The 144,179-nt window shown below is 40.6% G+C and overlaps 4 protein-coding genes and 1 long non-coding RNA gene across 6 annotated transcripts; 3 read left to right on the plus strand and 2 right to left on the minus strand.

Annotated features, from left to right (window-relative positions):
- Positions 1-12,554: 12,554 nt before the first annotated feature.
- On the plus strand, positions 12,555-29,884 carry RNF32 (ring finger protein 32). The gene is made up of 8 exons (XM_015852833.2): positions 12,555-12,661; positions 13,737-14,007; positions 17,377-17,519; positions 19,035-19,067; positions 19,478-19,602; positions 19,764-19,872; positions 24,556-24,720; positions 25,089-29,884. The coding sequence occupies exons 1-8, from the start codon at positions 12,638-12,640 to the stop codon at positions 25,326-25,328; spliced, it is 1,110 nt and encodes a 369-aa protein (XP_015708319.1). The 5' UTR covers positions 12,555-12,637; the 3' UTR covers positions 25,329-29,884.
- Positions 29,885-32,367: 2,483 nt separating this feature from the next.
- LMBR1 (limb development membrane protein 1) lies at positions 32,368-87,837 on the minus strand. Its single transcript, XM_015852832.2, has 17 exons — positions 87,707-87,837; positions 76,150-76,222; positions 74,291-74,330; positions 71,891-72,030; positions 65,765-65,868; positions 50,098-50,224; positions 49,556-49,624; positions 47,400-47,464; positions 46,568-46,640; positions 41,266-41,346; positions 40,363-40,439; positions 40,072-40,149; positions 39,104-39,177; positions 38,778-38,868; positions 37,221-37,287; positions 33,678-33,839; positions 32,368-33,093 (listed from the first exon to the last, which is right to left on the minus strand). Exons 1-17 carry the CDS (start codon positions 87,767-87,769, stop codon positions 33,011-33,013), a joined length of 1,467 nt encoding a protein of 488 aa, XP_015708318.1. The 5' UTR covers positions 87,770-87,837; the 3' UTR covers positions 32,368-33,010.
- Positions 87,838-99,137: 11,300 nt separating this feature from the next.
- Positions 99,138-101,561, plus strand: LOC116653005. The gene is made up of 3 exons (XR_004306333.1): positions 99,138-99,188; positions 100,250-100,335; positions 100,824-101,561. It is a non-coding gene; the product is annotated as an uncharacterized LOC116653005 (long non-coding RNA).
- Positions 101,562-104,025: 2,464 nt separating this feature from the next.
- NOM1 (nucleolar protein with MIF4G domain 1) lies at positions 104,026-117,785 on the plus strand. 2 transcript variants are annotated; one of them, XM_032442975.1, is made up of 11 exons: positions 104,027-104,910; positions 105,659-105,783; positions 106,289-106,484; positions 108,321-108,644; positions 109,106-109,216; positions 109,967-110,134; positions 110,760-110,881; positions 114,238-114,370; positions 114,721-114,852; positions 115,852-115,961; positions 116,804-117,785. In XM_032442975.1, the coding sequence occupies exons 1-11, from the start codon at positions 104,065-104,067 to the stop codon at positions 116,979-116,981; spliced, it is 2,445 nt and encodes an 814-aa protein (XP_032298866.1). In that variant the 5' UTR covers positions 104,027-104,064; the 3' UTR covers positions 116,982-117,785. The 2 variants fall into 2 exon arrangements, with proteins under 2 accessions (XP_032298867.1, XP_032298866.1); XM_032442976.1 differs by lacking the exons at positions 115,852-115,961; positions 116,804-117,785 and having other exon boundaries at positions 104,026-104,910; positions 114,302-114,370; positions 114,721-114,834.
- Positions 117,786-126,150: 8,365 nt separating this feature from the next.
- On the minus strand, positions 126,151-129,111 carry MNX1 (motor neuron and pancreas homeobox 1). Its single transcript, XM_015852810.2, has 3 exons — positions 128,455-129,111; positions 127,066-127,226; positions 126,151-126,918 (listed from the first exon to the last, which is right to left on the minus strand). The coding sequence occupies exons 1-3, from the start codon at positions 128,996-128,998 to the stop codon at positions 126,571-126,573; spliced, it is 1,053 nt and encodes a 350-aa protein (XP_015708296.1). The 5' UTR covers positions 128,999-129,111; the 3' UTR covers positions 126,151-126,570.
- Between the last annotated feature and the right edge of the window lie 15,068 nt (positions 129,112-144,179).

Consider the following 144,179-nt stretch of genomic DNA (forward strand, 5'->3'; position numbering starts at 1 on the left):
AATAGTTTTGTAAGTGGCCTGAGCAAACAAGGAAAGCATATGAGAAAATTGTTGACATCCTTGTAGCAGCATGCAGAAAAGTGATTTTTACAACAGTAAGCATCTATTAAATGTTTGTATGCTACAGAGATTTGTATGAAAGGTCCTTCTAATAAGAAAGTATTTGTATCCATTTATTCACTCCAGACTACTTACGTTTCAGTGCTCAGAAATTCTGACAGAGGATTTTAACAAAAGTAAAATCACATGACATCCTAATATTGACATCCAATGAAAAATCTCCATATTTACCTAACATTCTGACTGACCATAAAGAAAATGGTCTACTAAATTATTACAGTGTACAAAAGCAAATGATGAGGTAACATTGCCTTCCATTGTGCAGAGATCAATTCCTCACTTGCAAAATGGCCTGCAATCTTTGGACCTTATCAACAAAAAACATATAGCTATAGATAACATTCCCTCATTAGAAACAGAAAACATTGATAATATTTGAACACTAAAGTTATTTGGGATGCCTATAAGCTTCAGCTGAGTCATTTCTAGAGACATAACACTGAATAAGCTAACACAGCCTGCCATCCAAGCTCCTAGCACATGCAAGCAACGTGCCCCAGATACTGATTGCCCTGACAATAATATCATGATGCCACAGGATCAAACCTGACAGTAAATAGTAAATCTTGCCTAAACTATGATTTTTAGGCATGCATTAAATGGAAAGCCTGGCTACATGCTCAACCATTTACTGGTCCCCTCAGCGTAAACAATCTACTGTGGTAAAAGATTTGTTAGGAAATCTGAGGTGAGGGGCACCTGTTTTCTTCTAGGAAAAAAATCAGCACTTCAAATCCCCTTTCAATCCACTGAATATAAACAAATAGCAGTGAGTCTTCTCCTCCAGCATTAGGTTTAAGAGTGTTACATCACTTTTTCTGATTACCTTCCTATATACTGAAATTACTCTTTTCTGTACTTCAAAGCCATGTCAGAGTAGTATCATAACAACAACATCTTTATTTGATAGCTAGAAAGGAAGACAGCCTTCTAGAGACCAGTGAGCAGGAATGGCATTAATTTAACCTATGAGAAGCTTCTACTATTGGAAGCACTAAATATTATTAGGAATACAAGTGAAAAAATGCAGCAGCAAAGTTCATTCTCAAATGGAGCTGGAGGTGAACAACACCGATTAGTTACAGTCAGTGTCAAATGAAAGATGGAATAGCCTTCAGTTTAGAAAGCCATTTCTAAAGTTATTTGACTAAGTTAGAATAAACCATATTTGTATGTGAAGTAGAATTAACAAGGGCTGGAGTACATATGTACACCCAGGCGGGTTAGGAGGCGTTACAAAAGTAACATACAAAATGTTCTCACTACCAGGATTATACAGTTCACAGTAGTGAACACACTGCTTGAGGAGGATGGTGCACTGAAGCAGGGCCGGTCTCAGAGCTCCCATTAGAAGACCCTCCCTCTGGGAATTCAGTGCTTCCTCAAACTGCAAAGTTTGCACTGAAAGTTTTGGAAATATCTCTGACTGAATCTGAATTTTTCAAAGTTTGAGCTAAAATAGTTCTGCTCTTTTTCAGGGAGCAGAGGATGAATCCATCACTCCCTCCGTTCCACTCATGGGTTGTTTTTTTTTGTTGTTTATGAGCTTCTGTGAATCTGCTCACATGTGCTGAGTGGAAATATTAACTATATAGCAGGTAATAAGGAGCACACCACATATTCAAACCTGCTGGGCATGAGCTGCAGAACTCTGCAAGCCTTTCTGCCCGCCTGCAGTCACCAGACCCACGGCCTAGGAAGGAAAGCAGTAAATTTTCTCTCTCCTGCACTTTTTATTGCCTCTGTCTGTTACCCTTCCTCTCCTCAGTCATGGTTAGGAAGGAATATTGCAAGTTAGACACAGTGGAATGAAGAACAGAATTAAAGAGGTAGAATAGACTTCTGGAGACCATTTAGTTTAACCAACATGCAGCGAGTCCCTATGTAACTTCAGTTTCAGCAGCTCACCAGCACTAACCATTAGATATATCCACATAAAACCACTTCACTCAGTGTACCCAGCAGACAACAAACTCACCAGGGCTATGCAGGAAATGAGTCTGTCATCTGCAAGATGCTCTCATTTACTGCAGAAGCTGAAGACACGCAGTGTGTAAAGGAAGGAAAGAACGTAGCCTTGAGGTTAAAAAGCATAAATGTCATCCTCAAGTTCTGGAGTCTGTCCAGTTTGGGCTGCAGCCCGTATGCTGCTGACTAAACTGCCATAGAACTTTTCTCTGCTGAACTCTGATTGTTTGGACTCTATTTCCCAAAAATTCCAATTTTCTGAGATCACAGAAACTGATTCATGAAACAGCTGAGAACTCAGAACCACAGCACGAGTCAGCCTCAGATCTGCTTTGGCTACAAGCAGCACAAAGCATTATGAAATTTATCACGTTTAAGGGATCTTACACTGAACTGAGAAAATCAGTGATAGCTTTTGCCCTACATTTTTATCACTTTTGTCTGCTCGTGTGCATTCAGTAGGCAAAAAGCCTTCAAATGGTGATTAATCAAAGTGTTAATAAACCACCTTCTTATGGTACTGATGTAGAAAAGTACTTGAGGAAGTTGATAATCATGCATTCAGTTCTGGCTGGAACGGTGTGCAGCAAATAACTCAGTAGTATACACTGAGCAATTCAGATAAAACATTTAAGAGAGCTCCTACTCAGTGGTGTCTATTGTATGTGTTAATGGCATACACCTCATGGAAAAAGGTAGCTATGCAATCATGTAGTTTAATATCTCTGTCATGATGCAGATGAACAACCAGAAAAATTACCAGAATTAAGAATGCTGACGTATTTTCAGTTTTCTCTATGCTTGATTTTACAACTTTCACACTCCTGTTACGTAGCAAGACATAGTGAATTCCTAAAAACCATTTTTCCACTTCTGAGTATTTCCATGTCAGGAACTTGTAAACAGCTTTTTGTATTCAAGTCTTACCACTATAAAACTCCAGGAACTGAGGAAGTCACTGCACTGAACTTTATAGCTAAAAATATTAGTTCATTGTGCATCTCTGGTAACTTGGAAGGTTGAATCTGACATTCAAAAAATACATGAAAACGCTGTATCATTTATCACATAAGAGTATAAGACCATGTTCAGTGACCCATTTAGGAGAGTATGGGGGTAGAGGCCAGAAATCTGAAACTATCCACTTTAAAATGTCTCCCTTCTTTAACGTGCATCAATTAAGGAAATGGTTTGCCATTAAATTATGGCTCTCCCACACACCATTTAAATACACACTTGACTCCCATTGAAATGGTCAGTTCTACTTAAATTAGATTGAACTGTGCATAAACAAAAGACTACCGGAGACCACAAAACTCCCATAGCACCCTCTGCTGATAAAGAGGGAATGGGATTAACATTCATACAGAGCAGTTCCACAGAGCAGGCAAAGTAGCAGAGAAAAGTGAAAATGGGTTTTCTCTGCAGTTCAGAATTTAAGCTGCTGCTTAATAAAAGGACCCTTTCAAGACATTTACACTCAAAGGCCCCATCCTGTAGTCCTTACTCTGGCAAAATTCCAGCTGAAGTCAATGGGAATATTGCCTCTGTAAGGACTATTCAAAATTAGTCAAACTGTCTGAATATCATTCAATCAGCCCTAATCGCTGCATTGAGAATAAAGGCCGTAATTTTGGCATTTTTTGTCACTTTAAATTCTTCAACAAATACTTGCATTATTCTCTGTAAATCATCTTGCCAAGCAGTATTTGTCAAATAATTGGACAATTTTTTTTCCATCAACCATTGAATAAATTATGAATAACAAGCACTGATTTAACCATGTGACTCCCATCAGTCAATTCTCAAGTTTCCTCTGAAGGGCTTAGCTGAGGGTTCTATTGGTGGCTTAAACATTAGAGAAAATCTCATCCAACAAGAACTCGTCAGCTACCTTTCCATCAGTATTGACAGTGGGAAGGCTGAACCTAAACTGTGATTTACTTCTCAAATGGTGTGGAGTAACATCCATGGTAGCATAATTTTGACAGAATGTCTGATTTAAAACTCATTTTTCCAAGACTGAAGTATAAAGCATGTAAAAAGAATGTGAAGTTCCACTTAGAAGAGATGATATATGTAAAGAGACAATTACTTCTATTACATTAATCTAAATTCTTGTTAAATGTATATTCTTTCTTAGGCACATAAGCCTCAAAGAGGCACAATAGTTACAACACTACCACAACATTAGCAACATTTATGTGTCTCCTATATAATACATTTCTTATTGGTGAGAGAGAACTGCAATTAGAAGTATCAAGGCCATTAGGAAATTTTAAAAGGAAGAAGAAGTTGCAGCTTTATCATCTTTTAACTCCATTATTATTAATAATAATAATAATAATTAGTAGTAGTAGTAGTAGTAGTAATAAGAAGTATTAGAAACACCAAGGCACCAGAGCGCACCAGCAGCTCAGAGACTAGTTTCTGAATGGTGTGACTTCTGCTTTGGAAGAAACAGTTCCTTCAGAAGATCTATTATTGTGCAATATAGAGCTATGGGAAAAATATTATTTTTATCCAAAGCTGCCATAGGTACTATTGCTGGAAACATCTTTTGAGTACCAATTATCTGAACAAAAATTCCCCCAAATATAGAGCTATGGGAAAAATATTCTTTATCCAAAGCTGCCATAGGTACTATTGCTGGAAACATCTTTCGAGTACCAATTATCTGAACAAAAATTCCCCCAAACCCCAATTCTACCCCCCAAAAAATAGCTTCTACTTCATCAAGTTGGATGTACAAACAAGTTGATGACAGCCATTGACAAGACTAAGCAAGTGCACAGCCAGAGCCTTAGCCACCTCCTCATCTCCAGGATGGACCCAGCAACTCAATGACTTTCCAGCAAGCGATAAAAATAAAATAAGATGGGAATGCGAAGACAAATGAGAAGATCAGCAAGAAAACTGTTATGAAAGTTAACAAAATAATGGAGAATTGGTAGAACAAATGGAAATTCCATAGGAAGAAATTCAACTCTAGAAGGAATTACTACTCTGCGCAGAGCCTGCCCTACAGAAGATTCTCTCACGTGGGTATGTCTGTATGCACATTTCCATCTATCTTACTTAACTCCCATTATCTTTCTGTTTCCCTCTCATTAATTCATCTTTTATTTCAGCTAGTATCAGGAAGTGCAATTAAGCTGCACCGAGCATGTCTTCACTATGCAAATTATTTATGCCGTAACTATTTTTATAATTAAGTGGTTTAACACCACTTATTACATTTTTTCAGTTGTTTACAACTTTGGCAAATGTCAGTTGTTTTCCATGCCAGGTACTTGTGTCAGGAAGAAAATGTTCTGGATTGTTTCCGCAAAAACTTCCCGAGAGTGGGAAAAACACATCTACATTCAGAGTATTTTGTCTCTGACTGATGCTATCAGTACCACAAGTGCAGAAGAGATATAACATTTGGCCATATTCTTCTACGGATGCTCAAGGGATTATTTTTGGAGTTGACAGAGAGTCATTCCATCCACACAAAGCTCTGAAAGTCGAACCACATTGAGCCTCTTTAACTCCAGCAGTTAACGGATGGTTCTTTATCCTTGTATCCTCGTTGTAGTCTATACACGATTGCTCTGCAGCCAGCAGATGGATGGATACAAGGGCACAGAGACCAAAATAAGAAAAAATACAGCTTTCGGTCTTACACTGCAGGGTGAGATTTGTGGATACACATCTGGGTGATATAACTCGGGCAGTTTAACAACACAGACAAATCTGCCTCCATGGGCACAGGCCAACCATCTGATTATTAACACAGATTTTCAGAACAGCATTACAACCTTCTCCAAAGCCTATGCTTCAGTGTCGTACTGGCAAGACTGAGCTCCCCATGTTAAAGCTAATGTGAGGATGACCACCAGGCACACTTGCCAGTACAAGCATTCCTTTTCACTCTGTAGCATTTAACTGAGAGAGATAGGAAAACGTCCTTGATGCACAGAATAGCACCTGAGAGAAGGCAAGAAACAGGGATAGACTAAAGGAAACTGGAATATGAGAAGAGAAAACCTAAGCTAAAAATTGAAAGTGACTTTGCATCAGCTGTAAAAGCAGATCCTAAGCAATGCACAAAAGGAAAATAGCTCTAAAGAGGCACATAGTGTCAATTATGGCACTTCCCCACCTTCGCATCCTTGCTTTTGTAATTAGATGGCTTCTACTCTACGTCTGTGCTATAATCACTCTGGTTTTCTCTCGCATTAGAAAGACATTGGTGTAGATTCTCTGCTAGTGTAAATTGGCACAGTGCCACTGATTCTAGTGGAACTATGCCAATTTTCATCAGCTGCAAATCCGGACCATTCTTGTTAATTTTCTTGTAAAGAAGCTCCCCCACATGCCTCTAATCATTTCCATTTTCCCTCTTGACCTTTTCTGTGTTTGGCATTGTTGTTCTTTTTTTTTTTTTAATCTTAGAAATGTAGCGATAAAATGCTTTATTTCATTGGGACGCCGTTAGTCATCACTTCCAGCCTGTCCTCCAAATACAGACTGACAATAGGGTGCAGCACATAAAGCTCTATGCCACTGCAGATCCAGGTTGGTATATCTCCATGGCTCAGCATGGTGCAGGAAGGGAAGCACATACAGTAGGTTGCACCACATCTCAAGTAAAAAGATGTGTTTACTAACAGTATTTCCCAGAAGTATCTGTACGGCTTTGGAATGAGGGAAGGCATATGCTTTTGCTCACTGGCAGTTTAGAGGTGTCCACAACAATCCTATTCACAGTCCTAGATGCTCCACTGACTGGCTTAGTTTCCTGACGAAACATGTTGCTTTCTATATTTGTTTTATTTGCATAATGTTAGTTATCAAGTTATTTTTCCTACGATTAACTGTATTACCAGATACAGTCTAAAACAACAATCTTTAGCTCCTTCAGATTCCTAGGATGAATGCCACGTGTTCCAATTTCCAGTGCCACTTAATTCATTGGTTATTGCAAGCCCTGAATACACATCCCTGTGTTTTTCAGCCTTTGTTGTTTGTAAATAGCAGCAGTAGGGAAGGTAGTTTCTTATGATCTGCTCAAGTTCTAAGCAACCAAAATGCTTTGTTCCTGCATGAACTCTTTGTCCTTTCAGCTTGCACCCTTTGTGCCATGGTGACTCCTCACTTATATCCTGTAATACTTTCAGCACACTATCACCACATCTCTAAGAATTCTTCAGGCTCCCTGAAATTCATTAGAGGTTAATTACCCTTATATCTGAGCAACGTGCCTTTGAAATAAGCATTAAATACTTATTTATTGCACACACCAAAAGTTGCGTTCCAAGCTTCACAAAGCTCATAAGGTGTTTAGTTTATATTGTGCTGTGCATCATGTTGTGATATGATATGGAATGATGTCATCCACCTTAAAGCACACTTGTCCTTACGTTTTTCCTGAGAAAAACAAACTGATCTTTACTTCCTATTCCTTAGTGTTAAATTCACCCTGTTCTAAGTATTATTTAGCCTGGATATTCTCTCAAGTTCTTATCCGTGCTTCACATTTCTGAATTGATCTTCCATATCCCAATTTGTTTTTCTTACAAATTATACAGACACAAAATATTGTACCTCACTGATTGTTTTCAGTATCTAACAGGTGGCGTGTTATATCTGAATAACCCTAATGCCAGATATCGAGCCTTACCCGGAATTTCCTTTAAGCTCCTGACATTATTCTATTAGTATTTGCAAATAGTATTACCTTGCAGAAATGTTCCTCTTTCAAGTTCCCTTTGCTTTTCTGCAGCACAGCAGCAGCAGTTGCTCCGTATATCTCCTATTCTTGCACCTATATTACAACACAGAGATATCTGAACAGCACTCAAGGAGCCAGACATTTCAATCTAAAGATATAGTGGGAAGAAAATTATGTAACAATAGGAAGAAGGTTTTGTGCTGCCTCCGCACTAAGCAAAGAAATCCTTGTCCTTCATAATAGGTGTTGATGACAATAAGAGAACTGTAGGTTTGAGGTAGCCATTCGAACAACCTGTTGGTTTTATAACTCAGTGCCTTTTTGGCATTCACTTTTGCAACATAAACTCCGTGAAACAGATTATTAACCCACTGGTTTGTTACTCACAATATTAATTTCCCTAGAGATAGAAACTAGCAAAAGGCAAGTTAATTTTACATTAAATTAGAAACAGGGCGGGAGGGGGAGGGGGAAATAGGGAAAAAATGTGCTGTTACAAATAGCATTTAACATTAAGAGAGAAAAAAGGGGGGAAAGAAACACAAACACCAGGGCTGGAAGTATTAAAAGCAGTCTCTGAAACCTCAGTGATGACAGTTTGAAGAAAGCAGCTTTTATGTGCTACTGAGCCCACCTCTACAATGTCTTTTAAACGCAACTGTTTACCTAGAAAATATAAGCAAGGGCCAGAATCTCGTCTAGAAGAGGCACCTTTTGACTGCAGACACTGAACTGAATCCTTAACTAATAAATTGTTCCACACCTTTGTCTGAAACAAGAAAAGCAAAGGTCTGCATTTTCTCACAAGAATGCACAAGCCCCCTCAAAAGCAATATGTTTTTCTACATCTAAGTCTCAGTATTTGTTGACTTAAAGAGTTTGTATGAATGACAATGCACATCACTGGTTTGTGACTTCTGTCATCTGTGCTACTGAGTGTACCTTGACTCAGATCAAAGTTGAAAGCTTCTAAAAAGATACACAAACCACAATGTGACAAATAGCATGCTTTGCTTGACACGGCAAACAAGAAATTACTTTCATCAGCCCAGGAAAAGAATCCTGTGTTTTCAGTGCTAATTCTGAAGACCGCAGTGATGGAACCAGGGCTTTACTTCATTCTCAAGGAATGAGAACCTCTTACAAGACAAACAGAGAGGAAGAGACACTATCAGTGCATTAAAAGCTGGCCATTGTATGAATCTGAGATTTGTATGTAGTAGACATCTGCAGAAAAATCAGCTTTTACCTGATTAAACTGATTTCCCACAGAATGGAAAATGTCCACATTAAGCAAATATTCAACTGCTAACTGGAAATTACAGATCAGAACAGAAGCAGCACTTCACAGACGCATCCAAAACCGAGCACACATTCACAGCACTCCTCATTCCGATCGCACACACAGTTAATAAAGACAGCCAACAGAAATACTGCATAACAGGTGCTTAATATTACACCAAAGCCTTTCTCAGTGTATTCCGATAAAATGTCATAAACAAATATTATATAATATTATAATATTATATACAACATATATAATATATATAAATAATATAACAATTATATTGTAATTGTTATAAACAAAAAGCACTACAGCTCTGTAAATCCTCACCAATATGTGCACTATTGCGGTGCAAAAGTTTTCACTCTGCCACAGCATCCAATAAAAATGAAAGGTCATGCATGAAATCACATCTGGCTTGGGATCTCATTTGTTCCCAAAGCGTACATACGCAAATTTCCCTTTAAATTAAGCTCTTCCTCCCTCAGAAGGAAATAGTATTTACTTAACAGAACAAGTTCTGAATTCAACTATAAACCAATGACAGCCTTCTCATTTACTTGAAAGGGCTTTAAACGAGAGCTAATAACAGGACTACTACCCTTAATACCTACAGCTACACAGGGAAGCACATGCCTGGAAATTAGCAGAAACTGGAAGAAAGTGCAGAAAAAAATAAACCCAGAGCACAGCAATGAAAAAATACAGTGTCTGTATGTATGTGCACTTCATGTACTTTACATACAGTAGCATAAATATCCTTATTTCCAGTGGGAAAAAATAATAATAATCTATATATTCAAAGACATAAGAGTCATTCCTCATCCTTTTCAACATTCACACCCTGGACCTTGGCTGGGAGACAATAACACACCACAGCACTGCAGTAACGCTGCTATGTAACAGCCCTTCCACTCACTAAAGGTTCACCTGAGTACAGCATTCACCTTTTCTTGCTTCATACAACACCTTTCCTGCTTCTTCTTTTTTCAGTCATGTCAATATGTAATTTTATAACACATTCTTTAAAATCTGCCTCTTCAGTGTTGATCAATTAGAAATGCCTTCCATGAAGCAGAGCATTCCTTTCAAGCACTACACTTTTTTAACACTCCTCCAACATAACAAAGCGTCAAAACATGCTGCAAACAGCATCATAGTAAAAAGCCCAGATTTCAGCACTGATTCACAGAATCATAGAGGTTGGAAGGGACCTCCAGAGATCAATGTGTCCAATCCCCCTGCCAAAGCAGGTTCCCTACAACTGGTGAACCCATTCAACCCATTCAAGCTCTCCTTGGAAAGTTCTTCTCATCCTATTGATGGCCAGGCCATCTGCTTCTGCTATTTAGCAGCACCCAGCTCAGTTGCTGCAGTACTAGAAGGAAATAGGTTGGCTTTTCTGCTGGTCCACTTTGTGCTTTAAGACCAGAACCTGCTGAACCCATGTCTTCCACCTTCACAAAGACTTTATTATGTGTCTCACACTTGTGCTGATAACTTGTAGCTAAAACTTCCATTTTTCATAAATCTTCCTAAAAAGAATTCTCCAACCTTCAGGCCTTCTTGGCAGACCTGCGATTTCAGCACTATTTAGAAAAACAATTACCTTTTCAAATAATAAGCAGAGATAAAAACAGATATCATCTATCACTTATTAGTCACCTTTAGAGCAGGCAGTACGTCCATTATGTTAATGTCCTTCGAGTGTTTAAAGCAACCTTCTGCATTTTAAGTGGAGGCTCTCAGTAAAAGGTGGCACTTAATAAGAAATGGCAGTTACTGAGGCGCGCTGCTCTCCAGAAGACTGCAGTATGAATTGTAATTTATTTCTGGCCATGCATCAGCTGGGGCTAACGCAAACATTTCAGTTTAGAAGCAGCAAAAAGTACAGTAACAGCACACACCAAAATAAGAGATGACACTAATCTTCTCTGAGTTTCAATTAAGGCCCAGCACCTTTGGATTAAAGGCTTATTTTAATGAAAAGCCTTAATTAAGCATACGTGTGTATAAAATCACCTTAATGAGGTATGACAGAAATGGAAAAGAAGGTAACCTCTCTGCTTATTAGCAACTTTGAGGAACTCGGTAAAGGATTCAGGGAAGGAAAAAGAAAAACAATACAGAAAAGCTACAAGTAATGCCGGACTAAGTTCAAGGATGATGAACAGTGAAGCCAAAAGGAGTATAGGAGGGAGGCGTTTTTCAGGTTTGTTTTAAAACTGATGCATAGCTAATGTTTTTTCTGTAATCCAACTGATTTATTTTGCAGCTGTGACAGCATTCGCACTTCCACATAAATTTTAGACAGCACAAAAAGAAGTTTTGTATTTTTATTTGCTTGGTAAAATTTATTACTAGAAATGCATTTAAAAGCATATATTATAAAATCTCCCTTTGTGATGTTACTGAGTCAGGTTTGGTGTCAGGCAAACTTACACGTTCACTTTAAAAACTGCTATTTTATCTTTCTGTCCTCAGAAACAAAGGGTGATTTCATGTCATTATAGCCACTTCAGATGTTTTTTTTTACATCTTCCCTGGCACTACAGAGGTATTCTCATTTGCAGATTTGAATTTAAAGTAATTACTTATAATTACAGAGAAGAAATGCATCCAGTGGATTAATCACTCCATTTATATGCTGCTCAAAGGATTACTCTCAGGACAACATCACTGCTTTCTCTTGGAAAATGTCACTTCCACAAGAAAATGATTTTTTTTAGGTCAGTAGCGGTTGAGAAGGACTTTGAATGCTATTTAAGCCCAAAAGATTATTAAAATGGCACACCTGGACTTAAGACAGCATCTGTGCCTGTCCTCTGCTTAGGGGATAAAGGATCTGCAGGTGTCAATGCAAAGGGAAAGAGCCAGTGGAAACCTATGCTCTTACTATGGGCTACGAGTCCCTTTGCAGGGCTCTGGGCCAGAGAGGTAACCAGTGATTACCACAGAGAAGCGCAATGCTTCCAGCTCAGGTCATGCTCCAAATCCTGAAAAGTCTCATAGGGAAATATGTTCCTTTAAGCCATCACTTCTTGTTGGGACTGAGGACAGGACACTGGGTGACAGATGTCTTTGGTTTCACCTTTGTGGATAGAGCTCACCTCTTCTCTTTATATATACGTTATTTTTTTAGTAACTCTACAGATTTGCCAAAATGCAAGTGACCCAAAATGACAATCATCCCCATTCCTTCCCTCAAAGACACCAGTGCATAACTTCAAATGGGACAACTTTGTTTTGGTTAACAGGAGAAAATGTGAGTCCTTCACCCAACCCAGCAAGAGACACAGCCACAACCACCACACTATCCAACTAATGGTGCTTTTAAGGTTGGAGCCACTGGTGATTGGATTGTCGTAGATAAACACCCTGCTGGTGCTAACACAGAACTGACAGAGGAGCACTTGGCTGAAGGCTGTGCACATCCAACAGTCCAGGTTCTCTGCCCCACCCAGGCCTTTCGTTGCCAGGCATTTCTGGCACCGTTTCTGTTCCTAGAGCCAACTGACTTTTGTAGACCTGTCTGGGGATGATCGATGGAGCATCATCATTTTTACAAGGTATGACTGCACACCTTTGAAAGAAGGCAAAGGAGTGGGAAGAACTGTAGGAATCAGTAGATAAACCCATTACCGGCATAAAAATAATGTATTCATTTTGCTCCAAAAGTAATGCCTTCTATTTAGTTCCCCAGAAGATAAAATGAAGAGCACAAAATCACTATTTGATAGAGCAAATTCTCAGCTACAAAACACTAATTTTCAGCATAGTCACCACCATTAGCTATACATTTTTACCAGTGATGAACAAGAGCCTGTATGCCACGCTTGTAAAAATCTGCATGGCCATCCAGAGCATGGCTTATCTTTCACACTGCTGCTGTCACCATTGAAACACACCATCCACTCACCTCACTGTTGTGATGTCCACTGTTTGGTCTCCATAAATGTTCACCAAGGGTCAATGGATGTCAATGTGTGCGTTTTTTTTCCTCCTGGAGGAATTCAGTGATGCACCTTTGCTTCATACTCATTTCATTGTCAGATAACAGAGTGTCATGCTGCCCCTCTGCTGCCATCTGTCACAAAGCAAAAAAAAACACAACAGAATATTGGCAGGAAGGTTCTACCTCTACTGCCATATCACCAACATCCACCTCTAATGTTGTGGGCCAACAAAATAAAATAAGAGGCATTACTTTCAGAGCATCACTAGTATTTAGTATTCTGGAAAACCACGTAAGCCCTTGGGATTGTTTTTAATTGAAATAAAATGTGCTTGGGCATGCCAGGTTTTTATAATCCATGATGAGTTTATTGCATATAGTAATTATGGACTCCATAATTAAAACTGAAAAATTACTGCTATTTTACTTAATACAAACGACAAATGAAAGATATCATTTTACTTTTTGTGTGTTAAAACTGGGTTGTGTCAGAAGCATCAATCTTAGACTTCACGTCCCTGTAATTGTATGCGAGGCTTCAAGTAAGCGAGTTGCGTATGGATAAAAGCCTTTGACAAGTCAAAAACTTAGGCTAAGATTTCTTTTAATTTAGTATCACATACATCTTTTTTAGATCATTTGCAATAATAATTATGGAAAGCTTTTTTTTTTTTGCTGTTCCTTACTAGGGCCTCGCCTCCGAACGAGAGGGGATAGCAGTTTCTGCAGTTGCTTTGCAGGATCATATAATACACAATCATCAGCTCCAAGATCTTTCCTTAGCAGATCCTCTTAAGTCAAGGTCAAGGAACATCAGGAACATTTACAGACCTGTGAAGAAAGAGATGGTCAAAGCAGTGGTAGATACTGGGCTACAAAAAAAGAGAGCTCAACAGAAGAATAAAGAAGATGCAGAAAAGGAGTATGTTCTTGATCCCAATCCTCCACGGCTAACGTTAGGTAAACTTCTTTATATTCTCATTTGTGATTTTCTGCTCTTTATTTACAATAACTAATACGAGGCATCTAGACTTTCTATTCAGTAAGGCAATTGTGCGCTAAACCGCATTAATTCTTGTTTTTAAATTAGTCAAAGTCTGATCATTTAGGCCACCATATGAATGGTCATTTATAGAAGTGGAATTGTCCTCAGTGGCTTGAATACAGCTTTAGAAATATATTAAGACTTATTCTTCTTATGAAAGTGAATGAGAAAAAAAGAAAGAAGAAAGAAAGAAAGAAAGAAAGAAAGAAAGAAAGAAAGAAAGAAAGAAAGAAAGAAAGAAGAAAGAAAGAAAGAAAGAAAGAAAAGAAAGAAAGAAAGAAAAGAAAGAAAGAAAGAAAGAAAGAAAGAAAAGAAAGAAAGAAAGAAAGAAAGAAAGAAAGAAAGAAAAAAGAAAGAAAGAAAGAAAGAAAAAAAAAACAACCCAAAAAAAAAAAAACCCTATCTTGAGGAAGAATTCTTCATTAAAGGGCAGGGAGTCTTTTACACCATTTTAATATGCTTTGCATATTGACTGCTGCAACTTCCATTACCTTTTATTCTCATCTTAAGCATGGATACTGTGTTTATTTTGAAGATTGCAGGATGAATAAGGTGGGTTTTATGTCTTTTTGAAATGGTTTCTTTTTTTCCCTATTCAGTGAAAAGACACTTGTGCTGTGTTAAATATGTTCTGTTAACATATACCCACCTTTACTCAAAGTTAAAAAGGTTTGTTTTTGCTATGGTCCTGGGGCTAAATCCAGGGAGAATTAACACCTGTAGCTAAATACCTTCTTCAAATTTAGAAACAAACATGCAACAAGATAAAAGTCACAGATGTGAGGGCTTGGAATGATGCCTGGTGAGAAAACTCACTTTTAAATAGCATGATAATAACGCAGTTGTGAGAGAAAGTAATGAAATACAGCATAGCACATCTGTCATGTGCTATGGAACAGAAAGTAGCTTTAAAAAAAATCCAGGAATCCAAAGCCATGAAGCGTCTCAGCAGAGCTGGAGTCCAAATGTGCTTCCCAGCAATCAGTTTCCATTCTCTGCTTCCCTTTAAATGTTTCTATGGTATTCTTGCCGTGATCATCCCACCTCCATCCTTTTGGTTGTCTTCATTAGTCTTTTCTTGGAGCTTTCCAGCTCCACGATTTACAGTCTTAAATGTAACAAACTTACATCATCATTAAAAATTGTTTTATTTATTCTTTGTTTATAAAAATGCCCGAGGCCTCTCTGAAGATCGTGTTGCCTTTGCTGGAGGAGCTGTCACAGTAGTCCAAGCTCTAAAGAGAACCATGTAAATCAATGAGGCTCCATACAAGCACAGGCATCTGCCTTTTGGAATCAGCTTGAGGTTGAGGGGGTAACTTAAGATAATACACAATAAGTGAGTGTAGCAAGCATTTGGACAAAGGTAGTAAGACAAGGTGGTTATTAGTATGTTTGCTTGGTTATACTTCTAAAGATGGGAGTTGTTTTTTTTCTCCTTTGGTTCCGTTTGAAGAGGAATTTGAAAGGGGAGAGGATTCCGGGGGCAAAGCCAGCAGAGAGCTACTGGGGTTAACGCAAATACAAATAACGAGTGATTCTGGAAGCTAAATGTGGTGAAAAAATGCAGACCAAGTGTGAGCATGTTCTCTGCAACTACAAGACAAAGTATTTTCTCCTTAAATCCCAGCACTGACTGAGAGATCCTACATGACTGTTTGTGCAACCGATTGCAAAGAATGTGCTGAAAGATTCTAAGAAGTCATTGCCTTTGTGTCTGTGTTTGCTCATTAGTATTTTCACCTGTAATCTCTCATTAATGTGTAATGCTTGTGTCAAACTTTCTCTTTTTAAGGACGCTGTGGTTTAAAACTTTAAGTTGTGAAGCAACTTTGAAAATGTAATTTAATGTGTTTTTTTCTTCTTGAGTTTGTAGGTAATCAAACAACCTCCGAGGGTTCGGTCATTAAATTTTTCTCAACGGGGGCTTGTGTCCTAAAAGCTAATTATAAGGGCTTAGAGGTTATTGTATGTAATTACTTCGCTAATGTTCATTTTAGGATAAATAACTCAGCTGTGTGTCAGTAAGCAGGTTGGGCTTCTGAGCAGTGCATAAGAATGAAAACTCTTGGATCTCCTGAGCTGTGATAAATGTAGGCTTTCGTTACTTACATTTCTTCCAAGTGCAGCTTCAAAAATATCTTCACAGAGCCTTTTACATCAATCACATATCACTTCTTCTGTGTCCTGCTGCCAGTTTTCCTTCATCAACTGTGTTGTGTAATAGCTTTCCCTCACAAATATCCCATCTGGTTTATATTATTTAGAAGTTAAGTTTTGCCTCCAATCTCTTCCTATTTGGCAGCATTAATCATCTTTTTGTGGAAGTTTTTAATAAGCTTTACTTACTTATTTATTTACTTATTTATTTCACTCCGGGCACATACAAAAGGCTTCCCCAATGCAGTCACACTGTCTTCCCCAGAACAGTTTCTGACCACAGTGACTGGAAGAAAATAAAGGGCATTTTTTATTCTGCGAGTATTTAACACTGTGACTGGTTTGCTGTGTATCCAGATTCTGTCATTGCAAAGACTATCTACACGTGTGTGTTGGACCATCCACACAAGATCCTCTATTCTTACTCATTCACTGATACTCTTCAATATTACTGTCAGGTGAAGCCTGATATATGTTTTTAGTAAAGGTAAGATATGAAACCAAATTTGTTTGGTGTCTTTGAAGAATGTTCTTTGCTATAAGGAAGCTTTATGCCAAGAATTTGGTTGGATCCACTGTGTGGTACAAGTGATAGAGTTGACCCTTTCCCATTTACAACCACAGCCCTCTACCTGGCACCATTGCTTTACATTCTAACTATTTAATATACCTTTTCTTTTCTGATTTTAGCAAATATTATGGATGCCCCATCATGGACTCGTATTTTAGATTATATACCTCAGGCATTCCTCCACTATTTTCATTCAGTCCACAGATGTTTCTTCTGCTCCTCAGTATGACATAGGTCTCATTTTACTGTACCACTTAGCATCATTTTTTTCACTACTGAGATACTGATGCTGACCTATATCCCATATGTGGGGGAAATACTGTATTTTCACAAATTCCTTCTTCGAGAAGACTGATTTATCATGGGCATTCAGCATGGTACCTCACAGTTATCATTTGAGACTGCCTAGCGAATAGGTAGCCAGTATTAGGAGGTATGTTGCCTGCCAGTGGTTTATGTGATGATAAATTTGTATGCAGCATCTGTATGCAGTATTTTTAAATAAATGAATGATGAACGTTATCTGGTGATTTGTTGTTCTAACTGTCTGCAGCTCAGAAATTAGGACTAGTTGAGCCCCCATCCCTGCCGCTGACTGCTGAAGAATGGGCGAAAATAAAGCAGAGATCCATTCAGCATGGAGACTCCATCCAGCCCTGCGCAATATGCAGGGAAGAGTTTGCACTTCAGCCTCAGGTACGTGTGTAACTTGTGGACTACACCATTGTGTGTAACTAAGATTTTCCAGAGTTACTCCTAAAAGTCACTATATGGAGGAAGAGAAGAAAGAACCAAGAGGTTCAACTTTAGAATGCCATTTAGTCGTTAGCAGCTGTGTAGAGCTGTGTTGGCCAACTCTGAACTACTTTGCAAGTGAGATGGTAGAGAAAGGTCGGTAGCGTTTGTTCACTGATGCAGTTATGACAGTAGTGGAAAAGGTAATCAGCAGTTTTGTTTGATTTTGCAACACAATTCTAGGCTATATTTTGCTCCATTTAAATTCCCATTAGGTACAAACTTTGGCCTTGTTAATCAAAATTGTAAATACGCGCTAATTAATCAATGTACATTATATTTTCTTTTCTTGCAAATTTCCTTACTTTGTAGTTTAATTCAGTAGTTATTTCCATTTTGAAAAGAAGTATTTCTTCAGATAACATTTTACCTTGGTGTCTTTATTCAACGCCACGCATGTAGCATGAGCACATCCATTGCACTTTATTACAGCCTCTCATGTATCATATTGAAAACGTGAAGTGACGAGTGACTGATTGGAAAGGAATGCTGCTCTCACAAACCTTAGATGGAAGGATTTTGCTTCCCTCTACATGAACATCATTAACTGTAGGTGTAGAGTTGTCCAAAGACAAGTGGGATGGATCTGGCAAAAGACCATTCTACCCTAGAAGTCTAAAGCTGGACAAGAGGGACCAAAAGACAGCAGTCATTAAGGTTACTTTAGATTTGACACAAAAAGGGAAATGCCCCTGGAATCCTTTTCTTTACTTGTCCTCAGAATTTCTTTTAGGTTTCCTCCCTCAAGGGAAAAAAGCCACTGTATCTAAAAGCTTTCCCTTCAGCTGGCAGCCAGCCATTAATCCTTTTGTGTTTGCCAGCTCAATAGTGCACACTACTTGTTCTGGTTTCCCCACTCCTTTCCCCATTTTCCCTTCCTCTAAGAGCCAACCACTGTTTTTGTCTCACTCTATCTTTTGTCAGGATGGAGATCATCAGCATTTGGTGGGAATGTAGGTCAGATAAAGGTGAAGTTTTCTTGTAGCCTGTGAACACACTTTCTCTTTTTCTTGTTTTTTTTTCATCTTATTTTGTATTTTGATGTAGTTTTATTTTAATGTATGAAATGCTGCATTTGATTTACATCACTTCTTGAATTTTTATGTGCTTATGGGAAAGCCGGGGGGGGGGGGGAGAAACATCTTATAACACTTATAATACTTTTATAACACCTTTGTTATAAGTATTGTCCATAATATGTCCATAACATTGTGCTGTAGTTGGCATCTCACACGTTCTGCCACTCCATGTATTGTTATCTCCAAATTCACACATTGGTTTAAGCTGTAACTGATTCAGTAATTCCTACAGAAGACTGAAGATAGTATTTTAACCAGAAAGAATGCACAAGTCACCCGAAGAAGATGACTTAGAATGGATTAAAGATAATTTTCTGTTTTTTACTTTGTAAAACAGGTGTTGCTTTCCTGTTCCCATGTATTCCATAAAGTGAGTATGTTTTTATTTGATAATTCGGGCATATAGTGTGAGTTTTAAATTACTTAATGAGGATCTCAATGAATCAATGTAATCATCCAAAAAAAGAACTTTAATTCCAGATTCTTAAGATAAGAAATACAATTTAAAACTATTTAATGATGAGGTTCTTTATTCCACTGTGTTGTCTTTTTAAGACTCCATGGGAAAGCACAGTTTGTACCAAACAAGAACAGTCTAACTCAAAAAAAATCATGAGAATATACATAGATTTACAATTAATTTTTAGCATTTTACTTACAAAAACATGTATTTGTATGGTGTCCATGGGTCGTTGAATAAACGTTTCCTCACATTCTGTAATCAAACCTCTTTCCAGTGATATCAAATGCGTAGGAAATAATTGCAATTATTTTTTTCAGGCATGCCTGAAAGCCTTTGAAAAATTTACAGGCAAAAAGTCTTGTCCAATGTGCAGGAAAAATCAGTATCAGACCAGAGTGATACATGACGGGGCCCGCTTGTATAAAATAAAGTGTGCCACCAGGTGAGCCTTGCTTCTGCTAGAGGTGCCATCGCTGGAAAATATCTATTTCTAAATAATGTTCTGAATTTGTTAAAAACTTTTAATAAGAAACCAGACAGAAGAAACAAGCAGTAAAATAATGCAAATTTAAGCTTCCTCTTGAGCAATCTTGTTTCTTACAGAATTCAGGCCTCCTGGAGGGGATACGTTGTTAGAAAATGGTATAAAAACTTGAGAAAAACTGTCCCTCCTAAAGACACCAAACTAAGAAAACAGTTTTTTGAGGAAAAGGTACGTTACATTTGCTTCTTTGGTCCATTCTTTGGTCTGACTCGGCTCCCTTAAGTCTAAACTCTTGGGTGTCAGCTCTCTACCTTTTCATTTATTCCCTGTCACTCATATCAAGAAAGGAGCATTGGAAACACTCTGTTAACAGTCTCCTCATCCCACCCTATTTTCAAGGTAAAAGTAGGGAAAATAATTTAAATACTTAAGGCCTCTCTTAATATATAATAATAAGCTATGTATTGTTCTGGTATGTACAACAAGGCTTTTTCCGAGAGTTGGTATTTCCCTCCTCTTTGTGATTAGTCACAGTAATCTTGTTTTCTGTGAGGGGTTGTGGTTTATTAACAGGAGAAATTAATTAATCCATAAACAGTCATGACTTATTTGCATTGTCAGTGTTTCTTCACACGGCGCTGAACTGGGTAGCTCCATCCTATGGATTTGCTCTTCTCCAGCTTCTGCTCTAATTCAACTCAGGCTGATGATGGAGGGTCCTTTGGCACTGGAGGTGGATTGGATGGAGGGTGCTAAAACATTTGTGTTTGGAAGAAGTGAAGAAATACTTCAGTAGACTGTGACTGTCCTGAAGTAAACAAACTGATAAAACTGCTTAAGTTTCATCAGATGACTGTAAACCATAGGATAATCTTTTAACATATATTTCATGTATCATTCGCAGCACTGGGAGATCATTCTTATACGTAACATTACAGGTTTTGTAGGGAACATTTTTCACTTTTGCTTACAAATAAATTTATAAAATTGTCACACGTGGATTCATAGAATCATAGAATGGCCTGGGTTGAAAAGGACCACAATGATCATCTGGTTTCAACCCCCTGCTATGTGCAGGGTCACCAACCACCAGACCAGGCTGCCCAGAGCCACATCCAGCCTGGCCTTGAATGGCTGCAGGGATGGGGCATCCACAACCTCCTTGGGCAAAACCTGTTCCAGTGTGTCACCACCCTCTGGGTGAAAAACCTCCTCCTAAAATTTAAATCTGGATTAGCCAGGTTTAAAAGAATTTGGTGCCAATTAGGATTAAAGGATATGTAGCAGATGATAGATGAGTTTTGCTAAGTTAGCTCTTACACATTTAAGTGCTGGTCAAAGAAAACACCAAAGAAATTTTTCACAAGAATCTGTTTCCAGACACTAAAAAGCTTTTCTAAAATAAATTTTGCCTCAAAAAATAAAATAAAATAAAATAAAATAAAATAAAATAAAATAAAATAAAATAAAATAAATAAATATTGTGGTGCTTTTTAAATGTCACTTCCTAAATGTTAGCATAATCAAACAGCACCTCAAGTGGAAACGAAACTAAGTTTTTAATAATCCTGCTTCTCCTGGAAGAATCACAAAGGTTAAATGTCAGGTTTCACGCTCTTCAATAAATATCACGAAATAAAACAAATGAAGTCTGAAATATTAGCACTAGGAGAACATATATTGCTTATTTCAGTGTGATATGGGAGCCCCGATTACACCTATGATTAGAATTTGTAATAACTCAGATCAAAGGAGATACAAAAGGTCAGAAAGCAAAGCGTGCTACTTCTTAGCACCACTGCACGCAGAAACAGGGCGTTGCTTCAGCAGATGAGGTAGCAAATTTCTTTGATCCTATCCATAAATGTCACTCGTGCACGTCATTTAATTGCGGCACGGCCTTTTATTGGTGCAATTAAATCTTTTCAAATGCATTACATTATCTCCAGCTTTGCTAAATGCGCTGACCGTTGTTTAGGAAGCTGGGTAAGTCACTGTGAGATGGGCTGGCTGGCTTTAGGTTCGTTCTCCCCCTCCATGTGATTTCTCCCAATGATTTTAATTTAAATCTCTCCAAACAGTGTAATGGTCCTAAAATTTGTTTAGTCGTTTGACTTCCTTTATCACATGGAGATGGTAAACATTCTGTTGCTAACTTGAAGTGGCTCCAAGCAGCCAAACGAGGAGGATATTAAACCAGTAAAAGCTTATCAACTGATTCATTGATATGCTGTAAATTCCAGCCTTTTCATTTTACTTTTGAGGGTTGCCATAAGTCAACACATTAGTAAGCAATTTGCTGACACTGGATCACTTTAAAAGGCTTCCCTGTGGACAAAGTTCACGCCGGTGCTTTGTTTCATCGTTCGGTTTTATCATAGCCCTTGTGCTGCCCTACAGATGACTGAAGGAGTTTTGCATACCAACAGAGTTTTTCAAATCCTCCGCCTGTGCTTTGCTATTCACACTTTAAGAAGTTACAGACAAAATAGAGGTATGGCATTTTCAGAAATAAATTCAGTTAGTTTCAGATCTGGAAGAAATCTGTCTGGGTGTAACACAGCAGGATTTAACATGTAAATCCTAGAACATATTAACATAAGATTAACAAATGATGTGAAGTGCTCGTTACTTTCTGTTTATTTTAATAGTACAGATTCGCCAGTTAACATAAATTTGGAGTTATATTTTAGTTGCAGTTTTTCCCTTCTCAACCCTAGGCTTTATTTGCTGATAGATGGGATGCAGGTTGGGTCAAACCATGCTGCAGGAAATCCAGGAGCAGCTCAAAACAGACCAGTGTCTTAGAAGCAGGGAAATTAATAGAATGCTGACCTCTTAGGCAGCAAAAGAACTTTCTTCTCCCTCCTTTACAGTGACTGCGCAAAGTTGTTCATGAGGGGACTCTCAGGATCACTTAGTGAAATGGGGTAGAGAAGCACAAGTGCACGCTCAGGGAAGAAACGAAGCTTCTCCCCGCTGAGGGAAAAGGAACAAACAACGCAGCACAGGAAGAAAGGGGACACTACGCACTTTAATGCAGCTCCAGCCGCTTTCATTGCCTCCCACTTTCAGCTCTTGTTAATTTCCCTCAGCAGTCAATCTAATCATCCCACAGTGTTTAGAGATGGGTCAGGTCTTGGAACTGACCGCATGCTGATTGCGCTGCTCTCAGCTTCACAGAAATAGACACTGGATCAGGGATGAGTTAATATGTAGTTGTTTTTTCTCAAGTTTTGGGTCCTGAGAGGCTCACAGAGAAAGTTAAAGCATCTTTCATGGCTGCTCTACCTTTCAGTTTCATTGCCCTGGCTTTCTTACAAAAACAGTTCCGCTCTGTTCACGTTTGATGCTGACCTAAATGAAGATTGAGCATAAATTGGGATAAAAAGTATTTTCATCTGGATCAACTTTTACTTGATGCAGAACAGAAACTGGGAGTTATGTAAGTCTTGGTTGTAATCTCAGGCCAGGTTGGATGGGGCCCTGGGTAGCCTGCTCTAGTATTAGATGGAGGTGGCTCACTGGAGGGGTGGGGGAAGCACTGGAACTTGATGATCCTTGAGGTCCCTTTCAAGCCAAGCCATTCTATGATTCCATGATCTTATACCTTCCAAAGTCTAGTTTGGAAATGAAGTCAGAGAGAGCAGTTAACGTTACTGTGTGAAGCAGGTCTGGTTTTACAACTCAGGTGACAGCAGTTCAGATTAACCAGTGACGCTCCTAGTAATCTTCATTTATAGATTTACATCAAACCATTAAAGACATACCAATACACTGCACTTTAATCAGCTTATTTTGCATCTCAATTATCATTTGGGGTTGTTTAGAAACCCCATCGTGTAAATACTGGAGAAGGCCTGAAGTGGGATTTTTGTTTGTTTCTTCCTGCACACATACCACTAAAGGTCACTGTTCGCATGGGATAGCATTAGAAGTTTTTTCTTTCTTGTCAGTGAGCAATCATGGAGGGAGCATTAGAACATCCATCCAATCTTTGCCAGATATAAAATGTCTCATACAAAGTATAGAAAGTTCTTCTGCTTTTCAAATCACATTGTGATTTAAATACACTTTGCAGGAGGCTTCAGAAGGCTTTTGTTTTTAGGTAGATACACTAAATTAATACCTCAGCATTACCTTGCACTGGTAACTAAAGCTGATTGGCGCTAACATGGATACATCCTTTCAACATACTGTTGTGCTTGAGATCATTTTTTAATACAATGAGGCAACTTAACAGGTCTTAGTTTATCAGTGTATCAAACTATTAAAAAAAGAATAAAGCATCATCAAGAACCAACTGACTTCTCTTCTGCAATGGGTTTCAGTATTTATCTGCCCTCTTTTAATGTTTGTCTTCAAGTCTCTACTAAGAAACACTACATTATCAGTGGAAAACATTCTCTTACTTGTACATTATGTGAATCTCTCTCTTTATGTATGTTAGTAAACATCAGCTGCTTCTGTGAGGTTTATCATAGTTTTAGAAGGAAATGGGAAACAGAAGGTTTGAAAACTAAATGCTAAGCAAGATTTTCAAGTATTTCTGTGGCTGGTTGTTTTTTGTCAGCTGTTTTGGTTGGGCTTTGTTGTTGTTGTTTGGGTTTTTCTCTTTTGTTGTTTGTTAATTGTGTAGCTATTGGATTTGGCTTCTTGCTTCCATCGGGTTTAAAGAATTCACTTTGAATACTCCATCATATGCTATGAAGGGTCACTTTTAGCAGTTATAAGGGGTGCACGTCTTGGTGTGAACAACTGGCCAGAACTGAGGTGGAACAGCAAGAAGGTATTCAGGCACTGACCTAACAACAGCTGCTGTTACCCCTCACTTCCCATCCCCTCCTCTCTGAAAAAATGTCTGTTTTCCAGGTAAGTTTTCAATCTAACAGCAATCCATTTTCTTTTCAGGTTCAACAGATCAGCAATCGGCTGCTGAGTTCTTACGACATAAACCTAGATGATTTTCTTTCCAAGATAGACTTTTCTATAGCTGCTTGTCGGGATGCATTTCAGCAGCTGGAAGGAAAAGAAATACTCCTCAGTGAAGATGACTGGGAGAGGATCCAGATGCAGGTTGGCTAGCTTTATTTGTTTGCCTGTTTAAGAACTCTGCACTTATCAGCTTTTACACTCTTTAGAGGCATGGCAGCCTTCAGCATAATTGAGATTTTTGAAGGGGACGGCGGAGTTATGTTTTTTAATATAACCTATTCTAAATCAGGAACATTCAACAAGTTTTTTATACTTGAGGTCTCCTTTTACTTCAGCAGCAACTTTCCTCAGTTAAAGAGCCCAAGGAGACTGCAGGCAAAATCAAGAGTCAATGTTGTTTGTTCATCAAAATACACCGGTCCAAGTTTGATTGCTTTAATTAGTAATTTTATGATACATTTACGCTGTTTCACTACCATAGAGGTTTTTCTGTTGCTGTTTTTACTTAGGCATTTCGGCTGGAGATAGCTGACTGTCCTATCTGTATCATGCCGCTCAGCCCTACTGCTCAACCTGCCTGTGTTTTTTCTGGTACCAGCAATCCGTTTTCACGACAGATTGTTCTGCTTTCTTGTTCACATTTGTTTCACCATACCTGTCTTGAAGCGTTTGAAGAGTTATCCTTGGGAGTGCAACATATCTGCCCTTTGTGCCGCTCATATTATCAAAAGAAGATCCTCAGGTGTTGATACCCACAGCTCAGTGAAGTACCTCCTAGCAGAACAGAGCTGACAACAAACGTGCATTGTTCTAACTTGGGAACCTCTTAAGATCCAGATGTTTCAAGTAGTTGTTTTTAATGTACAATGGCATTCACCTTGTCTTCGGAGAAATAAAAGAGTACTGTTGCTTTACTTTCATAGTAAGTTTCACCTTTTGTGGCATTTTTCATCTCCCTCCCTCTGGCACTTTCACCTTCTCTCATTTTCATTTTAAATAAAAACATGGTTATGACTTTTCAGCTGCACGTTGCCAAAACCAATTCAGGTCACCACATGCAACTTACGGGTCTGAGCACAACGACCATCTCATAGAAGCTACAGCAAAAGTATCATAAACGTAACAAGAAAGATCATTCTGCACAAAAAGGGAATCGTTGATTAACTATTCAAATGGAGAGCTTTCAAATAATGCTGACAAGATCAGATTGTGTCAAGCATCAAGTAAGGCGGTCATCGTATTTCCAGGTACATGCATCTAAAGACTTGAGCAAGAATAGACAAATATTCTGACAGGAATTTCTTAGGCAAGAGTTGTTCTACAGAGGGCAGCATCAAACTGCTGAGAGAACTGGAGAGAACTTCACCTGTTAAAGAGAAGACAAAGGGAAATACAGCCTCTGAGCCTTGGAAATGCTCATGCAAGCAGAAGAGTTATCTTGCTTACTGTGGACACTTGAGAACCAAATTAAAGCTCAACACGTTGCAAGGGCCACTTACACTTCACATTTAGGAAACCCTGGACAATTAAACAATGTATTGTCAGACAGCACAGAAGTCACAGATATTCCTGGTATTTAACCTGCATCTGAGGGACTAACAGATATTTTTGATCCTGTTCAGTTGAATGGCTCAGAGGTCTGCAAGTCCTTTCCAAATGTGCAATGCTTGGACTTCTTTTAAAGACAACAATGCTGAAGTCTCCAGTGCAACTGTTTCAAAGAGCTTAAGAACCGTCACATTATTAATATGTAAGAATTGCACTTCAGCCATACACCGTTAACATCACACAACCAGGATACCCTTCTATGAACAATCCTCGCTTGCTTGGAGCGCTGGAATGAATCACATGCTTGTAAAACAGGGCTGGGCTGTCATACCTCTGTGTGTACACGATACGTGGTATGTGATGGAGATCCACGTAATTTACTTCATGAGAACCTCAAAAAAATACATCAAATGCAGGAAGGATGGGAGGGAATGCAACTGACAGAAACATTGAGAATGCTTGGAACGCCACAGATCTTCCTCACTGCTTTAAATAACAGAATCAAAACCCCACTATGAATCACACTTTATTGAAAACACAGTAAGAAAAAAAAAACCAAAATCCTTCTTCCTACAAAACACTGAACGTAACATTTTAAACAATGGAAAAAAAAACTACAACCATGGCCTTCCAAAAAAAAAAGAAGAGTCAACCTGACCACGGCAGCAAGATTTACTTTCATCAAGTTTTGTAACACAGCAAAGTATCCACAACTGAGAACACTGTAAAACACGTTTCTGGATGACCTAAAATACTCTAAAAAGGGTATGGAGGGGAGAAGGTGTTCATACAGAATATTGTTCTGTTTGCTTTAGCAAAGAGTGTCATTTTTCAGCCATATTTTACCTTGGTCCAACATACAACCATGTGAAAGAAAAGCTGTTGCTCATGACTACAGACTCTACAAGGCCTTAAGTACAAACTGGACTGACAGTACAACTAAATCCATTCAGCATCACTCGGGTTCACACACAGTTAAGATTGTGCAAATTTTCTTTTCAATTTAGAAAAACTAAGACCAATCTAAATGAGTAACAGTACAGTGAAAAAACTGGAAGTCCATGAGGGGATGTACCCGCTGTCATTCTTACACTGAGAGCAGTAGCAACACCAACAGGAGCACTAATTCACTACTGTACTCTTATGGAAACATCAGCAGAGACCACCTGAAGGTGACCAGGTGTGATGAATGGCCAGCAGCACCCAGGTGCTCTCATCTCCTTACAGGGGATTTTAGAGGCAGTGCCTTCCAGAGTAATCTACCTTATTTTTTTTTTTTTTAATCTAGGTAATGTAGGATTTGGTTCTCAGCCCAAGGAAGTAAAAGAAACCTACCCTCCTTTTGTGTACATGTTCCTTTTATGCATGTTAAGATTTCAGATCCTTGACCCAAATGTATCCGTTTTCTGTCCGCTTATTTTAGAGCAATAGGACTCAGACCAAATTAAACAAAAGTTCTTTGAAGTCAACCTCTAAAAAAGAAAATGAAAAAAGGCTCCAATTTGTTCTGTAAAACAATATAAAGCAAGAGTGGAAACAGCCACAATGATTTTGTGAAACCAAGTGTTTTGGCCCAAGCTGGGAAAACCTATGTTAGGGGGAAAACAGGTCATACATCAGCTCATTTCCTCCTTGGGCATTTAAACACATCCATTACAGACACAACACGGGTACCGCCACCACGCTGCATTCCTGCATCGTCACTTACACAGAGGTCTGAAATGTTCATATATCAGCTTCTTCACAAGAACAGCCTTCTGCACGATCTCACATTGATGGTACAAGGAACAATCTTTCTTGCACTGAAAAGCAGGTAGGTTGCCTCGCATTACTGGAAGTTAAAAGCATGACTGAAGCATTTCACTCCAAATTCAGACCCGTTGGTAAATTCTCAGAGTAGTCAAAAAGGACCGTTTTAATGGAACCCAGTATCAGAAAACAGATAATGTACAAATGAAGGAATAAACACTAACATGTTTGTAACAGAAGAAAATTGTTGCTGAATTTCCGGTGGTGCACACCCTATATAAAAAGATGTTAATAACCAACAATTAAGGCTAAGTTTAGCACAGTTTCATAAGCACTTGAACTTCATCAACTTAAGAATTTAAAATAAGGACTTTTTCTGATGTTCAGTTCTAAAGATCAAGTAGGAGAACGATGGAAGAGCAAAGAGATGGTCAGCATAGATGTGAGCTACAGTTTTCTCCCCAACTTTTCTGCTCCAGCTTCCTAAAACCATTGTGCTCAGCAGGGATTCCAGAAGTCACATTCAGTCCAATTTTCACACAAGACGCAAACTCCTTCCCATGGTTTTGACTGCAGACTCTGAGAACATCAATCACAAGTGATCCTAAAATGCAGTAACTAGAATTGTGTAGCAGATGGACAACCCATGGGCCAATCTCCTCATGCCTACAACAGAGGTGGAGCATCACGGCTTCTTTGGGCAGTGTCAGATTTTGCCTGAAGGACAAGCACTGGGGCAAGACAGGAAGAGGTGGCAGAGGTTATGACCAGCTGCAGACATCACCTGCACACCAGGTTGGTCTGGAAACCACATCAAAGCAGGCCTGGGGACAGAGGTCTGCTTCAATCGCTCTCTTGATGAGTTGAAAAGCAAAATTTTTTAACATTCACATGCTATTAATGCAACTAGAACAGACTGCTAGTTAACCAGTAGTGATACATTTAAGAGCACAAGATAGTAGGCCCTGAAAAATACAGGTGAGAAGAATCAGGTATATTTGTATCCTTAGATAACCTTCAACACGATTTCAAGTCAGCACTAAAATGAAAAAAATACTAACAGGAAGGGCACAGGGAGCTTACAGCCTTAGTTGAAGCAATTAAAGGTTCACAGTTCTTATAAACTTTTTAATCAAACAAAACGAAGTTCATTTCTTCTTAAAGAGGTTCCTAAATTGGTCATAGTGTGCTGTCCCTACTGAAAGGGCTTTATCTACAGAAAGAAATTTAAAATTGACGTATGCATTAAATAGTAGGATTTAGCAGCACTCCTGCACTTGGCATTCCCAGTTAAACATGCTGCTCAAATACAGAACGCATAAACCTCAGCTACTGCGCACCGCCTGAGCCCACCAAGTTTCTGCTAGAGGAAGAAAAGAAGGGAGAATATAGGCCATCCTTAAAAAATGCAAAGAAAGTCACATGGATGGGGTTGCTCTTTGCTTTTTACCTTCATCCTGTACATTAGAGGGTAAATTTCTTACAAAAAGGGCCAGCTTGTCCTTCCTATGCAGCAGTGAGCCCAGCTGAGCTGCTGCGGATATGGGTGAGGAACAGGAAGGATTGCTGCAGCTCTCCCATGGCTGTCGCTCCTGGTGGCACACATGTCACTTACATCGAGGAGAACACGGCCCTCTGCAGGACTGCATGCATCCATCCCACTCAACACAGGGCTGCACGAGCTCCTGCCCACACACACAGCTGCCCCTCATGTGGCACTCGAGGCGGTACTTTGGAACCAGACAAGGAGAGAAACTTGTCAAACCCTTTAATTTCTATGGAGCAGTCAACAAGGGAAAAGACAGTGAAGGAGCAGGGCCAAAGATGAACATTGCATTACAAAAAATAAACAAAGCTTCCTACAAATGCAAAAACTGTTACTATACAGTAACCAATACTGCTATTTATCATTTTAAGGTGTTAAGTATTGACAGTGTGCTTTACACTTAGAAGAAATCCCACGATATTACAGCTCTGCCACTGCACTTAATATTGTGCTACCAACACAGAATGAAGCTAAGAAATGGCTGATCTAAAACACCTAATTTACACCTACTTTGTTGGGTTTTTTTGGTCTTGTGTGGTGTCTAGTTGAAGATGGAAGCATTTATGTGCTTTTTGCCTCCTAAGAAGTGAGGCAGATGTTAATGTTACTAAGATCAGTTGTATATACCTTGAAGGTATAGACCACCTGACTCTACATGAGTCAAAATACTAGGAATGCATCATCATATCCATTAATGAATTATCAGTTGCGTGTATTTAAGTGACCACATATGCTTCTGTGAAAAGTATACAGTGACCTGTATCTTACACACAGGATACTTGAAAGTACCATTGGATCTGTAAGGAGTTCTGCATAAGCACATCATTTTCAAGGCCAAACATGATAAAGACAGTGTTACAATATAAACAGTTGGTTTTTAAACAAAGCACTGTCACTAACTGCACAGAGTAGTTCTGAATTTCTTATCCACCATGGAAACTACACAGCATCCTTAAGCATCCATCATATTCCAGTGTAAAGTATTCTCTTTCAGGCTTTACCCACACATCTCTCTGCCTGGAGAATCCAGAAGGGGTGGGAGCAGCTATGGCTGTAACATTCACTTTGAAAGAGCTTTCAAGTTTTGCCTGAATCTTGCAGGCTCATCAGCAGGAGCTGCCTCTGCTCAGCTTAAGTAATTGCCCAACTCGCTTTCAGAAGCCACATGCACCTCAGAAGCCCATCTCTTCCTGCCTTCTTGGATCAGCGATGCTGGGACAAACCTCTCAAAAACATTGTCTCTACTGAGAGAAGTGTGAAAACCAACATCTATGTCAGTGCACCTTCAAATCCATTCACTCAAAGACCATATTTATATAATCAAAGTTGCAACAGAAATACTTTAACAAAGCTAACTAGCCTCACTCACAGCTCACCTGCCCCATTTAAGACACTAGACAACTTTGGTCATACTATCGCTTATGTAGACAAGTGGATACATTTCAGATGCTTTTAGCTATAATGATAACACATAAGGCTGCAAGCTCTGAGAATACCTGAATTATGGCCCTAATAAGAAAACTCTCCGTGTTTAAAATGTAAACATTCTCAAAGAAATTCTAATTATAGCTCCCTGTTCTTGGCTGAAGAACTGACTCAGAAAACCTTCCTCACTAAAAGAACAATAAACAACAGAAAGAGATGCTTGTAAATCTTAGTAAAATCAAGCAATTTTACTTAAAGTCCTCCGAGACTCAGTACAACACATCAATAGTCAGTTTAACAAGCCTTGAAATTATACTAATCACACAAAAAGTAACTCCAGCATATTTGCTACAGCAGTATTTACATGACGCCCCAGTTCAAGTCAGAAAAGGCAGCCTGTAAAAAAACCAAGAAATTCTCAGGTACACTGGAGCTTGATTTTTTGAAGCTGTCTAGGAAAACAAAGAAAAAAACAACTCTCACATTCACGCACACATACACACACACACACACACACACACACCTATAAGAAGAAAAAAACAACTCTCACATTCACGCACACATACACACACACACACACACACACACACACCTATAAGCCTACAGCCCAGTGCAGATCTCAGTAGATACCACCCAACAGCTTCTAACACGGGGTTTATCTCAGAACCCCACTGGTGAGTTAACTGTCACAGCCTAATCACACTCAAGACCTCAAACCACAGACGGACATACTTCAGTTTAACAGGAACCAGAACGACCAGGAACATTAACTGATCCACTACATGCGGTGCACATACTGAAGTTGTCCTTATTCCAACCCATTTGAACATCACCTGTAACAAAGCAGCACAAAAAATGCAACTAGAGTTTCAGCAGCTGTGGTTTTGTTGGTGGGTGCTGGTTTCACCTTTTTGTATTTTTTTATTATTACTACAGACAGCTAATAGGATTCCTAAGGCAGCAGTGATGCTGAGAAAAATGACATTACACTCACCGATGCCATTCTGAATGTAAGGCCTCCGGGCAGTTAAATTGTAACATCACAAAAACTTGTACTACCAAGCTTGAACACACAAGCTTTACTTACCAAACCACCTACACCATCTCTATAAGCTTAGAATTTAATTTATGGTATCTACACATGTAGTCCTATATACATGTTTGTGTGTACATTAAAAAACAGGCTAGTGAAAGATACTGGATTATGCCACTGAACAGAAATCCTCATAACTACCGTATAAATTCAGAGAAGTAATTTACTTCAAATTAAAGAAGACACTAAAAAAAAAAACCTGCAACCACAGCCTCCTAGACTTGTGCTACCTGCATGGGTTACAAGTACTGCTTACACACAGGAGTTCATACAGAATTTTAAGGGACGCACCTAGTAAGATGAGTGACCTCCATGGTACAACATCTTTACACAACTGTAAGAGCTGTGACATGGGGTCTATGCAGCTTTTTTTTTTTCCCCCCCCAAACCACACAAGGCTCAGATTTAACACTGAACTTAATCTCCATTGTGCTGCTCACTATTTAATTAGACATTGCCTGACTACCAGTAAAGCAACCTGGCATTTACAGCTGGGAACAGAGAACTGAAAACACTGGCCTTCCAAGAAAGCTTCACGCTATCAGCCAACCAAGTCCAACCTGAACTGTGGTCTCTACCAGTAACTTTCTTTTTTAAAACATTTTTAGTGGAACTGCTTATCTACTGTCAAGGATGTCCACTCCAAGTAGCTTGCATTTCCAGTAAGGGCCATACCGGGCTTCAAGTGTATCTTGAATAAAGAATACCCCAAAGTTACTCTTTACAACTGTGTTTGCATTACACAGGAGGTACTGTGCATTCAGAGGGTAGCAGGTTTGTATCTAAAGATATGAGACTGTCAATAAAAAGAAATTAATTATTCTCTTCAGCTTCCAGTCTTCAAGGCACCTCCTGCATTAACTTACTGGGAAATAAACAAGCAGACCAAAAGTTAACTGGAAAGAGAAGAATCTGATACAGCTAAGTTCCTCAGAAGCACACAGCATCGAGAAATGAGACAAGGCTGGACCCAGATTATCAACAAAAGAATAATATAAAAAAGCTGATGAGATGACAGGAATGCCATGAGGTTGATGTTTTCAGCTCTGTTGATTGCAGGTGATTGTCAATCACAGTGTTTTCTGATGCCCATTTGCAGACGGCTTTGTCTCTGAGTCTCTTGGATTGTTTGACAGATGAAGTTTATCTAATCCTGAAAAACATCACAAAATAAGGAAAAAATGAGATTCTTCTGAATTTCATGTGTATAGCTGTTCTGAAAAAATACAAGCTAAACACTGCTTCAACAAAGTAACTCTCTCAAATCAACTATGCAACTTTTCTGAAACTATTTTAGCATAAAAACCAATGGATACGTTACACACTACTTCCCTGGTCACCTGCTCCCCTGGAACTGAAAAACTCAACATCATAAATGACAGAATGGCCTCTGTTAGTCCTAGAGTATCAGTCATCTTGTAGTGCCCTATTTAGTAGCTCTGAAACTAACCTAATTGCCACCAGAAGAAAGGCTCACTCTAGGAAGTGCTTGGATTTTGTTCACCAAGTTCCCAACTCTGGAAAGCAGTAGTCAGTGAAAACTAACACAAGTGCCTTTTAGACACTTCAAGTCCATGTTTATAAAAAAACCCTCAAGTTTCACTGTTAGTCCATTCCATTTAAGCAAATGCTATCCTGTGGTTGTAAAAAGGAGCTTTATTCATTAGTAGACATGAGATGCAGTAACAACATCAAAGTAACATGAAGTATGAACTAAATTTGCAGTGCTGTTATTACCTAATGCCTTCAGGAGCTCTTCTCGCACAGCAGAAGTGAACTTTCTGACCAGACATAATGTTGTCATGATAGCAAAGAGCAAGTTGTAAGATAATACAATATAGAAGTTCCCCAGCCAGTTAAACCTTCCAAAGTCTCCAAGCAGATCAAATCGAGTAATTCCTGTTAAAATTGAATTTGAGACTTGCATTAGAACCTTGACTACATTTTTAGAAAAGCACACAACTATCACTCTGTGGAAGTGAAGTAACTTCAGACAAAGTACTGTAAGACGTGGTTAAACAGACAAGAAAATGCTATCAAGTCGCTTGCCTCTTTGACTACAGTAAAACTAAGATACTTAGCAAAACACTGAGCTTCTGTATGTCTGTGTTCTTCAGAGTATCTGCTTTTGAAACTGAAGTTTAAAGACTCCTTTCCAACCGCACCTTTTTTTCCCAGAGCTATCTGCCTGTATTTGCACAGAAGGAAAAGAGCCTGTCTGAAAGATGGTGCTGACAGGTCATCTTCACAACTTTTTACACGGGTAGACAGTGACAGGACAAGGAGGAATGGTTTTAAGCTCAAGGATCATGGCAACACATTCACACAGGTCAGACTGTGAAGTTGTGAAGGAAGGAAGCCTATCTTGTGCCAGAACTAAAATGGCATCGGAAACTAGACCTGGTTCTGCAGGGTCTGAAAGCTTTTTCAAAACCTTATTTTTGAAAAGGTTGAGGCCTTTGAGAACTGCAACTTCACCAGTAATACTAAGCAAAGAGACAGAATGGAAGGCCAGCTACCTTCCTTTCAAAGGTAACCTCAGCACTTACAAATCTCACTATGCCATAGTCCTGGCTCAGACCCTCAGGACTCCTCAAGCCAGCCATCATCATATTAAAAAGCAAATGCTTCTTGTACTCCGACATTTAAATTGAAGAAAAAAAAAACAAATTGAATCAACTTGTGTTCAAGCAAAATAGGACACAATGAAGAAAATGAGAAAAGTCTGAAAGGATAAAAGGGGGTAAAAAAAAACAACCTCAAGTTGACCGGAACAGCAAAATAGAGGCAAGTAGAAATAAAGCAAGAGAAGTGAAGCACAAGCTGACTGAATAAGTGGTAAACAATTGAAAAATAACAGTTGTTTTCACACTTGAAGCCAAGCAGTGCCCTTAAGAACATTTTCAAAGCAGAATAGTGTTTCACTCAGGCTGCAGAGCTACAGGAAAACTGAGAAAGTCAAACTTGAATGTATAGACTTCCAGAGCCTCAAAGGAAAAGGAACAAAACAGGCAGAACATTGGGTGAATTTATCTGGACACAAAGGGGGGTTCAGAAGAATAGCTGGCAATGGTGTGGGAGTTCCGAGGACAAACAGAAATGAAGCACAACACTTCTGTAACATAAGCTACACATTTTCCTCTTGCAAATACAAAAAAGTCACTGCTCATGAGAAAATCAGACAGCATCATTCTGTAGGCGGGCTGGGGAAAAGGTTAACAAGCTTTTGTGACTCCTCAGAAGCACAATCTGCACAGCCTGCAGAAAGAAAAAAAAAGTTCCCAAGACCACAACTTGAAAAGCTGCTCAGAACTGAAAGCTTCATCTCTAGTAGACTTAAATCCATGAAACTTCACAGCAGTTTCTCAAATGAGGCACTAATTGTTAAAAAAAATCATATAAAAATCTGTTCAAGTTAAAAAAGAAACACTATTTTAAACATTTGCAAATGAGTTTCATGCCACTTTTTGCTCAACCATTACAAGCAAAAGAAGATTTCTTGGAAAGTTTTCATCATATTAGAAAATTCCATTTTGTTCACAATTCTTTGCTTCTATATTTCTCCCTATTAAGAACCCTCCGTTCTTAATTCTTCTCCGTTCTTCTCCATTTGCCTCATGGCTAAACAGTGCTTCTAGGAAACAATTTTCAAGCAGGAGTTCTAAGGCTAAAGAGCTCTGATACAATTAGTTTAGCATAGTAAAAACTATCACAGAGTAAGAAAGATTAGAGACAGTTCATCCGCATGCTGTTTAACGTTAAAAAACGCTGGAATTTCCATCTTTAAAACTTGAAGAAGATCCATACATGTATCAGATAACTTTTGCTACTTTACCTTTCACATAACAATAATAGTAAGTGTTTTCTGCACAGTCTAGAAACTTGCTTATTTAACGCTGTGAAAAGACAATGATCTGCTTAACGTATTTCATACTTTGCACCTCTTCAGTCCCGCAGGGCAGTCGCATGTAGTGCAACACATGTTGATATTTTTGCAAAGCGCCACATGACTCACTGTACTCTAACACACTCTATTAATCCTGTTTGGACAGCTGTGTCTGTGCATTTGTTAGCTGTGCGTTAATTGTTCCATCCTTTTTCTTCTTTTATTTATCTCTATGGCAAACTATTCAGGAATTTCATTTGTCTGCCTTTTTTTTTTAAGTGAGTTTTACCATTAATCTGTTTCCTACGAGACAACAGTGCTCGCAGCATGTACACTTTCTTCCACAGAAACCACTTATTATCAACCGTTAATCTCATAGATCGTTAACAGTGATTTTTAAAAGAAGAAAATTATTAAAGAAAAAAGAGTGATTATTTAGTACGTAGCACTCATCTGTAGATATACGCCACAAAATATACAGCATAGCTTAGTGGAAAACACTAGCTACCCTTGATTGAACTGTATTTTGGTTGGAAATAATTGGCTACAGAACTGCTACTGAGTACAAGTTGCTGCTCTGTGGGCCTGAGCTTTAACTCAAACTTAAGACATACAGTCTGAGATAAAGCTTTTTTTTTAATGTTCCCAATTAAATTCACATTAGATGCAAGTATCTTCCACTACTTAAACATCTACTTTTATGTACTTTGTAATAGCCTTGCGATCTAACTTTTACAACTGAAGATCAACTAATTCAACAAAACTGAGATACAAAACATCTTGAACATCTTGTCTTTCCAACTGGCTACATCGGTCGCTTTGAATTCTACTGCTGGTTCTTAAAAAAACATCAGGATTAGTTGCAATATTAGATTCAAATGGTTTGTATTTTAAAACTGAAGGAATGCAAAGTGCAAGTGGACTTCAGTGAAACTGAAAGTAGCCTGTTTATCACAGTGCCAAAAAGAATTAATCAACAAAGATTCATGGAATTGTTTTAGAAGGCATTTCCACTTAATGTTACTTCATTTTATATTTGAAATCCCCAGATGTATTTTCTCCATAAGAACAAAGCACTGCAATTTGACAGCAAACACAAAATCATTTTATTCTGCCCTGTGTGTACTGTATATTCTTCACATCTCCTCTCAATAATTCTGAAATCTGACCTGCCTTTTTAAAACTGTGTTCTCCAGTAAAGGCATTGTTTCTGTTTTTTAAATGCACATTGTTCAGTATAATAAACAGCTCATGCTATAGATAGGGTCCCAAACACAGCCAACAGCATGAGTTACAACTACACGTTTTGTTACTCAGTTGAGTGTTCTTTCAACCCATTCTTAAATGCCCTGTATTCTAATATTTTGTACTATAATATTCTATGCTTCACTTACCCAGCGTCCTTGACATCACTGGCAAAGCTGAGCTCAGCACCAAGATTGAGACACAGTTTCCAATTATCTGTTTGAATACATCAAATAGCATTGAGATGATAAACAGGACCGTTGAAAGAAAAAGGAAAAAAAAAGAAAAAAAAGAAGAAAATCTGGTCAAGATGAAGAAAAATAATTGCATAAAACACTGTTCAAACTGAACTTATTAATTTTACAACCTGTTGGTAGTCCTGATTACCTCTGTCACACCTCTCCAAATGGTGTTATACCATTGATCATCCAAGAGTTTTAAAAAAGAAATCAAATTCATTTATTTTTAATCCAAGTGTTAAGTATGTCCTGATTCAAAGCTACTACGTTGCAAAGCATCAACTATTTAATTCCTGCAAACAGTTTAGAAAAGAACTATTCCATGAGCTGAACTAAATGACTGATACATCAGCTGAAGCTTTGTATGGATTGCAGGATTAGCATTATCTAAAAAAAAAATTACAAGAAAGAGTTTCTTTTCAATTGAATTCCTGTTGGCCACTTTAAATGGTATGGGAAAAAAAAAAAAAAATCACAGCCGTTAAGATTTTACTCCAGTTTTTGTAAAGCCTTTTATAAAGAGTAATTGAAACTTCTTTCTCTCAGGAGGGATCACTTTCTTCAGCATTAATTCTATCAAAATTCAAAAGAAAAACTCCAGACTTGTTAAAAAACAGTAGATATACATGCATCACTATTAATTTCTATACTATTTTTGTGTACTGCAAACAAACTAAACAAAACATTAAGAATATTCCAACTCCTTAAGTAATCTACTAAACCCTCTCCACGTTTACCTACTTTCCCCTTCCAATAATTAAAGGTAAAAATATTTTTATCCAATATCTTGGATATTGGATAAAAAGCACATTGATAATATGATTATATAATGTGCACAATATAAGCACATTGATATATAATTAAATTCAACATCTGTTCCTCAGTTACTGAACATCTCCCCCTTGTCAGCTGTGGGAATATTTTGCAAAAAAAGAAAATAAACATTTTCCTCAGCATTAGGTAACAGCACTTGTTGTACTCAAGCCAGTGCTAAATTGCAGAAAGTCAAATTAGCCTCAAACTGCAAAATGTTACTGAATAGACCTCCTTAGTCTTAGTTTAATTATTCAAATTTGAATTACTCTGTCTGTATTACTTCTAGCAACCAAGTTCTTCAGATTTCAAACAAGCTCCCTGAAGTACAGTTAGCACAATCAAAGTTACTCATTAGCAATACATTTCCTTTGAAAAAAAGTTCTTTCACCAGCTTTTCTATAGCAAGTAAAAAGCTGGGAATAGCAGAGCTTGTTAACAAGTGAATGGATGCCATCCAAACTAAACAGAGCACATCCTTTTTCCCACTCATTCAGCATTTTGAAAATCTTCCAGTTTGTGTTTACGCAGCTTACAAACAAATAACGATCGCTGCCAATGAGCCATTCGGGGCAATTACTAACTAAAAGAGTCAGTCTGTCTTGGGTGGCAAGAGAGAGGAGGGGGCTGTCAGCATCACAGACTTTACCTTACCTTTGTCATAGTTGTATCATCCTTCCTGGGAATGAAATTTTCAAAAAAGCGAAGGCTGTAGAAGCCGACGACAGAGGATACCATGAGATAGCTGTGAGAATCAAGGAAAAAGGAACCTCCAAAGAATGCTAGTTTCACTCAAGTTCTCAGCAGTCTCCTATAAAAGTCTTCAGAACCAGAGGAGAAAAGAAAACAAAAACACTTCGAGTGCTTGAGAAGGACCGACCTATCTCTTTCTTCTTTCCAAGCGCCTTAGTAAAACGCCGGTGTCCCAGAAAACTGGACAGAATGCTTGTTAACAGACAGAATTCTTAAAGAAAGGATACAAAATCAAAATGATTTCAAGTGCTGCTCCCACAAAACCAAAGGTGGATAGGGACGCATTTCCTATTCCAGGACCCTAGAAGAAAAATACTTGGCATAATTTAAGAACATACACGCAACATACATACAGTTAAATTATACATCTTAGATGAAGCAAAGCTTTTTCTTAATTAGTTAAGGATCACACTGATGCTCTAACCTGCAAACCTCACATCCCTTGCAATTACATCATCTTGCTTTCAAACTTGAGTGAAATGCATTAAGTCAGAAGTTACAAAGTTTCACAATTCATGCACATTACATCTATCCACCACACTGGTGGAGAGCTCCAGAAACTAAAATAGGAGATCTCTAAAGATGAGCAGCTGTTCGCAATGCAACAGACAGTGCAGACAACAAACTAAATGGCTTTTACAGCTCTGCAACCTCATCTAGAGCTACAGGCAGGGGAAATCATTACCAATTTACACACCCTTGTCATTAAAAGGACTACTACTCAGTATGCTATTCTTTACCTTCTTGAAGTTTTTTTGTTATTTATCACAAAGAAGGGGGGAAAATATCACATTTTGAAAGATGAGCACAATGACCTGAAAGGCTTTTCATATTGTTTCATTACTACCTTTTTTTTTTTTCCTTAAACTGAACATTTTTAAACTGTATAAAAGTAGATCATACCAGAAAAATGCAAAATTCCATATCAGTTATTTACTTGACTGAATCATTACACCTTTGTAAAGATTATGGACTGGTTTTATTATAACACATATATAACATATATAAAATGTTATATATATAATATATATATATTATAGTATATATAAATATACATGTAACATATATAATGTGTAGTAAATGCTTCATCAGGGCTGGAACTCAGAAGCAACTTCAAAGTTTCAAAGTTCACTTTTGCAAAGTCTCCAAAGCGTTACCGAAACTAAAGAAATCACATAAGAGAAGTTTACTTTACCCCTGATCCTTTTGGCATTGCAGTCTCATCAACCAACAGGTAAAGAATGTTGAAAGCAACTAACAGAACTGAGATGGACTGCAAAGAAGAAGAAACAATCTAATTAATTAAAAGCACTCCACATTTGAACAATGAGTATATATATCCTCACCAGAATTCATAATAGTAAGTTCTTTTAAAATGAACAGGAAAAGTATTGAGTTTATTGCTTAAAGATATCACCCAGAATTTTTAAAACAAAATCCCCAAATTCTTCATAATTCCTCCTTTAAAAATAAATAGAATTCTTACTGTCTCAATCAGTAGCAATATCATAACAGCTGGATACACTAAATTCCTCTCCCAAGCAGAAGCTTTTTTCCGACGTTCTGTTCAGAAGGGAAATACAGAAGTGTATTAACATTGATCAGCTTCAAGTAAAACAAGCAGCAATTATTTAGGGTTCTATAAACTCTTGCATGTGGATAGCTAAGTAATCTTCTCTCAAGCTGACACCAACCAGTTCATCATAATAACCACTCTGAAGAGAGGTACAAAGCAATGCCCCAGAATGAAGCCTCCTCTCGGAAAAGTTAGGGAGAAGTATACAAACAAATTATTCCCTCTTGTTTAACAGTGTTTCCACCATAACATTTTTTGCCCCTGGCAGACTGTAGTTTAGCAGAGATTAAACTTCAATGAAATTAAAAACTTTGTTTACTAATGTTCATAAAGTCTTCTAGATAATGGCGCTATATTCCAGACCTTGCTTCTGTAAGGTGTTACAACCAAAAACAAAAGCCAGCAGCTCCTTACTGCAGTCTTACCTTTTCACATTGATAAATGCAAAGTATTCCAAGCCTGTGAATAAGTAGGGAGATTCCTACTGGGTGGTAGCCAAATAATTACAAGTGTCACAATATATGAAAAAGATTGTGCTACTGATCTTCATGCCAGGACACCAAGTATTACAATTTCTTTGTAATTGCATTAAAATTAAGATCCAAATCAGACTCTCTTTAAAACATTTGTTAGACAGGTACAATGATTCCATGTAAGGCAATTCTAGAACCAAGGACACTTTGAAAAGACTGCAAATGCACATATTTAGTTAGAAACAATTGGTATTAATCAGGTGACTGTTGCAAACTGAACACAGTACCTTAAAGTCACTTAAATTGCAATCCACGTGAAACAGCACGAAAAGCATATTACCTAGATTTGTTTTCTTGCACTTCACTTTTTCAAGCTCCCGTTCCAACTCTACTGTCTGGTTTTCCAATGTGGAAGATATCCCTTTGAAAACACAAGACATTATTTTGTTTTGGATGGGACCAGATATAGTACTGCAGGACATACTGTGAATGTTCAGATTTAGGAGACATCATATTAACACTTGTGGGTTCAAGTGGCAGGTGTTTTCTGATTTTGTTCAAGTACTTTATAAAAACACTCAGAGTGTGGCCTAAATTGTTTTGCCTCCATATGACCATCATATCAAGAAGCAAAGAATCTCTGGATGCCCTTCAGGGGCATTATTATTTAGCAACTTAAATACAAAATGCACTTTTGCTCCCAAATTAAGTAAGGTGGTGACAGGACCTCCTGTTTCAACTTTTACCTCTCTTTCCCTTTTCTTAGCCCACCGAGTCTCCATCCTACTGCTCAACCTGTTGCAGTTTCCTCTGCACTTATTTCCATTTTACCACCAGCCTATTGTAGTCAGCCTCTCTGTGCTGCAGAGCTCCTGCCAACAACCACAATTCAATCTTCCTCACAGCCACCCATGAGATTCTATTCTTTCATACCCCTTTTCAGTTAATAGCATATACACATCACCAATAACTAATTCCTCAAACTTTTTCCTCCACACCAGCTGAAAACTGGTGGCTGTGTTAGTTCTTCTCTGCCTTGAAGTTCCTCATCAAGTCTTCCTCCCTTCCTCCAAGTAGGTCTGGGGAAGCCAGCCCATCTTTCTTCTCCATCCTTTTCAACCTCTGATTCTCCTTCCGCCAGTTGAACTTTCAAGTGCAAGCACACTTATGTTTCTACCCCTGACTCCAGTTGTTGGCCATCCCCTACCAATGGCCTCACCTTTGGTGGCAGGCTAATTTCTATGAGACTTATAGTCTCACAGCATGAACTTTTATCTCAAATCTTGATCATTTGCCTACAAAACCAGGCAGACTTAGGTTGCTGGCACGCTAACACTACTTTATGGTCCAGTTTGACTGTTTCCTTATTTCTTCAGTACGAAATAAGAAGAAAAATTTCACATCCTCCATCCTTCATATTCTTGCAGTATTCTGCAGTGTGACGTTCCACATAAACATTAAAATAAGCAAATATATCTCTTGGATTATTATATTTTTTTGTGAAACATTTACTCTGAGTGTGAATTTTTCAATGCAGAAATTTTCAGCACTAAAATCTTTCAGAAATTCATTTCTGAAATGTTTCACTGCACATTTCTTTAACACAAAGAAAATGTGGTATATGCAAAAATGCGAGACATTTAAATGTATCTTTCATATATGTGTTATATTACTGTTATGATAATATCTACATTGGCTTCGAATCTTATAAAGATCTCAAATCCCAGATATAGCCAGAAAGATGTACAGATGCAGATGTTAGTTCTAACAATTTTCATTCGCTTGAATGGAAGTGTCTGCAATGGCCATAATTTAAAATATACATAGAGAGATGAAACTAAGTTTCATCACATGGGGGGGGGTTTGTTTTGTTTTTTTAAGAACGGAGGTTGTTCTGCATGTTTGTTTTAATTTGTAAACAAGTCTCATCATTATTATAAAAATAAGCTGATGCATTTCTTACTCCTAAGACAGTGTTTTATGGAACAACTAATTACTGTAAGTTGAATTAAGAATGTAACTTTAGAGCTCAGTGGAAAAAGTCTCCAGAACCCTAATGCAAGCAGTTAAAATAAGAAAACTTAAGTTAGCATCTGACGTTTTCTTCTCCATAATTGACTTAGTGGACTCTAGGGAAAATCTTTATTTGAGGTATATGCGGTTTTTTCCTTTTCAATATAAGAACACAGAGCTCAAGACTAATATCCATGGGAGCCTTTCCAACAAAGTCAGCATAATCAAATTAGATCTCAAATGAGACACTTTCATACAAATTCTGAATTGCATCTAAGTGCTGTTGTGGTTCCTCCTTAAAAGTAGTAGCAAACAGGTTTCTATACAAAAGGATATTTTATGAACAGGGAAGGTGAAGTTTCAGATCAGTCAAAAGAGTGTTTGAAAAGGATGCAGCTAAATTCTTAAAAGCTCTATACCATTAGCTTTATTTCAAACATGTACAAAGTTCAATGTCAGCGCTGTCTAGCCAATAAATCAAATTGGTAGACAAGACTTGTTTGGACTAGCAATGAAAAGTTAGAAGGGATTCTCCAAGAAAGCCACAAAGCAGCTCATTTAAGGTCAATTTAACGGTATTATTCTGTTTTTCTTCCAGCCCCGACATAAGATTTCAGTACCTCAAAGGAAATTGTAAGAGTATCTATTTGCATTCCCCCTAGGTGATTGGCAGTTCAACACCAATTAGTTCAAAATTACACTGTTACTAGTGTGCAATAAAAACAACACCTTTCATCTTTCTTACATAAGTAAGGATACCTTCAGAGCCAATAACTTTGATCAAGTAAGTATTTTTGATCCTACCCCACCCGTCTCTTTGGATTCAGGAAAACTAATAGCCAAAGGCAACTTTTTTCTTTTAATATAAAAAAGTCCCAGCTTTATTCTTCAACCGTAGGAGTGATGTGGGTACTGAAATATAATACACTGGAAACAAACATTTTCCCAAATCCCAGTATCTCTTCAACAGATAAAAATACTAGGGTAGATAACGCGATCAAACCCCTCCCTCCCTCCTCCTCCAATTTTCACTTCTATACTGGAGAAGGGAGAAAATTAATTTTCACAAAGAAAACAAGCAGTTTCCCAGATATATTTGTGTTCAAATAAGAGGAGGTTTGCATAAAATTTTATCAGTTACACCACAGCCACAATAGTTACATGTACACTAAGAAAGAAGGGCACAGCTCACACAGCCAAACTCTTCCTCGATAGATGCTTTACCCAGCCAACCCTGTGGGAACAGAGATTCATACTAACCCCTGACTACATCCAAGCACTGTCTAAGGAAACATTAATTAGGACTGACCACAGTAATACTATGTGTGAAAGTAATTATTCCACCACAAAATAATCAACACTGATAACCACCAAGTATTGCTTAAGTCTGTGAGGAAAGGTCGAGAGATCTGGGGCTGCTCAGTCTGGAGAAGTTTGAGGAGGCACCTTATCAATGCTTATAAATATCTAATAGGCAGGAGTCAAGCAGATGGAGGCCAAGCTCTACCCAGTGGTGCCCAGTGCCAGAACAAGAAGCAATAGGCACAGACTGGAACACTGAAATCCTCTAGGGAACCTGCTTTACCAAGGGTTTGAACTAGATGATCTCCAGAAGTGACTCCCAATCCCTATGATTCCATGATCCTCTGAAAAATGGACTCTGTTTTCCTGGTATAATTTATGTCTTAGAAAGACTTCTGGCAGAGAGGATGAAACTTTCCAGCCTTGCCACATAAATGAGAACTATGTTTAATTACTTAATTACTCACAGAAATCTTGCAGAATGCCTTGTGCATATAACATCCACTTCCACCTACATGTTATTTAGAAGTTAAGCTAAAAGGCAGATAAAATCTTAAGTCCACTATTTTTCTCTGTATACTAAGCATATGTTCTCAAGCATTTTTCCAGATAGCAGTGGCAACATCATTCTCTCAGCATGTGAAGTAGAATTCATTTCCCTCTTATAGGAAGAATTAAGCACCACATCATTCATCCCTCAAGCTCTATGAGATATGAGTGGATTGCTGATCCACATAATGCTGAATTCTGAACAATTCATCAAAAAAAAAATCCAATCTTCCTGCTACAAGTCTGAAATGCAGATCCCAGTAGATCCATCTCAGAAGTGATTGCAACAGACATCTACGCAGAAAAACAACAATCATCTAAATTACATTCTCCTCCTCGATGGTGAAAACTACTCTGGCACTACTTGTAATAGCTACGTGAATAACTCTATTGGTTCATTTTTCAGTATTGCTTTTTTCTCATCCCTGAGCACCATCACCATGACAACATAAAATATTCAGTAACAAATATTTTACAGGTGCTAGCCAACATCAAACACACCAAATTATAATTATCCCATCGTAGCTTCAAAGATATTCACTCCAAGCATCATTTTGCACGCTTGTATGCATATGCATATATATGCATACATACATGTCAGTATAAAAACCTGTAACTTCCAAAACAGCACATGTAAACGTTACCTTAAAGCTGAAACAATGCCTGATTATTCCTCCACCCATTTTAAATGTTGAAACAAAGACCATTATCTACTGTTATCAAAGATCCCCTCCCTGAACAACTTTTACCAGAGACTGAGAACTGAAAGAAAAGATTGAGGTATCACTGGAGAGTATAAGAGAAAGGCAGGAAATGAAGAAAATTAAAGCTAAAATAAGTCACATCTTCTAGAGAAGACCAACAGCAGATGAAAGGAAAGACTGTATGTTGTGTTGAGGGACAAGGTTTAGTGGGAGCTATTGGTAATAGGTGAACAGTTGGACTGGATGATCTTTTAGGTCTTTTCCAACCTTGGTGATTCTATGATTCTATGAAAGCCATGACATGAAAAATCTTTTTCCAAACTGAAACAACTGTATAAATTGTGGCTCAATAGCTTATCCATGCAGCTAACAGCAGTTTAGAGAAGAATATGTACAATGTGATTTCTAGATTTAAAGAGCTAGAACTCTGATACATTTTCCATAACGGGCATCTGTTATGCTGCAGTATTCTTTATCCTAGAAGCTAAAGTTTCACGTTGCTTTTTGAATACTCTGAAACATGAATACTTTGCCAAGAATTGCAGAACCATAATACCAACAGAAAGCCCAAAACATTTATATAATTTATTACCTGCAATGATTCATTCATGGATGCAAAGCAACAATTAAACTAAACATATAGCTCCTAGAATACAGTAAACTACAACACCAAGATTCTAAGCTAACAATTCATTAAACAACTGAAACAAAAAAAATCCTACAAATAAACAGAACTGAAAGTGTAGGACATTGAGACTTCTGCTGACAGAGTGAGTTACTGCTCTTTGGGCAGGGATAAAATACAGCCATTTATCGATCCAAATTATTTTTACAGAAAGGGTGGTAGGTTTGGTCAACTCCCACTTCATTTTTTATTCTGAATATTAACATATTAGTACTGATGAATATATTAAAAACAAAACACACAAGCCAATCCTGAACACAGTAAGCAATGAACTGTAAGCTTATAATGTTAAGTACAGTTTCATACTATTTAACATTGAGATCGATACTCATAACTAGGAGCACTGTACTCTGAACACTGTATTTGAAGCAGTAGTAGAACAAGCATACCATTAAGCTTCCTCTGAATTGCTTCTTCCTCTAAAGTGATGATATACATCTGCTCATCTAGGTCCTCAAGAATCTGTATTTGGAAACAGAAACATGAATTGACTGATTATCAACAGAAAGAATCACCTTTTGATTTATTTAGGTTTGTTTTGCTCCAGTAACCTTTATTTTAAAAGTATATTCTACAACTCCAGAATATGAATACAAGAAAGAATTCCACAGAAGCCTGTCTACCTTAATGTCAGGCATTTCAAATTTAAAACTTACAAGCAACAAAACAGTTGTATGTTTTCTTTGCATTTTCAGGGCTGCCCTGAGCTATGAAAAGGAATGCAGGACCTAAACGCACTCAAATTTTGGTAATTACAAACTAGGAAACATGACAGCAAGGTCACCAGAGCATCTGCCTATGGCACACATTCTTCCATTCCCTCACTTCATTCAATACAACTACAATATAGTAACCATGTTTAAGAATTTCTCACAGTTGCCAGCTACCTACATGCAAAGTCAGTTTCTCTCAGTTAAGTGTATCCCCAGGTACCTCTCTGCTCTTGTATCCCTTACCTCTTGAGCTCAGAACAAGCACACCTTTCAGGCACTTGCAAAACAGACAGTAGGCAATACTGGCAATAATATTAGCACTGGTGCATTAATATTAACACCAGAGGAAGTCTACACTATTAAAAAAAGCTCTTTGAGAAAAGCAGGCTCTTGTGCTGTAATGACTATAGAAAAGAGCATTATATAGCAGTGCTCTGCAGGTAAATCCTGAAATGCCACCGTACCTTCTCCCAAATAGCTCACAAGGACAGGTTTGTGTAACACTTACTGTTGGCTTCACCAGCAACTGACCCATTACTGTAAACATCCGTGACAGTCCCACTGGCGTGCATACTACAGAGGAAGGAACATTACATAAAACAGTCATTTCTAAGTCAAAGGCTAGCTTCTCTTTGCATGTTCAGCATCACATTACACATGCAACCACATACAGTTTTCAAGATAACTGAAAGACCTTCAAACTACACTCTAAGCTTTAAAACCTTATGCCATTATATCAATTTTGAACAAGACAAGCATCACTCCTTCAAGGGTATAACTGATTTTCTTTTTTGGATATCATGGAGATACCTTATGATGGGAGATCTCATGTTTTGAATAAATAATCCTGTGAGCAAGCTTATGACACCAGAGGCTATGACTATTCTAGTGAAATCAGCAGTGCCAGAAGACATTCCTGGATGCTCAGGCTAGACCCAAGTAAATTGCTGTTAACTATCTCTCTACCATGAGATTGCCCTCAGTCAGGTTGTATTTTCCCAAACAATTCCCAGGTGTAGTTGTAGAGCTCACACAGCCCAGAAACCATTGTCTTAGGGCAATATGCACACAGAAAATGCAATATATGACACAGGGGCCACTGTGCTGGTGAACATCTCAGACATTTAATCTGCTCTCACAGGCGCAGTTGTACGGTCAAGAGATCACAAAGATGTAAAACTTACACTGCAACTTCAGTTGACAGTAGGCTCAGTTGTAAGATTTTAAGCACTGTTTTCTATGAAATAACAATTTTTCCTTTTCAACAGTAGCCTGTGAAAGCCTCCAGACATGAAGCATGAATGTTTACTGGGACAAAGTCCCGATCTGACATTTATTCTATTTTTTTTTTTTTATTATCCAGTATTAGGAAGACTAGCCTTCAAACACTGAAGGGTGAAGGAGATGGAAGGCACTAGTAAGTAACAGCATGAATGTGGACATTTATAGTTAACAGTATCATAAATGTTGTTTAGAAAGGAAATGCAGCACACAAGATGTTATAATGAAGATTACATTTGCTTTCATTAGCTAGTGCAACAATACAACTACTATGTATCACAGAAATAAAGAAGCATTCAACAATAGCTAACTTAAGCTAGTTTTCCTTGACTAAAGAGAGAGCCTGCAGGCAAAGGAGAAAAGAGAAAAGCAGCAGTGCTGCAAATCATCCCAGCAATAAGCCTGTCATTTCCTTACTGGTACAGTGCTTCAGCAATTAGGCCACCTGAAGTTCTTATGAAGCTCTACCCCAGCATCAATGTGTTCCAAGTTGCCCTTGTTTTATTTCCCTCCACCTTCACTCCCCACTCCCTTAACATGGGTTTAAGAATCTCCACATACAAAGAACCTAAGGAGACCCACTAAGTTCTCCAAGCAACACCTTTCCTGGGCTGACCTCCTTGGTTAAGTAAATGTCTCAAAGTGCCAATCCCCACCCATTTTTCTGTAATGACAGCTCTGTAAATGTTAACTGTCAACCTTTCAAGACCAGAGAACAGGCGAAATCACAATTTATAGCAAGGACCGTGTTCTGAGCCTCCCCACACTCTCAATTTCATTTTATTTTACAGAAATAACATGTGAGTAGTGGAGGTGAAAAGAGCCCTGAAGCAAAGGCTGATTTGGAGCTTCCTGTCATCCTTCCTATTCCCCTAAGTGGGGATGATGGAACTCTGGTTAGGACTAGTTGGAATAAGACTGGTTTTGAACTGTGCTTGTTTTGTCTGGATGTCTGCTGTATAACTGGTGTGACACCAGTTCTGGATTAACTGCACTATGTTCCAACATTCGCCTTTACAGGAATATTTTCAGTTAAAAACAGGAAGAGCATAGCTTACTGAACACAGGACAAACTAAGTGCTCTAATTTCACGCTGTACTCGCAATATCTTGCAGACATTTCATGTAAAAATTGCATTTTCATAGGCAGAATGAGAGTCCCTCCTTTTCAAACATATGCTTTAAGAAATTACAATTACAGGTGCAAATGCAACCATGCATTTGTTAACAAAACTCAGAATTCCGACTTAGCAAATTTAAACCAAAATGTCAACTTATAAAAATATACAATTTTTCACACCCAACTTTGACAAAGTTTCCTTGCATCTTTAATAATAAAAAAGAAAACTACAGTTTTGAAAAAAAAAATAAGGGAAATACTTACACAGAAGTAACAAGCATCCCATCAGTGATATACAGGAATATAAATATGGGAGGTAGAATTCCCAGAGGTCTGCAAAGAACACAATAGGCACAGCCTTAGCTAATAACAAACAGGCTACTTATGTCATAGATACAACCAAATTAACTCCTTTCCTTAAGCTTTCTTCCTCAGGATTGAAGTATTTCTATATTTTGAAGTATAAACTAAGAATTACTTAATTAACAAATCCGCTGGCAACAAAATCCCGCACCACTTAACTTGAAAAATATCTTCAGCTTCAATTCCCATCCCACTGAAATCAATTGTTTTTAACATACACGTACAACACCTTATCCACACTAGCATGTAATGTATCTGCTGATATAATGAACTTACTGAAAGGGAAAAAAAGTATTGACTAAATTCATACAACCTATTCTCAACTTGTGCAATAGTCACATAGCATTTACTAGGAATAAACGTAATTGAAAACAACATCTGTGTACAGAATTAAAACTAGTGCAAAGGAGTCTTTTATTTCTTTGTTCTTTCCCATTCCGTACCGTACAAAGACTCCATACTGGCAGCATCATTGTCTATGAGTGCTGAAGCCACCCATACGATTCCAAGGATAAGCAGTGCAAGAAGTATGAGCATTACAAGGGTCTCCAGAATGCGTGCTCTGATCCCCTGTGGGCAGAAGAGAGGGAAGAGAGAGGAGTCAGAGACTTTCAATCATACATTTTCAAATATAAGGAAAATATAAACAAATAGCAGTTTCTTCTTCCTTGATATATATCCGTATTTTATTGTGCAGACAAAAGGATACCATGTAATGTGCTTTTAAAATACAGTCTTCCATGTGCATAAAAAGGAAAGTACTTATGGTTTTATAATGCCTGGGTTGCGTTTTTCCCCTTAAAACCATAGAAAACTGCTTTAAATTGCATATGCCTTACAGTTCTCATTAATCTCATTATTTCATAAAATATTCTTTATACCGCATGATTTTGTCTGAGCATTTTTAAAAGATGGATTACTTTTATAATACTTTCAGCAAAGAAAGTGGATTAGCAAATTTTTATCTATGATTCCAATCAAGGGAATGGAAAGCCAATTATGGCAAATAGCCCAGCAAGCATTAAACCTCACATAGGTACAACACACCAATTTAGTTAAAATACATTCTTCAACTGAAATTGCTTCTGCCCCATTCCTCACAGTCTGCAGAGCCCTCCAGCGCGCGCTCGCAGTAATGCTCCTTCCCAGCCAGCCTGCTCACTATTGCTGCATCGCTTCCAGCAGCACCAGCCCTGAGTGCTGAGCTGCCTTGCTAGCACACACATCACACGCCTGCAGAGCTCCGTCACAGTTGTTTGTGAGTACAAATGTCACAGCGCTCCAATAGCCAAGTGTTACATTGGCATATCTATGCCAAAAGTCTTTGTTTTACATACATACACACAATATTATAGGACGCATGTATACGCACACTGTGTTTTAATGCTTGTTTTAAGCAGTCAGAACATCTTCAGATATCCTTACTATTAACAACACAACTTCAGACTACTGTTCATAAAGCAATTTTATTTTTCCTGGAATATCAGTATATGCATCTCCACAAACAAACTCATTTTTCCATTCCTTGTACCCCAACTTGAGTGCATAATACTGGAAATCTAACTCACAGTTCATGGAAGGAAGTTTTACCCCATTCTTTACCCACTCTCTCTTACCAACCTTTCACTGCCTGCTTAGCACAAGAGAGTAGTAAACTCCACACAACATCTTTTACCTTGAAAATTAGGCTTGAAAACAGCATCAAGCAATGAAAGAATACCTGAGACATCTTAATCACATGCATTCATCTCCTATAAACACCAGCTCCTCCCTGCCATCAGTCCCCTGCAGTACATGAAGGTAGCACAAAGGGAAAACCAAACAACTTGAGACCCTCACAACATTTCCCTTAAGGTTTCAGTGGACAGTTGGAAACTAATGCCCATCAAGGCTCTCAGACATCAAACTTCATATTATAGGTAATATGAATTTACTTAATCCTACTTAACTTAACTTTACTTAATCCTACAGTGTATTTCACGTATAGTACAAGTGGCCTTGAGAGTCATTTATTAAAATGTTACTTTTATAGCACTCAAAAACTTGCTTTACTTCCATGAGATATTTTCAAGGTAAGCATATAAGCAAAACACATATTTGAAGATTAAAGACATTCCATAGACACATTAAATACTGAAGTTGTGAATTTAAGCAATAGGTTACCAGAAAATCAATGTATTAGAGACCAACCTCTGTGGTGTTACCCCACCCCAAATCAAGAACTTCTTACACATTTAGAAAATACACATAATCTAACCTTAAGAAGTAAATAAAATATGTTAAACCTTCTGCATTCACCTGCATCTGTCCTTCTTTCAGTACAGGATAGATATACAGAACCTTTGCTTTGCAGCAGAAAAAAGCCACAGCAGTTGAAGATAAGCCAAAACACTCAAGGGTGCAGGAGGAGAGACCTGCTCCATGCTTTACAAGAAGATTGAAGACTCCTCTCTTAAACAAAAGTGAAGTTGTCCTCTGTGTTTCTGACAGCCTGAGCCACAAAAAGTGGGTTTGTAACTTGTCTGTTACAGGATACATACCGAAATGTCAGCCTCTCCAACATGTTTCACAGCAGTTTCTTCTGGGCAAAGCAGGAAAATATTTAATCTTATGTGGAGCCCAGAACATTGAATTCTCCTCCTCTGGATGGATGGAGTACAATTGCCAAAACAGAAAAACAAGAATTGCACCATGATGCAGCCATAGCTGATACCAACCATAAACACCTTCCTTCCACATTTACTGTAAGTTTTCTCTGAGGACAACATTAGGACAGACCATGCAAATAACACTCTCATGGGAGATGAGCACAGAGGTAACCACTGAGACTATAGGCTCAAACTCCACAAACTGCAACATACCTGCATAACGCATCCTCCTTTTTTCCATGCTACTCAGAAAATTAGATCCACCTCCTTTTGTTCTCACTAGTTCTATCTATCTCCACAGTTACATAACACATCAACAATTTTGTTGTCTTATGTACATACTAAAGCAGGAGCAAAAATCTTCAGACTGACTTTTTCATTTTGGCTTAACATTTCTCCTTTGAGTCATTTCACTTTACTTCTCTCCAGCAGTTTGTAGGAGTACATTTATTGTTCATGTTCAGTCTGCATCCTATCTGCCTTGAGTGCAGAGCTAATAAATGCAGCTTTGCAGGACTACTTCAAGTCAATGTTTCAACTAAGAAAGGAAAAACAGTTGTACGGTGCTGAATCTTAATGTCAAAGAAGCGAATGCATTTGTATCACCTGGAAACGTGCTTTAGATTTCTTTCTAAATTCAACAGCTTCATTCAGTTTGCATTTTTTTCTGTAAGCATCTGTAAAGCCTATAAGAAGGGCATAAAGAGCACAAACTTGACAGCACGATGAACTAAAGGTAGTCAATTAAGATATCAAACTCAGATTTCAGTACAGCACTAACCACACAGCCTTAAGTAACATTCCCATGCTGTAGACTTATGAGATGAACACAGTCACAACCTTAGAAATAATCAAACACGTCCCCTTCTACATAAATAATATACATATTATATTATAATTAATTATATATGCAAAAATAAACATTAAGGTGGTGGTAATCCTAGTTTCACTGCTCTTCAGTAAGAGTACTGTTGTGACCTCACGACATCAGTTTCCTTTTGTGGGCACAAAAAGTGGAGTGGGAAAGAAAGAAATATGAAAACTAGCAAGGATCAATTAATTCCCTTTATAGATATATACACACACACATATATATATGGGATTAGAGAGATAGATAGATAGATAGAGAGATAGATAGAGAGATAGATAGAGAGATAGATAGAGAGATAGATAGAGAGATAGACAGAGAGATAGACAGAGAGATAGACAGAGAGATAGACAGAGAGATAGAGAGATAGATAGAGAGATAGATAGAGAGATAGAGAGATAGATAGATAGATAGATAGATAGATAATGTCATGCTTTATTCTCTATGAATTGACAACTTGCCAGTTAGAAAGACCAGAAAATTTCCATCTTTGACCAAGATGCACAGTCCTCAAAATGAAATGGATGAAGTGATGCATACCATAGTTACTTCTTCAGATGCTCCCTGAAGATCTCAAAAAATAAACAGAACATGAACAGAAGTGAGGGAGATCAAGAAGCATCCTTTTAAAAAGGAGAAAGATGAACTGGATGTGAAGGATGAAGTCCAAAAGGGAAAGGATGGCAATAACAAGAGATAAGAGAATGTATTAGAAGTGTCAGGAAGAATAATCCAATCCTGTTCTTCAGTCTTCAGTTTTTACATAATTTCTTTAGTAGGCCCCAAAATGAGAGGAACAATTCCACAAGAACAGACTCATCCACTCAGGACCATCCTTTAGGAACAGTCTAAGCCCCAACTGGAAGGAAAATGTCATTTCCTTTGTTAGGCAACAATTTTAGTTTTGGTAGACCAATCTAAAATCTTTTCCCACAACGTTATCTGACAGCAGATCCATTACCACTGCCTCCAACACATATAAGCACGTGATGATCTTTGATAATTGCTGAACAGGAAATCAAAACACATCAAACAGCTCGCAATTTCCTCAAGTGAGTTTCAGATCATCTGCAAAGCAAAACAAACAGACTTCCCTAAGAAAATTACCTGCACGGTTCCCTGCTGTCAGGAAAGGAGAAGCTTGGCATCACACAGGCCAACCTGACAACAAAAAAGTGTTTTCCAGAGGGAGAATGGAAAATTATGCGGTCAACAAAAACTTTAGAAACTAATTACAAGTTCAGATATTACAACTAAATTCTTTATTAAGAAAATTAGGAAGGAAGACTGGCAGATCATATCCCTTAGCCTCTCCCTTTAAGTGTTTTTTCAACTTCAAAGAACGTTTCACAGTCTAGACAAAAGCTCACCTATGCTTTTACTCACAGCATTTTCAAAATTCATGCAGTTCTTTAAAGCGTGCACTTAACCAAGTGAAATACTTTGTTAAAGAAAGATGTTTAACGCATCAATCCAAGCAACCTGGAACTTGCCAGAAGCCTAATAATATCTGTCATCTTCTGTGTACTCTAATGAGAGGGGGGAAAAAAAAGCATTTGAAGCTTCCAAGGCATGCCTACAAATAAAAGCTATCCTAAGAACAAATTCTAAGGATCTTGTGGTTTGTAAAGTCTTGCAGATATCTGACTCTCAGACTTCCAGCTCTTTAAAAATCAATTGCTGAGACATTCTGAAGTTTTTATACTGCTTAATCCTGAGCTACTTGTACTGCCTGTAGCAGCGGGCCTAAGGGTTCATGTTTCCAGAAATGCTGTGTTTTAGCAAGAAAGGTTTTAATTATTCTAAGTTCTGACAATCTTTTTTTTTTTTCCCCTCTTGCAACTCTGGAAGGCATCATCAGAATCTCACCATGTCGCTTTCATCCTGGATAACAAATATCCAAAATGTATTAAAAACAGCACATGGATAAAAAAAGGCGATTTGCGCTGAAAAGCCCAATGAAGTACAAAGAGCAACAAGCATTTTGAAAGGATGACAGATGTCATAAGAAATTCAAAACTAATATACATAATTGCTAAGGAAAAAGAAAAATCATTTCTGCTCTTCAGTAAACAGGTATTAAATGAGATTACTATTAAGTAATTGCAACACATTAAGACCCGCTGCACACTGTGTGTTCGTAAAACACCCAGAGGCTGGGTTTTACTGCAGAAGAGAATTTATAAACATAAACATATTTGAAAATAGTTGTAGAATTTAAAATGAAAATTAAAGCTCAGCTTACTGTCCCAGCTAACAAGAAATTCTTACTTTGTTCATTGATATTCCGTACTGTTACATTTATCCCATCCAAAATACTTTGTCACTCAGTCACAGCGTGCATAACAAATGAAGACCTTCCTCCACACAGATCATCCAAAAGGTTTTGGGTGCATCTCGTACATCTCCTAAAGGGACTACTATATAAGTGACAGCAATAAAGCCTGGTTGGGCTCACTTTTGATCTTTCAGTCATGATTAGGAAAGACAACTGTTATTTCCCAGAGGTTTAACACATGGACAAAACACTACCTGGATACAGTGATTTTGATGAACAAATTATAGCTCCTGTAACATGAACATTTCTGGAACTACACTGCAAAAGAAAAGCACAGCTTTACATGAATTTGTGTAGATTTTACAGGAGAAAAAAGGTAATTATTAGTGAACTAAAAATCACTGTGTGTTAAACACAAGGAGTCCTAACAATGTTTCTATGGATTCTATGTTCTCCTTGGACATCCTGACCTCTTGTGAGGTAGGTAAACATCACTCCTTTTTTTTACACTATGCCCTGACCCATAGGGAAAGCCTGGGAAACATTTCTGCAATCACAGCACATTTAAAACACACACGAGACCTATTGTTTTCTTGTGACAAAAAGAAGTCCTAGTAACCTTAAGATGTGCTCGTTGAGATAGTGGCTGCAACAAACACACATTCTAACATCCGCAAACATAACCAGAAGCACTACAGAATTAGAATTATGGAAGGTATCAGGTTGAAAAATGTCATTGTGCCAATGGAGCTAGAAGAGGCAGATGAAATCACTTCACTCTGTAGAAGCTTATAGTTATACAGTACAACTAACAAAATATCAAGATTACATAAAGAAGCACAGAAAATAAAAACAAAGTGAAAATTAAAGGATCACGATGGAAAAAGAATTCATGAATTTTTTGGGGTACCAGCTAAAAACATGAATGCAATATTACCGGCGCAGCCTACGCCAAACTGGAAACAAAGATCCAAATTTACCTAAATAGAGATCAAGAAAAGATGCCTATTTAATAGGTTGGTGAAGGCATCTCTCCAGGAAGCAGTACACCCACTGGAGTGACTCTGCCTTGTGAATCTTTTTTATCCACCATCCTAGAAGAGTATCATACGCACTGTAACACATTATAGACTCCCTGAAGGTTTGCATCTTCACCATTAAGATGGAAGAGGGTTTTGTCTTCTTTTTTAACCCTAGGGTTTATTTACTTATCCAAGACAAATCAAGCACAAGGAAGAATGATAACACGAGATTTATTGGTTGTCTGACAGCTAAAGCATTGATTGAAATACACAGATTCATACTACTTGAGGAAAGAGCACACGTCTGACTCTTCCCACATCAAGGCATCATTCAACTGTGTCAAAGCTCACATTATAAGGGACAGATGCAGATCTCCTGTTGACACAACAGTAGAAGCACAAAGCCCAAATATTTGGGTGAAGAAACGTGAAAGGATACACAAGGTAAAATGATGGCTGTCCATGCTCCCCTCTTCCTCCACAAGTTTCCTCTGTTGCTCCACTAGCCAGCTCAGCTCTCGCTAATCAAGTCTTTGGTGCTCCACTCCCTCCGCCTACCAAGTTTCCCAGACTTTCCAAAGCCACCTGCAGCAACAACATGGGAGCCATGGGATTTCTGACAGCGTGAACCTCCCTACAACCACTTAATTTTGGATGAGAATCTTTACGGCTACACTGAAGTGACAGGAAGAAAAATAGATACTTTCCACCTTCTTTGTAGCTTGGCAGAAGATTAAAATAAGTCATCTAAAAATATAAAAGAAGACTTGGAACTTATGATAGTGGTCTGGTGGAAAGAAGCCATAAAGATGAGTTCTCTGAAGCAAATGACACATAGAGGAATACAGACTGCTACTAAAGCTCTAAAATCAAATTAAACCTGAAAGGGGGTTTTTTTGATGCTGATCTCAGCATGGCTAATTAAGGTCAAAAAAGCACATTTCTAGGAACTGGCCAGAGCACCAGAATGCTGGAAGCTGCTTTCAAAAAACTGGGAAAGAAGTGCAAGAAAACAAATAAATAACATGGAAGCGTCCAGGGATTGGAGACACCTTCGTTGCTTTCCTGAAGCCTTTAATTCTGACATGCTTAATTCCAATGCATTCCCATTCCAACAAAATTTTGAACTACTTGCTCCTGCCTTAAAAAAGAGCATCTAGAGTATCTCTCAGTCATTTCTAAGGATTCCAATTCCAAGTGAAATGCTTTGGCGCATGAGAAGTCCAGTAACAGAAAAAATATATAGCTCCCATGGGACGACGTTATTTCTAGAACCTACGTATTCCTAAAGAGAGCAACGATTGACAAGTTATTTTATCTGCAGCTCCACGTTAAAGCTTTTAGTGAAGAACTACGTTAATTCCACAGAACATAAGCATGCTAAGTACAGAAGAACTCTGTAACAGCTGCGCTGTACAAGTTCAGAACAATGTAGGAGTGGGGAGAGCAAAAAGTTCAGCCATGCATTTAGTTCCTGGCTCATATGAGGTGGAATAACTAATGCTCCAGTGCTAACTTCTGGAGCCTGATTAGTTTCACAGATGACTATCTGCTCATGCAGGAGTCATCTAATACAGTTTCTCACACTATGCTAGAAAAGTAATGGTCAGAAATCCGCTTTTTGAAATAACACTAAGTACATTTGTTATTTTGTTTGCATAGCATGGCAGGTACTGCAGAAACGTAATGCAGAGTGAAGTATACTTTTAGTTTATGTCTGGTTACCCTATTTTCCGTAACTTGCTCTGAGGCATTTTTAAAAGAAGTACATTCTAATTTATGGAAGCAACCAGCTGACATTTAACTACTTCAATGAAACGGAGCACAGATCACATCTCATCACATCTTGATCCAATGTGTGCAACAAGCAACATCCACTTACTCCCCTCCTCAGCTGCCCCCACATTCTGCAAACCACAGATCTGCTTATGGTGACAAAAAGGCCAGATTTTGCTTCTAATGTCCCTGAAGGAGTTAAGAAGTCTTACAAAGCCTTATGAAATATTTTATATGTCTACAAAAACAAATTTGCATTAAGCCATTCTTTCTCAATAGCCACAAATTTCTCCATCCTAGACACTGATTCTCCAGTCTGTTTTTACGTTGCTCTTATTGAAACACAATTGGATCTGAGGAATGCATGTTATTTACCACGAAGTTGCTGTCTTTCTTGCACAGCCTTTGTTTCTCCCTATCTAAATATGGACAACACAAATTACACATATGGAAGTCCAGGCTTTGAAATACAAAAACGGACAGACCTGACATTCCCAAGCTCTTTCTGACCTACACACAGCACTTCCCAGGTTCTGTCTTTAACTTAATCTTACTTACATCAATTTTGAACAAATAACAGGGATCCCTGCTTTGATTTAATAGACGAATCTATTTTAATCTTCTACTAATCTCCAGTATAATGACATATTCCAACCACAGGTCCTCAAAAGCAGACCATGCACTCACCTCAGTCTCTTTCAATTAATTTGCTGGAAATTTTCTTTTCCTCTGCAGAACTACAAGGATCTGGTTGTACAGAACTGTGATTTCAATATTTCAGGCAGTTTAGCATAGATACTCATCAATGTGACATCCTCATCTACTTTTTCCTGTCATTTTAAAAGCTCTTCTCATAGTCAGCGTTAAATGTGCCTGAATCAACTACAACTTAATAAACAAAATCACCAGGTATCATTGTTCACATGCTGTTTCTGAGACTTCAAGGAAAGCAGGATTTACCATTAAATATGTTCCTTAACTGCTATCCACTGTGCATCTCACTGATCACGTTATGGGTTTGTATAACTGTCAGTTAAATACACTTTTATTTCAACAAGGGAGGAGAAGCCCTGATCTTGTCAAATCAAAATCCCCAAATCAGCAGGATCTGCTTCTACACATCAAAAATAGTCTAATAAATATTAAGCGGTGTCATTTTAAATGACTCTGGTTTAAAGAACTAGCCTTCATAACTGAACTTAAGATGTTAGCTTATGTCAAAAATACAAAACCAAACAGCTGCCTTTGATGTGACTGATTAAACAACTTTTGTCTCTGGTATTACTAATGGAAAGAGTAAATGGTCTGCAATATAATGTACAATAATTCAGTTACATACTAGTAAACATTTCATAGAGATCAGAGCCCTAAAGTTTCAGTTCATGCTGAATGATTTTATAGACAAATAAATATGAGCTTAAATGCCAAATAAACATCCACTGCTAACAGGGTACCTTGGGACTATTTGGTGAGCCATTACACAGTGGCCCATGGCTATTGCCACAGAGGTAGAAATAAGCATAAAACATAAAGTCAAATGCTGTTTTCCAATAAGGTTCAAGTCCCTTGCATTCACTTTTGCAGTGTAATTGGGACAAATTCAGAAAACTGACTGGCTTGAATTCAAGACAATCTCATATTAGGAAGGATTTCCAAGCAAGCTTCCCCAGGACCGTTTGTTATAAAGACAAATTGCCTTCTATGAAGTACTTCTTGAAATTAGCAAAACAGTTTCTAGAAATGAATACTTCAAAACCAATTGTGAGCAAACTTCCTGTATTTTCATCATGTACCAAAAATATTTTGGGTGCTCTACATCTACAATTAAACCAGAGTCCTATGACTACTAATGGGAAAACTGGGAATGTTTTGTTTACACTAAGCATGGAAAAAAACAAGAATATTACAATTTCCATAACCATCAAGAAAGGAAAGCGGCAGCTTTAATTATCTACACTGACTGGGACGTTTACTTACCTAAAGTTTGAAATGCTGTAACACAAAAGCACGCAAAATTTAGGCAGATTTCAGCCCTTTTATTTAGTCTAACATGAGTGGGAAAATCTATCAATAGCAACGACAAGCCTATCAACCAACTCAAATGTTGGAGATGTAAGCTGTATACACTGTAGCTCCTTCCAAGTTATAACAGCTTATCTTTACAGAAATAAAAAAAAAAAACAACTTTCATTTGCATTGTGCTCCCTCCCCAAATAAGTAATTATATTTACAACGAACACTTTCAAAACTATTGAGCTCTGAAGAGGAAGGGAAGAAATCAGCCTTCACTAGCAAAAACCAGGGAATTTCAGTATTGGGAATGGAACCCACTTCCCAAGTTTTACTTTCAAGGGCTAAGCTGCAACTGCTAATAGAATTTCTAATACAACCAGGACTTCGCAGCCACGACAACTGAATTTTATACAGTAGCAAGCACTACCCAATAAACTGTTCCGAACACTGGCCCATCTCACCTGCCTTAAGCTACATTTTTAGGTGGTGTTTTTACTAAAATAAACTAAATGAGAATTTGGGAAGAGATATCAAGGAATGGCAAAGCAGATGGAGAGCCGAGCTGACACATAACAATAGCTGGTGAAATATTACTCTTATTTTCTGTAATAAACACCAAGATCAAAACATTATGCAAGTTAAATTTCCTTGAAAGGTTCCCAGCAGGAGTTTTCCTTTTTGTTTGTGCAGTACGCGATTTCCTCTCACCCACAAAAAACATACCAAGAATGTGCATGTGCCACTAACACTAAGCAGCACTTCCTTAATCACTCATTTCCAACAATTTATGGATGATCAGTGGCAAAAAACGAGCAAAAATAATGAAAGCATGCAATGAAAGCTCATTGAGACAAACCTGTTTGGACTTCCTACTCATTTCTGTGTGTCTTTAAGATGAGGGTCTGATACAAATTAGCCACTGGGAAAAAAGTCATCTGGTCATAAAATACAGTACAGGGTCACTTTTATGTAAGTTTGCCAAAAGGGACATAAACCAGGACAATTTCAAACTGTGACACAGGATAGAAGTATATTAAAAAAATCTTTGTTCCTCCTCCATTGTGCTGTCATGTTGCTCAGCTTTATAGACATTCTGAGCACCAGCTCTGGCCTCTTCGCTTCCACCTGGTCTACCTAATTAATTAAGCAAGGAAGTTACCTCAAATTTTTGTACTATTTGTTTTTATTATCATGCACTACTTTGATGTTCCAGGAGTTAACCTCTTAATCCAAAGACTCTGTGTGTTGTGTTCTGAACATTTTGGGATGTCTGGATAATTTGGATAATTGGTCAGGATGTTGCTGTCGCTCATGTTAAACTTTATGCCGTGACTTCGAGTTCAAAGATCAGTATTAAGGTAAAATACTTCATAAAGCCTTTTTAAAACTCTACACTCCTGATTACGCAATACCCAGCTATACCAGTTTCTCACGGTGGTAAATCGCACTTCTGTATTTTCTTACAAGGAAATTACTCCTAAACATCTTTATCTTTGCCATCTTCAAACAAATACAAATTTCAGTTGAAGTTACATCAAGAGAAAGCACATTTTAAGGTCAAGGAAGGTACAGCAATTATCTCTTCAAAAATGCTTGCCTTCCTCACACAGCAGCATTCATGTAACTCTCTGTGCAGCCATATCGTACATGGAAACATCAGCACTGCAAAATATAGATGCTCAACTACAAATAACAGTTTCCTCTTTAAGAATGCTAAAGAGGAAGGTTAATTCTGACATAAATGAACACAGCTAACACCTTTTTTGTTTCATAATTGCACTACACAACACGAAGACCCATGACAAAGAACTGTCAGAGGATCTAAACACAAAATACAACTTTATGTAAAGACTCTGCAAAGATAGAAATAAATTTATAAAGACATGCAAAAGTTTTCAATTCTAATGCAGGATATTGGAAGTACTTCAGGATATTCCAATGTCTCAGTTAATAGAACTGGCTGAGGCATAATGTTACAGTGACGCAGTCAACTCTGATTACTTCAGTAGTCTTGAGAAGCCTAATTCACACCTGTTTACACGTAAATGTGTGTACAAATTCACACTGCGTATAAAGTTTTACACATCTCTGTAGATGTGTATATATAATATACACACACATCTTATTCCAGATAATAATGGCATCTGCTATTAGATGGAAATAAACTATAGCAAGAAAGAACACTTAAACTCTTTAAAAGTGCACTGTCAGCCCTCCTTTAGGCCCCAAATGCCCTTTTTGAATTAAAATAGTGGTTTTAATTAAAAGCGAAGCAGAGAATCAGTTTGATTTTTCAGTACAGCGCTGCATCCGCCCATGGTGAGTGTCTAATTTCCGTATTTCTCTCCTCTGCATAATATGCAAGTGGTTGGTTGTTTTAAACTGTTGCCCTAGGGAAGTCAATGAGTCTATAAGAGGGGCCATGTGCCATTTAGAAAGTATACTAGCGACCAAGAAAAAACACATAGTAAACTGGAAGATGGTTAATCAAACCCATTCAGATTCATGAAACTTAAAACAGTTAAGGGGGCAATACTTCCATAAAAGAGCGTTGGAATTAAAGTATACAGACCTTGGAATACTAACCTCTGTGCTATCTGAAATATAGCTTGCAACATACAACAGATGGATAAAATTCAACTTTTAGCACAATCCATGATAGGCAGGCAAACATAAAAGTTAGGGATTTGGGCCCGTATGTAATAAGAGCAAACATTACTGTCACAATATAAGATGAACAAAGAAACCCAATAGCAAAATAAAATAAAACAGTCCATTTCAGATCTGAACCTCTTATCCATTTTTCGTAACTTCTATTAAAATCCAACATGTAATTCTTACAAGAACATCTTCAAATTGGTATCTGGACTGTATACCTAAATCCCAAAGGAACTACATATCCATCAGAACAAAGATTCATCATAACAAAGGCAATTCTATGACCCATTTAAGGTGCCATCCATAGAAGCCTCTAGTGAAACAGTCCTGTCATCCAAATTAGATCTAAGCAGGTATCTAAAATCAACTGCTTTCCCCATACCCAACTCACAACTGAAAGAATAAAGATAAAATATTCCACATTGAACCTCTTTATTCAACACCCTCATATTTACTGTAGGTCACTCTTCTCTTAAATGCTGCAAGCTTTGCTACATGCATGAAATGCTCCTTCAAATGAAGATCACTGGAATCTGATTTTGTCAATTAACCGTAACAGCATTTGAATCTTTTTCTTTTTAATCTCTCTGGCCCATTAATATAATACAGTGAATGACAAGACGTGCACAAGTATTAACAAACTGGTTTTAAGCATCAGAATTTTACAAGGTAATCATAGTTTCAAAGTCTTCTCTGAAGAGAAAGAGTTAAGCAATGTGTTAAAATGTAAGGGAAGTCTTTTATTGACATCTACAGACAGATTATGGTTTTATCTCATCTTGAGTTGTAAATGCTTCCATGTGTAAACAGGTAAAGGTGACCCTATTTATCTTGTTACTAGCTACCAACAGACCTCATTCATATGTTTAACAGCTACAACGTAACTTTTAAAGTTTAATGTCAATCCCAAGTCTAAGGCAGCTAGGATACACAACACAACTGTTGCAGTCAACAGCAATCTACAAGTGAAAGGAACACACTGTGTAAATATAATACCTGGAGGAAAAGTAGTAATTCTTGTCAGCATTCCAATCAAGGACAAACTTGACTAAGAGCGGACAACCTACTTCTATACATTAACTGTAGCTAGATACAAACACAAAAGCAAAATGGAACATTCTCCACTTGAAAACTGAAAGGACAAACCGAGCTGCTGAAAGTATTGTTAGGCTTATGGATATCTGAAGCGATGGAAGTAGTTGGAAAGCAGAACGTTCTGTAGTCAAAGTTGAATAAGTAGAACTCAACACAGAAATACAGACAGCAGTTAATCTGCTGCCAGACTAATGAGCTGAAATTAATGTGGTCATCCAAACTTACACTGAAGTAATTTGTATACATCTACAGTTCAATCAGCAAAACAGGACACCAAACAGGTATTTACACACCACCCCAGTAGGGTCCCACAGGTCCATTCTGACAGAGCTGTCTTGCTCAGTCTATGGAGTTACCAGACACTTCAACTGTAGAATAAAGTCCCTAATTCTTCACATTATTTGTTCTGAATTAAAGTTTCCTTCATGCTAGGCTTTCCAAGAACACTTTCTTTGCTTTTCCTTGGTCCCTCAAGTATCTATAAGAACTCAACTATCCCAAATGCCGCACTTGTCTGGAAGCTACCCCATTTCCACCAAGAAGAAAAACAGTGACTTCACTTCTGTGTACGTGGCCTTGTCAACATAACCGAGAATTCTGTTTTCCTCCGCACCACAGTCACCACCTTGTTGATGTTACACACAAACCACTCAGTAGACTTCTGCACTCATCCTTAATCTTTCCATTTTCCTAATTTCAGGCCACCTTCCAAGATCCTTCACTGTCTACTAACCATCATCCAAAGGGTGTGGAATCCCCTTAAGTGTAGTATCATTAAAAACAAAAGTGTTATCTTTTGGATGATGAAAACTACTAAAAGCATATGCTTCAAATGGTCCCCAGACAGTCATCCCAGTTTCAGTTATCTGATGTTCACCATTTGCAATTCATTTTTCTGCGACTCCCATTACAGTAATTTTTCAGTACATTTCTTTAGTTCACATATCATTATTCTTATTATTCTTATTATCACATTATTCAGAAACTGCTTTCCCAAGTTCCATGCTTCATCAAAAGTCCATCCTCTCAACATGATCGCATTCAATAAACTTGAAAATTGTTTGTTATTTTCCACTCATTTAAGACAGCTTTCTTAATGCATTGTTAATACTGGTCACAGTACGCCCCACACATATCAGAAGCACTTGGATAATGCCCTTAATAAAGTTAAAAGCTTAAACTTTTGCTTAGCCCTGTAGTGATCAAGCAGACAATTTCTGAAGCTCCCTTTAAATTGACCTGCTCTAAATAAAATCTTTTTTTTGTTATATTTTAACTTACAGAACTCACACATCATGCTTTTCAGTTTTCTCTGGCTCGTGTTATTTAATCAGCCATCCAATTAAGAAGCCTGCACTCCTTCCCACTGCTTTATTTCTAGTGCATTGATTGAACTTGTTTGTCTAAAAAAAACACTCCAACTAAATTATCTTCCTCAAAAAACAAAACAAAACAAAAACAGCCTCAGATAAAATACTATTAAAAAACAAACCACAAGTTAAACCATTTTCTTGTATTTTCTTGATGTCAGTGTACGTGGGACTTTTCCTAAGGATTACTCACAACCACGTATTGTGTACTCGCTTCATCTGCTCGTTCAAGTTGGCACATCTGTATATACACATTCCCATAAGCGTACACAACCCAGCAAAGAAGTTCTCCCAGATCTGTAACTTGTTCCACTAGAAATCAGGACTGAGAATGGAACATGTTCTGCAATTACTCCATACGCATTTAACAGCATTTTCCTACCTTTTTTAAGCCAGCAAATCCTTCCGATTCCAAGAAGAAAAAGGCAAAGGGCATCAATACAAACAAACATAAATTGGAAAAAAGAGAAGCAAGATTCCACAAACCTGAAATGAACAAGAAAAAGTTTACATTACAAGTTTCTCTATATTAGAAGTTAGTCATGTTACATTTTCCTTTGTTACACACAACAATGAAGCGAACATGCAAGTACTAACAGAAGCCAGAGAGCGATGGATATACAGTTATGTACAGATCACTGCTTAAAAAAGAAAATACCCATATCATTCTGCATTATAGGCTTTAGACAAGAATTGGTACTTTACCCAGTACCAACTTCAAGAGAGAAACTGGGTGAAATCCTGGGAAACAGGCTGCAAAATTAGGTTGACTACTTCCACTGTATTCCACATTTTGATATATTCAAAAAACAAATTTCAAGATAAAAGTGCTTTATCACAAGCAAATCTCAAGAAAATCAGTTCTACGTATTCACTACCTCACACATTTTTCCTTCAGAGAAACTTGGACAAACTGTGGACATTCTGAAAAATACTATCACTACCTCCAAATTGAAAGGCTGACGTAACAGCAACAGCAGCTCCCACTATGATACAATTAGCTCAGTTGTAAGAGGAGAGTATTAGACTATCTGAACCTTAGTAATGCTTTCAACATCATCTCCCAGAACATTCCCTTGGTGTAGCTCATGAAATACATAATAGACAACTGGACAATGAATGGACTGAACACTAGCTAAGCTTTTAGGATCTAAAGGTTATGAGTAGCAGTATAAATTCAAGCTAGAAACCAGGCACTAGTAGTGAAGCCCTGGAGTAATGAGGTTAACATCTTCTTTAATGACCTGGATGATAGGAAGGAGAGCATCTTCAGCAAGTTTGTCAGTGATAGAAGGAATAGCGTTCTGCTGTTCAGATGAACCTCAACAGATCAGACAAATGGCACAGGGCACACTGAGGACCAATTGGTGAGAAAACAGCTTTGTAGAAAAGGCCTCTGAGGTCCTGTTAGGTACCAAGTCAAATAGGAGCTCTTGCAACAAAGACATCTAAAAGCATCCTTTGCTGCACTAGGAAAAGTGCTGTCAGCACTCAAAAGGAGGAAACCCTTCCTCTATTCAGCACTGGTGATGTACATCTGGAGTGCTGCATCCAGCTGTGGGCTCCTCCTTCATATAAATGGGAATATATTCTAACAAGACCAAAAGACCACAAAAATAATTAATCTTCAAGAAAAAAAGAGCTGATTTTATCAATGTATATAAATATCTGATGGGGAAGATGATAAGGAAGGCGGAGTTGGACTTCCCATAGTGGTACCCAGTGAAAGGAGACAAGGCAATAAGCACAAACTGAAAACAAGAAGGAAAAAAAAAATCTTTTTCACTGTCATTGTGGTCAAACACTGCAACAGGCTGCCCAGAGGCATCCTATAATCTCCACTTTTAGGTTTATTTAAAACCCAACAGCACACTACCTTGAGCAGCCTTTTCTAACTGACTACATTAAGCAGGGGCATAGACAAGACGATTTCCAGAGGTCCCTTCCAACCTCAACCACTCTGACTTAGAAGAAAAGCCAGCAACTGACTACTGCTAGGACATCTGTAAAACACATGTGACATCTGCAGGGAGGCAAAAGGTTTAGGAAGCAATATGAAGTGATAACTGACTTTTATTAAGGCTATCTGTTTTAAGATTTTCTGATATGGACACCTGAAACAAATATGTACTCATCAACATCATCCTATCAGATGTTTACATGATGCTATTTCTTCTTAGAGAAGTACTGTAGCTTAACCTGCAATTTCATCTTAGTATAGCTATCAGGTTTGGCTGGTGTTACAAGTACTGCAACTTGAAAATACAGCTTCTATTTTGTAGTTGAGAAAAACACATAAATATCCACAATTCTACGTGACCAGTATATCACATGAAATCCAAAAATGAGCATCAAAATCAAAATACCACCTTCTTTCTCACATACAGACTTGTTTCCTTTCTAAAAATTGTCCAGTTTGGAAAAAAAAAGGAAGACGAATGTGCTGCATGTTATGAGAAGTCATCATAGAATAAAATTCCTGTATTAGTTCAAAATGTGAAATGGTTTGGAGTTATCTTCACCTACTCGCTCCTTAAAAAGAAGAAGAAAAGAAGAAAAAAAGACTTTCACCAGTCTTATGTTTTTCCCCTGTAAAATATTAAAATTTAAAGGAGGAAGAAAAATGACAGGGGAATGTACTTCATCAGTTGATAGTGCTAGGACATAAGCTTAGCCAAGTAAATGATACAAAACAAGACAAGAAAAATCTAAATGACACATGAAATACAATACTGAAATGCTAGAGAAAACAAACTGCCTGAAGGTGGCTAAACTTAGCTAACAAAGGGGGGGATTTTTCTCTTTAGAATTTGCTGTCAGGAAGCTCCTGTTACCATGCAAGGAACATTAACACACAACAACATCAGGAAGAATGTAATCAGCGGTCCTTATCAGAAATACAATAACAAGTTCTGTTTACGTGTGTATATATTTATACGTAAGTATGCACACACCCACTGCTCCAGAAAATGTACAGAAGTTTTTGAGCTGAAATACTATCCAATTTTGGTTTTCTGGGGGGAGGAAGAGGAAGAAACCTTCCAATCTCTGACATTTTATTTAATGGAAAATAGTACATTCAATTATCTGACACTAACAAACAGAACTAACTAAAATTGTTTATATATAGTTGTCAAAATTTCAACAACTGTGTTACATGTATCTACAGATCAAAACAGCGCTAAGAGATGTATATAATATGTACGGGGCGGGATGGCGGTACACATCTCAAGTGATGTCTATGAAGCTGAAATCTAAAATTTACACATTAGGAGCTGATACACAACATGAAACTGCAGAGCTACAATAGAAATTTAACATTACGAGAGGTAAGGACAGTACTGTAATACATGTATGTATGTTATCAGTATATATAAATATATATGTATACATTTCAACAGGTTACCGCTTCTCTTTCTTCCCACCCACTTCGCTGGCTGAAGACAGAGGGCCTTCTTCCCCTACTACATTTCTGAATTATCAACTTAGGATAAGAAATCAAATTAAAATACACCCAGAAAATAAATAGTTACTATTATACAAATCGTACCATTAATCTGCCTAAGACGTTTGCAGATCTTAACATATATAAAGCTTTAAGCAGTTCTAGTGGTTTCTTTTGGAGGAAGGTTCCTTTTTTTTTTTCCCTTCAATGTTGTTGCAGCGACTTAAGAAAACCCCTAAAAAAATAAGTTAATAAAAAACTAAAAACTTGGTCTTTGGCAACCATAGAATAGCAATTCTTTTCTGATTAGTGACTGTTTCTTTGCATTTTACCTCCACCTGGTGGCTGTACCTAACAACAGCACAAGTGAACACTTAACAGCTGTTAGAAGCTCAACCCTGTCTGGCTTTAGCTCAACACACATTAGTTAAGATTATTTAATCTGGGCCTAGCTAAGGGTGCTCTTCCTATTTTCAAAAACTGAAAGCATATACTTTATTCTATATGGCGTTATTCTACGTGGCGTTATTCTGCGTGGCGTTATTCTGCGTGGCAAAACTAAAGCAACAGCCAACAGTAAAAACAACACACCTTAAGATTACAATTAAGTATCTCAGACTATATCTGCAATTGATAAATTAACACAGGCATTTTAAAGCAGTATCAATTTTCCCATTCAGTAACATTTGCAGAACAGTAAAAAAAACATATATAAAGGCATATAGACAGTTACAGAGATAGTAACATTTTCTCTAACAGCTCTCAGCACATATTATTCATAAATCACGTCAAGAAGGCAGGCCATTCATTATACTGGAACAGAGTTATGCAAAGCAAAGAAACACTGCTCTGTAAACCCAGTGAATGCCACAAGAGGGAGCCCCTTCCAAAGGTAATGGTTTGAAATGAACGACTCCTGTCAAGCCCAGGGATGCCCCTGATCAAACCTGAAACCTGTTTAAAACTCTGACAGCTCCATACCAACTGAGGTAAACCCTGTTTTAGTTTAGTCACCTCTACCACTAGCATCAGCTTTGATCTGTGTGTGGAAACACACGGATGCTGACTGCCTCCCATGTTGGCCATTGGACTTCAGAAATACACACAATACCATGCAGGCATAAAGACTAAATCAAATGATGTTTGCAAGATAATTCAGAGGACTTTCCATGTGAAAACTACATTTTTCCAGCAGATTTCCAAGTAGCCTGCATTTTCTGAAGTACTGTAAAAACTCTAACATACAAAGAGCATTGCAGAATTGCTCTGTATAGAACTTTTACCCTCTGCAATACTGCCTTGTCTCCAAAGTAAACTCAGTGTGAAGGATTATTTTCTATGAAACGGTCTCTTTTCCCATGTTTGGGAGAGAATATAACTGCCTGAACATCTAAATTCCTCATTGCCATGTGGGGGCCACACTAAATTAGCAGTGCCCTATTACACGTGTGACAGCATAGAACATAGAACAATTTGACGACCAAAAAACTTTGATGTCATGGAGCCTAGTCTCTAACTTAACACAGATTATCTGCAGGTGCAGTCAGGCTTCTCAAAGCTTTAGCCTGTTAGATTTTGGAAAATTTCCAAGGATTTAGTCTCTCCAGACAGCCTTTTAACTATGGATTGTGAAGCATATTACCCTTGTGTCCTGCACACGTTGCTTCTTGCCTCACACTGCATGTGGCAGAGATAAATTCTGGCTCTTTTCTCTACATCCCCATGTAGACCAATAAATACTGCAGTCAGCACCCTGAGCTTTCTCTTTTACAGAAACTCTTTGCACCCAGGGACACAGCCTACTGATTTTCCTTTTATTATCTAACCCAATTGCCTCCTACAACACCCAGGGTCTTTACCCTCCCCAGTCTCCCCCTCTGGCACAGAGACCTGTAAAATCCTAAAGCAGATCTCACCAGCAAACACTGAGGCAAGAATTACGTCAAGTTAACAGCAGGATGATGCTTTACTCGATCTTGCTGTATATTTGTCCCTACGTCCCAGTTAGGAAATCAGGCTTCCCTAATTTCACCCCAGAATATCAACTCGGGTGCTATTTCTATACTCCTCCCAAGGCAGCTCATCCCCACTTCTACCATCTAAGAAACTCCAGGTTTGACCTCAGGAGTTCCCATTAGGCCAAATCAACCCCTATCACACCACAGCTACTCATTAATGAAACCTTCCAAGTTGGGGATGGAGAAATTCAGGAATTTGCTATCCATATTATCAGATATCTTACTGAAGTGCGTATTACCAAACAAAAATGAGATTTTGTGTGATTCCATGCAAAGCCCAATTACCATCTTAACTTTATTCATTTCAGATTAATTACCTCCACTCTCTGAAACAACACATTATCTCCTTCCTCCTACCAACTCCTTTGAAGAACATCATGTTCCCACCAGCTATTTCCCTCAGACAAATAGAGGTATGCAAGAAGTTATTAGTATTCATTACATTTATTTTCTTATACTCAAGCATATTAATCAGCATCAGAAAGAATACAAAGCTCGAGGCATCATCCCTCCAAGTACGTTCCCAGAAGTTACACTCTTCTTGAACTGCTTCAATGAAAACAAGTTGCGTTTTTACCCTGCCTCTTTATTATACTTAATACATTTACATTCTGATTTTCCTCTTACAAACAATTAAGAGTTGAATTTAACTATCTAATCGTAACTGCTCACAGCTACCATGTTTCTTCAAATGCAATTATGTCTTTTAAATACAAAGTTATCATCAGAAGCAAACAGGCTCATGAAATTTGCATTTACACACGAGGAAGTTTCAACAGTATGTTTTCAAGTTACTTAGGCTCTGGTAGGTCTTATTTACAATGGTATTCGAAGCAGTCATTTTGGTTTATTAAAGGATTACTCAGGCTTGAAGGGATTTAACAACAAAACAGTGAAAACAGATTTTTATGATGCACAATACAGCAGCAAACGCAACTAACCAACAAAACACCAACAATTCATCTAACATCTCAAATGAAAATAGCGTTATTAGTTTAAAAATAATGCAGATATCCATTTTAATTACATTATGCTGAGTACTAACCATGAATTAGTGAGCCATTTAACCACTGAATATAGTAGTTTTGTGGAAAAGAAAGCAGGATCTCATTGCTGATTATTGAGAAAGGCAGAAGCAGGACTGCACCAGCTGAAACTGCTAGAGTGAAGGTGCTCAAGAACAGCCTGAAATTTAAAGAAATGTACCACTGTTACCAACAACAACATGCTCTGAGCAGGGTTAAACAAAGTAGTTAGCTACCTATTAATCAGTGTCTGAAGGCAATCCTGTGGTTGCCATAGCATTTCATATCAAACAAGCAAATTCTGATACCAAGTAGCTTACGGAATACACTGAAATACTAACTAGTAACTAATTATTAGTAACTAACTAGTAATTCTCTTTAGAATTACAGGCATTCAAAATTACAAGATAAACTTCTAAAATTCATGGAATTTCTTTTGATAACTCTTTTTGCTTTTAATTTCCTCTTAAATTCTTACTATACTTTTTTAAAAAGCAGAGTAGCGTTTTAATGTCTACAAAATGGGTACAATTACAGAAATATATTAACATCAAACAAATAATCGCTGCTTTTCTTTCACAAATTATGTAACTAAATATCATCTCATAGCTTGGGGGGGGTTTTGGTAACTGCAAAGTCAATACTGAGGCATCATTAGGATTATGTAAAGTATTCAACCTTATTCCCTTTAGATCACAAACACAATTCAAATGAAATGCCATCTGGTGGTATTGGAAAGAACTGTGCTCTTCAGAAAAATATAAGGCAAAAGCATTCCTACAGAGCAAAACCACTAACAGAACAAAGCTGCACAACAAAAATTGGCAATTATCTGAGTTTTTAACAGGAAAGTCAATAAGCTACTTAAAGAAATTTTACTTTTCCATAATAGTCTCTGCAAATTTATTATTCATTCACAGTACTTAATTTACAGAAGAAAGTGTGGTTCGTTTCATTTCAGAAGAAGGCACCGCTATTTGCTTTTGATGGTGGTTTGAGCTATTTTTCTTTTCCTTAAGGATACTGAATTATTCTAAGCCAGAACTGTGAAACCTAACACACCGTCTTCTAAGATGCCACAGCAGTTTGACTGTTTTCTCCCCCACCCGCCCCTTAGTCCTGAGGACTGTGCAAAGAAATACCTATTTGTATGTTTGATAGCCATTGCTTTCTGAAAAATAATTCAATGAAAGGACATTATTCTGAAGTGCTAATCCCATCCTGACTTACACTGCAGTCTTATGAAGTATTTACAGAGTATTTACAATTGATATTTCTTATATTTTTAAGCTAAACTAGGAAAGAAGATGCAGGGAAATAAAATTTGCTACCAGGCAAATTTTACTCTTTGGATGCTGAAAACCTGGGAGTCAAGCTAGGATCACTGCTGCCACAAGAATCATTCAAACCGAAAGAGTTTTAATTCACTGCAGTTTTAAAGCAAAGAACCTTCTCTCTAACTTAGAGCTGAGAGCTTCCTACACTAGAAAGGTAGGCAGTTTTTACCTCTCTTGATCTGAAGGTCTTGTGGCAAATGAGCACTTCAAATTCACAGAGATATATCAGACAGCAGTGGGCAAAGCATATCTAAGCTTTGCTTCATCTTTGTATGCCTTTCAAGCTTGCCACAAATGCACAACCAAAAGTGAACAGCTTGCAATGTACTCGGCACTTTCCCAGAGTACAAGACAAATCAATAAAACATGCAGTGAAGCTCTCCTTCCAACAGGATGACAGTACCACCATGGAAGAGCTAAGAATATCGTAAGTAAGTAGCAAACCCACATAGTTTAGCAAATTACAAAACTGAGAGGGCAGCAACAGCTCACAGATGTTCTTTAAATCTTCAGACATATTTAAATAGGAGAGATTAATATCTAGCTTTATTAAGAAGAACAGGAAGAGGACAGTCTCTGGCAGACCAGCGGGTCTGGCAAGTGTTTCACTTCTATTCATTATTCTTTTATAAGCACTCTTCAGATGATCAAATGCAGATGTCTACTTCAAGGCAAGTTAAATCTCTCCCAAGAATCCATTGCTCCCCTTGATAAGATTGCTATTAAGTAGCGCAGTGGGACATACTTCACATATAGACACCCACATTTCAGACACCTTAACTCAGATGCAAATCTTGCACCACATCGTACCTCTAGCATTAGGTCCCCATGCAACCTTCTAACCAACACAGCACTTACCAGGGAGATCACAGGTGAATGAAGCCCTACACCAAACTGCATTCTATCATCACACCTTTCAGAACGCAAGCTCCCACCTAATCAAATATTCTTCCTCTGCCCTACGAAAGCACCATCTATTTGTCATCACATTTAAAATAGACTTTTACTTAATTTGGAAGCATACACAATTCCTATCAGATATTCAGGAAAACAAAGTGGTCTTAAAAATAGAGCTATACATACGATATTCTGTTAACTATGGCATCTTCATCCTCTTGCTCATCTGAAAATAAAGAAAGAAATAAATAAATAAATTAGAGCCAGTAAAGGAAAATCTGTTGATGTACATTCCAATTGTTTGAAATAAAAGAGGTCAATCACTTACACCCCTCGTGTATCCTTTATGCCCTTTTCTGTACCTCTTGGTGTTATTTACACATCTGATACCATCTCAGAGTGAGTTTTGTTCTTTAAAGTCTGAGGTTTTCCATGAGGTTACTCAAAAATTATTTTTCTACTTAAGAATAAACAAACCAGGTGTTTCAAGTTTAACAGTCGTGGACATTCAAAATAAATGTGTAGTCACCAACACAGTGTACTTTTAACAGAAGAATTTCCTAAGAACATGATTTTTTTTCCCATTTCTTTGAGTGGAACCTGATGCTGTTTTGATGGGAATCTTATGGCATTTTCAGAGACCAAGTGCAGGTCTCTTAGGAATTACTTCATCTAGAGAAGTTGTTGTAAAAACAACAAACAACTTATCCAGAAAACTCCAGAAGTGCCAACTCTACAAACTTATCAGTAAGATTCCAGTAAGCAACTGGAATTTGTCTATGTAAATGCCCACAAGACTTTCAAAAAGCAATGACAGCTGCAGAGAGTTTCTTCTCACTAGCTGATGAGATCAGCTGCCAAAAAGCATTAAAGTCCTTACAGCCAACAGTTTGTCAAACCAATTCCTCCTCCCCAGTACATACCAGGATAACAAGGTATTACATTTTATCCACTTGTTTAACTATTCACTACATTTAAAGAGCATACCTCATTTTTAAAAGAATACTACATTAATTTAATATTTTACTTTTTATTTTATATACAAGTTCATCTATGAAATAAACTTTATTCTATCAGGTCATTGAAGACCAACAATCAGTTTCTACCCAAATTTAAAGCATCAACATCTTGAGGCACGCAAATGCTTTTCCAGCACGACTGACTGTGCATCAAGTCCCAAATAAGCCATCAAGAGTCAAACATTCTGCTGCTGCATACACATTTTTATGCTATTTGCCTTTAGAAGAGATAGAAGAAAATGACAGGGGTCCCTAAAGATTACAGATTAGCTTCAGACATACAGAGTTTGTAAAGTAAAGGAAAATAATTATTATCTCAAGGAATAAGAATTCGGTAAAGAGGTCATAATGAACAGGTTAAGGAAGAACACCAAAACAACTACACCTGAACAAAGTAAAATCATTAGACTAAATCTACTACTCCCCTTCAGCAGTACTGGTAATGTTTTTATTAACCAGCTAGAGTTGTGAACTTGATTTTGACACAAAAAGACACTGATTCTAGTAAAGACTACATGAGGGAAGATCTAAAAGCAATAGAGACACGATTTCCTACTTGAAATTCTCCCCTTTCTTCTGTCTCAAAACAGTTATAACCCAGGCTGCCACAGCGCCATAATGAAGCAAGCTGAGGCCATCCACACCTCCTCCCTCCAACCACATACGCTCACTCCATCATGAAGGATCAGCTGTGGCACTCGCTGATCTTCACAGACACTTCAGTGTGTTTCCTCCCTTCACGTTATCAGAAGGCACACTGAAGGCTCCAAGAAGAGCTAGAGCTGGAATAACAGAAGAGATGGAGAACTCAAGGCTTAGGAACAAAGGGAGCAGTCAAAAGGTAAGACAGCAACGTATACCAACAGATCAGCTCAGGATGATGCGGTACTGCAGCCAGAGAAACACATTTGGTCAGAGATCCAGGAAGGTTCTTCTGTTTTTCTTGTGGTAGCAGTAAGGAAAAGAATAACCTGCTCACTCAAAAAGTAAAACACACGATGAACATATTAACAACTTCATGCTTACCTGCTTTTCTTTTGTATCTTGTGATTATGAAGTAGGACACTATGTAGAGTACAGCAAATAGGAGAAAACAGATCTGGAAGAAAAAAAGTTGCATTATTTAGGTTGAAAAATGACTGGGGTATAATAAAAAATAAACATAAAATTCAGTATCAGTCATTTAAAGTTCAGTGCAGATCTACCGTAGCACTGGTACCACTAGCATAAAATCAGCACTTTTTTAATGGCTTATATCTTATAAATAGAAAGTTAAAACAGTAAGAACAACTCAAAGTAATATAATGGATCCACTACAAGTCCATCAGGTTTTGCCTTAAAATAAAAACAAAAACAGCCCTGCCAGCAACAGTTTGTTTGCTTTGTGAGTGTTTGGGGTTTTCCTTTAATTGCAGGGTTGAGGATTTTTTGTTCGTTTGTTTTTAGGTTTGAACCCGTTTAACTTATGACAATATGAAGAGCAGTAACACATTTCACAAGGGGTAACTGTACAATGGGCTTTTGAAGATCTATAACGGAATAAGCTATCAACATACACAAAGAAAAAAAGCAGCTGTTTGCTGTTTCTATCACATCTTGAGCCCAACCAATTCTAAGCAACAATATACACCAGTGAGACTGTCATAGTGGACACCCATGCATGAGCCAGTCTAACAGTCTCTACAGTTAGAGAAGCCAAGGGCAGAGCTCCCCTCCTCACAAGCCAGACAGCTTATTGAGGTCAGACATACCTGGAGCCTGGGATGACTTTCTAAGTTTCTAAGATTTGGCACTAGAACTTCAATATAATAAGACAAGGCCAAAACAGCTACAAATACTTCAGGAATTTGGGAGGGAAGGAATTGAATGACAAGACAATTTTAACCCTCCATGTCTTCAGGGGTAATAAAAAGAAACAAGTCTCTTGAAGGAGACTTCAGTGGCTCAGCTTTGCTTCCTTAATCTAGTTTACTGATGCCTATTAAAAACATGAGTCAGTCAGAAGACAGTAAAGCACGTCACTCTGTGATGATGTGACCCTTAATCTTCTTTAGTACTTGAACAATAACAGTAAGGTGCTGTATACCAGCAGTGCAATTCATTTTTATTAGCTTGCAAACACAGTACCTATGCGCAAAGGCTAAGAAACTACTTGAAGCAGCCCTAATGACTATTTCTCTATTTCCTTTTGCTTGTGCACAATCCCAGCAGTCACCAAGGAGGTCTCAGAACACGGCAGTCAGCCGATTAAGCCCAAATTCTTTTAGCAGGTTTTATTAATGAAGAGAGTTCACCCTATTGCCTGCATAGGTTTCTCAGTCAGTTCTGCCTGCATCTGCAAATCATAACATTAGAACACTGATATGTTTTGTTCCAAACCAAGTTTTAATCTCCACTTTGATCTGAAATTGCAATATCACTTCACCAGGCAGCACTTAAACTACTTCTTTAATTGGTTATTTAAAAATCTGTTGCCTTTAATCATAGAAGAGCTTGGCTTGGAGAGAACCTTGAAGATTATCAAGTTTAAGCTCCTTAATAGGAAAGATGGACTTACTTAAAAATACAAATGAAAGTAAACTAGTGGTGTTATTTCTCTTATGCAGCCAGAGAGATAAGAATCAAAGCACAGCCAAGCATGGCATCAAGATGCCTGGAGTTTCCCTACATGCTTTCCCCAGCAACAGTACCATGCCATAGGTCTGAAGTGGCAACTGAGCTCATTCTGAACTGACAACACGCAGTGATGACATCAGAAATACCAAATTCCATAACTATGTCTCTGAATTCAACTATTTCATCCAAACAGAGTTTGCTGCCCCAGCTTCCCAGAAGCTGCTTCAAAGATGGCAACTTCAATAGGGAGAAGTGATTTAATAAAAAATACGCTGGTATATTTTTGAATTGGATGGGGCAAAAACCTTGAGAAGCACCTTGGGTTTTCAGAGCACTCCAATGCAGCCTGTCCTGTCAGTAACAGATAAATCGGTGCTAGTGCTGAAAAGAGTCCTTCTCTAAGTTCCCAGTTCCTTTGAAACTAGACCACAGAGACATCTAATTTTAGGCATCTGCCTTTGAAAATTAGGTACGACATGCACAGGGTCAAATCAAATTATTTTTACAAAGAATCCACGAGACCCAAATAACTTTGTTTCTGTCTAGAATACCGTTAAGCTCTCTTTTATTTAAGAAACAAGAACATAAGTGTGACTGCAATCTCAAATAAAATAGATGACCTTTACTTTAGCTGTGATCGCAAGGTTACAGTGAAAATGTGGGTCTGTACTCACAAGACACCCCTGAGATAACCGACCTATTTGCAGGGCACAGCAGGAGAAAGCTGCCCAGTAACATGAACTATCAAATGCTGTATTTCTGGTCTTAGATGACAGCTACTTAACAACTCAGCAATAACGTGTAACTATATATCTTGGTGTAATTACCCTTCTACTTCTGTCAGAATGAAGAAAAAAAAAATGTTGCCATTGTAAATATTTGGTGAGGTGTTTATTACTGAAAATATATAGAATTTTAATGAATAAAGAAAAGAAAGCAGCAAATTGTCATCAGTAGAAGCTTCAGGTTCTTAACAAGTACTCACAAGTCAAAGCTTTGTACTATTTGAAAGAAGTCAAGGAAACTCAAATGTGTCTCCAGTCTCAATTTATAGACAGTGGAACCCATGGTCCTGAGCTGCAAAATCCTGTTTCTAACTACATTTAGAGTAGAACTCCTTTAAGATGAGGAAAAGGAATGTGTTTGTCCATGAGAGCTGAAGAATAGACTCCACTGTCTTTTTATGCTGCAATCCTGGGCTCTTACTCCTCACAGTGCTCTTTGTTTCAAGGCATTTTTGTATGGCAGCAAAAAAAAAAGAGTACTTGCTTGCATTTGTGATTGTATGCAGTGCTCCAGGTAGGCTCATGGCTACCTGGCATGGCTACCAGCAGCACTACGCCATCCCTTCTGCACTCCAAATAATTCAATCTGTTCACCCAAAAACCAAGTTAGTAATTGAATTATCCTCCAGTCACTGAATTCATCCCTGCTGTTCTCCCCATCTGCTGAGCAGTTCTCAGCATGGGATAGAAACTTGTTTTCAGGGCTCAAGTGCATCACCATGTCTTTTTATCCCTTGTAGAAATCACATCTTAATCTCTACTGCCTCTGTTTCAGGGTATCCGGGTCCTTTGTACACTGTGTTCCACTGATACAGTGTGTTGAGCAGATCGCCTGAAGAAATGAGCGCATCCTAAGAGCAAGAGTTCCCTTCATTGTCAAAGCTGAGCAAGATCGCTCTTAATGCTGAGACCTGAGGAAACTGAATAGCAGATTTTTCCTAATGTGACATCTGTTGTCCCAGACACTACAACCAGCTCCTTATTCACTTCACAGCTCCACTACAAAGGCATATCTACTCAGTTTAAGAAGCGTGTTTATACGTATTCTCTGGATACAGCCCTTAGCATATGGAAAGGAAACAATCTAACAACAGTCACATGTCTTTGAAAAATAATTCTTAGCAACTCCTTTATTTACTCCCCTTAAAAAAAGGCTTAAAATAGGGTAACTCCACATATTCATATGTTCACAGTATCCTAAACCAAAAGTTAACTTGCCTTTCTAATCAAAGTTCTTAAGAAACATCCAGGTAATCATACTGAAATAGAATGCTATTCTAAAAAGCACATCACACACAAACATACATTGGTACCTTCAGTATACTTCAGTAACATATATAAGCTAACACCACAGTGTGCCATTAAACCCAAGTCATACTGCAAGCCATGTTTTCAATCAAGAAACAGTGTTTTATGCCACCATTCATCTCTGCAAGAAGATCTGACAGAAGTTGAGGATGCTGCAAAGGCAGTGAATCTGGGACAAGTCATATTGCTCATAACCTACAATCTTCTGCAAAGAGTTTGTCACTGGAGCTCAAATTAAGCTCTTCCAGATGCAAAGGGAAAGTGAAGACAATGTACACATCTGTGATTAATGAGGATTCCTGACACTGAAGGCATTAATTAAAAACTTATGACTTGGAAGATTTTTCACTTCCTTACGTTTATTTTAATTTTACAGAAGCATAAAGCAGTCATCATGCTGCTGTAGTCAGGCTGCTCCTAGGAAGCTATGTCAGACCTAACCATGGCATGTTCTCACATTATAGGGGAGGCACACGATCTTTGATTGACCAGGTGCACTCAAAAACAAAGGAAACTAACAAGAATGTAATTTTTATTGTCAGAGCCCAACAGTTACGGAAAATAATTTGAAATGTGTCTTTTCTTTTTCTTCTGAACGCCACCCAGCAACTGAATACAAAACCCATGGATGCGATGCTACATTTACAAAATCACAGAATGACCCGGGTTGGAAGGACCTCAAGGATCATGTAGTTCCAACCCCCCTGCTGGCAGGGCCACCAAACATACACCTTTACTAGATCAGGTTGCCCAGGGCCCGTCCAACCTGGTCTTGAACACCTCCAAGGACGGGGCATCCACAACCTCCCTGGGCAGCCGTTTCCAGGGCCTAACCACTCTCCTAGTGAAAGAACTTCCCCCTAACATCCAACCTAAATCTTCCCTCTTTTAACTTAAGCCATTTCCCCGTGTCCTGCTATTGTCAGCCCTTTCCAAGACGTTTACTCCCCTCCTGGGAGTAAGTTCCCTTCATGTACTGAAAGGCTGCAATGAGGTCACCCGGCAACCTTCTCTTCTTCCAGGACTGAACAAACCCAACTCCCTCAGCCTGTCCTCATAGGGGAGGTGCTCCAGCCCCCTGATCATCTTCCTGTCCCTCCTCTGGACCCTTTCCAAATCTCCATGTCTTTTTTGACTGAGGGCTCCACACCTGGACACAGTACAACAGATGGGGCCTACAAGAGCCAAGTAGAGAGGGACAATCACCTCCCTATCCCTGCTGACCACCCCTCTCTGATGGAGCCCAGGATCCCATTTGCTTTCCGGGCTGCCAGAGCGCACTGCTGGCTCATGTTGAGTAATTTAACATTTAGGTTCTTCCTTTTGACTAGGAGTAAATAATTCATTTGAATTTCTCTGCATAGAAGAAAAAAAGAAACATCTGGCTCAACCAGCAAACAAACGCATCCTTTCCTGGAGGTCTTCACGTTCATTTAGGAAAGGAAGCACTCTGTGTTTCTGCTGTGATTATACACAGGACAAATCAAGAGAAACCACTTCTGGAGATGCACTGCATTTTGTTGTCTTATATCCAACTCTTCCACAGAGAATCATACTTCTGGATCTGTACCAGACAGCTCAGCTCCTGTGAGGATGAAGCTGGAGATGAACTGCATGCTTTTCAGTTTGTTGCTATGTGCATCTGAGGGGCTGGAACTGCAGACACAAATTAAACACAAGTAACAAAAGTCTGAACTAGCTCAAGTTACCTTGTACATATCCCCAGTAGTCAATAAAGATCAGCTGACAACAATTTGTCCGTGCTGATGACCTTTAGAACCTTGGCAATGAAGTTCATGCCACAGATTGAAAGCCATCCCCCTCTTCTGTTAATTACTCCACTCTAGGCAGTGATGCTGTCCTGCTATGAAAAACACAGCGCTTTAACTGTAAGGAACCACCACAGAACCCTCACTTAACAAGAGCTCACAGCCCTTAGCACATTTATTTAATGCACACATAACCTTTTCACTGGAAAAGCATCCAAGCAGACAGCTGATCACTTCTTCATACTTAATCACACAGTGGTGCTTAGAGTAGGCAAAGCAAGTCTGAAGAAGCAACACAAACAAGACAGTGTTGTACTGTGCTCGAGTGAAATGAAAAAGGAAATATGGAACAAAGGAGGGAAGAAAATAACTTCAAAGTAGCAGCTATGCCAGTGTTAAAGATAAAAAAGCAACCGTTATTATACATCCAGCAGCTGAAAACCTTCTTCCTACTGTTCCACTTGGCAAGTGCTTTTGTTTACACCTGGAAGAATGGCAGGAATAAAGAATAGGGAAGCACAGGTGGAGATGGATCAAAGCTGAATGTACGAGGCACTACTTGTCATGTCAACAACCAACAAGGCAGCTGCAGCAGTACCAGGACGCCTCTACCTAGTCCCATAGCTTTTACAGTGATGCATCATCCAAAGCTGCTAATTGCTACATGCATGAAAGCAAAATACAATCATGATGTTTAAAGTCTCTCCTGTTCCCACATTAAACATCATTCAAATGCTTGCACACTACTAACTACTAAGAAGTCAGGGCCCCTGGCCATTTAGATGTACACATTTACAGACTTGGAGGGACTGGAAAGAGAACAGAATGTAGCAGAAGTTAAGGTTTTCCCAACAAGAATCATCACTAACCTCCAAAATGAGGATATATATCAAATCAAATATGAAAACAAGAGAAGACAGAAAAGGTAAAAGCACATTAAAAATATATGAATTAATAAATCACTTGCAACCTTCAAATAAAAGCAGTAAACTCACACTTCTACCTCCCTTGCTTCCATTATGTAAACAGAAAAAGCAGAACTCTCCAAGAGTTGCTTGTTTATAAGCACATCCCTATCTGCTCATCCAAGCCATGTGTTTAGAGGCACCTATTGATTCCAGATGGATCCACCAGCACTCATCTTCAGTACCAGCAGCCAGAGGATGACTCACTACTTTATGAAGTACAAAACAGCATGCATGTTTACCAGGAAAAGTGTATTTTTAAGATAATACAATGCCACAAGCATTTTATATATATATAATTATGTTATTATGTGCAATCTTCTACCTTGTTTCTCACACCACCGCCACAAGTACTCCTTTCTCTTTTATTTCCCCCCCCCCAAAGAAAGCTTTGGAGAAGAGGCAATACTGAGAAATCTGAGCAAAATTCTTTTTTGAGATGCAAGAAGCAGCTCAAGTTATAAAGTACTCAGCAAATATTCACAGCAAGGATAAAAGAAATGTTAGTGACTAAAATAAACCAGCATAAACTTGAAGGCTCTTCTTCTACATGAAGATATGCTACTGCTGGCATTTGTCCCCTACGTGGCTGTATAATGAACCAGAAGACATTTTACTAAGAAAAACATTAGTTGTTTTTAATAAGTTGTTTTTAAACATTACCAGTGCTGCTAGTCAGCATATTCCCCTTGGCCCACAACCAGAATATCATCACTTCTGGCATAAACACTGCTCTGCAAGGACCACAGCTATTGTCCAGAGCAGAAGATGAAGGAAGCAGAACCGGTCACAAACAAGAGCAGGCTGCCAGCAGGCCCACAGCACTCCAGGGAATCAGTCTTCCAACAGCCACACATGGGACAAACACCAGAAGCAGCCACACACCAGATCCCACTGCAGAATCCTGAACACCTCTCTACCCTGAAATACAACAAGAGGACAAAGAGTGTAAATACAAAGCAAGAGAACAAAGCTGTTTCAATATTTGCTGATACTTGCATGAAGGAATTAAAATAGCATTTTTGTGTTCTAACTTATTCTGACCTCCCCCCCCCACACACTCCCCATAAGAATGCTCTCAAGAACTAGAAAACTTAAAATAAATAAATACCAACTAATACTGCAGAACAGAGGACTCAAATGGGAACAAATGAGTGTAAGAATATTTTTCAAAGTGAAGCCAGAGGCACTTAACTACTTTGAGTTTGGCTGTGAAAAGTTTTAGCAGCAATCGGGACATTTTGATTATGTTGTATAAACAGATGTAGGAGAGTGGTTAGGCCCTGGAACAGGCTGCCCAGGGAGGTTGTGGATGCCCCGTCCTTGGAGGTGTTCAAGACCAGGTTGGACGGGCCCTGGGCAACCTGATCTAGTAAAGGTGTATGTTTGGTGGCCCTGCAGGCAGGGGGTTGGAACTACATGATCCTTGAGGTCCCTTCCAAGGGTCATTCTGTGATTCTGTGATGTAGAAATAGGACACAAGGAAAAACCTACTCCCCAAAAGCTTATGTAGCTTCCATGGATGTGCAAGAACTCAGCAAACAAGAAATGAGTCAAAGGATCAAGGAAGGTGAACTAAGCATACAACAAAGACAGCAATAGAATAGCACACATTACCTGGCATTTATGTATTACAATACTTACACATGCATGCTGATCACATAGAGAAGGCATGCTGCCCATGCCCTGTAACCAACTAAAGCTGATATGCAGGACAATGCAACCAGAACAGAGCACGAGTTCAGCTTGGTGAGAACAGGGCTTTACCTGGCTTAGAGCAAACTCATTGTTCTGTCATATCTCATGTTTCTAGTACTGGGTCATCAGCTCTCAATCTCCATGTTTACCTTATAGTATTTTAACTGCAAGACTGACAGTTGTTTGTTCTGCTAAGTAACCCAAACAACAGGCCCTACAAGCAATACTCACATTTCAAGGATGGTGCTGAAACTAGGTTAGAGAGCTGACCTGTAAGGAAGGGATCATCCTCATGAAGCAACAGAACAAGGCAGGCTACTCTCACACAGACAGGTACACTCCTGAAAAACCAGACACCACACCAGCACACCAAACAAGTGGATCAGAGATGGATGCGCCTAAATTTAATTGTGCATTAAACCACAGGGAAGGTCACTTCAAAAGCAGATGAAAGATTTGTTTTATTTAGAAAGCCTTTAATTATTCTTGCTTGATCTATAAGCATACATCAAAAACATTGCTCTTTCAACAGAGAAATTATCAGAAGATGGCACCTATAGTAAAAAAAATCAGATGCTGACAGCAGAAGGGCAACAAGCTTTTGTTTTATGTTACACAGCAAAACTTTAAGGAAACTTAGAAGCTTGCTTGTTCTGAAAATAGATGAAAGAGAAATGAAGCATTACACTGAAGAAAAGCTTCACCTGCCTTTAGGATTCCTCCAGGAAGTACAATCTAGAAACTCTAAAGCCATTCAAAGAGAGTGAATACAATTCACAAAACAGAAAAGAGTCTGCTTTTCAATTACGTCAAACTTGCCCTGATTTCCTTTCCCTCCTGAATGCATCATTCTGGCTTCCAGTAAAGGTCATGACACAGAACTAGGTCTGAAAAGAAAGGAAGACACTAACAGATTCCATAAGCTCGAGTGGCTTCTGTGAACAGACACAGAAGCTCACTCTGATGCTGCAAAAACTTCAATCCTTTTATTAACCCCCCCAGTGACCCCACTCCACCTGCACCTGCATGAAAGCCTCACACACACATCAGACAGCAGAACATATTCTCTCCTTCATTGAAGGACCTGTAAATGAACATTTGTGCTGTGCATATATGTCTGACAACATGATTTTCACCATGCAGCTTCAAGACCAGCTAGAGCAGAGCTAAGTGAGGGGGTTGTGAGCATAAAGGTGCATGTAAACAACACGCTCTGTGTATTTCATTACCTGTAAGCTAATGACAGGAGCAACAGGAGGCCACGCAACACTCACACTTGCAATACACTTCTGCACCTGTGCAAGTGCTACAAGAAATGTACACACAACTGTGGCCTTCATAGAGAAATTAAGGGTAAGAACATTACTTTGTGTATGTTTCAAAACTGAAAACTTACTGTCCTCGCTGATTATTAAGCAATAATATAGAAGTTTCTTCTCCAAAGATCAGACTGTAGTTTTTGCTGAGTACTTTTCTCTTCACAAGAAGCAATACCGCACCCCTGAATTATGCATTCTTGCTTTCCCATGTGAATACTTCCATGACTACACCAATAGGAAGAATTAAATTGCACTCAGAAGGACTGCAAAGCTTTAGAGAAGTAGTTGCAGTACACATCAGTTCAGTGTTTAAGAATTCAATACACTAAAATAGCTTAATGAAGAGAATGAATTTGTTAGACTGTGCATCTTCCCCAGGTACGTAAACAGTACATAGCATACAAGGTGTCAGAGAATCATAGAATCACCGAGGTTGGAAAAGACCTAAAGATCATCCAGTCCAACCGTTCACCTATTACCAATAACTCCCACTAAACCATGTCCCACAGTACAATATCCAGTCTTTCCTTGAGCACCCCCAGGGTCGGTGACTCCACCACCTCCCTGGGCAGCCCATTCCAGTGCCTGGCCACCCTTTCTGAGAAGTAATACTTCCTAATGTCCAGTTTGAATCTCCCCAGCCATAGCTTGAAACCATTCCCTCTGGTCCTACCACTAATGACACGAGAGAAGAGGCCAACCCCCAGCTCACTACAATCTCCCTTCAGGAAGTGATAGAGAGCAATAACGTCTCCCCTGAGCCTCCTCTTCTCCAGGCTGAACATTCCCAGCCCCTTCAGCCTCTCCTCATATGACCCCTCACCAGCTTTGTTGCCCTCCTTTGAACATGTTCAAGGGCCTCAGTGTCTTTCTTGCAGTGAGGGGAAGAACAAGTCTCTGGGGACACAAGCATGACATTCAGCACACATAAAAAAAACAACCCACAAATGGTTAAAATGAACACTGGGGAAATGAATCTAGCACCCAAAAAGAGCTGCAGGATTTGTGTATGCACTTCTGCTTTCATCACACAAAGAACAGAAATACTTCCTTACAAAGAAGCATTCGTCTCTCAGTGACCTGTCATGACTGGTCATGGCACTCCTGACACACCTACCATCCATTCACACAAACAGGAAGAGCCAGAAAAAACCTCCCAAAATACCAACTCTCCTCATAGCAGCTTGTGTTGCACTCCTAAGAAAAAAGAAGTATTCTGAAAGTGTAATACCACAGCGCAAGAAAGTTAGTGTTAACACATGGACTTGTAAGATACAGCAATTATCACGCTAGGGATCCAGTCGAGTCTCTTATCGAATAACTGAGTTATGTAGGCCTATGGCAAAACTGACAGCAATATTTAAGACTGCTTCCTTGTATAGCTGAAGAACATTTAAAGCTAAGAGATTATATTCTTAACCTCCTAATAATCACAGAGCAGTAGCTGCAAAGAGAATGTAATTAACCCAGCAGAGTTAGAACTGCATGTGGCAGGCCATAACAGTGCCTCATAGGTGCAGCAAGAGATAAGTCCCATCAGAACATCCCTACGGGCCTCGAATAGCCCTGAAAATAACGATGAGGCAATGTGGGAGGAAACCACAACAGCTCTCTCCATCTGCATGTAAGGTGCAGCGCCGAGGAAGATGGAACAGCAAAAGTGCTGCTCTATGAGCTGTATTCCTTCACTCAGAGACCACAGCACAGAGCAGGACCGGAGGGATGTGAGCAATTGTGAAGGTTATACACTGCTTACAAAGGATGTGTGTTCTTGGGTATGAGCACCACAAGCAGTGCCACCGTAACCTAAGTATACCCTCATGGATACAAGGCTGCATCTGAAGGCTGAGGTGCACAATACAGCTCAGTACACCTACATACACAGATGTAAGCACTCATTGATGCATCCACACTTACACACCGCCCCGCTTTGCTGGAGGCAAAGGAAGGCACACAGTGAAGCGGGACGCCACAGGGAGCCGGGCCGGGCACGGAGCAACCCGGGCCGCAGCCCGACCCCCGCGCTGCCCCCAACAAGGCCGGGCTGGACGGCAGCGCGGCTACAAGGAAAGCAGCCCCATGAGGGGTTGGGAGGGGGAAGGTCCGGGGGTGAAGGCTCGTACCGTGTACTCCCGCACTTGGCTGTGGAAGTTCTGCTCGCGGATCGACACCTCGTCCGCCTCCATCCTTCATAGTCCCGCGGCCCCTTCGCGCAATGGCGGCCGTCGCCGCCGCGCCTCTTGCTGTCCCCCCGGCGGCGGGCGGGCCACCATGGCCGGCGGCAGCGCCCGCTGCTCCTCTCGAGCCCGGCCGGAGACCGAGAAACTCCAGCGGCAACGAGGACGATGAGGAGGAGGAGGTGGAGAAGAAGGAGGAGGAGGAGGAGGAAGGGCGGGCAACACCGCCTCAGCTCCTCCCGCTGCGTCACCACGCAGCGACCGCGCACAGCATGGCCGCGCCTCCAACAGCCCGAGGGAGGGGAGGAGACAAGTGGAGCAAACGCCAAGATAGATGAGTGTATTGCAGACGGAATCAAACAGTGAGTGTAAGAGGTGAGAAAAATCCCACCCTCTGTCCTTCTGAAGTCCACTGCCTGTGCAGGGAGAGCATCTCAGTACTTACTGAGACTATAGGGACATGAAGGGACCACTAAAAATAGACCTGGTGGAGCAATGAGAACAGCATCTTTGACACAGTTCTGTCCTACTTCACAGCTATTCAGTCCACAGCAACAGATTGTACCTGACAGATAAGATAATTACTTGTGTTTTCTTCAGCTATCCCCTTCAGTCATCTCTACTTCTAGGGATGCTGTGTGCTGGAAGCATCTGTAGCTGCTAAGATGACTTTTGCATGAGACTTTGGCTTGTGAGAAGGTCCTATTCCAGACTTGGTCTAGAGACAATAGTGCAGCTCAGGCAAGGTTTGAAGACAGAAGTAATGTATTTTACCTTAACAATAAACACAAGTGGAAAAAGCAGACAACAATTTGTTATGCAAGAACCTGTTTTCAGTGCTCTCAGCTGTCTTCAGGAAGTATGTCAGTAGACTTCAAAGACAAACCCTATTCTTAGAAAAGATCGCACTTAGTGTTTGTACAGAACAGACAGGTTCCCAGTTTTCATTGTCTTACACGCAGTAAATAACATAATACACATAAGCTGCAATGGCATGATAATCATTTAGGCCTTCACTGTGATGGAAGCATAAGTACATGTAGCTTGAACAAACTAGGGCTATGATCCAAGGAGGGCAAGAAGGTTCCAGGCAAAGGGGGAAAATGGGAACAATCAGAGATTAGGCCTGCAGTAAGTAGGTAAGAAAGGCACATACTGATATGAAGACGAAGGAGGAGCACAGTTGAAGTTCTGGCTGTATATTCAATTTGGAATGTACCCAGCAAGTAGATACAGGACATAATTTGTCTCGTATTATGGACTGGCAAGTTCTTTCATCCATTTCTAGCAGCTGCATCATCAGAAACATGAAACATATTTATATTTGCTGAAAAGGCAGGAAAAAAATAATAGCTTAACTCCTTTCTTGGGCAGAAGTTATTGCTCAGTTCCAAGGTGTCTACACCGCAAAGGAAGGTCACAGTAGCTACCACAGCAAAAGCTATTTATATCAAGGGATTTGCAGTCTACTACAGGCTACTGTTGCAAACTGATGAGAATGTTTAGCAACAAACACATTGATGTGCGTTCCTCAGTATGAAAGTAATATTGGAAGTGTACTGAAAGAAAAACACTAAATATGAAAATGAAGACTGATGTACCTGTATGAGTAGGTAAAAGACTGCTGGAGGCTTTCATCCATAGCTCTGACACAGAGGAAGAAAGACAGTATTGGAACTGTCCTTGGTGATTCTTTTGACCTCCTCAGTAAACCTAAGGAGTTTGTCCTAAGTATAATCAAGAAATTTTTCTCAAGTTGCCAATGTACAAGTACACGCACACCTAAAAAGAGTAATGAAATGCAGACTTATATTAAACTGACTCGTAGAGGTGCCTAAGGTGCTTTCTTTTCCAGTCATCATTCAGCCAAATAGTTTTAAATAAACAGAAAATGGGGTGTTATTCCATCAACTGGCATGATTACTCACATTATAATAATCAAGATGCTACCTAAGAATTGGCCAGATTGATGCCTAATGCCCAATTTATTATGTTGTTGAGAGTGGCCACTGATTTTAGATAGAACTTGGGGTACACACATACCACAGATGAGTAAAATATATCCATTGCTGTTACCAAAGGACACTGAGAAGGTGGAGTTACTGAATGCTTTCTTTGCTTCATTGCTAAGACCTCCCCTCAGGAATCCCAGACCCCAGAGGTAAAAGTCTAGGGGAAGGAAGAGTTTCCCTTGGTCAAGGAGGATCTGGTCAGAGATCATCTAGGCAAACTCAACACAGACAGATCAATGTGTCCTGATGGGATCCACCCACAAGTGCTGAGAGAGCTGACAGAACTGTTCTCTATTATCTTTGAAAGATCATGGAGAACAGGAGATGTGCCTAAGGGCTGAAAGAACACTGCTGTCACTCTAGCCTTCAAAAAAGGACAATAAGGAGGAGCTGGAAAACTACAGGCCAGTCAGCCTTGCCTCCATGCCTGGGAAGCTGATAGAACAGCTTATTCTGGGTGTCATCTCCAAGCAAGAAGACTGTCAGAAGTAGTCAGCAGGGATTCACCAAGGGGAAATCATGCTTGACCAATCCAGTAGCCCTTTATGATGTTATGACAGGGTACACGGTACAGGGTACATGGCAGGCTGTGTACATGAAGGGAGAGCTGTGAATGTAGTGTACTTTGACTTCAGTGAGAATTTTGACACTGTCACCCACAACATCCTCATAGGTAAGCTTAGGAAATGTGGAATAGATGAGCGAACAGAGAGGTGGATTGAGAACCAACTGGCCGGGAGAGCTGAGAAGGTTGTGATCAGCAGTGCAGAGTCTAGCTGGAGGCCTGTAGCAAGCAGTGTACCCCAGGAGTCAGCACTGGATCCGGTCTTGTTCAACATCTTCATTAATAACCTGGATGAAGGGACAGTATCTACCGTCAACAAGTTTGTTGATGATACAAAGCTGGGAAGAGCAGCTGATAAGCCAGCAGGCTATGCTGCCATTCAGCAAGACCTGGAGTGCCTGGAGAGCTGGGTGAAAAGGAACCTGATGAGGTTCAACAAAGACAAGTAAAATCCTGCATTTGGGACAAACAGCCATATGCATCGATATGGGTTAGAGGCTGACATGCTGAAGTGGAGCTCTGTAGAGAAGGACCTGGGTGTTAGGGGGGACAGAAGGTTGGTCATGAGCCAGCAGTGTTCCTTCACATCCAAGAGGACCAATGGTGTAGCGGGGTACATTAAATAGATCATTGCCAGTAGGTTGAGGGAAGTGATCCTCCCGCTCTACTCTGTATTTACCAGTAGAACCCCAAACTTCTGCCAGGGTCAATAAATCAAGAAACAAAACAAAGCCTCCAAACAAGCTTCGCTTTCATCAGTCAGAAGTTCATGTCTGATTAAATCAGTCCCTGACAGGGATTCAGCCAGAGTGGATGGATCAAAAGAATAAAAACTTACTACTTCTCTTCATGGTATGTTCAATATTTAATTACCATCTATATTAAAAATCATGCTTTGCTTCTGATTTGAATTTTACTGCCTTCAGCTTCCAGCTACAATTACTTTTCTGTCCTTCTCAAGTACAGTGAAGAACTTTAATACTTCGTATTTCCTGTTAATCATAGAAGTCCACCTAAAATCTCCTTTTCAGTCAATTAAAAGATTTACTCTAGGAAAATTTACCTTTTATTTTCAACCACAAACTCGTGTGTTTTTTTTTCTTTCCTCCTTGAATTCTTACCAGTCTTTAAACATAGGCTGGATGCCTACCATCTGTGAGGAAAAGAGTGGTTTGCAGGTAGATCTTGATGAGCACTTGGACCTGGAAGCTACGGAGGTTTTGTGGTCCCTTCAGTTTAGATGGAGTCACTAAATCCAGTTTAGGAATATAGTGTTTCCTCACTGAGGAATCAATCAGCAGCAATCCATAGTTTCTATTCCAAATCATGGTTTTCCTGGGATATCTCTGGTTCAATAGACAAGACCTTGATTCCTCGTTCTTCATGCATCCATGGACACTTGACTAAATATAAGCCCATTTTATTTTCTATTTCCCAAACACTTCAGATTGCTCTGTGTAATTACTTCATCTTTGTAACTTATCACTCTGTTATTTTCCAGTATTTGCCAACCTTTTTCTTCTTGTGTGTATCATCTGCCAGTGATATTAGCAGTAAGTAGTTTATCAACTGGAATAAATACTTGCACGAAAAAAAAAAAATGTTTCCTTCTCTATGTTTTCATCCAGTTTTGCTCATACTTTTTCTCATCTTTGGGAACTTCCTTGAAGTAATAAGTACATATAATACTTATTTTATTGGTTGGAAATGTTGGTTGCTCATAAGGGATATGATCTTGCCAATATCGTGTGTTGGTTCCATGGCAACAACATAACAGTATCCAAAAGAGTCATTTCATAGTGAAGCCAATATTTTTTGTGTTAGCAAATAATCATTAGAAGCTGTAGTGTTGTTCTAGCACTAGAGGAATGACAGCAGCAGCATATGTTTCAGAAACTAGTCTTTAACAATTTTTCTGTTCTTACCCAATAACTGCTTTCTACTCTGATATGCTTTCTCCTCAATGTTTAGTTCTCATCCTTAAAGCACTTACACTGCATGATTTAAAAGGAAAACAGCCTCTGCTCTATTCACACTGCATTACAACATTACATCTACACAACATTCTGCACTGGCTTTAGAGTTTCACCCATCATTAGATTTCAGCTTTCTTTGCAAGTTTTGCTGATTGCTTATCTTCCGTTGTTTCTCTCATTTTTGAATATTTTGCTTTGATTTTTGAGCCATTCAACACATTTCACTGGACATCTTATTACATCAGTTCAGTGTTGATTGTAAAACTCAACCATGCATTAGCTGTATTATGAATGTAATGCAAATATCCACCCATACTATCAGCTCCTGGCTACCTAACATGGCTGTACACGTTGTCCTTTAAAAGTAAATAAATAAATAGGTAGATAAATAATTGGCAGGAATACATGCTTATTTGGAACTGTTCTCAAATTATTTTTCATGACTTCCATATTTTTTAGACATTCAATTTTACAACAATTTTTTGAGAAAATGGATTGCAGTGCCAAATCTCTAAACAATAAAAACCACCTTTCTATTAGTTAAATCATTTTATTTTCTTCTCTTAAGTTTAGTATCTGACTCATCATGACTAAGATAACTGTGCTGTCAAATACCTCATGGAAGGCATTTCAAAAATCTATCCAGTATTAAACTACAACCATTTTTCAGTAAGGTTCAAAAAATGATATGTATAAATTTTGCCTTTGACAGTAAGCCCTGCACTTTTTATGGAGGACTTTTATCCAAAATGCTAGGAATTTTAAAGGGAATAAATCATCTTAATTTCTAAAATTAATGGGGGCAAGATTTATTCTTAAATCATGGATACTCCTTTCTAATTAAATTCAAATGTGTTTAATGCATCTCAGGAGTGTTAAGATAATAAGTAATCCTTTTCTGGAATTTAACAGCCTCGATCCCTGTCAATATTGGGTGACTAATAAAATATAATGCCAGGCGTTTTTTAAATCTTTATCTTTCTCCTCTGTCTCATTAGCAAAATGAATAGGTTTGTTCCACAGGCACCATGTAATTCAGAGAATTCAATGTTGCTCAAGGACGTTCCAAATAAATTTCAGCAGGTACTTCTTCATGCAGTACTCATACATAAAGTAGACTTTCACATATTAAAAATGGACTTTCACAATATCTGCCAGTAACCATGCTGATGTTTTAATTTGATATGTAGGGTTATTGCTAATATCAGAGGCTGGAAGGCCCAAAAAGGCCACTGCAATTAAGGTCTCCTGACCAGCAGAACTTTGTGCAATTATCCTGTCAAAGCCTATACTTCAAGCTGAGCTCCAATGATCAGTATTTGATCCACAGAACATATAACACTCATCCATTGTACTAGTGGTCTATCAGGAAATGCTGAAATTATTAAAACAGATTATTATATAACATAGGCCAATGCTTATTTTCAGTAACAGCCCTCAGATATAGCAAGCCTTTTACCAAAAATCATGCCAATAATATGAAATCAGCTTATTCAGTTTTAAGAGCTTAGCTTCCTTTTTTAAGTAGATATTACAGTAAAGTAATAGCCTCCAAATGATGAAAATATGGCAGGATTCTCAAGACCTGGCATAGTCTTCTGGCATTCATATAAAACAAAATCCATCTATGAAGATTAGAAACCAAAGCATTTGAGTGTCTCTAAGCAATTGAGTAGAAGACTCCAGAGATTTCAGACTGTCTTCCTAGTGGGAGGATAGAACAAGGAATAGGTTGTGACTCATCCAAGTCTAAAATATTTCCCCATTTCTAATTTTAGGCCCTGAAAACCATACTCAAAATATACCCACTTTGGTTGTTTTGATGGTTTTCTTCATTGATGAAGATGTTGAAGAGCAGCGGTCCCAAGATCAACCCTAAGGGACACCGCTTGTGACTGGCCTCCACCCTGATACAGAACCATTAATCACAACTCTTTGGCTGCGTCCAGCCAGCCAATTCCTAATCCATAGAACAGTCCATCCTTCAGATCCACACCTCTCCAATTTAGAGAAAGGGATGTGGTGAGGGACCATGTCAAAGGTCTTCACCTTGTTCAACCACTGAAGATACCTCCCTTGTCTAGCCAAGAAGCCTGTTCCCTTCAAAGTGGTTACTGATAAGGTTGCAACATCTATTTTAACTATTTTCAATGCTGTTAAGATTACAAAGAAGTCATCCATTTGAGACAGATGGTCTTTTGTTTCTAAATCATGCTGTTCTATTATTAATCACATGTAAAGGATAGTTCTAAGTTATTGAGGTTTCGCCCAAAGACACTGTACAATTCAAAGCTCCCCACATGTAATTTATTTTTATGCTGCTGCAGACCAGTAATCTCCATAGTGCTTCTGAACACCCAGGAGCTGATGTCACTTCAGCACTTTGAAAAAGCATCTCTCAGGTTGTAATGCTGATTCTGCCCAGCTTTGTCCTTCTTCGACTTGGTTCAGCTACCCCTTCAGCAATATTGATAGAACAGTACATGGCCAGAGAGACTTGGGGAAAATAAAACAGTGAAAATAAAAGATGAAAATGGAATGAGTTCTCTGGAACAGTTTGTGTTCACACAACAGAAGGAGCAGAACAGGCTGCCCAGAGATCTGAGGATGCTCCATACCTATAAGCACTCAAAGCCAGGTTGGATGGGGCCATGGGCAGTCTGAGCTGGTGGGTGGCAGTCCTGCACATGGCAGGGGATGAAACCAGATGGTCTTTAAGGTCCCTTCCAATCCAAGCCATTCTATGATATAACTGAGCAGAGCAAGCCACTCCAGCTATCAGTTAGAAAGAAAAGTGCTTGTGAACTACACCATACACTCAAACCAATCACAAATTTGTTTTTCTGTCTGGCCTATCCCATTTGAAATTCTGAGAGTAACAGAAAATGTGAGGTACTATACTGTCCATTTTCTTTACACACCTCTAGTCGTCATAGAGAACTAATTAGTCAAGAAGTAACTACAGACTTCAAATAATAGTTCCTGTGCTCTCATGGAGTAAGAAATACTTACACACAATGTCAGCAGGACAAGCTGATGGCATTTTTGGAAGAATTTATTAAAAGGTTCGCTCCTGCAAGAAGTTTTTAAGTGTATGTTTTAAAGTTTTTATGAATATCTATATATTACATTGTATGTACACTTATTCATGCTGTGTGTGTATTTATTTGTGTGCATGCTTATTTTTATTTAAGGTTCTCTGAAATAAACTGTTATCCCACAACAAAAATAAACTACCATGGAAGACAGCATTTCACAGTGTCCTCCACAGAATTTCTCTACAAGCATCAAAATACATTGATAACTACACTGAGGTAATTTGAATTAAGGTATTTATTTTCCTTTCTTTGACAAAATCACTATCTACTGACTTAACTAATGATGGTGTTTTTGCCTTTGTAAAGGAGCAGCAGCTTGTAGTATTCTTTTCAATGAGTCTGTGTACATATATTATAAAACAGAAGAATGCAGTTTAAACTCTTTAACATATTTTAGTCGATTATAAAAACTGGCAAGTTTAAATAATATAAACTCAAAAAATACTGAAATAAAGTGTCAGCTTAGCTATTTCCCTTTGTTACATGCATCACTGCATTCACTCAATAACGTACCACAAATCGATGTCTATGGATCAAAAAAGGGGGGAACTTTAACTACACAGAAATATATTAAGAACTTCACAATGTGACCTGTAGTTTTTACAGAAATAAATTAATGGATGGGATGCAGATGCCAAGATTAAACAGAGCAGTAACAAAACATTAGTAAGCACTTTTAATGTAATTAATTTTTGATATATTACAATTTTTAGCATGTAATTATTTTTGAAGGAACTGCAGACTAATATTGGATCGTGTGTTTATTTCCAGCTAGTTACTAAAGAATAAAATGTGACAACATTTTGAAATTCTATTGCAGAATAAGACTGAGTTGTCTATCACAAATAATGATGCCAAGATTTCTTTCATCTGATAATCAGTTTCAGTGATTCCCTACTAAAAGGTCAACGCTTGGTACTACAAATTCCCCTGGTCAGCCTAGAATCCAAGCAGGCATTGAAATGTGCTATATAAAGCACCTAGGATTGCAGTGACCTTGAATCTGTTTCCTTATTGCTGGAGGCTGGGATTGTTCCATGGCTACATTCCCAGTCTGCATCAAGAGGCTGGTACTAACATCAATCTTTAACACCAGTCTTTAAAACAATTTTTGATGTTGGCCTTGAATAGGTCTAATAATTTTGCTTAATCACCTCTGTTCCTACACAAAAACTGGAATCTAGGCTGACTTCTAATTTTTCATTCTTGTGAAATCCAGCCACAGGCTTCCTGTCTGCCATCAAATATCTGGAATCACAATTAGAAAAAATATGTCAGATGCCCTGTGACACCCAATCATCTTTATTGCATAGAAGTTCACTTTCAAGCTTAGAGTAGAACAAATTCCACTTGGCTCAAAGGTCTGTACTTCCAAAGAAAAATGAGAACACTCATATGCATATTTAGATATGCAGATGTGATGTATCCAATTTGCATTGTCACCTAATGAGAATGACCTTTTCTACTGAACAGAAAAGGCAACTGTTGAACTTGAGCATGTGAAAGTTGTGGTTAAACACAGAATTCCAAATGTCTATCTAAATACATCAACTGCTCGCTTCTCTTAATCAAAAGTAATCATGGTCGTATTCAACTCTAAATCATAGAATCATTGGATGGCTTCAGTTGGATGGGACCTCAAAGATCATAGAGATTTAATCCCCTACCATGGGCTGGTTGCCACCTAGAAGCTCAGGCTGCCCAGGGCCCCATCCAACCTGGCCATGAGCACTTCCAGGGATGAGGCATTGAGAGCTTCTCTGGGCAGCCTGTGTCAGTGTCTAACCACTTTCAGTGAAAAATCCCAGTGCTTCTTCATCTTTAGGTAAATTCAACTAGGTTCAGTACCTGAATTTTGCTTCTTAGTTCTAATTCTCATGACACTTCTTGCCTAGCACCCTTCCTATTCAACCACTCTTTACAAAGAACTTCTAAACACTTCTCTCACCATCAGTGTTAACACGTAGCATATTATAAGTATCTTGAAAAACTAAATTCATAGGAAGGGATTAAGTGAGTTGCTCAGTGCTTCAAAGAGGAAGTTAATACAGCAAGACTGGAACTCAGTTTGACCTTGGTTTTGATCCTGCGTTCAAATACATTAGATCAAGTTTTTAGCAATACTCAAATTGAAATGGAAAAAAGCCACAATCGATTTACCAAGCAGCATTAGAGCCATATAACCTGAGTTGTTCTATTTCTGTGAATGCCATCGAAGGAAAACAACTCCTGCATGTAGGCAGCTCACCTGTAGACAAATAGTATCAGTATTATGGCCATTTTGTTACTAAACCTTTAGACACCCTCTGTACTGAAACAAAAGGTCAAATAGTCAGTATGCTTGCCTTCTTCTAAAGCATACTCTTTTCATCTGCAGACCACGAGTGTAGGCAGTAATATTACACCACACAGGTGATAAATAGGTCTTAGAACTGGAATCACTCACATGCACCATTTGGGATTAAAGAAATGAGAATTCAAGCAAACATCCTGGCATGCCTTATAGGCAAAGGCGCTATTATATATTCTTCCTGTTGTTTCTTTTTGATTAGGGGACTGCATAATCATCCCATAATAGATCAGGGCTCCATATTGTGAAAATTTAGAAATATCTGATGAAAATATGGCACCTGCAGTTACAAATTTACAACTGCCAGTGTAAGATTAAGAATAAAACCCTTCCAGTTACTTCTGTAACTGTAGTACCCTACATGATACTAACACACATCCTCCTTTCCCATGAGTATATACAGGAGTATGTGCACACACATACACAGTTGTGTAGAGCCTTGTTCTTTATATTAGTTTACTTGTCAGCATGCTATTTTTGCAAAATTATTTAGGAGAGCAAGAGACAGAAACCTCATGATAAACACTGCAACTATACAAAAAGGGGGGGTTGTGGTTGCTCTTGTTTTCACCTGTGTTTCAGAACCTATTTCAGACTTGGCACAGGTATTAATACAGATGGGTGCAGCAGAAAGACCAACTGTGCTTGTAGAGTAATGAATTCTCATTTAAATCAACACGGGAACTAACTGTCCCACCAGCAGGATATCCTGACACAGTACATTTTTGCAATCTGCTAATGGTGTCTTTTCATAACTCATTTAGCCCAGATGCAGCCTGTACTGCCATTGGAAAGGGCACTTCCCTTTCCTACTGCTGTCTACCCATTTCTGCAGCCAAAAAAAAATAACAAAAACAAAAACACCTGATCCAGGACAAATAACAGCTTCTTAGTTATGTTTGGATCAAATCTTGGATTTGGTGGATTATGCCATAAGTCCTGGTGCTAGTGTAAAGAAGGGTAAGGAAATGTATTGCCAGGACAAGTAAGGCAGAATGATGTTATCCTATAGCAGCTGTATAAAAAAATAAGTTGATCTGTAAAGATAGAGATTGCCTGAAAGAGACATTACCAGATGTAGAAGTATGTTAGAGTGGCTTCCAGAGTCAGGTATGTTCCAGACTCAAACACAAGGTTGTTAAAATTTGTATATGCATGATTTTGATTCACTGGCCCATCCTTTGGGCAGCAGAATACCAAATAATACTCAGCTGCCTAAAACAATTGTCTGTAACTGTCATGCAAAGCTGCCTCTTGAATCAGTGGAGATCTCACATCTGGTTAATGGAGACTGAGGTGCAGTCCACCCCATTCTGGAACCAAAGTTTAAAATGAATTAGATAAGTTTTCTCTTAAAGTGACTCCATCTTGTCTTTCAGAACTAAATCGGTGCTGCTATTTCAAAGCACTTTGTGAGAACAATCCAGGTAAGAAAAGGCCTTGTCAGGCTGGAATGTTCTGATGATTGTGGGCATTATAAATGTCTTGTGAGAATATAGATTAAAACTGGTGATGATTATAAAGTCATTCATGAGGGTAGAAGTAATACTTCTAATCCATCCCTACTCACTAATCCAGCTTTCAGCACAGTCACAGTTGCATCAGCAAATCACAGAGTGTTATGCCAAAATGACAGAGGTACAAACCGGTCATCACATGGTGGATGAAGATGTGATCGCTGAAAGAAGGAAACAAGATACATACAGTATATGAAAAAGCAGACATCTACAATGACTTTTCAACTGGACTGATCTCTGCAGGCTCTCTTTATAGTCACTGTAGATTACACAGTGATTAACCTCTTTCTAAAACAGTTCCTCACCTCTAGAAGCTTATTTTTCTTTTCTTTGAGTCAAGAGGGACCCTAGGTTAATTTTCTCAACTATTTATTAGTTACACATCTATTTGCAGATAACTAAAGTTAACTGGTAAAATTCCATCTTCAAGGCATGCAGAGACTAGGAGTCCAGTCTTGGGAAAAGTTCAGGTACTTTGATCTGCTTAAGGCTCTGCTGAGCCCTCTGCTTTCTATTTAAACTGCAACAGACATAAATCTCATTATTTGCTTGCAGGCAAAGAAAAGAAAGTCTCCAATTAGAAATGTCACATTCTAGTTATAGTTGGGCAAGTAGAGTTCCTGAATAAGAACTGTATATAAATTAATGCTATGTCAAGAACAATAACATAACATATTTTAGGAACAGATATTAAGATGTGGAACAGCAACCAACAAGTATAAATAGGTATTACTGTTACATGCTGTAACCATGATGTTACCAGATCCAGAGTTTGCTGTCAACATGGAAAGGCTTCCAAGTGCCTGACTGTGCCTTGACTCACATTCATGTCATGTTCTGTACGTTTAACAAAGCTGCAGGAATAATGGAGTAAGACTTTTGGTAATAGTTAAGAACACCCTCTGAGCTTAAAAAAGCTGCTGGAAATGGTCTCTGAAAACAATAATCTATGAATTAACTTAATTTAACAGCGTGTTAAAAGGCAGTGGGACAAACAGTAACACTGAACATCACTATTGACGAATTGCTCCTGTGAGTTACAAGCAACACATTGAAGGTAAGTAATTACAAATAAAAGGAGAAAGAACAGAGGAAAAAAAAGAAACACTCCTTGTTAAATATTTACTTCATCTCCGATGAAAATTGCCTTGTCAATGACAGTATAATACAAGTGTTCTTTAGCTAAGGTCAACTTTCAGTGTAGACTTAAGACTTCTATAGAGGCATTTCATTGATTATATAAATGCCATATAGGAAATGCAAAGTACCATAATGTGGGAGTTTGATCGATGATGTTATCCTGATTTATAACTGTGTATTTTTGGACTGTGATGTGCACAAAGCACTAATTTAAAACCTCATTCTAGTTGCAACCTACCTCTTCCTTTTAATAACAAGAAAGTCATCTGATTATGATCTTCCAGTTATCCCCATGTCACGTATTAGATAATCTCCTTATAGTTTAAAACTAAAAACGCTAATGGATTGGGGAAATGGGATTTTGCTTTCACACATTATACCTGTCTTTTTATGCTTGCCTTTCAGGTCATTTATCTAAATAATAACCTTCAGTACCCACTCCTTCCTTCCAACGAACTAAAACACATTAATGATTAAAGTCAGCAAAGACATCTTCTCCCTGATCTAATTTTGCCTGCTGAGATTACCACTTTCAGCTCCTACTTTCCTACTTCTTTTTTGGAGGGAGGCCGGGGGGAAGAAGATGGGAGATTGTTGAGTTACTGACTTGTAGAGCTACATCTATGATTAATTCCTAGTTTGTTTCAATTAAAACAGCCTGTGTTAGTTTACACAAACTGTAGATTGTTGTTAATGAGTATCACCAGTCAGCAGTGACTGAAAGGGCATTGATTTCAGGGTCTAAAAGTCAGAAGTGATATGAAAAACTCAGCAAACATCTTTCAATGAGAAAATCTGTTGGGGCAGCCTATAAAAAAGAGGAAGCAATATGCACCTGCATGTGAAGGTGCTGCAGGTGGTCACTTCTGCTGGCAAACTTGGAGATAAAGGAGGAGGCATTTCAGTGTCAGAATGAGGGAAGATAAGTCATCCTGTACAAAAGAAAAAGGACTGGCCCAGGGCCAGATACAAAAACTGGAAATTCTGGATTGAGTACTTGTGTAGTCCAGCTTTCATTATGCCTGACTTAAGGAGTTGTAAGAGATAGTTCTGGAAAGAAGGGGGAAAAAAATCTCAGCAACAGAGATGTGTTTTTAAAGCAATGAGGAAACAACTTATCTCACCTACCAATAACTTCAGAGGCAGATGGACCTGAAGCACATTTGAAGAGCCATCTACTATTCTTTACATGAATCAGGCTGTTTTCTCCATGGATAAAAACAAAGAATGACCCTGTGAAATCAACCTGAAAGTCTTCCTGAAACAACATAGATATTTCCTGTGCTGATAAATCACAAGCTATTCTCAATAGCAGCAAATTACAAAAGAGCAAGTATTTACCTATCTGTGTAATACAGACACTAAATAACATCTTCCTGACTTGTGGGAAGCGACCAGGAAAAACAGCAGACAGATGGCTAAAGGATGGGTATCCAAATCATTCTGCAAGGGGAAATAAAAAGAAAATCCATGAATAAAATTTAATAGCAAATGACATCTGCTAACAAAGGTTATCTCAGCAGAAAGCAAAAACATCCGGAAGCAACAATTCTATATGAAGTTTCATTTCCAGTGAATCATGCCATTATGTTCAATTTAATTCTAAATACAAAACCTGCCCTTACTGCTTGTTCTCTGCTGTGGGATCACTGTCAAAACAAAGAGCAATTACAAAATGTTCCCCCGGTTCCAAATTCAGATTTGCAAAGTGATGCTGATGTGATGCAGAGATCTAAACGTGAAATCTGTACGGTGGAAAGTGAATTTCTCCCCTTCTGTTTAATGACACAAGAAAGCTGGAACAGGTTTAAGAGCTTCTTATAACATCATGACAAGAAAACTGCTTTTACTGCATACTAGAAGCCAAACTGGTAAATGTAAAACAGTAATCCACAAAGTTCTAGAGCAGTATCTGAACTACTTGTTATGATGTATTTATCTAGATACGGCATCCCTAGATTTGCATGATATATCAATCTATGCAGACTGTCATTTCTTTCAATATAGCATTTTCTTGATGATTGCTTTTAGATTTCCTCTGAAGTTCTGCTTTACCTTAATTCTTAGGAAGTGTTTGCAAGAAGTGATGATTATTCTACTTCCATATTTCTTGCTAAAGTAGAAGGTCTGTTTTCACCCAAATTTTGGATTATATATTCAGCAAAATACACGTTTTCCTCCAATGCACGAGCTGTTGGTGATCATGTAGGTGGCAAACATCAGCATTCTCTATCTTTGAAGAGATATGAGATTTCCCATTATTGGAAAGCCCTGTTGCCCTGAATGACAAATTACACAATGAGACAGAAGGAGGATGCAAATCTTAGTTTTAAAAGCATCTAATGTTTGCTCAAATTATATTCAGATGTATTTAGCCACCATTCTGGCATGCTGATGGAGCAGAATTATCAATAAATCTATAAATAGGATGCAAAATGCATGTGAGCTGTCTATGCATGAAGAAGGAGCAGAGCAGCAATAAATCAGAGCATAATATATAGTTGAAAATGTAGCAAAAGGAGTGCCTCGACAAATCAACGCAACATATTTTGTCACTGAGAGGGAGAGATTCATTATACATCAGCCTTGAGAATGTCAGATTTCTGAAGCATGGGGTCATCCAGGACACATGATGTCATCGAGAAAGCATGGAAACATGCATAGAAAAGCAAAAATAATCTGTAGAATAATAATACCGTGTTAAATTTTCAGCTAAAACTGATGTTTTTTCCAGTACTTCAATGCTCAGAAGAGTTCAGGAATGCAACATGAAAGAAAAAAATAACAAAGCCTGACTTCATATGGATTTGGTACCCACGGGAGATTCAAGACTGATCCTCTTTCTGAGTCTGAGTCATATATGCAGGGTTTCCTTTGCCTGGATTTTCTGTGATGTATATTAATGCCTAAGTTTTGTTTAGCTGAGAAACTCTTTCCCCTACAATGGGAACTTTGGGGAAAGTCTGTATTGTGGAGAACTGAACTCTCTTTGGGAACTGCCAAACACGACTGAAACTCACCATGATGTTTTTCAAAGTTGGCTAGAGGAGAGGACACAGCCACGGGGCCAAATGCATACGCTCAGTGGATTACATAAGCATGGAGGGAAGAATAAGAGACTCAAAATAAGATCAAGCTGCCAATTAGTTTTCCTGCTGACAGCAGCAAAGGGACACAGGACATCTAACTCCTTCTGACCGCAGAAATGACAGACAAGTTGCCTCTTCTCTCGTGTAATCAATGACAGAACTAGAGGGAATGGTTTTAAGCTGCATCAGGGGAGATTCAAGCTGAACATCAGGAAATATTACTTCTCAGAAAGAGTAGTCAGGCATTGGAATGCACTGCCCAGGGAGGTGGTGGAGTCACCGACCATGGGAGTGTTCAAGAAATGCTTGGATGTGGTGCTGAGGAATATGATTTAGCCTGGGAGTATTGGTAATGGTTGAACTAGATGCTCTTCTAGGTCTTTCCCAACCTTGATAATTCTGTGATTCTGTAAGAAAGAAGGGAAGAGACACCTTAGCAGCATTTGTGGTGGTAAGACAAGGAGAGCGAACTGCTGCTCGCACTCCGGCCCAGCGGGGGGCGCTGCAGCCCCAATCGGCGCCCGGGATGCGGAAGTGAAGCCCCGCTGTTCCCCAAGATGGCGGCTCCCAGGCGCGGCGTGGCTCAGGGCAGGATGAAGCGGGCGGCCGGCCGCGCTCGCCGCGGAGACGGGAAGCTGGACAGGCTGCGGCTGGCGGTGCAGGAGTTCGTGCAGGCGGCCGGAGAACAGCCGCCTCCTGAACACCCTATGAAAGGCTCGGAGAGACCGAGCCGAAAGAGCCGGCGGGATGCGAAGAAGGAGAAGCGTAGGTTGAAGCGGAGCCGCCGCCGCCTTCTCCAACGTGGAGTGACGGGGGACATCGCCTCCATGGCCCGGCCGGCTCCTGCTGCACAACCCGCGGCTGCCGAGAAAAAGCAGCCGGAGCCAAAGCGGCAGGAGAAGGTTCCACCCCACAAAGCGCCCAGAGCAGCGCTAGAGGAACCGCGGCCTTCTGCCATCGCTTCGTCGAGGAAGCGGGCACTGCTGGAGGCCAACGAGGAGGAGGACAAGGAGATCCGGCGGCTGGAGCGGCAGCTGAGGCTCGGCAAGCGCCGTAGGAAGAAAGGGGAGGCAGCGGCTGAGGAGCTGCCGCAGAGCTTCATGAGGGACGGGCTGGGATACGTGCTTGGTGCGCTGGGATCCGGCGCCAGCCTCGCAGGGCTCTGCCACAGCAGCGACGATGAGGAACCGGAGCCGAGGAGGCGAGAGGAGGGTCCTAAAAAGGCTGAGAAAATCCCTAAAAAGGCTGAGGAGGACCCGGCAGAGAAAGACCCGGCTGAGGCCTCTGACAGCTTCGAGGAGTCAGATGGGGAAGGGCAGTGGGACAGCGAGAGTTCATCCCCTGAGGATGGTGGGATGCCTGAGAGAAGTGAGGCCTCGGACCAGGAGGAGGAAGAGCAAGAGGTAGGGAGCTAGATTGAGAGATGCAAACTTGCTTCTCAGAGTATGTGCAAAGCAGACCTGACGTCACCTCTGCAAAGTGCTGGTGTTTGCTGTCTGACCAGCGTGGAGAGGTGGTGGTGAAAACCATACTGGGTCCAGCAACAGTATTGACTTCCAAGCTACCAAGTCCTAAAGGCACACGCTGGCACTTTGCACCCCAACACATAAAGCCTTGTTTGTGTACACACAGTCAACAAATAAAAGGAACAAAAGTGCCACCGTCCCAGAGCCACATTAAGCACTTGCCTAAGATTGTAAAGGGCCTGCAAGACAATGAATACACATGGGAAAATGGAGTTCCCCTTCTTCCTGTGGATCCCAGATATTCTGCTTGTGTTTGGCTTTGTAGGGCAAGTGGAGGAGAGGAAGCCAAATGTTATTTAACCACATGGCACTGATAGCACTGCTGCAGCTGAGGCTTTCACCTGTGTGAAACCTTTCAGTTTGTCTGGTTAAACCAGAGACCTAAGATGTCAGTTTTATTAGAAGTAATTTACTTAAAACTTCACATGAGGGGGAGAGGTAGGTTCTTTTGCTTCCCTCAAGCTGATCATAAGTAACTTGCTACTCCCTGAACGAGGTTGTTGCTTTGGCATTAGTTACAATACACTTAGCAAAAAGTCTGATATATTAATCTCAAATAGAAATGTATACTTCAGTTCACATGTTTTAAATGCTAATCTCATCTGCTGATTGTTTTCTTGCTAAGGATCATAATGACGGTGCTACAAAGTACATTCCCCCTCAAGTGAGAAAAGCTCAGGAGGCAGTCGATGACAAGAAGAGAGAAGAATTGGGAAGGCTGAAGAAAATGGTGAATGGTCTCATTAATAGGTAATGTAATAAGGATAAGTCGTTAATCTTTCTGATTCTATGTGACAGTGCTCATCACTCAAAGAAAAGTGGCGTGGATGTGAACTTTTGTCTTTGCAAAGCGTTTTTAAGTTGGCAGCCGTGTCTGCTATCCTTATTAATAATTGTCTTTGTTGATAGGAATTCTTCACAGTTGGTAGTTATAGAAGTTGAAAAACCTAGCAAATAAATTTAAGCTTGGGCTGAATTCCACACAGCTGCTATAATTCTCCAAGTGTCAATTTCAGTACACCTATTAAACAAAGCCCTGCACTGGGAGATCCTTACTATTCCCCCACCAGTGCACTGTGTGGGGGTTTTAGTTCAATGAACACAGCAAAATACAAGAGGTCCATTAGATTCACTTTCTCGCTCATTTTAGAGGAACTAGCTGGGCTTAAGAACACGTTGCGAGTTGGATACCTTGAAAATGGTGCAATAGTGCAAAGAGGCAAAATAGCAAACATTGAATTTTGTTTCTCAACAGGTTAAGTGAGCCAAATATGTCCTCCATTAGTGGACAGCTGGAAGAGCTCTACATGGCCAACAGTAGAAAGGACATGAATGAAACTCTAACAGGTATCCTTATGAATGCTTGCGTTACTGCAGTTGCCATGCCTGCAAGACTGATGATGGAACATGTCCTCTTGGTCAGCATTCTTCACCATACAGTAGGAACTGAGGTAATTCCTCAGGGGGTTGGGGCTAATACTGTTGAATGATCCAAGTTGGGAGCATGCTGATACTTTGTTTGGAATGCCTTTTAGTTTCTGATTGTGTGTCACTAAATAGCATCTGTCATTGAACAGATGTTGAGCATATGAGAATACCTGTGCACTGTGTATAAAGGTAAGAAAGATTCTACAGTTACAGAAGTCCTTCCACATCAGTGGAAAAAGTCCCTTTTGTTCTCTTAAAGCCCAGTAGTGCAAATCATAGCGAGGTATAAGTGACTTCAAAACATCAAAAACTTAAGGAATTATAGCAGCTTTCCCAGAAGTTGAGGCTTTTCTGTATTTTTAAAGTGAATGGATGATTGAGACATAACCCGTCTTGCTTAGTGTCAGGAAGCTGAAATTATAAAGGACGTATTTGAGCTAATTTCAGTGATATTTTCTTTAGAGAACTGAGGTGTTTCAGCATCCAGTCTTATTACATTCTCATCCTACATCTCTGGGCACAAACTGCATTGATGTAAGTTCTTCATTATGTATTTGTTGACCAGATAATAACTGGTCTCTGAAGCCATATTAAATATCAGATGAATGCAGTTGCACCAACTTCCCTATGCAACCTTGCTGTTAAACTTTTTGCTTCTCTGCTTTCTGGAAGGCTGTTGTTAATACAAGTAACACACAATACTATAATGCCACTTTAAGAAGAGAAATTGTATTCTGCTCAGAAGATGAAACTTACTGTATAATAGGCAGACTGCTTTATATACAAATGACCCTCTTACTCAGTACCTTTGTTTATAAGTGTTCTGTTTGCAAAGAAGCAAAATCGTTTCAGACAAGTTCTCAGCAATAACTAGACAGAGTATTCACAGGTAGACCAATAGCCATACACAGAAAGAACAGAACTCACCCAGCTGGTGAAGGGGCTCTCTAGCTATGTAGCATACCTGAGGAAGCAGCCCAGGTCTAAGAGATGCTCTCCTTTCAGTGGCTGGTCCTTGTATGAACCCAGGGGGACTCCACCCTAAGTCCCTTCTAGCCCAATGGGGAGTGCAGGTACAAACAATTTACCGGTGCTCGCTGAGTCAGCCACACCCCTTCACCAGGTGCTCAGTCACCAGTTCAAGCTGTGTCCTGGTAATTCCCCTACAGTAAGTTTGTAGTGTTTAACTATATTATGAAGTACTGTAGGGTTGTTTTGGTTTTTTCTTCCATAAAAGGAATCTAGTGTATGCGTTACACACAAGTGTAACACAACTGCATTTTGGATTAGCTTTGTCAGTGCGCAAGTTAAGATTCTATTAGCTGTGTTTACATTTGTGCAGTGGGATTGCTGGATAGTTTAATCTTCAGTTACTGCAGGTTTAGCATGCAAGTCAGTGCTACTGCCAGGATGTACAGATGAAGCAATAAAAAACAAACAACCAGCTAATATTACCGCAATAGTAATGATGAGGAGAGTGGGCTGAGGGTAGTCATGTTTGAACCCTAGCAGTGATGTGTTCATTACCTAACTATGCTTCAATAAGCTTTTTAATTCCATTCCTTAGCATTCTTTTTTTTCCTCATAAATACAGATTCTGGGATTTTTTTTCAGCTGGGTCTCTTGCACAGACTTTAAAAGGCATCTGTGAGGCATATATGAGGATAAGTAACACACACTTTAAGAAAATGTAACCCTATTCTATATATATAGTGCACCCATATTTGTAGATAGGAGCAACAATATTTCTTTAAAATTAATAATATCAGTGCCCCTGAAATGAATGTGTTGCAGATGTCTGTACGATCTATCAGTGTTTAAATGCTGACTATTTCTTTCCTTAATGGAACTATTGCCAGGTCGGTGCTCACTTTTTGGAAGCTGTGGTGAAGAAGTTTGATGAACTCAGTCGCAGTGATGCTGAAGGGAAAGAATGTGAAAATCTGCTTGCCTTGATTGCTCACCTTTATAACTTCCACGTAGTTCATTGCCTGCTGATCTTTGATATTCTGAAGAAACTTGTTAGCAGTTTCACCGAAAAAGATATTGAACTCATTTTGTTTCTTCTGAAAAACGTGGGCTTTTCCTTGAGAAAAGATGATGCGTTGGCTTTGAAGGACCTGATCAGTGAAGCCCAGAGCAAAGCAAACTCAGCAGAGAAGGAACTTAAGGATCAGACTAGGGTATGTGTATATGAAGGATTTTCTTTTCTGAATCAGCCTTGCTAAGTATTTGGGTACAAGTGCTAATTTAACAGATCACCTTCTGCTGTATTCCAGGTTCCCAGTTAGAGCTCAATCATTGCATTTAGTTATTTACTTTCTCCTTATCTGTCTTGCAACTGGTGAAACTAGAACTGTTGCATGTGTTATGCAGTGGGTAATTCCTCTGTTTCATGTTACCTTTTACACTTCAAAAAGTTTGGTGTTTAGCAGCTAAGACTTTGAATTCAAGCTTGAACCCAAACGAATACAATAGGAGTTAAAGTAAACATCCTCCTCTGTGTTTGTATCCATGCCATCCGAATTTCAAAGTACGCTGCCAGATCAGTTCCTTATTCCCACAGAACACTATTTTCAAAACACATATTCTACTTTATTATCTTGCAGCACAGAATTCCTATAAATATTTCTCTTCCCTGTAGGTTCGTTTTATGCTAGAGACCATGTTGGCACTGAGGAATAACGACATGCGTAAGATTCCTGGTTATGACCCTCAACCAGTTGAAAAACTCCGCAAATTGCAAAGAACATTGGTGAGAACTTTGTTGACAGATATAGTATAGCTGCTCTTGCGCTGCAGATAATCAATTCTGGCTTATGTCATTCGATGATGATAATAAACTGTGTAATGTGTAGTAGAGAAGATAGTTGTGTTTATGGAATACATATATGTATGTTGTGTGTGTATATAAAGGAGTATTTGGGAGTCCTTTTAACAGTCTTAATCTCTTGTGGTCAAAAATGACTTTAGAACTTGAACAATCTCCTGCCAGTCAGAACAATCTGCTAAAATACATAATACTTAATCAAAGGTGTTGAGGCAAAGTCCATGTCTCTGACCATGACAGAGATTGTGGAACGTTTAACAGTTGTGTCGAACAAATGAGTCATCATGACAGGTTCTTTTCTTCCAAAGACTTTTTTATGCATGGATGCAGATACTGCTCCTAAATTGACCATAATTCTGGAAGTTCTGAAAACTTTCATGTGTTGCTTTATTCTTTCCATATTTTCATATTTGAGAGCCTTGTGGATGGTGTCTAAAAAGAATTCAGTTTTGATTTCAGTTCGGATTTGATCAACTTCATCTATTTGAGAAACTACAGCTAAAGAAAAATTAGTGAATTTTCTTCAGATTGTTGCTTGGAAGAACAGATGGTGAAATTAAATGAAAGATCTTCTGGAGATTAGCTTTTCCTTGTTTATTTGTAGCGTTTAGTTAAAAGTAATATTAAGTAGATAAAGTGTCTTAATCTTCAAAAACATTGTTTTTGTTCTTCAAGGTTCACAGCAGTAGTTCTGGGAAAGAAACACAGCTCCGTGTCTCCCTGGAGTCCCTCCTCAATGCAGATCGAGTCGGTCGCTGGTGGATCATAGGCTCATCCTGGAGTGGAGCACCAATGATCAATAACACAGACAGCAAGACTCAGCAAAAACTGCATATTGGGAAGGTAAATTCCAGTAGGACTGGTTATAAATCCCACTGTTGTCTGTGTTCTTCTGAATGTTCTTGATAGAGGTGAATAACTCATTTTGGAGCCCACAAAAACTACTTTGTAGTTTTAGTTTTTGTAGGCTCCTGTAAGATAAAACTTTTGAATTTTAAGTTCTGCTCTTAACTCTTGGACTCACGACCTTCTTAAGAATATTATTCTCATAATACTTTGTTGTAGTTTGTTTCCTCTTTATCCTGTGCAATTTTAACTGTGGTGCTGCAAAAGTAACTTGTTACGTGAAACAGAAGGAGATGCTTAAAGTAGAGCTGATGATTTGAATTCTTACGTGTAATGTTGTCTGTCTATGGGTAGTGTATATCTAAGCTGATTCTGAAAGTAATTTGTTGAGATGGTAATGGCATGGTCCCATATGTTAGTAAAGCACTTCTTAAAAATAATTGGCACAATTAAACTAGATTTCCATAGTTGAAAAAGCTCCTGATGACGCCTATACCTTTATTGGACAAAAGTTCAGGACCTTTGGATTCATGCTTTACCATTTACTGGAGATTTTCATTAATGCTCCTATTGGAGGCTGTGCAGAAATAGCTTTCTTGAAAGCTTTTTTTCTTTTTTTCAGGTGAGTTCAAAGATAATGGAGCTTGCTCGTAAGCAGAGGATGAACACTGATATCAGGAGAAGTATTTTCTGTGTGCTGATGACAAGTGAAGACTTCATGGATGCCTTTGAAAAGCTACTTAAGTAAGTACTGACTAGGTCAGAAGAAAGCCCAGTACTAAAACTAGCATTAGCTGGGTAGGAAAACTTAACATTGCTGTTCTAGACTTAGCAGCATTTAATCAATAATATGATCACAGAAGTGTGTAATTGTGCGGATCCTCATGAGGATGGATAAAAGGATGAGAGGGGAATCAAAATTCTGTAAGGACTACAAGGGGTCAGGCAGAACTGACTGGCAATCAGGGGAAGTAAGTAGCTCTTTTTATTGGCATTCATGTCCAGAACTGTGATTTATGTCTTCTTTTGATTTAAGGAGGCTCTATGTTTTTTCTGTTGCAAAAATATGGATGCCAGTCGAGCAGATCCCAGTCTGTTGCAGACTTGCTCTTGCCACCTTGTGCATCTCTGCATACTTGTAGTAGTGTTCTAGCACCTGAGCTTCCCTCCTGCAGAAGGTATCCATCCTGGAGAATTTATCAGCTTTGGATTTGCTCCAGGGTCACGTATCACGTTAAGACCAGTTTCCACAACACTTAGCAAACAGCATTTTAGAAGGCTGTGATCAGGGGAGGGTTCAGACTAAGTTATTCTTTGTGTCTTGTCAGAATATTGATTGCAAGCCTTTAGTAAGGGGGAGATCAGGTCTGAGCTTTCCTGTCGCAGTCTTGTAATTCAAAGGAATTGTTCTACCAGGATGGCATGCAATTATTTAATTTGCTAACCAAACCAAAACAGGCTCTGTAATAAAGTCAACTAATATTTGATTAAATGCCACTTCTGCAAAACACAGCTTGGATTTAAGACTGCAGTGGAATCATTCCAATATCTTAATATGGCCTTGTTCAATTAAAAGAAATTAGCTGCTGCTGCTGCAGTTCTTGCCAAGGCCTGGTAGCTCAATTTGCAAATTGATCCTTGCTTCTCATCTGTGCTATTTAAACTAGTATACAAATCTGTATACACACAGGCTTGTCAGAAGAACTACGTCTGCAGATTGCCTGATGTGCATCTATACTGATTTCTATGCAGCAAATGCAGGTAGAGGAGGACTCTAAAATCTGCCCGCATCTGGCAGAGCATAATGGAGAGTACAGAGAATTGTCACTGAAGGAATCAACTTTGATATGAACATGTTTTCCAGGGAGTTTGGAAATTTATATGTTTCATGTCAGTCTCTTGAGGAAGACCATGAAGAACACATAGAGATGTATTTTAATTGCACTTGTTGATTCGTTTGCTGCTAGGTCTCTGGCAGAATTGAGGTGTGGTGAAATGCTGATTTAAACTGTTTTAAATCCAGGCTGCTCTAACTTGATTCTTTCTCCTCCTCTCAACCAAAGCAAGCCATTATATTGTAGCCAGAACTGGTCCCTGAAGTGGCTCAGCATGTGAGTGTTGAGAACATGACTGGAGCCAGGGTGAGACTTGATCCATTTCATTATCTGAAAGGCTGCACATCCTTACCAAACCACATACTCACACTGGAGGGGAGATGAGTGCTTCTAAATTAGATGAACAGGCAACTTCTTAAGTTATTTCATAGACTTGAAGAACTGGGAAAGCTCTGCATTTCACAGAAAAACTGGGACAGTTGTAGAGGTCTTAGATATCCTGTTGTGCTGTGTTGTGCAATTCAGAGTAATGAGTATATGATTGTATCTGCTGTAATCGCCTGTATCAACTTTTAAAAGGTGATACTGAAAGTTGCTGGTTTTGATCTGGAGCCAATGATAGTTGTGAGATTCAGCTGATGATACCTAGTCTGCTTGGAGGAGGCAGGCTTATGTCGGTGATAAAATATCTACTGTAGAGGTAGTTATTCCATGTATAGAGGGAAATGTTTAAAGTGATCAAGACTAGCAAGTCCAAGAAGTGTTGAACCTCTTGAGCAATTTAATAGGTGGGGTGATTGCAGCTTCTTTATTGAAAATAACCAGCCTTCTGAAATCTGTACAGCTGTATAGTGAAGTTATTTAGGAATACGAGGTCTGAAAAGAAGTAGTACTGCTGGGCTCTGCACAAGTGAAGATAAGAACAAAACCAAACTCTGCTTTACTTGGTTACAAATGTTTGGCAACATGAGTACTTCCAAAATACCTAAGTTGTGTTAGAAGTGGTAATGAAAAAGGAAAAGGAGACTATACCAAATTAGTGACTGCAGTGTAACTTCATCTCTTAGATATGTTCCAGATAGCTGAGAACTTGTGTATTTCGTTCTGAAAAGACTTCTGTAACCAACTCAGACACACTTTGGCTGATAGGAGAGCAAGTGAATGATATCCCAGATGTAGCAGTTACGGTGCTGTTTTGTTTAGGGAAAAAAGGCTTAAGTTTTCACTGCTTATAAGAAACAAACCTAGAAATCATCTCAATTTTTTCAGTTGTAAAACCTTAAATTCTGTTCTTTGACTGAATGACAGTATTTTTTCTGGTACATATCTATGATCAAATATAATGGCAGGTGTCTGGAGGAGCATACAGCCAATGGCTGTTAGCTCAAACTGTGACAGCCTGTACCCTACAGACTGTAGAGCGAGTTCCAGTGGGGTCGAACTTTGCTACAAAATACATTTGAGTTATATTGATGCCATAAGAAACTTAAGCTTGAAGCAATGAAAATAATTTTGTTTGACATTTTTCAGATTATAATATTAAACATTCTTCATTTTAATTGGTTTTAATGCTGCCAAGTGTTTGACAGCCCTGGAAGCTAAATCATATTATTCACAAGAACAGGTGCATAGTGAGTTAGTTGCTGTTCCTTGCCAAAGTGCCTCAGCCCTCTCTCAGAGTGGTCAAATGTTCAAGTGGGAAGGCTATTTGTCCTTGGCCTTGATGTGAAGAGACAGACTGTAACTTCCTAATGATATTGTTTTCTTGCTTTTGTTTTGATACTATAGATTGATACTACAGTACCAGTACTTTATCTTCTGTATTGGTGCATTGAGTTGCAGTGCTTGCTGCAGTATTTCTGCTCACAAAGGTGCAAACAATGACAGACTCCATGATGACGGGTCATCTCCTCGGTTTTCCTTTGTGGAAAGCTTCAAACATGGAGTGGGCTACTTTTCCCTATCCAAGAAGTAATTACATTTGGATCACTCCACCTCTGTCCATTTTGGTGTTGCTTTTGCAGCCACTTCTTTAACACCACTAATGCTTCAACACTTTGGTGTTGCCATACCAAAGTACTGACTTAGCTTATAGTTTAAAGGGTTTGATTCTGTTCAATGCTTTAAGGACTTTGTAAGAACTTCTCAACATGAGGTTTGTCTGTGGGTTTTTTTTGTGAGTTGTTTTGTTTTGAAGGTACTAAAAATGTTGACTGTTTTTTTTCCCCTTACTAAACTATTTTCATTCTCTTGCCTAAATTTTAGGCTTGGGTTGAAAGATCAGCAGGAGAGAGAAATTGTTCACGTTGTCCTTTATTGCTGCTTACAGGAGAAGACATATAACCCCTTCTATGCATTTTTGGCTAGCAAACTTTGTGGATATGAAAGACGATTTCAGGTAAAGAAGTTTCTACTTTCGGTGCCATTGTTGTAGTGAGACAGTTACTAAATGTCTGACAGTAGATGCCTGTTGAGATCTCATTATCCCAAGGAAAGATTCTCCTTGTATATGGGGATGTATTCAGCAAGATATACTCCGAGTCACACCTGAGTAGGAAACAAAATGTCTTCTTCTTCAGGTTTGCATTCTTCTGTTTTGCATATATGGAAAGGAATTGAACTGTCTGATCAAATATTTCCTGGTTAACAGAAGACTCATAAAGAATAGAAAGTCCAAAGATTTTGCTGTTTCTCACTTAAACAGTCATTTGGTTTTGTTTCTTTTTTTTTTTTTTCTGCGATATTTAGGTGACGTTTCAGTTTAGTATTTGGGATAAAATCAAAGACTTGGGAAACCTGTCAGCCAGTGCCATCTCCAACTTGGTATCGCTGTTGGTTCACTTAGTAAGGACAAAGTCATTGCCACTTTCAGTTCTCAAGGTTGGTGTATTTTACTTAAAAATAGATGTATGCTCTCCTTGCATTTACAAGTTCTGTGTAAAATGTATATTCTGTTACCCAAATGGTGCTTTAGCTGCTTGTTGCCATAAAGATGAAAGTTGCTCTAAAATTAGCAGGTTAATTTCACTGACTACACTAACACTGTCCTTTGGGGATAAAGGAGCCTGAGGTGGCCTAGGCATACAAAAATCCTGAAGAACACAATGCAGAAACATCTTTGCATCTGGTAGTCAGTCCATTGGACCTAGTAGGCTTGGGTAACTGCCTTGCCATCATGGCTTCTGCATCAAGCCTGGGCTTCTCGTGTGCTGTGCTGCCCTTCAGTCCCTAATTCATGGGGGATGTATCTGTTGTACTGACATAACCCAGGGAACCAGTGGTGCTGCTCTGCCAGACTGAGAAGCTGCCTTTGAACAGGTGATTTGGGTCTCAAAGCTGTTGCCAAAGACAGTGTAATGTACCACTACATGTACAGGGTAAACAAAGCCTTACAATCCCTGTAGAATTCCGTATGTAGAACATTTATAAGATTTGGAACTGAGGCCATTTCATTAGCAGGCTTTGGATTTTGTGCCATGCATTGTAGTTGCTGTTGGTTTTTATTAGACCAGGAAGAAATGTACAGAGTGCTTGGATTTCAGAATGAGAAGACTGTAGAATTTATTTAGAAGAGTGATTGCAATGCGATAAGCAGGCAATATTCTAGATTGTTCTAGGTGCTTCTGAAGCATTTATCTAATTGAAAATGTATATACTTATACTCTGTTACTGCTGGATGGGTTATTCCTTAGAAACGTGACTGTTTCCTTTTTGATTGGCTTTATGGAGGCAGTGTGCTCAGATCATTCTTCTGGGCCAAACCTCAAACTCAGTATATATGGGAGGCCAGTAGGTTTGCTAAGAGCTCTGTTCACTGTGAAGAGGATTCGGTTCTTTGAAATACTTGAGCTGAATGAATTTTCTCTTATTCTAAACCAGGTAATTGAATTTGGTGATCTAGATAAACCCAAAGTCCGTTTCTTGCGACAAGTACTAAGCACGCTGTTAGTCAAAACAGATGGTGACGACATTAATGATATTTTCGGGAGGTAAGTCATCAGAGAATCTTTTCAATAGTGGTTATTTAGAAAGATAAGAGATTTGCCTATTTTGTTTGGAATTATACACTGCCTTTTTCAAAGGCCAGACGTCCACTCTTGATAAGTAAACTTGCCTGGGGGAAGCTGGAAGTGGGGGGGCAGCAGGTATCAGTTGTTTGTTAGTGCAGGTTGTGATACACTTACAGCTGTGAAAGGTATTACACTGAATATCTGAAAGCCTTATTATGTATGTTTCATAGGATTTCCATGAGCAGAGCTCCGTAACCCTGCATACCTTATTGCTTTGCCATCTGTGTGCACTGTGTTTCAGTCTTTGCTGGTAGATTTCTTTAGTAATCTTTCCTTAGTGTTTTCTTTCTTTCTTACACTAATGAGGGAAAGCTTTAAGGTTTTGTTTTGCTTATTGTTCTTAAAGAATATTGTGTGGAAGATCTTATTGTTATACATGGGACAGGGAACTTCTAATAAATCCTTCTCCATAGTGTTCAAAAGACATCAGCTCTTTTGAATGGGCTAAAACATTGCCCTGATGCTTCCATTTCACCCAGTGCACTACAATCTATAAACATATCTGTGTACACCCATGTAAAATGCAGTTCCAATGTTTTGGTTGTAGTGGAGACAGCCATAGTTTACACCTTCCCCCTGGAGGTAAGTTGTACTGCAGTCACAACATCATACAAAGTTAGGGGGAAGTTGTTTCAACTATTTTGCTGTAACATGAGGAATTTCGAACTCTGTGTTTGCTTTGGTTTTGGGGTGTTGTTTGTTTGTTATCTGTAATGTAACTGTAGAAGTCTAATACTATGTTTTAATCTATATCTCTACAGGATATCTGACAATCCCAAACTGGGAATGCTACGGGAAAGCTTGAAATTGTTCCTTACCCACTTCTTACTGAAAAATGCACAAGTCCAAAACAGTGATGAAGAAACTGGCTTGTTAAAAGAAAGAGCTGAACTTGCAAGCAAAGCTTTGCAAGCAAAAGAATCCAAATTCAAACTGTAGTTCTGTTTATCGAGTAAAACGTGCAGAAAAACTAGGTTTGCATGTAGCTGCAAAGCTTGTTTAGTCTTTCAGACCCTAATTATTGGGAATGAGGAGAGCCTTGTATCCATTTTTATGATGGAAACTGTGCCCAGCACACTAATTACTGGATTAACTGAAGGCCACATAAGGTGTTTCTGAAGAAAGGGAAAATGTGGTGGTTTTTTTGTCATGTCCCTTTAAGTGTGGGTACTTCGTGTAGACAACTATGTGGAGAAGAGGTTGGATTCTATTGTGTCGTATTCCTGGTCAGCAGTGGTGTTCAACAGTGCATATTTCAGACTTTCAGGATGCTGACCGCTGTATGTTAACAGCCTTAACCAAAGGCTTTTAATAACTAGCAGTGCATTTTCCTGGAGGAGTGAGCCACTAGATGGCACAAGTACTGATGAGTCACTTTGGGAAGAAAGTAACTTCCCTCTTAAAGTGTTGAATCGATCAACTAATTCTATGAATTGTTGTAGTAAAAAGACTTGAGGATCTGACTTAGCCCAGTTATGTTGGGTGCAGAGATTATAGCAGAGTTTTATACTCCTTTAACCTGTTTTTCTCAGCTTTAACGTTGGAGTTGCCAGTCTTATTCTTTGTGCTAATCAGATTTTCTAGCCGTGAACAATAGCAGTCTTTTAGTCAGAGAATATCTTCTTTTAGGGTTTGCTTCCACTTCCCATTCAAATGCCTTAAAAATTGTGTATGTTTCTTTGTGTAACACTCAGATTACTTTGTCATCCCACAGCTACACATGAAACTGATTTTCTGAAGTGTTCTGCTGTTCATGTTGTCTTTATTCCAGCTGGATTCCCAGCAGGGGAGTGACCTGAAATGTGGGGGGCACTCCCAAGTTCACAGTAAGTACCTGCATCTACCTGTATGAGGGCTGCCAGTTAATTTCTATGGCAGGCCTGCCCTCGGCTGCTCAGCAGTCCCATCAGTTACGGTACTTCCTAATTGCATTTATTACCACTGATCTATTCTCTTTCTTTGGATCTGTTCCCATGGGGAAGATTTGCTCCCAGAAGGCATCCACAAGCAAGTCTTGAGTTCTTCAGCAAACGAGCCTTACAAGAATATTTGATTTGTTTTTAAATGGAAGGTGAATGTAGAATATTTTGTAACCACTTAGAATGCACATTTTTGCTCAGTTGGGTCTTAGGTGCAACAGAAGGAAAAGTATGAAATCTTTCTAAAACCCATACTAATTAGAAGCAGCATAGGCAGCATCGTGCTGTGTTTCAGTGGACTATGTGACACAGAAGGCAGGATGCTGAGGTGTGCCCACAAACAGCACCTTTACAAACAACCTTGGTAAACCTGGTCAAGTTTTGGAGGCTGGACATGGGAGAAAATCTGTGCAAGCCTCTAGAAATTGTGCCTGCTTTGGAATGCATGAGATGCGGATAAGAAGTCACTCCTTCTGGGCTGCAGCAGCCACCCAGTTAATCACCTTTCTGCAGGGATTGAGGAGGATCCAGCATTTCAACTTCTTTGTGGTTTAATAACATACAAATGCATTGCTCTAACAGGGAGGTCACAACAGCTTTGCTCTTGAAGGCAAATCTTGAGCCATCTCTCTGGAATTCAGTGCAGCCTCGCTCAGTGATCAGAACTGAGCACCACTGCCCATGGAAATACTGCCTGGTGTTTTATGGGTCTGAGCCCATTCCCTTGCTGCAGCTGGCTGAGGTGGTGCGGTGCAGGTGTTGCTGTGCAATTAGAGGAGATGGATTTAACCTCACAGTCTAAAATTACAATGTCTGGGTTTTTTTTAGTGCATACTTGCCTTATTATTTATGCCAAACATCCATTGTGTTTTGTTCTAACTCACGGCTGATTCTTGCAGCTATTGCTTTCTTTCAGAAGGAAGCAGGCTTTACCTGCCTGCAGCTTTTACGTTCATCACATTTATGCACAAACATAAATTCTGTGGGGGAAAACTGAATTTCCAAGGAAAGCAGCCAAAACTCGCTGCATCCTGAGGCTGTAAGGCACATGTGGAAAGGAAAGCTGAGATGACAATACACTTCTTTTAAACCCTGGAGGGGAAAAAAACATCCCCAACAAAGGCAGCCCTGCCAGTGTTCTTCCTCTATAATTGGGCTCAGCCCATATAACAGCAGCAAGCCCTGTGCTGGCACGCTGCTCCCTGCAGAACTGCAGGCTGAACATAAGCTGCTAGGGGAAGGTATGACAGCTTTGACACTTTCTGCTTTGTCTACCACAGGGTAAATGCTCAGTAGCACATGTACAAAATGGATCTTGCAGAGGATCATAGAATGAGTTGGAAGGGACACTTAAAGGTCGTCTGATCCAATTCCCTGCAGTGACAAGGGACACCTACAGCTCCATCAGGTGCTCAGAGCTCCATCCAACCTGACCTTGAATATCTCCAGGGATGAAGCATCCACCACCTCTCTGGGCAACCTGTGCCAGTGCTTCACTGCCCTTACTGTAAAAAAAAACACTTTTAGAGAAGCTTTCATGCAGGCACAGCCCTCTAAATAATGTTCCCTTTTTCATACTAATTAAGAGGCTGCAGAATCCTTACATGAAGCAGGAAAGGGCTTCTAATTGATGTCAATACCCCACACTGGAAAGGCGAGCAGCTGCACCAATCCTTACACGTGACAAGCTGGTGGAAAACAGTGGGATTTGCATTAGGTGCCTTTAGCTGCTAGCCGGATGCTTGGGGTTATTTTAGCTATGCAGCAGAAAGTTTCCCACTTAAAACTAGGCAGTAGTACCCCCTCACAGCTATTATCACTGCTTCCATTTTTGTTTTCTTTTAAGCTGACCGATGATGTTTTTCCCTTTCTCTGTTTTTTGTATCAATATTAACAGGGCAGTGAAGTCTGGTTTTCAGCTTTGGCCTGAGCGTGAGGCTGATAAATCATCCCCAGTCCTTTTGGCAGGGCTTTAGTTCTGCACCTGAGCGCTCCAAGTTCTCCAAGCTTCTGAACTTCCCATTTTCCATTGTCCCGTGCAGGGGGGGACGATGAGCTGATAGCAACCGTGCTCCGAAAGCGCAAACGCAAGCAGGTCTGCCCTGTTAGTAAAGGTGTGCAACTCAACACCGTGCTCCCAGCACATCTGGGATCGCTTGGTTCGCGCTGTGAACTCTGTGTGCTGGGGGCTGCAGCCTGGGAGCAGCTGCCAAATGCAAACGGCAGAGCTTTCGGCACGACGACTCCTTGAGTGTCAGCACAGAATCACAGACTATCCCAAACTCAAAGGGACCCATAAGGCTCATGGAGTCCAACTCAGCTCCACACAGCAGCACCCAAACCCAGCCCTTCTCCAGGGCTGCTCTCTCCAACCTTTCATCCCCCAGTCTGAACATACATCCGCACTAATATCCAATACATTAGTTGCCCTTTCCCAGGTCCAGAATCTGACACTTGCTCTGGTTCAGTTTGATAGGACAATTAGATCCATAGGTCACTTTTCTAGAAGGCTTGGGCTCTTTGGATGGAACAGATTGCAGGAAGTCATAGGTAGAGATGGGACATTCACCATCCAACACTTATAGTGACTTCACCCCCTGGAGGAGCTCCCTTCACCCTCTGGTGATGCTCATGGATCCCTATTGGCACCAACATATCTTCAAACTCATGGGCTAGGACATAACGCTTGGTTGACTCGTGAAAACCAGTGTGTGGATGGGAGGCTTTAAAGTGAAAACATTTAGAAATGGCAAAGAAACATGAGGTAACTGGAAGGAAAGGTGCACGGCAACACTACAAATAGAGACCCTTTATGAATGGTTCTATTAAAGCCTGCTGTCAGTAGCAGTGAAATGAATGTTTCGTTTCCAAATGTGAAAGGTTTCTGAGCATGGCACAGTTTTCCACTAAGAATCAGCTGAAGCTGGGAAGGGAGGAGTGCATGGCTTTGCTACAAAGACAGGAGATCCAGATGAGTGTACTCAGCTTCACCTTGGGAAAAGAAAATCATCCTGCTTTCATGTTCTAAGCTTCCACCTTATGCACAAAATCATCTCCTCAGCCAAAGCCTTACATTCTGGATAGATGTTTTTTCCTTAATCTCTATTTCAGCTTGCTCTAAAAGCATCAACGAGATGATTCTTACTTTCCAGATTTCCCCACCTAAATGGTTAGATCAGATGGAGGCAGCAGCCCGCTGCTACAGCACTGAGTGGGTTTGGCTTTCTTGTCTGTGGTCTGAAGGCAATATGGGAATGTCGCAACCCCATTGATGCTTCTGGCACTGCCCTTCTCTGGGTCTGGGAGCTCAGAGCACCCCTTGAGCTGCTGAAGGAGAAACAGACCTTTCTTCTTAGTCAGGTTTTGACACCCCCATGGATGCTGAGCGATGCTTCTCCTAAAATGGCTCCTGCAGGGAGGAGCTGGGGCTGCCCAAGGCTGATGCAGAGCTATCTGAACCACACTGAGCTTTCTCCAGTGTTATTCCTTCACTGATAAAATGGATGCTCAAATATCAGATCTGGGTGTAGTAAAGAGGAAGTTCTGGAAGAGACAAGGAGTGGCTCTTCCACTTTCAGGCATTTTGCCATTTCCCCAACTAATAAAAGAGCTTCCCACCTTAAATCAACCAGCACCACAGGAGCCTGTACAGTAACTGAGGCATCATCTCCAGACAGATGGTCAGTGGAAGAACTGAGCTACCTGGATGGTTGGGACACACAGTCTGAATCCACTGAACAGCACTTGAGTATGAGCTGAAGGTTAAAACATGGATAAAGCGTACAAGTTTTGTAACAACAGACCTTGTTATCCCATATAGCTGTTACTCCAGCTCCTCAATAGTGATTAACAGTGGCTGTGATCCTTTCAGCAGAGGTCACCAAGGCAAATGAAAAGGCACAAAAAGCTGGAAAGAGCAGCTGGGTGATGAAGTGGAGGGCAGGGAGAGGTGATGCTGCTGGCACGCGCTGTCCCAGCAGAGTGCCCACAGGGCAGAGCTTGGTGCTGGGATGCTCAGGGCAGGACTGCAAGGGCAGCAGCTTTCTGCCTGGCATTGCCCCCATCTGCTTCTCCTCATAACCAAGAGTAAGTGAAAGTGGGAGCTTGGACATCTTCTGGTCTCAGTCAGGTATTCCAGGGAAGATGGGGACTAAAAGGTGGAAAGAAGCAGGAAAATCCCTGAAGAAGAGCAGGAGATGGGAGCTGGGGAGGGTGGAAGGCAGCTCAGACAGCGGAAACCACTGACTTGTGCTGCTGGATTGCTGTCTTAATTACCCCTGGCAAAAGCACAGTGATTAACATCACTGACTGCAGACAACCTTTATGTAATTAGTCATTAACATTTCTAAAATTGCACCCACCTGCTGCAGCAATACATGCTTTAGAGATTCATCATGTCGAAGCCTGGAATGAGCCATCAGCTGTCTGTGTAGGGCACTGCACGTTGCCAGCTGCTGTTACGCTGCAGAAATCAGCAAGGGGAGCCTTCCACTCACCTTCCCATAAAGGCACCCGGGGACACAGGGCTCCCAGCTGGGCTCAGCCCTGCACCCCATCCCCAGGCTGCAATCTGTACCGCCTGCTTTGGTTTGTGCTTCTGGAAGATGCAACCACAGCCCCCTACAGGGACAGGAATTCTCCATCCCTATGGTTTGGGCAGGGGGAGGCAGAACAAGGGGTGCTGCTGCAACCACGAGCCCCAGCTGCCAGCAGTTACAATCGGCCAAGAATATCAGCAGAGGTCCTGTGAATAATAACTCCAAATGATGGGTTAATTAGGGGAAACTGTGATGTGTTTGCTAATATCCTGCAGGCAGTAAAATGGAGTTCAGCTTCCAGCTACACATTGAGGAGCTCTGTGGGGCTTTACAAAAGCAAGAGCTCGTTGTTCTCTTCATCTGCTGATGTTGGAGAGCATCAGTTAGTCAGCAGTTAGAGATGACTCAGAGAAACCTGTGTCTTTACCAAAAGGAAGCTGGCAGCCAAGGTTTGATCATCTTTCTTTGTGATCAGACAAGGATTGCTCTGATCTCCTGAATACCGTGAGCAATTCCATCCTATAAAGGCACTTCCGTTGCTTCACCACCATCCCCACGGCTCAGTGAGTTGAAGCTGTTCAGTTCCCAGAGCATATCCTTCATGGCAAGAAAAAAAGTAAATCAGAAGTTGGACTACTTGATCTCCAGAGGAATCTTCCAACCCCTTCAATTCTGTGATTCTATGAAAGCAGAAAGTCATAGAAAAGGCTAAAATGTCTAATCTCATCCAGGATAACTCCAGTACCCCTTAGCTGGAATGGTAACCACATGAACACCAGTTAAAAATACAAACAAAACACCAACCTGCTGTACCGCGGTCACCAAGCAGCTCCCAGAATCAATACTCAGCTGCCATTGAACTATGGGCAGACCTGAATTCTGGGAGCAGAATGGAATTTGCTCATCCCACACAATGCCAAAGAAAGACCACGTTTCCCTGCCAGCTTCTTACTCCATCGTTCATTCCGTATGTCCATTCATGGGATTCAAAAGGGGCACTGAGATCCCTTCCAGCCCCAACCATTGTATGATTCCATGAGCCATGGGTGCCACCAGCAGGGAAAAGGCACTGCAGGTGGTTGTGTTGGATGGGATCTTCCTGAGCACTGCATGAAAACTGTATTTAATCCATTTAACTTTGGATGAGTGGAGGAGTCTGGGCTTCAGAAATAATCAATAGTCCTTCTGCTGGTGAGGAATTCCATCCCCAGAAGTTTCATGGGGGATTATATATTTATGGTTTCCCATTTGAAAGACTTTTAGCAGGTTTACCTCGACCATATGGCTCCTATTTGGGTTCTTTTGTTTTAGCACTTAATGCTTATGAAATTGCCAGTTAATGACATCCATGCCTAAAGCACGGTGCTTTTTTTTTTTAAAGGAAAACCTCTTCTCCAGGTCCTTGTTCATACCTCACCACTCCTGGAGTAGGGCGGGGAGGCTTTAAGAGCCCTGCTACCTCCTGAGGATGGGTGGGGAAACAAATAGCGTCATTAAATCACAACTGAGGGGATAAGATCACTATTGAGCACTAGGTTAGAGCTATGCTGGGCTATGTGTGGGGATACTCAGTTGGGCAGCGTAGGATAATGGGGTCCCCCCTCATCCATCTCCACATTTCTTTTATCACTCTGTTCGTGAGCCTCGGCCCTTCAAAATGGAAAATCCCAATTAAAGGGATTTTCTCCCCATTGGAATCACCACCTTTGCATCCCACCGTGAGAGGGGCCGCCGGGTGACTGCAGTATGTTTAATTCCTCTGTGCCCCCTTCTCGTTCTCTTCTCCCCCTTCCCCTCCTCTCGGTTTTGGAAACACCTGGTAAGCTGTAAAATGATTTACGAAGTGAAAGTGTTAAATGAGGCCACCAGCTGTAAGACTGACAGAGCTTTATGAGTTTTATTAGGTGCCCTATTATGGAAAATAAACTTTAATCCGTCCATAAAAACAGAATCTGAAAAACATATTTGCCCTTGTAGTCTGGAACACTGAAGGTATTCTTGTAGGGGCCGGGCTTTAAAAAGATTAATTTTATTGAGACAGACACAATACACCGGCAGCGCTTTGATAACGGAGCCCGGCAGCGGCTGCCCGCACCCTGCGCGGCTTTTCCATGGGCACACAGCTCTGCGGTGTGGTTAATTAGCGAGGGGTTAATTGGGTATTAATGGGTGAAGTGTGGTTCTTTTTGAGGGTGCGATCTCAGGTCGCCATTGATAGATATATATTTAAAATGTAACTTCTTACACTTCTTTTCTCCTTATTATGACTATTACCGTTATTCAGAATAACGAGGCAAGTTGTCCGATTCCGGGTATTTCGGGGGAGGTGCAGATGGATCTCAGCCATAGAGGCAGATTTGGGCTCCGGGGCAGAGAAGCCGCCGTGCTGCGCCGAAGTTGCGCACTGAAAATCGCACATTTGAGACTGAAAATCGCAAATCCATCTTTCCTTTCCTTTCCTTTCCTTTCCTTTCCTTTCCTTTCCTTTCCTTTCCTTTCCTTTCCTTTCCTTTCCTTTCCTTTTCCTCTCTTCTTTCTTTTCTCGCTTTACGTTTCCCAAACCCCGCGGCCTGCAGACGAAAGGAAATCGTTGTATCAATTGAAATCAGAGCCCGTAACGCGATTGTTTCCCTGCAAGGGGAGCAGGCATCGATCAGCCTAAATCAAGTTTTCCCTCGATCAGGTTTTTTGACACCTAGGATCTGCCCAGATTTATGCTCTACCCCGGGAACGGCTTTGAATTACAGCGTATTCCTGCGGAGTGTCGGGCAGCGAAGTCATAAATAACAGCAGTGCCGCTAAATCCCATCACGGGGAGCGACGCTCGAAGCGATCCGGGATCGGGATGGGGAAAACTGGGCTGCACTCCGCGGAACGGGGGAAGTGAAGGTTAAGGAGGGACTGTGAAAAAGATGCTTTAAAAAGAACGACAATAATTAAATCAAAATTCGAATAACAATAGTAACAATAAGAAACAAAAAAAAGAATTAAAGCATATATGATTTTTTAAATGCACGAAATCAAAACATAACACGGATCTACGTATAAAACGTACGAGGGGGAAGCAGGATGCGTTCCACAGAATCACAGAATGACCCGGGTTGGAAGGGACCTCAAGGATCATGTAGTTCCAACCCCCTGCCTGGCAGGGCCACCAAACATACACCTTTACTAGATCAGGTTGCCCAGGGCCCCGTCCAACCTGGTCTTGAACACCTCCAAGGACGGGGCATCCACAACCTCCTTGGGCAGCCTGGAGTTCCGAAGGTCTTTAGCCCCCTTGTCCCCCATACAAGCAGTTGCACCCGAGCTGAGCGGCCGCGGCTCCGCCGCTCGTTGGCGAGGTTGAGCCCCGGGGAGCAGGCGGGGCTGAGGCAGTGATTGTATTTAAATACCCTCTAATTGAGCAGGGGAAGCGACGCCGTGACAAGGACCGATTGATCCGCAGATTTATTGGAGGCAGAAATCCCGGAGCGGCCGCGCTTGGCCCGTCGGAGGGGCTCTTTTCAGCCCCGGGAACCCCTCGTCCCTTTGTACGATCCCCTCTCGCCTTCTCAAAAGGCGAATTAACGCCGCTTTGGATCCGCAGATCCACAAGTGGGGGGAATCGCACGTCAGACAGCCCCAGTCCCAACGAGACGAACTCATCCCCACAGTACAAAACGCTCTTTATTTATATTCGTCCCCCCCCACCTCACAGCAGGAGGGGCTGGGTAATAATTTAGCATGCATAAGTAGAGGAATTCATTATTATTATTATTTTCTTTATAAATACGATATACAAAAATAAAGACAGTATCGAGATTTGCAGCAGTTTTAACGTTCATGACATAAACACTTTTCCCGATATATGGTAAGAAGGAAACGGTTCCGATGGGGCAGGGCGGGGGGGCTCAAGTCGTGGCCGCTTCTCAGTCAATAATAACACTGTGTGAATCCTCCCTCGCATTCGGCAGACGGGAGATCCCCTTCCGCGTCCCCCTCGGAGCAGGGAGGGATGGGAGCACGGGATGAGGAGGGGGGCCAGGAGGCTCCGTTGCAAGGGGCGGCCCCGACGGGGAGGCTGCGGGTTCACTGCGGTTGTGCAGGGGGTGGCGGGGGTGCTCCGGGCCGCCCCCCGGGCTGCGAGTCCTCCTCGTCCGCCTCGGAGCAGTCGGAGGAATGGTAGGGGCAGCACTGCCCGGCCTCGGCCTCCTCTTCATCCTCTTCTTCCTCCTCGTCCTCGGGCTCGCTGTCGGGCAGCTCCCGCAGCCGCCTCCCTCCGCCTTTCTCCGGGCCGGGCAGCAAAAGCTCCTCGGCCGCTTTGTCCTCTCCTCCTCCTCCTCCTCCCTTCTGCTTCTCAGCCTCCTGTGCCGCCTGCTCCTTGGCCTTTTTGCTCCGCTTCCATTTCATGCGGCGGTTCTGGAACCAGATCTTCACCTAGAAACGGGAGACAACCTCCTTATCCACACGCCCTCGGCCTACCCCCCCCCCCCCCCCGCTCCCCCCCCCCGTGCCTTCCCAATCTCCCCTTTTTTATTTTCCTTTTTAAATTTATCCCAATTTTTTCCTTATTTCCCTCCCCACCTGCGTCTCGGTGAGCATCAGCGAAGTGGCCACCTCGAATCGCTTGGGCCGGGAGAGGTACTTGTTGAGCTTGAACTGGTTCTCCAGCTCCAGCAGCTGCTGGCTGGTGAAGGCGGTGCGCGGCCGCCGGCACTTCCCCAAGAGGTTGGACTGAGCCTGAGCTGGTGGGGGGAGAGAAGAAGGGGAAAAGCGGCCATCAGCTCCGGTCGGACCCGACGGCCACCACGGGTGGGACGGGGGCGCAGAGGAGAGATAAGCGAGAGGGGAACAGAGGAGCGGTGGTGGTGGTGGTGGGGATCCCCTGTAGGGCCGGAAAGGGGTGGGGAACAATAAATAAAATCAATAGAAATAAGAAAAATTCCTTCGTTCTCCCCAGGGCCGCACAACGAAGCGCTGCCGGGGATCGCGGCGAAGCGGCATCTCCCGGGAGCGGCGATTTGTTGCGTTTAACGCGTTAAGCAAAGCCCGGCGGCGGCAATTAGAGGGATGCGTTAATTAATCCTAACCCCAATGGACGGGATGCTCTGGTTTAACCCTAACCCAGAGCCAAGGGATGAGGCAGCGGCCGCATTCGGGAGCGCACCGTTAAGGGCCGAGAGACTGGAAACGCCTCGGAACGAGGGATAAACAAATTCTCTGTATTACAGATATGTGCCAACGTTCCCGTTTTAGAAACGATCCAAATGGAGGATTTCATTAACATAAACTAAACGGCAGGAAGGTACAGCGCGGTTCTCACCGCAGTTCGGCACTTTCGATCCTTCGCTTTAGCAAACAGGGATGGCAGCGGAGGCCCGGAGGTATTTTCGCACCGCGGTGAGATTCTGCCATCCCTATTCCTCCCCCTTTCCGCCCCTATTTGAGGGCAGCGCTGGGACAGCGCTATCCTATGGTCCCCCCCCCTCCCCGTCCCTGAACGCCGCAGTCCAAACAACCCCAACCCGAGAGCAAACAATGGGGTTTTGTCTCCGCGAACGCGAGCAGAGCGTGGAAAAAAAATCCGTATCTATTAAAAATCGGGGCTGCTTTTGGCACCGCTCCGGCAGCGCTCATAGACCTGCTCTTATCCCGCGGCCCTTCGTTACCTCCAGCAAACGCGCAACACCCCGAGCTCAGAGGAAGGTGTTGTAAAGCCGGTTAAAGAAACAAATAAAGCGTAAATAAGCACAAGAATGATGCTGGGGGGGAGATGCCCTCTCAGCACATTGGAGAAGGGATTGATCCTATGGAGGGAATAGTGCGGGACTGAGGGAGGATATCCCCGTTATCATAATAATTGATTGAAAGTAATAAGAATAACACAGCCGGCCAGCGGTCTGAAGGCGCAGCTCGGATAGGGAGGGTTTAAGGGAAGCTTCGGGAGCCGGGGAGCGAGCAGCTCATACTCACAGCCAAAGTCGGGCATTTTGGGCAGGATCATGCCGGCCGTGCTCGCCCGCAGCCACTGGTCCAGCTGGAAGGTGCCGGCGCTCAGCTTGATGGGGTCGGCGGAGGGATGCGCGGGGTGCGCTCCCTGCACTTGCGAATAGGAATAAGAGAGCGCCGGGTGCTGCCCTCCCAACGCCGGGTACCCGTACACCGGGTGCCCGTAGAGGCCCGGCCCGCCCGGTCCCGCGGGGTGCAGCCCCAAGGCGTGATGCTGCGGGTGGCCGCCACCGGGTCCCCCCCCGGCCAGGAAGGCGGCTTTGGGCAGCAGAGCGCAGTGAGCGGGCAGCAGGCGAGGAGGAGACGGGCTGTCGGTGCGCGGGCAGTCGGCGGGGAGCTCGGAAGAGGAGGAGGAGGATGAAGACGACGACGACGACGAGGATGAAGACGGAGGGCTGCCGCCGCCGGAGCCGCCGGTGACCAGGGCCAGCGGAGCGCTCTGCGCCGCCGCCTTGGGGGGATCGACAGCCAACAGCGCGTCGATACGGAAATTTTTGGATTTTTCCATGGAGGCGGCGAAAAGAACCGGGAAGAACCGGGACTCACCGCGGCCCGGGCCGCGTCTCCCGGCGGCGGGGGCGGAGTGCGGCCGGGCGGCGCTGAGCGCCCCTTCAAGGCCCGCAGGCGGATCCCATTGGGCCGCTCCGCCACCGCCTCCATTGGATGTAGCGGGAGCCGGGGGTCGCCATTGGCCGCACCGCGCACCTGTCACGGGTGGGGGCCGCCCCCACCGACCACCCCCCACCCCCACCCCCATCTTTTCCTTTTTCTACTTTTCCTTCTTTATTTTTCCCTTCCTTTTCCCTCTTTTCTTCCTCCCGTTTATCTTTTTTTTTATTTTCCCCTCCAGTTTTCACCTTTTATTTCCTTTATTTTTTCTTTCTCTTCCACTTCTTTCCTTCCATTATTTGTCCTTTTCATTTTCCTCTTCCTTTTATTTCCGTCTCATCTTTCTCCCTTTTCCCCTTTTTCTCTTTCCCCCTTGGTCTCTTTTCTTTCTCCTTCCTCCCCGTTCCATTTCCATCTCGTATTTCTCTTTACTTTCCCTCCCCACCATTTCCTTATTCTTTTTTTGTTCTTTTTCCATTTTATTTCCCCCCCTTATTTTCTCATTTTTTCCCTTATTTCCCCCTTTTTCCTTTTCTTTTTTCCTTTCCCGTTTTTCTACTTCATTTCCATTTCATCTCTTTCTTTTTCTCTCCTCTCCTCTCCTCTCCTCTCCTCTCCTCTTCTCTCCTCTCCTCCTTTTCTCTATTCCCTCTTTTACTTTCTCCTATCCCTCTTTTCCTCTTTTCCTCTTTTCCCCTTTCCTTTTCCTTTCCTTCTCTAACATCCCCCACCGCTCCCCCCTCTCAGGACACCCCGCACTCCCGCAGCTCCCACCTGTGTTGATCCAACGCCCTCCCGGGGCCCAACAATGCCCCGTTATCTCAGCGGCGATAGCAACGCCCCCCCCCCACACCTCGTTGCTCCCTTTGACCCCCCCGTGCCCGGGGCACGCCGACCCCTCCGCTCCCTTTAAGGGCTCCCCGGGACAGCCCCGTGAGAACGGCCACAGCCCCGTTTGGGGTTGAAGGAGCTCCTCGGATCCCCGGAGCCGCTCCGCATCTCAGTTCCTAAACAAAACGCGTCCTACAGCGCGACATTTTGTACATGAGCTAATGATACACGAACCCCCCCCTGATAGATGTGACACCCCCGGGATGGCTCTAAATGAGCCGCCCGCATCGACTGCTGATAATGGCGAGTTTATGAAAGCAATTTCGGTGCGAGCAGCGCAGGGTCTGCTCGGTGTAATCAGGCTACTCGGCTAATGGACGGGGCGGGCGGAGAGCTATTGACACTCCGCTGCCCTTAACCTGTTTCCCAATAAAGCTGATTGGTTTTTGTCAATTCATCAGCTCACCGCTCTCGCTGCGACTGCATCAAAGCCGGATTTGCTCAAGGGAAATCAACAAGTCGCTGCGGGGGAGGTGCGGGGGGTTGCGGGGTTCAAAGCCGGTCTGGGGGTCTGCCCGGAACGGGGAAGCGTGGGACAGGCAGGGACGGTGGCAGGGCTGGGTGAGCCCCGAGTCCCCTCCTTGCGTCCCTCCTCGGGAGCTCTCCTTGGCTCCACCCTAAGTCCTATGGGGTCCTCTCCTTTGGTGCCCTCATTAGGGCCGCTCCCTGGGTCCCCCCCACTGTGACTCCTCTCGGTGTCCAGCCCAGGTCCTATTAGGTCCCATCCCTGGGTGCTTCTCCCCTAAGGTTCCCTTCCATGGGTCTCCCCCCCGGCTCCCCTCCCAGTAAAACGATACGTCGGAGGTGTCAGCCCAGTGAAGAGGGGCTGGGCTGCAAAAGGGCCGCTCGAAACCCTCCCGTCTTTTCCCCACCACACCATCCACCGGGGGGGGGAAAGCTGTTAGTTCCTGCGGGGGTAGGCCGTGATATCGGGATATTTCCCTTTCAAAACTATTTGATTTCTTTGTTTGCTTGTTTTTTTTTTTCTCTCTTTTTCCTTCAAACCAACTTCCACAGTCCCGTTCCTCGCACTCCCCACGGTTTCGTTTCGTTGTTGTCCAAATGGCGTCACCGTTGCCAAAATCGCACCTCTGATTCTACTCCTTCCACAATCCCCGCACCGGACGCCATTTATTTACGACACGTCCTTGTTTTACTGTGTTATTACTTTATTCTCCTGGACTAACGAAAGCCCGACGGCCCCCGCTCGCCCCCCAGCACCACCCGTGCGCGGCCCCTTTAAGCGCCCAGCGCCGGCCCCGCAATCCACCCCCCTTCAATTTAATTTCATTAAAACAGAGCATGAATATTTCTATTAAACCTAAAATGAAATATGAAGCCATTTAGACTCTGCCTGCACCAATCACGCAGATTTATGGCTTTTATTCATCACATCAAGAGCTGGGAAAAATGAATTTTCTTCACCCAGGAAGGAAATAAAACCCCTGCCTTGGTCATTTCCAGAAAGCTGTTAATTTGCCCGTGTGGTAATTACTTTCACAATTAACTAAAATACAAATCAATCTGACAAATCGGGTTAGTTTATATATTAATTAGCCGCCTTAAATTTATTCATTATGAAAAGACAATTTCAGAGGACCCCGGGTGTCTGTTTTATCGCCATAAATTAAGGTTAGGAAATGGGGGCAGATAAAATATCCCCCTTATCGGAGGGCGGGGAGGACGCGGGGAGCAGCTCCTGCTCCGCGGGCGCGCAATGGGCGCGGGGTCCCGAGGGAGGGGCCGGGTCCGCTCCTTCTCCCCTTCCAACCCCCCCCTGGGCTGCGCTGATTTAACGCCTCATCGATGGGATCATCGGCCGCCTTTTAGCTCGTGATCTTTATAAATGTCCCGCTATTAAATTAGAAAATGATTCTCTCCTCGTTTAATTGTATTCTTTCGTTTCTTATTTCCAATTAATTAGTCCTATCGACGTTGCAATATTTTAAATGACTGGAGTCCGTTTACAGTTTAAAATATATGGGTCAGCACATGCGATTTTAGACTCGGCAGAACTATATAATGCGGCTTTTAACTACTCCGCTCTCATACGTCTTCAACATCAGCCCGAGCGCAGCGTCGAGAAACGCGGCGCGGATGTCTCGCACTGCGCGGATTTTGCGCGGGGAGGATGTTTCGCTCTGCGCGGATTTTGCGCGCCCCGCGCAAGTCCCTCCCGAGGGTGCTGAGCTCAGCGGAGCCCGCAGGGAGCTGTGGGGTGGGTTCTGGAGATGGTTCTGCCCAGCTCTTCGCGACCGACAGCGGTGGGGGCGGTGCTGAAGGTGGGAAGAAGCTGCGCGATTTGGGGAGAATCGTGGGGCTGCGGCAGGGGATGATCCGATGGCTGCCCTAAAAGCCGCAGGGTGTCCCGGCTGAGCTCCTCCCCCGCTTGGGCTGTCCCGTCCCATCTCAGAGCTCTGCCCCAGAGCCGCTTTTGGGGCTTCACATCGTCCAGGTTCGGGACCACTGGGGCCCCCGTGTGCGTGTCAGAGGGACGGCATAAATGTCACCCCGGATATAAGATGAATCTTAAGGGCAGATTCGTAATGTGACAGACGCTGTTGTCTCCTGGCCTGGGCTCCAGCGGTCCCTCCCATTCGTGGGGGCTCAGAAAGCACCAAATGCGGCAAATCCCCAATGCGGGCCACTCCCAACATCAATTGTACCCACTGTCATCAGAGTGGCATCAATCACAGCGACTTTAGGAGACAGTGGGATGTGATTCCACGAGGCTGTCGTTGTGATGTAGCATTGATTAATGCCCGTTCATAAAATGATATAAAATTTACTTCTATTCTATCATTCAGCCCCAAACCGCATCACAGCCCATATTTCACACCCGTGTTAATGTAAATGCTCAGTGTTGGAGGGTGATGGTGATGGTGTACGTGGGGCTGTGCGGAGGGGTTTGCAGCAGGGGCAGGAAGAGGTTAGAGAAATTATTTCCAAAGCAGAAAATTGCTGTCTGCTCTAAATTATTCCAGGTGCTGTGGGGTCAGAACGTGCCTCTGTCCTTCCATTCCATGTGGAAGAGGGGAGATGTAGAGATCTGCACTGGACAGAAACCTGATGGTATGGGGCAATGATGTCCCTGTGGGCAAGTGGCAGCAAGCCCCTGTGTGCTGCTTCTGCCTGGAGTGATCCTTGGGGCTCTGCATCCTTGATCGCTCTATGATCCCCATCACAATTTGCTCACATTCATATGGGATTTGATCTGACCCAAGGATTCTGGCTCTCAACACATAAAAAATCCAATGGTTTGGTAGTGGAGCCCACACTGGGCTCCACTACAGGTAATGGATACCTGTAGCTCCTCCATTCCCTTTGGCTTTTAGCTCATTGCTCAGAGTGTGTTCAGCCAGACACTTTGCTCTCTCATTGGGTTTCTGGATGCTGAAGGCTCTGCTTGGCACCGGGCCTGCTCCGAAATAGCTCGTGCTCTTTTATTTCCTTTTTCTTCTTTTTTAAGCCACATACCAGGGATGGTGATGTGCATTCATAATGCTGTGCGAGCCGGGATCCAGCTCTTGCAAAAAAGATCAAACTGGGGAAGCAGGGAGGAGGCTGTGCAGGACTGCAGGGGCTGGAAAAATAAAGAACAGAAAGGCTGAAAGTTGACATCTGGATAAGGAACGGTGGAGAATTCAACATTTGTTGCTTTACTGTATGTAATTTAGGTACAGATAATAGATAATAGAGAATCCACAGGATCGCTTGATGGGAAATCTATTGACGATCCAATTTTTCTTTGCAAAATGTATGCAAGGACCACAGTTTTGGTTTAACAATAAATTCAGCTTTGAAGAAGCATCTGATTCAAACCTCTGCTTTTTTCTTTTCTAATGGCGTTCACACTTATTAATACCTGTCTCGCCAGCTAAAGAGGTTTTTAAAAGAGTGCGCCGGGTGTTCTGCAATTAGAGTGGCCGTCTGCCCTTTATTAAAACTCCATTAACCTTTACATTAAAATACATTTAGAATGCAGACGCGCTGAAAATATCCAGCACAAATAACAGAGATAAATCGGAGTGGTGTCCCTGCTTTGCTGGCTGCTTTGTGCAGAGCGTGGCAACTCGTGGCACCTCCAAGCTCCTGGGGGTAGGTAGCATCATAACATCAATTTGCCTGTGCTGAGGATGGGAAATAATTACAAGGAAGTAATGGAATTTAACACCAGCTCTGATTAAGATGTTGTAGAACACGATCTTGTTTATAGCAGGCTAGAAAGTCAATTAAAGTTCATATTATTAATTTTGGAACTAATTGCTTTATTTTAGGGGCAGAACTAATTTGCTTTGCTTATGCGTTTCTTGATTACAGCAGTGGCGTGCCAGAGGGATCCAAGTAAATACAACGATGGGAGGTTTTCTCAAAATATTCTGATAGATTTGGATTAAATTCAAAGTATTTCCAGTAGATCCCGTCACAGTGCTCCCCAGAGCCTCGTGTCTGTCTGTAAGGAGCGAGAGAGGCAGCACTCCCCTGCCTGAGTTACTGCTCCTGCGGGCAGAGCTGCCAACGTGCTCTGTCAATAAATATCCCCCAAACACCCCTTCTGCTTCTCCTTCTTTCTGAGCTCACCAGGTTTGATCAGCAGGGGCTAAAGTTCCTGAGCTGATATATCTGCCTGATTTTTGAAGTTATATTTAAATTCAGGCACCACCATCTCTGCCCTATCGGTGTGGTGTCCTCACTCCTGTTGAAGGATGATTTATGGCTGCACACAGGGCAGATCAGTTCCCCTGGCACGGGAGCAAACCTCCTGTCACTGACCCCACAAACCCAGCCCTGGTCCATGTCATAAAACTGTCCAAAGCAGAAACTTCGTGAGCTCTGCAGCCCAGATCCTTGGGTTCATCTTTGCTTTCCTCCCTTTAGCTGCTGTGTGCAGAGAGTAGTGAGAAGTTGGACAGTGATGGGAGGGTGAAAAGGGATGAGGATAGGATGAGAATGGCAGGGGGATGGGATGGGGATGGGATGGGAATAGGATAGAGATAGGATGGGAATGGAATGGAGATAGTGTGGGGATGAGGATGGCATGGGGTTGGTATGGGGATGGGGATGGTGTGGGGATGGGAATAGAAATGAGAGTAGGAATGGAGATGGGGATAGGGATATGGAAAGGGATAAGGATAGGAATAGGTGTAGGGAGAGGGATGGGGACGGGGATGGGGAGGGGATGAGGATAGAATGGGGATGGGATCAGGATGGGATGAGAACAGGAATAAGTGTAGGAATGGAGACGGGAATAGGGACAGGGAAAGGGATAAGGATGGGGATGGAGAGGAGATGAGGATGGGATCAGGATGGGATGGGGATGGGATCAGGATGGGATGGGGATGGGATCAGGATGGGATGAGGATGAGATGAGGATGAGAATAGGAATAAGGGTAGGAATGGAGACGGGAATAGGGATAGGTAAAGGGATAGGGATGGGGATGGGGATGAGGAGGGGATGGAGATGGAACAGGGATGGGATCAGGATGGGATGAGGATGAGGATGAGAATAGGAGTAAGGGTAAGAATGGAGACGGGAATAGGGACAGGGAAAGGGATGGGGATGGGGAGGGGATGAGGATGGGATGAGGATGAGATGAGGATGAGAATAGGAATAAGGGTAGGAATGGAGAAGGGAATAGGGATAGGGAAAGAAATAGGGATGGGGATGAGAATGGGAATAAAAATAAAGATAGGAATAGGGATGGAGAAGGCTGAGGAGGGCAGTAAGGGGAGTGATATGATACTGGGAAGAAGCAGAAGCATTGCCTTGCAGGAGAGGCTGCAGCTGTGCTCTCCAGGGCTTGGAGAGGAGCTTGGGATTACAATGCTCTCTTCTCATTGCAGAAGTGACTTTGGAAAAATTCAAGCATTTCAATGATACCAGGGAGAAAATGCTTTTGTTTGCAGTTTAAATTCAGGTCCCAGCAAAGCCCCACTGATAGGAAAATGGTTCTGAGGAACAAAGTGAAATACTCACAGCCTTTCAGTTGCACAGCTGGTTCCATGGATCACTGTGTTATTTTCTTAATTGCATTTTTGATAGCAGAATCCACATCTCCCTGGATTGAAGGATCATCATGGAAAGAAAAAGAAAGAGCTTAGCTTTCAAACTGTTTTGTGGTTTTCTTAGCTGGGTTTATATATGGTCCTTATATTGACAGTACTTTTTGATTAATATCATGTATAACATTCCTTAATGCATCAGGAGAATTAATTATGCAGAAAGATTTGGGGCACCTGGACGTTCCATTGGTGAAATGATGTTTTATTGACAAAATGACAGTTTAATACTGAGCTTTCCTAAAGCTCTCTAGTGAATAGGAGGTTCGTTGCAGTTAGCAGGATGGCTTGTGTGGATGTAGAAGGAATCATAGAATCATGGAATGGCCTGGCTTGAGAGGGACCTTAAAGATCACCCAGTTCCAATCCCCCTGCCACAGGGCTGGAAAAATAGCTTTATAAAGCTTACAAGTGACTCTGGGGCATGTGTCCTATGACATGACCTGGGTCTTCATTCATGCAGGCGGTACTGACAAGAAATCATACCCGTTATTGGGATCTTAACTTCTCTTTCTTTAAAAACTGGAGTGTAGAGGCAGTTCTGGTGATGGAGAGCAATATTGACTTTCTGTAGCTGATAGCAGAGATCTGAGTGTGCTGGGAGTTTTCCAACTAGATGGTTTTTCGTTGTTGTTGTTTTCTTTTTTTCTTGGAAAATGCTGATTTATTGAAACTGAAACTTTCCATGGGAACGTATCAGTACTGATTAAATTTTGCTGAGAGAGATTGCTGAGGTCTGAGCCAGAACTTCTGGCTGTAAGCAGAGTGGGGTCCCTGCATGGGGAATGGCCAGCAGGTCAGGGCAGCGCTCTGTCTGGGTCAGGTGGAGGAGAGGATGGACTTTGGAGTTCTCCCATAACAGACACAGCCCTCGGGCTGCTGCTTTTTCCAAGGATCCTTCACTTGTTTTCCATAAAGAGAACTTGAAAACTCCCTGGGATTATTCTACAATGGAACGGGATGTTTATCTCCTATCCAGGTTTTTTGAGATGTGAACATTTTGTCACAAAGGTCTTTGAAGATCGAATGTGTTGAGTTATTGGTGTGCAGCTGTTACTCCTCATTTAGACAGAGCATTGCATTGCTGGCAGCGCTCAATGCAACTGCTTCTGAGAGGGTGTCTGGATGTGAAATCCAAAGACTGAATCCTATGGAAGCAAATTACTGGTAACTGCATTACGGTGATGCTATTATCAGTAAATGTTATTAGTGTGTGGATTTGTCCCCGTGTCAGAGCAATGTTAATACAATATTAGTGAGGTAGGTCTTCGGTGTCAACATGAGAATATCAAATGCAAGCGGAGGAAAATTGTATTGAATTGTGGGAGATGATGGCAAATCAATGACACGGAAAATCTATGGAGAGCAGTTCATCGTGACACCAGAAAGCAGTGTCCACATAAATCAGTAGAGACCAATGGACACTGAAAAGGAATTTCCATGCAAGATTAAGCGAACATTGTTATCATGTCAGGACTGTGTGAAATAAGTGCAAAATGAGGATGATACCATAATAACAACATTTAGACTAAGCAATATCAACTGAAATTACTGTCCCATAAGGAGAAAACAATAGACTAATGGCCATCTCAGTTAGAAGCTCTGACAGCAGCGGTGGCAGCCATTGGGATAACTGAGGGATCAGGGTGATGGCTGATATCCTACTCTGGTAGTGGGCAAGCACACCCATGCCACAGTCCCTGCTCCCAAATCTGGCAGAGATGCGCCATAGCAGAGGCCTGTAAAGTGGACATAATGTACTGAGAGATCATAGAATCATTTAATAATTTGAGATGGAAGGGATCTTCATACGCCACCTAGTCCAACACCTCTGCAGTGAACAAGGACATCACCAACGTGGTACACAGTTTGGTGCCACCAACTCAGAAGAGATTGCAGAAGAAGTTAAGATCGGAGGCAGCCTGTGCTGCAGTGACCATGATGTGGTTGAAATGATCTTGAGGAATGTGAGCCTGGCAAAGAGTGGAGTCAGAACCCTGAACTTCAGGAGAACAAACTTCGAGTTGTTTAAGGAACTGTTGGATGAGATCCCCTGGGAAACTGTCCTTAGGGACAAAGGAACAGAGCTGGCAGCACTTTAAGGATGCCTTTCCAAGAGCTCAAGAGCTCTCTATCCCCCCAGAATAAGAAACTGGATAAATGAGGCAGGAAATCAGAATGGCTGAGCAAGGAGCTGCTGGTCAGGCTGAGGGGAAAAATAGGAAAAGTATAAGCAATGGAAGAGGGAATGAGTGGCCTGGGAAGAATATCAGTATGCTGTCCAAATGTGCAGGGATGGAGTCACAAAAGCAAGGTGCACATGAAATTGAACTTGGAGAGGGATGTGAAAAACAACAGGAAGGGATTCTTTAGATACACTGGGCAGAAAAGACAGGCAAAGGAGAGTGTACCCCCTCTGATAAATGAAAAGGGAGAGCTGGCCTCCTCAGGTATGAGGAAGACTGAGGTACTTCAGAGTTCTTTGTGTTGGTCTTCATGGTCAGCCAGGCTTCTCATGCCTCTCGTGTCCCTGAAATGCCATTGGGGGCTCAGGTGAGCAAAATCCCTCTAAGGGTAAGCACAGAGCAAATCCAAAACCACCTCAAGATGATGAATATGTACAACTTTATGAGGCAAGATAACATGCATCCCATGGTTCTAAAGGAGCTGGGCACAGTATGAGAGAACTGGATTTCAGGGAAATTTGTGGGAATTTTGCCACCAGTTTGAGAGTGAGTAGAATCAGGCCTTGTGTCTGTAGAGCAGCGTAAGTGTCCTAATGTGTTTCGAGTGTTTAGAAAATTACTGGAGTCAGACCCATTTTTCAGCCCAGCCCATTAGCCTTTCACACGTGTTTGTGTGGAGAGCAGTGCCCAGGCAGACTGGCGGCTTGTAAATGTTAAATGAGCATAAATATCCCAGCCCCTGTGATGAGCAGCCATGCGGCGACGTCCAGTGCGATTAACATAGTGCAGGGGAAGGAAATATTGGCATTTTATACATCCGTATCTCGATAATGCTGCAAGAAAAGTGATATCAGTAATGCTAATGGACGCGTAATTGATGTTACTGCGATCCTTACCACTCACTGGGAAGCTTGTAAAAGAGATAAGATTAAAGGAGATAACAGCTGTAGTAATTCCAGCTACATTGCTGGCAGCAAATTCTGGGCGCAGCAATACTGGTAGTGTAACTGCAGGCATTTACCATTCTGCAGCCCCAGTGGGTGCAGGGGATGCTGAGCACCTCACAGGACAGAGCAGCTGAGTGTGCTGAGGAGCAATAGACAGACATAGGGATCAACAAAAGGTACAGCCGCTTGGCTTCAGGCAGTGCAGGTGGCTGCTGTTCAGGAAAGGAAAGGCAGAGCTCCCTCCCAGTGCTGTCCATGGCAGGGTTGTGCTCCATCTTTACATTGCTCAGCTTGTATTGATAGCAGAGGGTGCTGTGACCCAGGTGTAAAACATTGCACTTGGCTTTGCTGAGCCCTGTGAGGTTCTGTCAGGCCCACTGCTCAGCCTGTCCAGGTGTCTCTGGAAGGCATCCCACCCCTTGGGGGGGATTGTACCACACACAGCTTGGTGTCATCCACAAACAGCTGAGAATACACTCCATTCCACTGCCTATGTCACTGATGAAGATATTAAACAGCACCGGATCCAGTACTGAGCACTGAGGGACACCACTTTTCACTGGTGTCCATTTGAACACTGAGCCATTGACCACCAAACCATTTCAGGGCTGCTGTGTGATCTGCAGAACGCTGATGTGTATATGTACATCACAGTCCCTCGGTGCTCACTCATCCCCAACTCCAGTGGTGTTGATTTTGTATCCGCCACATCTGAGCAATCAGGTTCAGTGGACAGAAAACGTCTTTGGGATGTTGAACAACCAAAACTCTTTAGTCCACAATTGTTTACCCCCAGAGGGATTTCGATAACTTCTCTAAACATGGCAAGCATCCAGTACGTTGTCTTGAATCACAGCCTAGTTCCAGAACAATCAACTCTAAGTTGTTTAAGAAGACTGTGTACATTAAAAGGGCTGTAAATCAGCATAACAAAAGCAGCAACACATGAAGAAATTCGTTATATATCTGATACACTGGGGTGCTATTTTATTATTTAATGCGTTTATGCTTTATGCCTGTTTCACAGCATAAAAATCAGCTGATGAATGGGAAATTACAAACTGCTGCCACTTCTCTCACAGTAAACAGAATGCATTAAAAAAAATAAAATAAACACCTAAATGTTTTATTATAATAAAGTTACTTGAGGCCAAGAGTTCAATAAGGAGAATTTATAAACATATCATCTCAGATCTTGGAAGGATTTCAACATAATTTGCTTGTGGTATGGTAAGTGAGGTGAAATCCATCTACAAGGCTCTTGGGAGTAATAAATATAGGCAAGTGTCTATTTATATTTGCTCTGAATTTACTGTAGAACAAAAACACTCCTGACTATCCCAACCAAATATGTGTGATTTTTGGGTAAGGAAGGGATTACCTGAGCATCTTATTCTTAAATAAGATCAGTGTTGTCTCTTGGTGAAACCAAAGCCCTGTCCTGTCCTCATTCACTGGTCTTGGTGCCAAGAGCCACCAGTGTAGCTGAGGCTTTGAAGGATCAGACCCCAGGGCCCCACTTCCAGCAATATTTTTGGATATGCTTTCATCTGAGTTGACAATGTAAATAAATTATCATAATTGAGTCTTCATTTTATGTCCATTTGTAAATGAACATAGATTTTTCAATTCATCTAAGTAATTAACCTTTTTTAGAACCACTGCTGTAATGCAATGACAATTTCATACACAAACAGGCGCCGGTGACTATCTGGGGGCATTCTGGCCTTGCTAACTAAGTCAGCTCTTGAGCAGATTCTGTTGTGCAGGTGGATCATGAAATCACAGACTGGCTTGAACTGGAAACCTCAAATATCACCCTGTTCCAACCCCCAGCTGGGGGCAGAGCTGCCAACCTCAGGCATCAGATCGGGCTGTCCAAGGCCTCATAGTGGATAAGTTGGAAATGCCCCCTCTGCTAAATGCCTTGTCACAGCAGAAGCATCTGCCTCTATAGGATAGAGAGACGTGGTTGCAGTGGTGGACATTGTTACAGCTGAGTGCTTGTCCTTTGGGGGCATTGTTGGGATTTTCACCTTTGCTGCCATTTATCATTTATCAACCCATTTCACTAAACACGGGACTCTGAGACCTTACACAAGGAGCAGAAGGAATGAAAAGCCACCCAAAACCTTTGGTGCAGTTCTGTTTAGGGGAGCTGCCAGTTGCCACCACAATTCACCACTACCACAATTCACCAATGCCACCTCCTTTCTAGATGGGTAGTTTCAGGCTCACTTTGTAGGGCTGCTTTGTTCACTTTGGGCCGACTCCTCACATGCTGAGAATGACAGCCCTTCTAGGTATGTTTAAAATTGTTTTCATAGAATCATTTGAATTGGAAGGGACCTTTAAAGGTTATCTAATCTAAATCCCTGCAATGAACAGGGACACCTACAGCTCCATCAGGTGCTCAGAGCCCCATTCAGCCTGACCTTAAATGTCTCTGGGGATGGCGCATCCAGCTCTCTGGGCAACCTGTGCCAGTTCTTCACTGCCTTTAAGGTAAAATAATCTTCTTTATATCCATTCCAAATCTCCCCTCTTTTAGTTTGCCACCATTTCCCCTCGTCCTGTCACAATAGACCCTGCTAAAGAGTCTGTCCCCTTTTTTCTTATAGCCCTCCTTCAGATACTGAAAGGCACCTGCAGTCTTTGCTGCATAAGCTATCCCCTTCCAACACACCTGCAAGAAAACAGGTTAAGTCAGGCAGGGATCACTACAATCAGCCTTTTTTCAAGCTCACAATCAGCTTTTCAGTTGTTCCACCATGAAGGGGATCTGCTTGCAGGCATGCCATGTAGGAGCAAAGAGAAGCCTATGTTTAATCTACAGCAATGTGGAGGATGACCTGGCAGCCAGCAAACTTGTCTTTCAAACTTCCACAATTCTTTTCCAGTGCAGTCTTACAGAGCCTAGAAATCTGTTTGCTCTGCTTAAAAAGGAAGTTTTAATAAAGACCTCCTTATTCCACCTTTACTATTGAGCCAGAATTGAGGAAAGCGGGGAGTGGAATCAAAACAGGATCAGGGTTAAGGCTGTACCAGTGGAGGTCCTGTAAAGCATGAAGGGATAACTACAGAAGCAGGAGGGGCATGAGGTCTAAGACAGCAAAATAATTTTTAGCAGATTAGGCAGCAAAAGATCAATCAGAGATTATGTAGGTGTTTTTGGGGTTGGACCAAGGGCTTCTCAAGGTCTGTGACAACTCTATTTCTAAGGCCTGACAGCAGCTTCAGGCTGAACTGCTGAAAACCTGCTCTGTAATATAATTGATTTTAAAAAGTGCTATGAGTGATTCTGGCCAATCCAGGGGAGAGAACATGTCCCTTCTGTCCTCCTGGCATGCAAATGTAAGATGGATAATAAAATACAGGTCATGACAGAATTGCTTTTCCCTCTGTTTTGGAAATGAATGACTTTAAAGCATTGGCAATCTCCTCTTGCCTGGGTTTTGAACTCCCAAACCCACATTTTAGCATGCTAGGTTCTTTCCATTGAGAGAGGCAAGGCAAGCATTTAAATGGTTTTGATTCTGGCAAGAAGAGCAAAAAATCATCAAACCCTAAAACTATTAAACTGCTCCGAAAGAAAGCAACAAAGTCAGCAAAAAGTTGCAGTGGGAAGAAGCCTCCATTAACGAGGGGGCAGAAGGAGGATCCTGAACTTACTCTGGGACCACAGAGTCATTGCCGTGCCCATAAAAAGGCAGAAGCTGACAGTGGGAACTTTGAACTGGGAACAGCTTTAACAAGGAGAAAATAGTTGGCAATGAGTGAAAGTATGCACAAGATTAAAATTTGGAAGAGCTTTGAAATCAGATCCCCAGTGAAGGATGTTTGCACACCTCTGCTCATCAAAAGGAAGAGATGAAGTGGGAAATGTCCAGTTCTGTCTGAATAGTGGAAGGTGCTGTTACAGATGAGGAAGGGGAACTGGAACCCGTCCCTGACCTCATCAATCTAAGGAATCTTATTTCCTGTTAGGAAAACTTTCATTGTTGATGTATTTAGAAACTCCTTCCTGAATTCAGACCTTTTCATAGTTACCTCTCTAACTCATCCCCAACAAAGAAACGACAGGTTAAAAACTTATATATATATATATATATATATATATATATATATATATATATATATATATATGTTTGTATGTATGTATATATATATGATTATTCTGCTTTTGTTAATAGAAAGTGATTTTGGAGAATGGAAGTAGGCTAAACCAATGCTAAGGAAGCTGGAAAACAGTCAGCGTTAAGAAACACAGCAGACAGAGATTGCTTGTTCAGTCTGCCCCAGGCCATGGATAGAACAAGTAATGCATCATAAAGTGCCTGATGAGCACCTAATAGAAGATAGTACCCAAAATAATGTACCATCCAGAGTCCAAGGAGGGGACGGAAGGAATGACAGAATTTGGAGTCTTAGAATTTGGGTCCTTGAACTTTGTTGAATACTGTCTGAATGTCACCACCACCTGATTTGCCCACAGATTAACCATTTTTGGTTTTAGGATATTTTGTCAGCTTATGGGTGGACTAACCCAACATACTGTGGCTTGCACATTCATTCATCATCTCCCAGTCAACTTCCTTGCATCTTCCCTTCATGTGGCTCCTACGTAGAATGCCTGCAAGACATCCATGCAGAGTTTGACTGAGCCTTGCTAAGAATTCCTGCTGTGAGATACTGAATGACTGACCAGGTGTCCCTTGGGTATGAAAGATTTCCCATGCCTTGAATGCTCCCCAATACAATCCATGCTTGAAAACCTTCTCTTCATGTGGAGATAGTTTGGCCAGAATTGTATTCTGGGTAGTTTTCAACAGGCAGTATAGAAATACCCAGTCCTTCAGTCCGGGCAGGAGCTCATACGCACTTGTGAGTCTTAAGTGAAATAGAGACTGCTTCTACAACAGTTAAAAACTGAAACAAAACAAAACAAAACAAAAAAAGCAGTGCAGAAAACCTGATGCTGATTGGATACCCCAAT

This window comes from Coturnix japonica, chromosome 2 (genome assembly GCF_001577835.2).
Source record: "Coturnix japonica isolate 7356 chromosome 2, Coturnix japonica 2.1, whole genome shotgun sequence".
In the NCBI taxonomy this organism is placed as follows: domain Eukaryota; kingdom Metazoa; phylum Chordata; class Aves; order Galliformes; family Phasianidae; genus Coturnix; species Coturnix japonica.

Excerpts from the sequence above, each read along its gene's own strand:
- RNF32 (XM_015852833.2), top strand. The coding sequence starts at position 12,638 with ATGGAGCATCATCATTTTTACAAG. Across the intron at positions 19,068-19,477 it reads GTTCCCATGTATTCCATAAA|GCATGCCTGAAAGCCTTTGA; the intron begins GTGAGTATGTTT and ends TATTTTTTTCAG. Across the intron at positions 19,873-24,555 it reads AACAGTTTTTTGAGGAAAAG|GTTCAACAGATCAGCAATCG; the intron begins GTACGTTACATT and ends TTTTCTTTTCAG.
- LMBR1 (XM_015852832.2), bottom strand. The coding sequence starts at position 87,769 with ATGGAGGCGGACGAGGTGTCGATCCGCGAGCAGAACTTCCACAGCCAA. Across the intron at positions 72,031-74,290 it reads GCCATAGTTAACAGAATATC|GCTGTTCTTGAGCACCTTCA; the intron begins GTATGTATAGCT and ends TTTAAATTTCAG. Across the intron at positions 33,840-37,220 it reads AGTGATGTCAAGGACGCTGG|GAATTACTCGATTTGATCTG; the intron begins GTAAGTGAAGCA and ends CAATTTTAACAG.
- NOM1 (XM_032442975.1), top strand. The coding sequence starts at position 104,065 with ATGGCGGCTCCCAGGCGCGGCGTGGCTCAGGGCAGGATGAAGCGGGCG. Across the intron at positions 109,217-109,966 it reads GCAAATTGCAAAGAACATTG|GTTCACAGCAGTAGTTCTGG; the intron begins GTGAGAACTTTG and ends TTGTTCTTCAAG. Across the intron at positions 114,371-114,720 it reads GATATGAAAGACGATTTCAG|GTGACGTTTCAGTTTAGTAT; the intron begins GTAAAGAAGTTT and ends TGCGATATTTAG.
- MNX1 (XM_015852810.2), bottom strand. The coding sequence starts at position 128,998 with ATGGAAAAATCCAAAAATTTCCGTATCGACGCGCTGTTGGCTGTCGAT. Across the intron at positions 127,227-128,454 it reads CAAAATGCCCGACTTTGGCT|CTCAGGCTCAGTCCAACCTC; the intron begins GTGAGTATGAGC and ends TCCCCCCACCAG. Across the intron at positions 126,919-127,065 it reads TGATGCTCACCGAGACGCAG|GTGAAGATCTGGTTCCAGAA; the intron begins GTGGGGAGGGAA and ends TCCCGTTTCTAG.